Source organism: Vanellus vanellus, assembly GCF_965231255.1.
Source record: "Vanellus vanellus genome assembly, chromosome: 5".
Classification (NCBI taxonomy): Eukaryota; Metazoa; Chordata; class Aves; order Charadriiformes; family Charadriidae; genus Vanellus; species Vanellus vanellus.
This window is the reverse complement of record NC_138910.1, coordinates 75,522,727-75,628,981: the sequence shown is the minus strand read 5'-3', so window position 1 is coordinate 75,628,981 and position 106,255 is coordinate 75,522,727. Positions and strand designations below refer to the sequence as shown.

At 40.7% G+C, this 106,255-nt stretch overlaps 5 protein-coding genes across 5 annotated transcripts; 2 read left to right on the top strand and 3 right to left on the bottom strand.

Moving 5' to 3' along the window:
- Positions 1-9,304: 9,304 nt before the first annotated feature.
- PODN (podocan) lies at positions 9,305-35,231 on the bottom strand (the record flags this gene model as incomplete). The annotated part of the gene is made up of 11 exons (XM_082484120.1): positions 9,305-11,427; positions 12,874-13,081; positions 14,628-14,776; positions 17,468-18,125; positions 20,120-20,235; positions 22,233-22,389; positions 24,642-24,751; positions 28,983-29,047; positions 30,654-30,747; positions 32,468-32,730; positions 35,195-35,231. The coding sequence occupies 10 exons, from the start codon at positions 35,229-35,231 to the stop codon at positions 12,907-12,909; spliced, it is 1,824 nt and encodes a 607-aa protein (XP_082340246.1). The 3' UTR covers positions 9,305-11,427; positions 12,874-12,906.
- A 7,165-nt stretch (positions 35,232-42,396) lies between these two features.
- On the bottom strand, positions 42,397-66,749 carry SCP2 (sterol carrier protein 2). Its single transcript, XM_082483798.1, has 16 exons — positions 66,626-66,749; positions 64,448-64,502; positions 63,758-63,829; positions 59,229-59,360; positions 58,241-58,305; positions 57,082-57,208; positions 56,132-56,195; positions 55,788-55,874; positions 55,023-55,173; positions 53,989-54,136; positions 51,954-52,061; positions 49,776-49,929; positions 46,718-46,811; positions 45,993-46,122; positions 44,498-44,577; positions 42,397-43,291 (listed from the first exon to the last, which is right to left on the bottom strand). Exons 1-16 carry the CDS (start codon positions 66,665-66,667, stop codon positions 43,196-43,198), a joined length of 1,605 nt encoding a protein of 534 aa, XP_082339924.1. The 5' UTR covers positions 66,668-66,749; the 3' UTR covers positions 42,397-43,195.
- A 127-nt stretch (positions 66,750-66,876) lies between these two features.
- Positions 66,877-75,028, top strand: ECHDC2 (enoyl-CoA hydratase domain containing 2). The gene is made up of 10 exons (XM_082483351.1): positions 66,877-67,046; positions 68,708-68,775; positions 69,367-69,454; positions 70,003-70,089; positions 71,349-71,441; positions 72,082-72,138; positions 72,485-72,672; positions 73,146-73,196; positions 73,516-73,563; positions 74,759-75,028. Exons 1-10 carry the CDS (start codon positions 66,917-66,919, stop codon positions 74,834-74,836), a joined length of 888 nt encoding a protein of 295 aa, XP_082339477.1. The 5' UTR covers positions 66,877-66,916; the 3' UTR covers positions 74,837-75,028.
- Positions 75,029-75,148: 120 nt separating this feature from the next.
- On the bottom strand, positions 75,149-99,556 carry LOC309671977 (protein zyg-11 homolog B). The gene is made up of 14 exons (XM_082483349.1): positions 99,454-99,556; positions 92,686-92,851; positions 88,723-89,477; positions 85,897-86,037; positions 84,470-84,646; positions 84,239-84,303; positions 83,525-83,624; positions 83,393-83,443; positions 82,587-82,748; positions 82,432-82,479; positions 81,609-81,806; positions 81,464-81,516; positions 80,731-80,828; positions 75,149-78,276 (listed from the first exon to the last, which is right to left on the bottom strand). Exons 1-14 carry the CDS (start codon positions 99,454-99,456, stop codon positions 78,086-78,088), a joined length of 2,208 nt encoding a protein of 735 aa, XP_082339475.1. The 5' UTR covers positions 99,457-99,556; the 3' UTR covers positions 75,149-78,085.
- A 2,284-nt stretch (positions 99,557-101,840) lies between these two features.
- Positions 101,841-104,073, top strand: COA7 (cytochrome c oxidase assembly factor 7). Its single transcript, XM_082484677.1, has 3 exons — positions 101,841-102,138; positions 102,218-102,358; positions 103,468-104,073. The coding sequence occupies exons 1-3, from the start codon at positions 102,033-102,035 to the stop codon at positions 103,914-103,916; spliced, it is 696 nt and encodes a 231-aa protein (XP_082340803.1). The 5' UTR covers positions 101,841-102,032; the 3' UTR covers positions 103,917-104,073.
- The last annotated feature ends 2,182 nt before the right edge of the window (positions 104,074-106,255 follow it).

Sequence of the window (106,255 nt, the reverse complement as noted above, 5' to 3'; positions counted from 1 at the left end):
GGATTCAATCCAGAGATTACATACTAGTTCATATCGATACACTTCACATACTATATTTAGCTACTTGTGGCATATCATTTTCAGATAACATGTGCTTGGTATTATAATATGCTCCTCTCACGTGTAGAGAAAAAATAACCCAGTCAAAAAGGAGAATTTCTGCACTCAGCAGAAGCAGAAGTGCTTCATGCACATAATTAATGTTTTTCCTGGGATGTGCATGTTCACCTCTTCTTTGAGGGCTCTTGTTCAGACTATTTCTTTTGTCATGGTTGTCTCAGAGGGCTGTGGTATAGGTATTTTAAATATCAAATGGTAAAGCCAGAAAGAGCAAACATATGTTTTATTTGCCTATAATTCCTCAGGAATTGTGTATTAATTTGAAAATACATACAGTTGGTAACTATTTTCCTGGTTTGATCCTAGAGTGAAAACAACAAACACAGAACACAAAGAATAGGGAAGAACCAAAATTATTCAGAACAATTTGCTCCTGAACAAGTCCTATAGTGGACCTGCTCTGCAGAGTGCCATTAAAATGAGTGATTTGGGAGAGCTGAGGCTGGTCTCTGCCTCTCTGAATGGGCAGAAGCAGTAGCTGACAAACACGGCATCTGACACCTTCATCTCAGCAGCACTGGAAGCTCCAGGAGGTCCCCTTCATCCTTCCCCAGCTTTCCATTCCCCCCTGCACTGCCTCCCCTCCTCTCCCATCTGTATGGTCGCAATTATTTGAGGCCAGATGAAGAATCAGATGAGAAGTATTTTTAATTCAGACCAGTTCAAATATGTTTTTAGCACAGTCCTAACAGACAGTTGTGTCAACACAACTCTGTGACGAGGGATGACACAGGGACAAGAACAAGCAGCCAGGGGTGAAACAGCCTAAGTGCATGTGGAGAGGGCAGTACAACCAGTACCTCTGCACGCTAACTTTACCAGCAAAGAGAACATAACATAAAGTTTCAACTTCACACAGTCAATTATGGCTATGTGAAGTGACAGTAAAATTCTGCCAGTCATCTGTCACTTTACAATCACTATGCACTTATAGAAATGATGAAGCAAGAGGCCAAGGAGATCCAAGATTCGGAATGAGTAGTTCCAATCTAAGAGTTTTTGGATGAGTTTGCCCACACAAGGTGCCACGGTCTGTCAAGCAGAAAGTGCTGCTAGCCTTACCACCACCTTCTTCTCCAGCCACCTACAACCTTTGGCTAACTACAAAGTGCAAATCCTTTTGCCTGCTTGTTGAGACAGCTTACTTAGTGTGACACTCTTCGTCTTAGTCATATCTCAAGAGGTCTAAGTCAACTCCAGTGCTAAGAAGCTATGACTTCTACAAGGAGAACTTCAGATGAGATAAAGCATAAAGACCAGAAGAAGCAGCCGGTTGTGCTACACGAGTCCTACACAATGACAAAAACCACAATTTTGTCCTTTACACTCTGTTTGGCAAGTAGGGAACATGGAAGTCTCATGTGGGAAGGCATATTTTTATGGAATCAACAGGCTGTTTTAAAATAAGCCTTCTGCATTCAAACCCTATTCATACATGGTCAATTTTTGCATTGTGAATTTGAATATTTTTTTTTCATTATATTGTTCAGGTCTTTAAAACTTGGGTTATATACCAATATGTGCCTCCTATTCACCCTAAAAATTACAATTTCCATTATCTTCGTGAGTCACTGTCTCCTGTAGTTTGCAGCTCCTGTGTCTTAAGTTTTGCTTTTACAAACTCTTTTCAGGGCAAGTTTATTTTCTGCTGATGTTGTCTAGGCCCTTGCACCAAAGTGGCAGCTGCAATGTGAACTAGCTGGGAGAAAGGCAGTGGTTCAGTCTCTCACCTGACCTTTATAATTTGTGGTATCAAGTAATGCCAACTAGAGGCCTATGGCACTTTAGTTCTTTGTTCTGGTAAATACATGCTGCTTAGTGTGACCTTGACTGGAGCATCTGACTGCTACTACAATCATTCTGTACTAAGAACACAAGACACCACTGTTAACTGTGGAGAGGTAAACACTGAAGTTAAAATCATTTTTATGGTAAGCTTTCCTCCATGTTAGCTATTTTCTGTGTCTCGCGGTGTTTGTTGTCAAGCAGCTTGATACACATTTTCCAGCTATAATCACGCTTCCTTCCAACAAAAATAATGAAGCTGTTGATTATCAAGTTAGAGTGCAAGATTTGTGTTGGTAAATATGTTTCTCCTACTTTCAGAGCATAAAAACAAACATGTGACCTTTAGAGTCTCAAAACTTTGACATTAAAAAAATCAATCAATCAACCAATCAATCAATCAATCACTAATTACAACAGTTTGCATGGAATACTTTCAAGTATATGTGGAAAGAACATATTTCTTAACTGGCAACATTCAACTGTATTTTGAAGTTGCCTCCCCCTGCTAAAAAGAAAGGGAACTTAGCCAATTAAAGTATACTCAAGACATACTAGGGGAGAGCATTGAGGAGGGAGAGAAGATAATGGTGACGCATTGTATACAGCTGTGGAAGAAATAATTTAGGAAGTATTCCAAATTAACACATACTTATCAGAGACCATTGTTATATGCTGGTTATTTTGCAACTGCATTGCTCTAGAGATACTACCCAGAGGAAAGAAGTCACTGCAGATTGTTGTGGCATAAAACAGCATTAAAGACATAACACATTCTTGAGGATTTTGCCAATGCCAAAGAAATTTTGAAGTGTTGAATTGCTGTAATAAATTGTTGTGCAAGAATTAGGACTGGGAGAGACACAACCAGAGCACTTACACATCCCACTAGCTCCCAAGAGCTTTAGGCTGCCAACCCAAATATAGAAATTTATGGAATGAATACAGTTACTCATATTCTCATCTAGTCTTAATTGATACCACTTAAATGACTTAATAAGCTAAGCTTATTTGTGCCACCTGAATATGTATCCCAACATACAAATAAGATCTAAAGAATTAGCTAAAATATTAAATCGTAGACTCCCTCCATGCTATACTAGCAATTCTAAAGTCCTTAGAAAATACAGTTACTCTGTAACATCACCATTTGATGAACTCTCTCTCAATTCTACAACAAACATTAATTTTAGTCCCATTTTAACAACAGCGAACTGGTTTGTAATACTTTCAAAGCAGACAGAAAGCTTCATCTTTAAGCCAGATGGATAGTCTTGGAAATGACCTCAGTCCTTTCTGAGTTTCCATAAAAATGAGGTAACTACTAGCAGAAGGTGGTTGATGTGTGCAAGCAAAATGTGTAACCTGGGAAATGAATTGAATCTGGAAAACTCAGGCTGCCTTTGATCTTGCCCAATGCTAAGTACTCCTGTGTCTGTGACTCTACTGAACGACCAGGTGCATTTTTACATCAAGACAGCTATCTTTTATTACAGCCACAGTGGCAATGAGGAATTGCTGGTTTTCCCCTCCAGGCACTAAGCTGGCTGAGATCACAGCCCTCCAGCTGAGAACTAAATACAGTGAGGAGAGAAAGCAATGTCGTTTTTTCCACAGGGATGCTACTGCTGCCTATCTTGCAGTGGGGGAGCACATCTTTTTGCAATAATAATGGCTGGAAAATATCTGAATTTGTTGCATTTGAAAAAGAGGCCACAGGATAGATAAATTTAATGTGTCCATTCACTAAGGGACGAGCTGCAAATGAAATACATGTATTAAATTTCTCACTTTAGCCTACAATTTCACATACAACTAAAGAGGCAATATATACTCAAAATTACATTCCTCACTACCTACTTTGAAGCATACTGATTGATACTTCTGGAATTTATAAGAAGGTTTGTCCCACAAAACCCAAAATGGATGAGATTAATAGAACAGGAAGGGTTGTCACTGCTGCAGTTTGTTATTCACTGTCTCAGACTTCTCATGTGATCTCATGGTCAAGTCACCACAAGAACACAGGGCTTGCTTCCCATCTATAAACAAAGAAAAAGTAGTTTTCTAATTCAACAGGGTGTTGTTGCATGGTAAGGATAAATCAGCTGAAGACTGAGACAGTAACATATGATTACCTTGGATTAGCCACTTCTGTCTCTCTGGAAGCATGGGATCACTACCCACAATATTTACAGGAATTGCCAGGCTCCTGTTTCAAGTGAAAAAACTCAGATTCCATCACTTATAAAGTAGCAATGGTCGCATCTCCACAGCCTAGAAGATGATATATGGGAATGGATTTGGCACAGCTGAGATTTCTGGCAGATTTGTGTCACAGGATATTTCAGATATTTTACAGGCTGTCAAAGTAAAATCGTAACAGTCTGTTTCTGAGACATTGGTATTTTGAGGAAGGAATAAAGGAGGCTTCAGGAAGACAAGATGGTGAGTATTGCTAGGTGAAGAGGAATAGTGTTTAATCATTTCTCCTGCAACAGAACCAAACCTCCTTTCCTTGCTAATTCCAAGATGAGAGGGTACCAACAGCTAGAGATGTAGGAATGGAGCAAGCCACCACTCTCCTCGCAAAGCTTCTGCTTGCAGACAGCCACTGAAGACAAAGCAGACAGGGCTGCAGGTGTCCACAAGCATCTGTGACTCTTTGGTCACCCCTTCACAGCTAATTCTTGGCGGCCTCTCACTCACTGAAAACTACTGGAACAGACTATGCAGTTGATGTAACAACTCTTTTCCTTCTCCTATTTGTGATACAATGAAAACTTATTTGTACTCCCACAAAGACTTGGTGGTAGGGCATGCTGTCCTTCCTTCCAAACTAGCACAGATCATTCAATCCAGCAAAAGAACGAGCAAATATTGTTGCTGAAGTGTTTTCAATTAAGTCATTACAAACCCCTTTCTTATGCCACTTACAAAACCATTTCTTATGCCACTGGGAATTACAGATGTGCGGAGGGTAGGCCACAGTTCTGCTTTTCAGGTTCCATCATAGGAGTTCTTATTCTGTAAGGTACAGAGTTCTGCATCTGTTGCTTTGAAAGCAGTCATCTTTCCTCACAAAGAGGTATCTGCATTTCATTTAGGAATTAAATGTACGCTTGTATGTGTTTGCACACAAAGCTAGCTAAAATGGGGATTTGACCCACCACATGAAACTTACTGTAGTTAATTGTTGCTTTTGAACTTTCCTAATAAGGATATAATAACTCTAGCTTTTTTTAGTCGTCCCCCCCGCCCCAAGAAGGGCATTTTAATAAGATGGAAAAAGCAGGGGAAGCAAAACAAGAAGTGTTTTATGTTCACAGATATCTCATATTACATCTGCTACAAATACTGTATGGGTTAGATGGCAAAACCAAAAGAAAAACAAGACTGACCTTGAGATGTTTCATTATGATTTCATTGCTTCTAGTGGTTTTATTGGGTTTTACCACTAGGCTATTAAAAACATGTGGAAATTATACAGAACTAAGTCAAACTGAGTATTTTCAACCCTAATCTTCCATCTTCTTTTCCATTTAAATACTTTAAATAGTTCTTTTATATTTCATGAGTTTTCTTGAAAATAAAGTACAGAGATTTGTGTAGTCTAGGTTTTATTGATACTTTAATCAGTAAATGCATGATCTTTGTTTTAGAATAAATCCAATCTTCTGGGGTTTTTAATAGAAGAAAGCATTTCTCTGACATGAAATCCTTCCTAAGCAAATATCTGGGGAGGGAGAAATCAGGATAGACTAGAGGGTATCGGGCAGAAAGTTCAGAAAGAAAGTCCCAAAGCTCTCCAATGGAGAGAATTTCCACTGTGACTACTCATTCTCAGTTGTTATTTTCTCACTGGTGCTGTGCACGGGACTAACGTACAGCTCCATACCATACTTTTTGTGCAAGTATCATCTGCAGGTCTCCAGAGTAAATTTCACAAAAGGTATTAAAGATTATCTGCATCCAAGAAGTTTTCTTCATCCCCTCTCTATAAAGTAGGTGAGAACAACCTGGAAGACTCAATTTGCCTGTTCTTGCTTGATTTGGCATCGGAAGACTGACTTTGGTTCCTCCTACCTGCTTTACAGAGAGAGTAGGAACAACCAAAGTGTGTCTTTGAGTGCCAAATCTTTTAAGCTTTGGATGATGGGTGTGCCTCATGGTGCAGCAACTCTACTGTCTTCAGCACATCAGTAAATTGCTTTGGGTTTTATCCCACTGCTGCATTTGAATTAAACAGACCCGAAACAGAGGTCCACCACAAAGAAGGGGAGAGTTCTAGGTGCTGTATAAGCAATCAAAGTTCATTTTAATCCTATATAAAAGATACATCCTAAGTAAATATTTTTCAAAGCTAATTTCTTTGGTGAGTTTCAACAAACACAATTATATCCTAAGTAATAAAGGCATGAGACTCATTCATTTCTTGTCTGCAACTGGAGCTGAGAATACTGCAAATCAATCTGAATTTTTATCGGAAGCAACATTCTCAACAGCATCATAATCATATGCTAAAAACAGATCCAGGAACTACCATGGGGAAAACTTGAGATAGCCTGTACAACTGTGCATTAGAACAGCCTTTGCCTGATTCAAAACCACTTAAAGAAGGACTTTATTGATGGACTGTTTAATGTCCTTGGATACTACTGAAGAATTTTTATGGAAACACTTTGTATACTGGATTATTAGAACACATGTATCATCCACTGCCTCCACATATATCTCACAGCTGGCTGACTTTACAATAGCAGTATGAATCAGAGCTACAGGGCACACCAATATTTTCCTCACTAAAGGAAATGGAGCTCTTCAGGGAATTTACTCACTGTTCTTATATTAGCAACATAATAAAGAAATTACAATGATCTCCATAAATTAATCCCATTAGAGGAGGAAATATCTTGAAAAGACAAGACTAAATTCATGTTATATAAAACTCTATAAACGTTTAAGTTTTTAGGACAACTATTCCTAAACCCAGGGAGAAAGACTCATCAATATTACAGTATAGAGTGAAACAATTAATAGGATATTTGACTAGATCATAGAAGCTTTCCAAGAGACTGCTTCCCATCAAACATATTATTTGTAAAATATGTCGTTATTCTTATTACTTGTTTGTAAGAAAAATCTATAAAAATGTCAGTGGGCTCAGTCAACATGGTGACAAACAGCATCATCAACTAAAACCACTGACCATCAGGAACCACTGTCAAGAGAGAACAACAGTGAAGTTTCAATCAGATCCCTCCTGCCTCCCTGCTCTGCAGGGACCACCGAGGAGCAGAAGAAATGGCAGTTGGGTCCCAGGGAGGAGGACACTTCCAGTTCTCATCACCTTTGTTAATACAGGTCTGTAGCCTCATTCCTGCACATACCTGACTTATGTGACTCCAGATCCTCAGCCTTTTCAGGAAAAAGTCCTCTCTATCCCTCTTGCAAAGCAGCAGAAGAGGAGGAGGTGGTTTGTACCACAGACGCCTTAGGAGTAGGTCTGCCAGCCCAACTCTTCAGCACCAGCAGAAGTTGGAGGATTTTTTCCCCAACAGCCCTTTTAATGGACAATCCTGTAATATTTATGGCTAGGAACTAATGATAACAATCTCCAGGTCCCCAAAGCTCAGAATATACAGCAGATCTTCACCCCAGAGTGGCTGTCAGAGACCCAGAGCTGGCTGTGAGGAGGGTGGTTGGGAATTGTCGGAGGAAGCAGCCCCACAGAGATGCTACACCACTGCCAGAGGTGTGCAGTCAGTGGTTCGTTAGGAGCTGCTGCTGCTCCAAGGGAGCCCTTTGCAGCCTTCCTCCTGCCCCACCGCATTTGGTGAAATGCCCTGTTCAAATTTAGTCAAAAGTTTTCCTTTGGAGTTTTTTTTTTCTTTCTTAACTCATTTTTCTTCAGAAGAATATCTACTACTGTGTAAAGCACCTCTTTTTCATTAAACATAACACTTTTCAACCCCAAACACCACAGCATGGTGTGGCGAGGCCCTTGAGGCAGAGCAGGAGCCCCCTCACCTCACCAAAGGGGCTTCTCCCCCCAGTCCTCTCAGTTCCCCCAGCCCCTCACACTGCCTCCCTCCCTGGCAGCATGGCCGCTGGCATCCCCCACAACTCACCCCTCCTGCCAGCCGAGGCTGGGGACATCCAGTCACCCATCACTTCCTGCTGTCCCTCACACAGGGGCTTACGGGGCGCCATCTTGGAGGAGGGAAGGCCGTCGCCTCACGCCACCTCCTTCCCCACAGGGGAGCCACCACGGCCAGGGCCTCTCTGCTCCTCTCCTCACAGCAGGCAGGACGGCGCCAGCTCCTTGGTGGGGCATTTTGGGGGCAGGAGGAGCCCTCCACTTCTGTGAACATGGGGAGCAGAGGGAAACAGGCTCGCTGGATCCAGTCTGACCCCCGGCTCCTCAGAATGGGCCCCGTGGCCGATCCCAGCACCCAGGGAGGGAAGAGGGGCCATAACCCCTTTGTGGGGAGATAAAACCTCTGGGGAAGACACAATTATCCTTGGCCTTCTTTTTTCCTGGAAGCCCCCAAAGAACAAGTCCCCGGGGTTACCCAGAGGGGAGCGGTGAGGGGCAGGAGCGAGGAGAGGGTGTGCAGGGGAGGGAGCGGGTGCCGGGTGCCCCAGTCCTCAGGAGGGGACGGCCATGGCAGCGAGGAGCCCGAAGGAACAGGGACGAGGGGAAGAACGGCTGCAGAATGGCCCGTTCACATTGCAGACACAGCTGGGCTACATCCCCACCATCTGAAATAAAAGCTTATTATTCAGGGGCTATTTTTGGCACTCGTTGAGATCTTTATAGCTCATGTGCTGCATTTGTACTCCTGTTGCTGTGAAAAATTGTATCCAATCTCAGAAAAAAAACATTCCCCCCCATTTTGTGCAGTATCCTCTGTAATGAGGAAACACGGCCTTTAAAAGAAAAACAGCAAATAAACTCAGACCTCAGTTTGCATACAGACCACGCATGAATACCAAGCATGTGTGAATGCATACTTAGGAATAAAGTTGCCAACTGAAATATTGTAAATTTCAAGTTTTTACTACTCATACATCTATCTCAGCATTAAACACTTTCTATCTGTCTCCTTCCCAAATCCAAGCACTTCACATAAAGAAAGTTACATGAAAACAACATATCCGTTGTCTCTTTCTGGCCACACTTTGGGCCCTAAGGAGAGGCCAACTTCCCAACTCTCCTCATTTTCACCACAGGGAATAACAAAGACCTTGTTCTTGGGTTGGGTTGGACTTTGGGATTACGGGTACCACCCACTGCCATGAAAAATATGCAGGCTTAGTCCCATGGACTTCTGATTCTTCCTCATCATCTCTCACAGAGCCCCTTATTCCTTTGAAAGAAAGAAACAAACTACCATTCTGGTTTGACAGTTTTATGTCCAATGTCATAGATGCTGATGATACCAGATAAGCAAGGAATCAAGCCTGTGATTCTGCCTCATCAATCTCTTACAAGACAATCAGAAGACATTCCTCTTGGGGGAATGCAGGGGGTTGAGGCTTTTCTTGGGGGGAAGAGGTGTTGTGTTTTGGTTTTTTTTTCAGGGAAACATTGTCCCCTTTAAAGGACAGATTCAGCATGCAAGTATTGTGAAATAAACTTGGAAAAGGGTTTCCTAACTCTCCCGGTCTATGGGATTTTCCTCTTTGACTGTAGGTGGGCCTCCTTTGGCAAAGGTTGACACTTGATTTAAGAACTTTAGCAGTGTACTTATCATCCTGAATATCTGGGCCTGATTCTACAAGGTGCTAAAATGTACTTTCACCCCTGCATTCTCAGACTCATCGGATTAGAAGTGAGTCTGGGGCACCTGACTTCACACAGAATCACAGTGTAAGGGACTGAAGTTTAAAGATAATTCAACAGTTCTCCATAAAACTATATAAATCTGCATATCTTAGCTTGTTTGGGAGTATAATAAATCGGTCTGTTTCACCAAAGACTAACAAAACTTCCATTGGAGTTTGCTGGAGATAGCTAATTGGTTTGGGCTATGTACTGAAAACATTTCACATAGAAATCTATCCCAAAAGTCAGTTGGATGGCTATTTTATTGCTCAGCTGTATAGCTGATCTTCGAATATGCGGGTTTTTGCAATTTTTTAGGGCCAAGATTTTACTTTTTCCAGGAAACAATCTTTCCTTCTATGATTCATGATCATGTTGAATTGTCTAAGGTAGGAAATATCAGCTTGAAATTACTGTCATGTGCTATGGGAACCCAAAGGGAGAGTATTGAATTAGATCTTCCCCAGCAGGAAAAACAGCTGGTGAAAAATTAAGCCAACTGTGTTTCCAAGTAAATCCTGGAATGCAGTATGCAAAACAACACATGTTCAATCAGAAATCCTCAAAAGAAAAGGCCGTTTCCTCAAGCAGTTTAGCTACCTCAGATGAAGGACATTATAACCAAATAAGCAACTTGTCATCCAGGTACCTCTGTAGGTTTTCTTCTTCTTCGTTTCCATATTTTCCATGATTCCAACAGGAGCTGAGAATACTCAACACCATAAAACAGGAGAGGATTTAAGTATGACAGCAGGCACTGTTTCCAGACTTGAACTAAAGAAAAAAACTTCTCTTGATGCCTAACAGTTTTCTCATAAGACACCCCACACCCACTTATCTCTTTTACTTCATTAGTGTCACTTCTGACTCTTAATGTGAACGATATACAATATGTGAAAAATTTTACCACATTCATTAAACTGCATACTGTTACACAATCTTCTGGACATACCCTTGGAGACATTCACAAAACTGACGCATGGGCAAACAACAGCGAGACAGAAACTTTACCAAAGCTCTGGAACACAGACATACAGATTTTTTTATATATATTCACAAGAGCAATTGTTTTATCTTAAAACCTTTCTAAAACAGGCATATACAGGCTTTGGCAGTAGAGATAAAATATTACGGGATCCAGCCTTACTTTGTTTTTCTCATCCAAATATACACATTGTTATAACAGAGGAATAGTTGCATCCAGAATTATTACTGCTGCTTGATGACCAAAATGCCTCATTTACTGCTCCACACATGAAACTACTGCAAATACCCATCTCACCTGATCAACAGCTTCTTTGGGGTGGAGGAAAAGAAAAGAAGCATATATATGGTTCACTTAAAATGCAGTGACAAAACCAGCATTTGAAGGCATGTGTTCAAAACAGTCCCATATTGTTATTACAGATGGAAACAGTGAAGGAAGAGAAACAGAAGAAACAAAAGCCAGCTTTTGTGAGTTCCAGAGCAATCCCTTATGATCCTGGGTCTTGTATAAGATGATTTGGAAGCTTTGGAAAGGCATTCAGGGTCTCTCCCCGAATAAGGCACTGTAGCACACTGTCTTCCATAAGCCTGGCCCAGTGCCATGACAGTTTCTGCGTAATTCATTGCACGTTTTGCTAAGTGTTCTCTGTATATCTATATAGATATATACACATAGACATATATGTAATTTTCCATATGCTTTCCTGCAAAACATCAGAAAAACAAAACCAATTACATAATGGAATACAGAATTCAGAATATGCTGAACTTAGTACCTGCTGAATTTTCCATATGCTTTCCTGCAAAACATCAGAAAAACAAAACCAATTACATAATGGAATACAGAATTCAGAATATGCTGAACTTAGTACCTGCTGACATGTCACACATGCCCCAAACCAAACCAGAGATGTATCGATTCAGAAGTTATATGTACTCTAAGTCTGTAGATATAAATTATTTCTTCTCTCGCAAAGTTTTCATATAGCCCAGCCAGGAGGTCTCATGTTTGACTTTCCATGTAGCTTCTGCCCTTTTCAAGCCCCATCATCTTTTCAGCATATTAGCACTATTCCTAGCACCTCCTTGTGTCATTCTCCATGACAATATGTTGACTAGGGACAAAATTAAACATTTTTTTTCAAGTCTTAGAGTTTAGATCTCCAAAAGTAGACAGTAGTGTCTTGAACCTCATCATCTTTGAACATAAAATGTTTAAGAGATGCATAAAGCAGATCCCTATTCTTATGGAAAAACGCATATTCTTCAAACATTATTCTCCCTTCATCTTTTCTTTTGCAATTGAAAAGAGGTTCAACTAGAGAGATTGAGTGGGTGGCCAGATTGTTTATAGAATACTGAGATCTTAATTTCAAGATTACCAGTCTGAAGTCAAAGTCAGCAGCAATCACAACTTGTAACTGGCCAGAGGCCTTTCAGTGAATCTGTGTGAAGTGAGCAATGAACCCTCTCCAAGACATATCAGTAGCAAAAGCACAGGCTGTTGTGAGAAATGCCTATCCTGGACCAGGCATCAATCCGGTCCTACAATATTGTCTCAAAAAGTGACCTGAACTAGATATTCTTTCTGTAAGAAATATGCCTAGTATTATCTTCCCATTCCGAGCGGTCAGTGATTGAAGGACAGCTTGAGATAGAGGTCATAATCATAATGCCACGTTTAACAGACACTGATGGGCCTACCCTCCTTTAACTTGTCTAATTTTTTTTTAATCCATTTTCAGCTCACATGGTCTTCTGCATCAGTAAGCTTCAGTTTGTTCTTTGTTTTCCTTTTGAACTAGCTGCTTAAAAATATCATGAAATACCTTTCCATTTTTTGCTATCAGAACTAGTAAATAATGACCTTCATATTTACCTATTGCATCTGCTGTGGCTGTAAGCAGAGGTCACTGTGAACAGTTCACTGCCTCTAATAAAACGCAGATATATACTGACTGTTTCATTTTACAAAATAATGTGTTTTCAACCCTTTTTGGTTCTGCAATTCCCAGTCATGTTTTAGTGAAAGTCTTTGAGTCTAGGGCTCAGACAACCACTTGTTATGTTTCAATCATACTTGTACACTGGAATTATTTACACAAGTGTCTGATAACTGGGTCTTTGATTTAACTAAACTAAGTTGTTACCTCCCACATGATGTGCTTGTGTGAGTTCACGTTTTATCTCAGTTCTTCTTCTTCTTCCTCTTCCTCATCTTCCATTTCCTCTTCTGAGTCATCCTTATTCTTTGAACTGTTGCTGAATTCAAGGTTCCCTTCAATATCCAGTACCTGTAAGTGCTTTAGGTTTTGGAAAGTACTTTCCTTCAGTGCTCCAACTGCAATCTTATTAAACCTTTAAACAAAGAAAAAGGCCTTCCTGTTAAAATAAACCCCTTTTTATATCGAACGCCAAAATGAGTAGACTAGGAGGAAAGCATTATGTAGAGTTACTATAATTTACACTGACCCAAGTTACTCTAACTTTACGCTGACCCACAACAGCATTCTAGGAGTACTGAATCCTCTGGATGGAAAATGGAAGAGAAAGCAGGTACTGATTAGCAAGCAAGCAAATGCAGTGACTGAACAAAGTTTGGTCACAGCACTCTGTATCATCACAAAGGACCCTGCAGGAAAATACTGGGAAACATTAAGTATCTCCCACTGATTTCAAGTTCACTGACCAAGCTTTCAAAAAACTCCTACTTTCCTCTGCCCCAGCCCCTCTCCCCCCTTCTATAACTATATTCTGCAAGGAAAAATCATAATATTGGAATTCCTCCCCCACAAATTCTTTCTCTTGCTATTCTGCTTTCTCCTTCCCAGAGAGGAAAGGCATCTGCTCCATAGCCCACATTTCAAAGTGTAACTTGCTTTTTCATGAGATTCTGTCATCCCTTGGTAGTTTAATTCTTCTCCCACAAAACTCAAAATTCTGATACAAAGTATCCCTTTAGAAACAAAGCAACCTGCAATAATTTTCCATCTGTTAATTGGGTTTCCAAGAATGTAAATAAACTAATCTGCAATTTAAGAACGTCTCACACATACTGCTTGCTGTGTTACTCTCGAACATGCTTAAAATTGTATTCTGTCTAATATTCCAGATGTATATTGTTGTTTCACAGCATCACAGTGATTAATAGCCTCCCATTAAGAAATACAACTTAGCTTGGGTGGAGTTGCCTCCTAAATATGTTAGCAAAACAGTTTTGCAAATTCCTTCTTTCTCTTTATGTAGAAATATAGAATGTGGTATGTGGTTTCTGGTTTGCATCCAAGCATTCACTAAAATCTCATAACTGTGAGCAGCTGAATAGACAGACTGCTCTAATTTACACCAGACTTTGCAATTTTATTTGCTTGGTATAGAATCATTCATCCAAAAAGGTATGATTCAGAACTACAGAACATTTTAGTTGCATACAGACAAAATAAGGCCATATTTAGTCTTGTGCAGCAGGGAGCCTAGGCTTTTTGAACACAGCCACGGAATCAGCTTAATCACATATTCTGTAGGGTTTCATAAATTACTTCTAAGAAATATTTTCAGCAATGTTCCATAAGATTTAAACTGAATATATTACTGGGCCAGATTCTGGCTTTGCTTCTTGTGGTAAAAATCTCTGCTTAAATCAATTACATTACTTTGACTTTGCATTATGTGTAAAAAAGGTCAGTATCTGTCACCTATAAAAACAAGGTCCTCATCCAACTGACAGAGTATGAAAAAAAAACAGAAAAGCTTTCTAAACTTAGTTACATAATTGTCACAATTGTAACTTGTCATCTGTTTCTGACAAGACTATCAAGGGAACGTGCACAACTTCAAGATTAGTCATACATGCCTCACTAGAGGGGGATTGAAGTATTGTGTTGAAGTGGAAACTTGACCTTACCTGAGGTAAATCCCCTTTATTTTGGGTGTGGATTCAAAAGCATTCTCTGAAACAGTTGTGATTTTGTTGTTCTGAAGATACAGATACTCTAGAGATTCTGGCAGGCCTGATGGGATAGAAGTCAGCTGGTTGCCAGCCATATCTAGTGACTGCAAGAAAGAGACAACAAGGGGTCAAATAAATAATTGTATTTAAATATCAGCAGCAGTCCAAAAAGAGATTTAAGTTTGACAACAAATAAGCTTCCAAAGAATGGCTGTGTACAACCTCTCCCTCCCTTTGAAAATTTATCCATTGGTTTATATATATATACACACACACATAAGTCTATAAAAATACATATATATGTATGTATGGACATATAAAAAACTTAGTATAGTAACAGTGTAGAATTGAGATGTTTATGCAAAGCTTATCCAGGATTTACTGTGTTTGAAAATCATCTGGAAAAGGGCTCTATTCTTCATATGGTACTTTGGTGAGTCTGCTTCAGAACCTCTCCCTGCTGGTGAGCTCAGGAAAATGACAAACACCGTGTGCAGAGTAGAAACTGTAAATTGTCAGCCATGCAGAAAGGCTCAGTTTGAGTTCACGGTGGAAAACTGAAGTGATATTTAGTGTGGCATAACCTAATTTAATCCACCTCCAATTTGCATCAAGGTAAGTGTGGCCATGACAATTCTGCTTTCTTACACTGCCATTTAGTGCCATGATTTCACATCATGCTGTTTTGTTTAGGAGTCCCAGCATTTACAAGTCCCCAGGCTTTAGCCCATGCCTGCTTAAAGTGAATTAAAAGCAGACTGGGTTTCAGATATGCATGGGAATTCCTTGGAAACTGCTACTGCGAACACTTCACTAGCTAAGGTTACATTATTTAGAGTTACACATAAAAACACATGGAAATACCCTAACGTGGACCAAGGTATGAAGATATCAGGACTAAAGGGCATAATCATTTCTCAGATGAATTTTAAGCAAGGAAATGGATCAAAATAAATGTTTTGTTATGCTGCATTGTAGCATTTTCATAGCACCAAGCTGACATACTAGTTACACGTTATTCAGAGCTACACTTCTGCAAATGATTGTCATGTTTTCAGTGTTTTTATTCTCCACCTGATCCTAGCCTGGCAAACAATTATGTAAATGTCTTGCTTTGCAATTGCAGATAGTCTTCAGTGATTTCCATGGAAACAGTGTGGACTGAAGCATATGCTAAGTACATGCACAATCAGGATCTTATGCGATGGTTATTTGTCAAATCCACTCCAGTGCACCAAGTCATAAACCAATTGCACAGTTAAGCCTTTAATGATAAAAAAAGATTCATATATACTATTGTGGAAATAACTAACAAGTAGTAACACAGTTCCAGAAAAAAAAGCAACAGCCAAAAATGCATTGTTAGTTTAAGAGAATTCTAAGTATGTGCTATTATCTTAATCTTGTTTAATATGAACAGGTTTTACTGTGGGGTAGGTACAACTGAAGTGCCAATGTTTGATTCAGCAGTGCATTACTCTGGCTTGACACTGACTACAAGGGAGTGAGAGTAGAACAAAAGTAACGTGAAGTAGCTATGAATCAGGCCTTTTGAGAAGCAAAGCTTGTCATTCCAACCAACAACTAAAGCTGCCTAACGGATCTCATGACCAATTTTTGTTTGAAAACCAAACAACCGATGTGACTGTGCCTACATTTCATTAACTACAGCAGTGACACAATTCCAGCATCTATAATTCTCAACAGCATCTTCCTTCCAGACTACCTTTCATCTTAGATATATTTGCACACAGGTGCGCACATGCACACACACACATACATATCACTGAGGCATCAAACAAATGCAAAATTTAATAATAATGCTATGGACCAAATCCACAGCTGATGCAAACTAACGGCTTTACAGATACTGTTGCTGCATTGCTGATTTACATTAACTGAAAAACAAGCTATTCTCAGAACAGCAGAAAAAGAAATGTTCACATATATAAGTGTTTGGATTGTCTGAAAACACGCTGGGGGCCAGTATGACATGTGCTCCACGTCCCTTACCCCTGATCTGCTCTGAGATGTACAAACTTTGCCTGTACAGTGACCTAACCATATGCACCATACATGGTTGCCATATGACATAGGTAATACCTTCTACTGCAGGAAACTGGCTGTTGGCTAAAAGGAAATGCAGACAAATCCTTCAGCCAGTGTAACAATTTTGAAAGGTCATTTTGCACAGCACAAATGTGATTGTTCCTGCCTGCCTTATGGTTTGTGTTTAACTTTCTCCAACAATTAAGCAAATGAGAAGACTGCTGATTGAATCCAGACCTCCTAGCTGCTTCCAGGTGCCTTAGCCAGCTGAGCTGCTAAATCCTACAGCTTGGCCTGTCTGACTATAAGCTGATGTGGGGGCTTTGGGAATTAAAAGTGGTTTTGTTTATGCATTCCTTCCTCCTGCTGTCTCTCTTCAGAGCTGATTTTAAATCTTTTGGGAGACAAGCTATTTGAAAAGCATAATTTCAGTTTTAATGACAACATTCACTAATGTTTATCTGAAAATATAGTATGCAGTTAGGGTTCAGAAACAACGATGTCTTCGCATTTCCCAGAATTAACAGTACATGGTGGACCACCAGCCTGGTCACCAGTGGGAGGTACCCACCTCTGGCACCACAGCACATCATTTCTACTCTAGAAACAGAAGATGTAGCACTTACAATGCAAGCCCAAAACATGAGGGCCAAGCACATCTAGCATTGATGCTACACAAATTGGCTTAGGCAGACACACGAGGACACCAGCATTACTAAAACAATTAGAGAAGGTGATGTTTCTACCTGGAGACTGCTGAGTTCCCTCCATGCTCTTGAATAAATGGAATTTACTTTCAATTTATTGTTGCTCAAATACAGTTCCCGCAGCTTTGTCATTCCGGACAAAGTCCCTTTTGGGATGATGCTTATCTCGTTCTCCTTCAGCTTCAGAATCTGCAAGTTCTTTGGAAAGCCAAAGGGCACCGTGTCGAGATTGTTTCCAGAAAGATCCAAAGACTTTAGTTGCCTCAGTTTACGGAAGGCCTCCCGATGGATCTGGGGACTTTTGAGCTTATTGTAACTCAGGTTCAGCTCTTCAAGGAAGTAAGTGGTGGCAAAGTCATTCCTGTTAATCTCGGAGATCTGGTTATGAAGGATCATAAGTGTTTTCACTCGCCGGGGCAGCCCACTGGGAATCCTTTCCAGCATATTGTTGTACAGGTGGACAGTGTGCAGCTTCTTTAAGCCCTGGAAGGCTAACGGGTGAATACCTCGGGCTTTTAGTTTGTTATTGTGGAGCAGAAGGTACTCCAGGTTCTTAATTTGGGTCAAGACATCTCTGCCAATCACCTTAATTGCATTCTTCTCAAGGTGGAGGAGGACGATGTTTCGAGGTAAACCACTTGGGATTTGTGAGAGGTTATTGCTGGACAAATCCAGATATTCAAGACTAGATAATTTCCTTGGGAAAGCAGGAAAGAAAACACTCTCCATTTAGATTCTGCAAGGTGAAACAATAGCCAACTTCCCCTGTGATTTTAGAATCTTTGCTTTAGAGTCTTTCTCCCCAGCACAGCTCCTGTTATTACCCTTTTTTGTCCCATGATATGATAGATATGGACAGCAAAACAAGGGGCTTCCATTCTGCTATTAGGGATTTGGACTAGGTGCTGCCATTGCTCCCCAGCAAGAGAACCTGCTAGAGTCCACAGACGTCCAAACTGCCACCGGGCTGAGACCTGAGATCAGTCTTGTGGCCTCTCATTTGACACCACAGGTAGCAACGCATGAGCAACTTAAGCGAATAAATACCACAAGAAAGATGCCATGGGAGGACCATTCGAACACAGAATTTAGCGCTCGGTTTCACAGAAACATAGCCTGAGCATGAGCAATTTCTGTCTCTCTGAAAGCGTATCTTGAAACTGAAAAGCAGGACTGCTTTTTAGATGATGAAGTATTACTCTTATGAAAAGCAGAAATGCTAATTCAGTGTCCTAGGCTAAGGTAGTGAACTTCTCCTGACCCTCCAGCATTATGGAAGTGAGTCAGGGCTAGAGCTGCTTTGTGTAAGCTACTGAATCTGGATTCCACGGACTCAGTTAAAGCTAAAATAAATCCTCAGACCAGCCACTTATACCAACTGGATGTGGATCAATGGTATTATATGCCAGGACTGAGGAGCCCTCTATTCCTTTGTATTTCAAGTCAGTTTCTCCATTCAAATGAGAATCTGCATGGCACTACATAACCCACTGCAGATGACGAGAAAGTTTTCAGGAAATGCAAGAACTAATGCATTACAGACATTACTTACTGGTTACTATACTGCTATTCACAGCCATTCAAGCATGCTCTGAATGAGCAAATATACTCTCTGGGTAAAGCACTTCATCGCTGCAAGTTGTAATGCTTCCCCAGCTTGGGTACATCCCAATAGCACTATGCTGTGCTCTACAGGCAGTATCACAAGAGCAAGGAGCAATATCCACCCCCTCTGCCAACTGTGACTGGTGCCTTAGCTATAGCCACTGTACTCTGTTCATCAAATTCTTAACAGAAATGATATGTCTAACATGATCTGGAGGCGGACACAGCACAGCGAAGGTAAATTACTAAGGGAGGTTTCTGGGAGTGGGATGCGGAAAGGGAAAGCAGAGTTTGATACATTTTCATGTCTGGAGATCAGAAAATTTTACAGAATTAAGTTATGGGCAGGACAGATTATGTAGTCTGGAACAAGGGCAGCACTCAGTGCAAGCAGAGACACAAATGTTAACTTTTTGAAGTGCTAAGTCCCAGGCTAAATTTAGGACAGTCAAAGGCTATTTCTGTTGCACCAGTTTGTAGCAAAGCTTTTGCAGCCATCTGGCTATTGCGCAGCACCATTGCATCCCCTCCTACTCCAGCAATCCATCTGCACTGGGGTACATCTATGCCTGATGAATTCACAACCGTGTGGCGGTGTCTGTGGCTGTGAAGTCACCTTCACAGAAACACAGAAGTGGCTTTAGTGAAGATGAAGGCCCAGCCTTAACGTCCAGTGAACTGCCCTTGAAACTGGAAAGTCCCAAGTAATGTCACTTTTGACTGGTTTGGAAGAACAGAGACCAGGTTTCAACATCGTTCTAAGTGGCCTTTTCCAAGAAGGCACTTAGTACCTGGTGTGATTTGGTCTGTGGCAATCAGGGAGTGGTGCAGTCTGATGTTCAGTGTCATGTCTTTTGTATAAAAGTACTCTACATGTGAATTCAAACCACTCACCAAGAACTTTGCTTTTGAATGGCAGCATCTGAATCTAAGTCTTTTCATAAAGACTTAGCAGAGAAATGCATAACATCGTGCAGCTTTTAATAAACATACTTTTTAAGATGTACTTTTTTAGTAGATATACTACTGTACTACCAGATATAGACAGACACAAACAGAGGTGCAAGCTGCAGATCCCAGTCTCACCAGAAGGTTTCGTTATCCATTCCTTCATTAGTCAAGTAGTTATTCTGTAAATACAGCTCCCGCAGACCTGTAAGTTCACTGAAGGCTCCTTTAGGAATCTTCTCTAGCTTGTTGTTCTAGAGTGACCAGAAGCACAAAGCACATTATTTGGCATGAAACAACATAGGACATTCAGGTTCTGCTCAACTAACAACAGGCAATTAAACTTCAAAAGGGGTGGACATAAGATATTTCAGGGGGCATTATAACTCTGCTTCAGAAAAATACTAGACTGAAATATTACAAAGTATTTTTATTGATTCCCCATGGAATCTTTGGGCTAAGGAGTTAGCATTTGCCCCCGCGCCGGACAGTTGTATTTTGTGTTCTTAATCCTTCCACTTATGTGCAAATGTATAATGTAATCTAGGCCACTACCTCTGGAGTGCGCTCAAAATTTCTCGATTTTCTAAGACAGATTTCACCATAAAGAAGAATTAGGTTGGAAACTGGGAACCAGCCATCCTTCCAGCATTAATGGCATTCCAAATGGTACAGTTCCTGTAATGCAGATTCCAAAATAATTACTCCTGTTGCCTTAGTATGGCTTTGGAGTAGCCAGCAGGCAGACACAAACAAAATATAAAACTAAATTCCACTTAGAAATTCCATACAGTAACTGTAGAAATTATATTTATATATGAAATATATAAAACATTAGGAATTATAAAAAGATATGTGAAACACTGGCACTGAAGTTGTTAAACTTCCCACAATCCACACATACACAATAACATAATAGACAGGCTGGACTAGATTTACGTGCCAACTAATATAAAGTGGATACCACCACAAAGAGGTTTGTCTGAGTGTCTCAATGAATACTGAAAGATTAAACAAGATCCGTCACATCTAAAGTACACCTTTTGGACACTTTTGGTCCACTACTGGCTGTCTCTCATTTCTCATTGTCCTGTTTGTTTCCCAAAATATCAAGGTAAATGTTATTGCTGACAGGCAGTGCATTTGAAAACAAAATGCTCATTTGTCTTTTCGCCCTTAACACAACTGGCGACAGCAGGGAAGGATACGAGTTCAAAGCGTAGTCCTGGAAGCCTGAGACCCCTTTGGGAGATAATGATTACCCATAAATGGCAATAAAATGCAGGGGAATAGTAACTTCACACTTTGCAGAGAAATTCCGGCAATTTAAAGGATCAGAATGTTTGCCTTTACTTTTCTTCAAGCCGGAGAAGCCTGTTTTCTAGAAGACTTTAATGGGAATCAGCGGCGAAACCTTCAAGGGAAAAGAAAGCTGGGAGGCAACACAGAACTGCCTAAGTCCAGGGGCTGATAACAGACTCCAGTTTACGCACGTCCAAGGAGCTGTCAACACTAGGAACAAGCAGAACCAGGATTCCCCACCGCTGCAGCTCTCCCATTGTTAACAAGGCTGAGATCTTTAGCACAGACATGATGAAGTGTTTTTATCGAAATCAGATGACACAGAATTAAAAATGCTGGAGACTAGTTAATACCACAACTTCTGCTATTGCACTACTGCTGGAGAAGTCGTAGCAGTAAAGAATCACCGATCCAAACTTACTCTGTGTTGTCTGAATTGCCAGTTCAGTAGCAAACAAAAACCACTGATGCTAGGAAACAGTAGTCTTATGTGAAATGAGTTAGTGAGCAAAGCCAGTACATAGTGTGTAAGCAGCTGTCAGGAAAAACAGCATCATCCGTGGCAAACTTCACTGGGAGGCCAGTCACTGGATGGCCATGGAGAATGATCTACCTTCTTGAACTAATATGTATTAATGCCATTATATGCAGGGAAGAGACCAACAACGCTACCACACAGGCATTTGCACTACATTCCCCTGAAAACACAGAAAAGCATTTTTGTCCCCTGTGAACACTTCGGTGTTTTGCAAAAACACGCTGTTACTTATGAACAAAACAGTAAGGACATCGGAGACAGCTACTGTTGAGGATATAGCAGACGAGACATACAAAGGGCCTGGGAATGTTTTCAAGTGCACTGAAATGGCTTGGCCGTGTGGTTTGAATCTCATACAAACACAGTATTTTGACACAGGCGTAAAGGAATATGAAACCTTGTTCTCATTACCTTCAAGTGTAATTTATATAGTGCTGGAGGGAGATTCTTTGGAACATACTTCAAGAAATTGCTGGACATGATGAGTATCTCCACATTATCAGAGCCATTGAACATATTATCAGGTAACCCAGCATCTGAAAGTTTGTTGTTATGAAGATACACAGATCTGTTGGAAGGAGAAAAAAGATGAAGTTAAACAGATAGCGAGATCTGGGTGGTTTTGTTTACCAAGAGAACGCTATTTAAAAACTATGTTTCCATCTTCTTTCCTTGAGATAATCACATTAATTTTAAAATGTGCCCTTTAATTTAGCGAGGGATATAGATGCAAAACCAAACAGTTGGTTCAAATACTCTCTGAAATCTAGGTCTATTCAAAATACAAACAAATACAAATACAAATACAAATTTCACAAGTAGCCTTATCTTCTTAACAAGAAGCTGAATGCAAGTCTGGGATTGTGCAGTGCTTTGAAACAAAGAACATTGGTGTTGTGGCCTCACTCAAGAGGGTTAGAATTCATATCTAATTAATAGATATGCCCCCAATTTTAACTTCTATTTATAATCAAATCTGGGCTTCTTGGGCTTGCAAAATCAAGATGTACATCTCTTAATAAAGGGCCATCTCACCCCTCCATTCTTTCTGCTTCTATGAAGGCTGGAAATACCCCAGAAAACAGTTTATCTCCTACTCCTACAACTAAGAAAGGCATAGAGTAATGACAGAAAGACAGAGCAGATTTACTTAACCTGGAAGAATTTGTTTTTTCATGAACCTTAGGGATTGAGAGAAAGAGGGTTTCTTATTTTCCCTTTGCCCTTCCTAATTTTAACATTTAATATTCACGGAAGAGTTCCTCAAATCAGATTTTTTTTAAATGGATTAATTTTTTCTTATGCAGGTTTTAATTCTGTATAAAAAATTGACCCCTATGAAGTTATCCCTGCTTTTCATTGGCTTAACTGCTAAATTAATTCATTTGACTTCTTTTTAACAAAAGAAATTGTAGGATTTTACTGACTTTGATTACTCCTTCCTTTCCTGTGTGTACCATAAGATGCAGCACGTAGCTAAAATTGTACAGACAGGTTAAAACTGCAAAAGAGCACAGTGTCACAGTATGCTTTTTTAACTTGTTCTTGGATTCTCTAACAGTTGCAGAGAACTTGGCAATATCTTTCTGTAAGGAAGGAAAGGGAAACACAATTGTGTGACCACACAATCCAGGGAGTTCAGAGCCACACTGACAATATTGTTCACACTGCACAGTCAGCTGCACTTTTATCTCACAAATATTTGCCTTTCTGAAAACCTTGCTTTCCAAATAATCAGTCTGAGACCATGAACTCTGCTGGGGACAAATAAACCAACTGAAATAACTGCATTAGGATTTTATATTAGCAATCTCAGAAATCAATGAGTTACTATTCTGATTAAAATTAGTGTTGGTATAGTAGAGTGTGAAAATCACTTCAGAGGAGTGCAAGAATTTTAATATGAAATCAAAACACAGCAGCTTCTGCAACTCAGATTAAGAAAGAACAGATGTATACATCTAGCTTCTTTCATGATGAGATATTGCCAGAAATCAGTGACTGGCTCAGCCTTTTCATCTACCAAGAGCCGAAGAGACTAAAGACCTAGTAAGTACAGAGTAGCTTCAGCGCTCAAGGAATTCCGTGGGAACTGAGAGTTCTTCAGTTCGTCACACAACTGGGCTCTAGGAGTTCAACTGGGTCAGCTATTATTAACTGCTTCAAAAACTGCTACAAAACAGAGTTTGAGATGTCTTTGCAGGATTTAGATGCTGCAGTGTCCGTCTAGATTACTCAAAGTGCCTTTGGAAAAGACCGTATCTCACAGCAGGTGGTCTATATGCATCTGAATTTGAGATGGGCCAATGTGCTGCACTGGATCCAGCTGAGAAAATCACCACCTGAAACGAGCAGAGAGACCTTTGAAACCTGATCTGGGAGTATGTACCACTTCTGAAGGTGCTGAATTGCTTAGCTTTAATATAATTGAGTTATACTCAACTGCACTGAGTACTGTACTCTCAACCTGATTCTATTTTTTTTAATGAATGGACTATAATGAAACTAGGAGTTTCTAAACAGTTAATCTCCATTTTGAGAAACCAAGGCTGTTCCTTTCAACTCATAACTGATACACAAATAAAATGGAGAAAAATTAATTTTTTATATATGCAAAAGCGTCTGGCAGCTAGTAAATGCCCTTGGAATGTGTTTGTCTGAGAGATTATTTGATCTTTCATGCTGAGAACAACAAATAGCTTCTTTCCAAAAAACACAAGTAGGTAATAACATGGTTTAGTCAGATAGTTTCTTATCTCTCACCGACTGCCTCCAAGCAGCGGCAGAACACTGTTATTGTTTTACTTCCCTATCCCTTACCTCAAGTTTGGTTTCTGTCCAAATGTTAGCCCATATATCTTAGTGAGATAATTGGCTGCAAAATCTGCACTGATCAAGGTATTTGGTAGGAACTTTGGAGCCACTGTTAGCTGTAAAAGAAATATACAAGGGAATTACAATTAAATGCAACCAATGTTTTAACCAAGTGTTAGACCAGCAACAAAACACTTGCAAATCTGTTTTCTCTAAACAGGCAAAAATAAACGAAACTGAACATAGATTGCATGAATGAAAACAAATTGTCCTTACTCACTAATCTCTTCAGGAAGGAGACAGACTTTTGCTCCAAGATATGTGAATGTTTGTTTTGGTTGGAAGAGTCCTGCCTCTTTTTGGTGGAAGAAATCAAGAAATTGTTATTCAGAGAGCAAACACATTGATTATTATTGTTTCTAATTCCTCAGTCTGCTGTGCCAAAAAAAATCCAACCCACCTCACAGAAAGTATACAGAAAGTATGGGGGAGGGGGGGGCAGAATGACACTTCATAGGTCTGCTTCGGTATTGCACCCATTTATGATGATCTTTTCAACAGAGGATTCAGGTTACCAAAGGACAGGGATGCTTCTGAGCCAAATGATGCAATATCAAATGGGACTTCAAAGCAAAGACATACTGTACAGTGATACTTTGTTCACTGAAGAAGTGTTGTATCAGAAACAAAATACAGAAAGGTCCTGTCTCCAAAACTTTCTAGTTGACAAGAGGTATAGGATTTTATGTGTTTGCTCTTGGCCTATTGCTATGTCTATCAATTATTTGAAAAAATAACGCTAGGAAAGTCCGCACCTGAACAAAAATTGGTGCAGTGAAAACTAATGATTGAAAAAGCTCAGTTTTACAGAGCATCCAGATAATACAACAGCTGCTAATAGCCAAGCCATTCACCTAGAAATCAAGAATACAGGTTAAGTACAGGCTGGAGGACAGTTTTCTGGAAAGCATAAACCCAGAAGATTTATGCATCAAGCTTAAGCCCTTGGGAAACAAATTCTTAACACAGTGCTGTAGTAGATATGTTGAGCACATATGCAGAAGAGTACTGAATTGCAGTAGGCAGGTGCCACCACCCTGGTTACAGATGTTAACTGCTAACGAGACCACTCTTACAATAGTTTATGTACACTATGAAAGGCTCTGGAGAGAACATCTTTTCTAGGGAGATACTAAAGTCTTTGTCATCTAAAGCTTTGAGATCAGGATGGGAAACTCTGGGCAATGGAAGAGATCTGCCTTCCAGCTTGAAGTTTTTTGACTCTGTAAAGCTTCTTCCTCACAGCACTGTTGTGTGAAAGAGGACCTAGTCCTTACAGCCAGCTAGGCACAGTAAGACTCACATGTTGAGAAAACATATTGTTCGAATTTCTATTACAATAAAACTGCAATTGGTTATTAATAATAATGTAAAACCAAAAACATTTAAAAGATGAACAATGTGTGAGAGAACAGACACTTTACTGGAGATCTGCCTAACCCAAGCCTTAAACTATGTATTTACCTAAAGGGTGCCTAGATCTCTCTCTACTGGTTTGTCAAGTGCGCATTGGTGGACTATATCTATGAATTTGCAATTTAATGGACTCACAATACAGTCCTATTTTTAAAAAGATGAAAGAACGTTATTTACTGTTTTTTGTTTCCACCTGTGCCAAAACCTCCATCCTTAAGCTGTCTTAAAAGTTTAACGGTCACAAACACAGGAAAGATCTTCCTCACAGATCACACTCTTATCAGTATTTCCAGATAGTACGTAAGCAGTGGAAATAGGCATTTTACGTATTAGTACAGTTGCCACAGTACTGCTCTTGGCTTTACTGGTAATCTCTCACCTCCTGACCTGGGAGATACGGTATCAGGGAAGTGGATAAAGGCACTCATCTCTGACTAGGAAGGTCTGACAGTGCCTCGGAAAGAAGTAAGTCTCTACCCTGACATAATATTGAGAATTCAGACACAGGAAACAGACTTAATCACTTTCATACATGGTGGCACATTAAAGCTTTTCTCCTGAAACACAGTCTATTAGGTCATAACTTTTATACAAGACAAAGGGCATGGCTCAGACACATGAAATGAAAGCCATCAGAACCACAAGAAAGAGGAAAGAGAAAGAGAAGTTTCATCCAAAAAGTTTTCACTTGCTCAGGACTTGGCTTTGGCATTTCAGCACTTAGTCATGAGACTAATTGATCTCCATGGGTTGAGGGCTTGAAGGATTCATGCTGGATTGTTCTAACTGCTAGCAAAAATAAAGTTGACTGAGTAGCTCTGTCTAGTATATTGCCTAGTAAGTAGCAATCTGCATTCCTCCAGCTGCAACTCTCTTGCAGCTTTACTGCTGGATCTTCCTTTCCATATGCCAGGTAGTGTTTCTCCACTGTTAACTGATGAGTTAACCAATGAACTCAGGATTATACAAAAGTTATTACCAGGCTCGGAACAACTTTTCTTGCTTATAACAAGCTTTGGTGTAAACAGAAGCACTGAATCCAGGTGAATCCCATATCACTTTGGGGATACTGGGAAATGTTAAGACCTAACACCAAAATCACAAGCTTATAGTAAATAATAATGACAGCTCAGGACCTGATCTACAGTTTGATGGAAGAGATTTCTGTTACTAACAAGGCTTACTGTGGGTACTACGTGATAGGTACAAATTATGAGTGGAATGAAAAATTAAAAAGAAAACTGCAGCATCCATTCTTTACTTGAAGTACTTGCTACTCATAAGCCACAGAAGGCTTTTAGCCTATTATGGTATTTCTTTTTTCCCACCAACTATGCTAGTTTAATGACAGATAATTTAGCTACGTCTGATGGGATCACAATTGAAGATAAAGCAGCATTAAGGTAATCCATACAACAAGAAGCAAACTACCAGCAAATCCCTGCTCTCCTCCAGACACCACAGTTACTTGATCTGCAGTGTTTCCTGCTGGAGAGTGGATGCAGTTTGAAGCCAATCTGGTTTGTCCTGGCCTGTGATTTATAAAGAAATGTGTTATTTCTGTGAGTCCACAACTTCTCACTATAACTAGTTCTGACATTCGCTGATGTTTGCATTTTCTTTTGGGATCTTTTTCTCTCTGCAGTAAAGCCAGAAAAACCAAACACTTTGTTTTGTCACACAGGGAAAATTGGAGTGCAAAGTTCTGGAATATTAGTCACATTCTGGCTTGTTCTTTTTTATGGAGTTATTAACTGCCAAGATTGTTATATGGAAATGGTGCTTGAAAGGGAGAAAAGAACACAGTGTTACTGCACTAAGGAATGGGTTCTATTCTCAATCACTCCATACAGAAATCTATGGAGTGATTCTGAATATGTCTTGGCCTGACTGAAACCTGAATGAGGCCACATGTATATAAACAAAACATCAAAAGGTCACAGATTTTAGGAGGATAATAAAATATATAGAGAGACATGCATATAAATATATATATGTAAAGAAGTGAGAGGGAGGGATGGAAGGGCAGGGGTTTTGTAGACAAAAGAAGCTCTGCCTGATGTTTTAACTTATATTTTTCTGTGGCATGCCAGTGTCTTCTGTAGCAAATATTTGTGGACGATCACTGGGGATAAAGAAAGCCATAATGGGAATCACCCAGACGTATGGGGTATGTGAGAAGTTATTTTGTTTCCTAGCCTTGGCAGCAAAGACATGCTGCTGTCATGACATCCAACTTGGGTCATTAATAGGAAAGCACCTAGGATTTTCTCCATTGAAAAAGAAATTCAGCTCCTATCACAGCAACTAAAAGAATAAATTCATACTTGCACAGTTTCACTGTGTGTAGGTATCCCCCCACATCAAACCTAATAAGAATGGGACTCAGGGGAAACCGGATAGCTTTTTTACAGATTTTAGCGGCTCAAACACAGGTATTAGAATGCATTTGTTCACAAATTTTTCAACCAGCCTCATCTGATGAGATATGCAGCATTTCACATCATTAGCGCACAACATGTTTGCACACAGGCAGCTACCAAATCTCCATGCAGATGATCCAAAGCCTATTGAAGACACTGGTAATTTATAAATGCGGGGGGGGTGTCTCTGTACCTTCCTACACACACAAGGGAAACCTTTCACCGGTTGCACAAATAAATAAGTGTTCAAAATATACCAGCATATGTACCCTCTAATTTTTTAGCATACTAACTGATTGTCTTGACCTTAGATGAACCTGCATTAGAATATCACTTTAGCACAATTTTACTTATGTAGGATATATATTTTAAAAGAATTGAAGACCTGCTTGTTTAACTTTCAGAACCCAATTAGAAAAGAACTCTGAAACCCTTGTGAGCCTCTCACCTTATTGTTTGCCAGGTACAGGTAGTTCAGGTTCTCCAGATGCTCAAATGCTTCCTCTGGCAACCCTTAAAAACAGGAATAACTAATCAGTGACACAGGTACTTTATTGCCTCTCAGAGTGAAAATACCAGAGGGTAGCTTTCTCTCTCAGATAACATCTTTAATGTGAGATTTAAATATTTTTCATTGCCACTGAAACAACCTCAGATCTATTGTTGTCTTTGGGTTGTTGGGGTTTTTTTAAATAAAAAAAAAAACAAACAACAACAAGCCACAGACTGTTAAGAGCAATGGAAAACCATTAAAAATCCTAAGCATGCAAGGCCAGCCTCACTGGCAAGGGTCAGGTACAGAGCTGTGTAGACTCGCTGTACGGCTGATTATCAGCCTTTGCAGCAACCATGCTATCTGAGAAGTTTCTTTTGTTGTTTGCTCATGAATCTGCAAATTGTTTTTCTTGGAAGGACATAATCTCAGGTTGTTTAATGATCAGACCAATTTTATCTATGACCATGATGTTGCCAAAATAACACCAGTATCCGCATCTCATAACTCTTCTCTTGTTCTGCTCTCCCACAATCCAGATAGCCATGCAGTAACCAGCTCAGAGAGCTGATCCAACTCAGAGTTTACCCTCCACCAATAATTAATATTTTTCAGCTGAATCACTCCATATCCAGCTGATCACACAAGCACAATTGCTGTCACAATGGAAAGGCTGCAAATAACATTTTCACCTGGCACTTAGATAAACATAAGTCAAAGGTGAAGCTATTTCCCACGTCAAAACATATTAGAAACTCAGGGCTGCACTGGAGCTTGTGAAACATCAAGCCCCAAAGGTAATAATGCCAAAGTCTGAATCTATTAAGCACAGCCTTCCTTCTGCTACGTAAGAGTGATATGGTTTGGGACCATGCATAATATGCTCATGTTCTCAGTAAAGGTTGCTCTGTATTGTTGGAATAAGGATAGCAACAGCATTCAGAACAACTGGGTGACATACAAGTTAACAATAATTACATCTTTTGTATCGCATATCTTCCTCTCTTATTATTTACTCCAAGTTCTCTGTTTCTTTTGCTTTCCTTACTAACCCCTTGTCAAATTTCTCTAATAAGCATATGACTTAGCAAGCAAAATCTGCCTACAAAAATGAAAACAGTTTTAGAAGAAGGGCAGAAATTGTCTTATTTGTAATATACATTATTTATATTAAATTCAACAAGGACAGAACAGGAATAAACTGCGCTGACTGACTGACTAGACTGAACTAAACAAATGGATTAAGAAACGAGGTCAGTCAGAAGGAAATCATTCAGCATGTAGACATTTCTGGTTCTCAAGTGCATTGCATTGATGTGCCTGTGGGACCAGAGGGAGTTTCCTGGATGAGAAGATCTCACGCCACAGTACGCAGTGCTGCTGCCAGGTCTCCTCCACTGGTTCAGTAAGGCTGCATTCTTATACACTGAGTATTATGTTTCGGATGATAAAGTGCCTTCATGATCTGTGTGATGGCCAAAGGAGTGAGGTTTATAGCTAACCACTCCAACCTAGTCAGTCCATCACTCCTTCTGGCTTTCCTTATCAGCTGTCACTGGTCTAAACTGCACAAGCTGGTGTTGCAGAGGCACAGGCTCTGTCCACTTCACAGCTCTGCTAGCTTACCTTTTGAAGTTAGCCTGTTGTTTTGCAAATTGAGAGTTTCCAGTCTGTAAAGACGAGCAAGCTCTTCTGGAAAGATTTCTTCTATCTGGTTATTCTAAGAAAATGGAGAATATTAATCATCAGCAAAGTAATACAAGAAGGATCCCAATAAACCCAGACCGTGAACTCCAATAAAATTTGGAAATAAACCCACCGTGTCAAATCATTGTCAACAGGCTTCTCTCCGTAATGAGCCAAACTCAGATCTCAAAACCAACACTTCCAAACCCAGCAGCATTTGAAGGCCTGAACCAAGTTCTGTAGCTTGTGCTCATCTCCAAAAATATCCGGCTCATGCACTGGTAGCACACTGAGTGTGATTATGCCTGGCAAGGCCTATAATCCATCTGCCACAGCCAAACCTCGTAGCTGCAGCAACGCATTTGCGACAAGGCTGGCAGTGTGGATTTCCAAGTTTATTACTTCTGTTATTTACGTGTTGTTTTAAAAACAACTCATCATGGGCAGGGAGAGTCAAACTGGGCTCACTTGCTCTGATTTTACTGTCAGGGGTGACTGCCATGAGATTCTTATTAACAGGCTGACTAACATTTAGACCATTAATAAGTGATTCTAGTGTTTTAGCATCTAGGGGACCAGTCAAGGACCCGCTGGGCTGGAAGCCAGGCCAACACACAAAAAGTGACAGCTGCTGCTCCAAAAAGCTTCTTTGCTTTTGGCAGTAGAGGCGGGAGCCATGGCTAGCACACGCCTGGGACAGCTCTGCTGAGGAAGGTGCCAGCTTACATTACAGTTTTTCTAACTGTGCTGCACTTGGATGGAAAGCTCTGAACAAAATCTGCAATTTATCCACTGAACAGAGTTGGCAAATGGGAGCAATAAACAAAAAAGCAGCTGGTTACAGGCCAAAGAAGCATTATGGAGAAGCCTGGAACCACTGCCACTGCTCGGAGGAGGAACAGCCACAGGGCTGCCACGCTCTGTCCTCAGGTGTTGGAGCACGGGCAGGGAAAGGACGCCTGCCCCAGCACGCAGGGATCAGTTAACTAACAGCAGAGCACGGAAACCTGCGGACAGTCTGAGACAGACTGCTGCTTCCACCTGAAGATTGAATCTCACATCATCACATGCCCTTGTCCTGACAAGACATGACTTCTCTGCCATGTAACTGTCCTGCAGGCATGACATTAGTTTCCTGGGTAAAATGACCCTAGAGTCTCCCAGCGGCCCAGCAAGTGCAACACCAGCTGTCTGCATGTCACAGGCAATGGCAGTCAGCGCGAGGGACGGCTTCAGCCATGTTTCCCCTGCTCCTTGCTGAGGGACAGGGCTGGAGGGCGACAGGACTCTGGGGGACACCGGCTGGGTCCGTGTCTGGACTGGTACACCATGTTTACAACTCTTTAGCTAACACGTAGTGCTGCCAGAAAACTTCTCGTTAATGAAGTAATGAAGCCCATGCTCTTCAAAGGCACCTCAGAACGAAAGGCCTTCACCAGAAACAGTCATTATTACTTTGGACAAAAATTCTTCTCTTGGAGGCGGGGAGAGAACAGGGAGAAAAATTTCGTGTCTTTTTTTCCCGCCTGGGTCTGTGGGGAAGAGAATCGAGGCCGATCACCAAGGGCGTCTGGGCGGGAGCGCTCCCGAGGCGAGGCCGAGGAGCCGCCGCAGGAGGCGGGAAGGAGCAGGCTCAGGCGAGGGCAGGGGCCTGCGCGCCCCGGTGGACCCCGCAGGCGGCCGCGGCCTGTGGCAGCCGGGTGGGCCGGGCCGGGCCGGGCCGCTCACCCGCGGCCGGGGCCGCGCTGCCTTACCTGCAGGGAGAGGTGGTTGGTCAGCTCCGGCAGCAGCAGCGGGAACTCCTTCAGGTCGATGCCGCCGCAGTCCACGACGCCCTCCTGGCTGCAGCCGCAGTCGCGGGGACAGGCGGGGGCCGGGCCGGGCGGCCGCCGCCGCCGCTCGGGGCCGCCCTCGGGAAAGTCGTTGTCGGCGGGCGGCGGCGGCGGGCGGGCTGCGGCGCAGGCCAGCGCCAGGAGCCCCAGCGCCAGCAGCGCCCGGCCGCCGGCCGGCATCGCCCCTGGAAGCCGAGAGCACGGCAAGGGGTCAGGGCAGGCCCCGGCGGCAGGGGCATCAGCGCCAGGCCGAGACCCCCGCACCTCCCGCCCCGGGAGCCCCCTGCGTTCCCGCTTTCTCTGGGTGCCTTCACCTCCCTTCAAGGCTCTTTGGGGACCGGTACGCGATCCCCAGCGCTGCCCCTCCGGCCTGACCCGCCAGCGGGCCCCGGCGGCCTGGCAGCATCCCCTGACTCCTCACATTATTTATTGCGCTTTTTTTGTATTGAGAAATGCCAGATGATCCCGGAGATTTATAGAGGAGGTTGTGCAATGTTATTTCTATGTAACTGTTGGTCATACTGTTCCTCATGGTTCTGCATAGGGAAGAAACTCTTCTGGTTAACGTAACCAAGGTAGGCTGGAATGGAGACTGGGGCTGCCAGGAAGCTTCTCGAGGGGCTGCTTCACGTGCATCGAACAATAACAAAATCTCATGGCTACTGAAAACAAAATGGGCTTCCTATTGATTTTGGACAGCGCTGATCTGAACCTTAGAGGCCTGGCTAATGTTCAGCTTTTATCTTTCTGGCAGCAGGTTAAAATAATTGAAACAGAAGTTGAATATCTACCGGACAGGCCAGCAGGCCCAAATCCAGCCCCCTCAGTCTCGTTTGTTGCCCTTCTCAAGATTTCACACATAATGATTTGCAGTAAGGGCTGGTAATGGCTTGTCTTTTATCTGTTCAGCTATTCTTCGCAGAAGTACTTGACAGTGATGAGAAAATCTTATTTAGGCTGGTATTTAAGGTGAAAAAGCACAATGGATTCATGACCTTAATATTAAATAAGTACTCGGTTCGCCTCTGCCAGCCCAGGTTCCTGCTTTACACTGGAAAAAAGGACCTCTCAGAGCCAGACTGGCAGCTGTCAGAACTGGCACATCTCCGTTTACATCCACGGGGCTTTGCTGCTTTGCACCAGCTGAAACTCTCTCTGGGGCTCTCACAGACTTTGGGTGCTTGGGAAGCATTGGAGGGAGCCTGCTCTCAGTCACAGTCATGAAATCTTAAATAATTTCTTTAAACACTGATTTATACTTGAATAAATGGGAGAAGGTGGGATTACAGGACACAGCATCCCAAGACATGGATGGTTTTGCTTTGGTCCTGCTCTTTGCTACCAACACGCTGGGTGGTTTTAAGCATTTAACATTGTTTGCTTGGTCCCTCTTCCCCTGCTCCACTATTCCACAGCTTCCATATCCATAAAAGCTGAATATAATGAAATTAATGTCCTTTATAAAGCATTCCAGGGATCAGATGGTGTTTCTTATATGGCAGCTAGATATTAATAAGTGAGATCAAAATTGGCCATATGAGTATGCCAACAGTGGATTAGTAAAATCCTTAGTATTTGGTGACCTAATCTCAGAAAATATTTCAGAAATCTTAGAGAAAATAATCTCAAAAAATAATCTCAGAAACTATATCAGATCTCTAACAAAGTATTCTTCCTATGTATCAGTTTACTCTTATAGAGACTTAAAAAAGAAATGAAAGAAAAAAAACCTTGTTACATGCTGGTCACAAACAGCCCTGCTGTAACAATACCAACAGTGTTCCCATAGCACACAGTTACATCACAGTTGGTATTGGGCTCTACAGATTTGCAACATGCTGACTTTTCCACATGTATGGCTGAAAAGATGTTAAAAAATTAACATGCACACTCAAATTTCTAAGGCAATCTCACCCCGTTGTAATCAATATGCATGCTTCTGCTACAATGCCTTTGAAGTGAATGCTGCTCTGGTGCCACAGGGAGACACTTTGGATACAGAAACATCTGCTTACATCTGGAGCACAGGCAGTAAAACCAGGCATGATTTTGATTTTCTTTTACTTCAAAGAAAGTCTGAAGTAACTCACTCGATTTAAACTCATTCTCGTGGGCCTGATCCAAAGACTTATTAAGAAATCTTATTAAAGGAGTAGCTCAAAACCCTCAAGAAAGACTCCTCTTCCCATACTGTCAGTGGGCTTGGGATCAGGTCCTTCCACCCAAAGACTGAAGTTACACTGAAACCAGCTCAGGGGTTTCTGTGGTTGCATCTTTCTGAGGACAGACAGAAACGCCACTGATTCCTGCACTTTGCTGCCCCACAGCACCAGAGGCAGAGTGCCACAAAAGGCACAGTCTCGAGAAGTAAGATGAAGTTTCAGGAGTCACTGTATGCTTCTCAGTGATTAGTTACCTCACTAAACAACAGAACCATATTCAAAATATCTCTATGTATTATGCTCCGCACACATTCTCACAGGACACACACACAGATGGAAAAACATCGTCTCCTTCAGTATCAACAGGTTAACTGAGTTTGTTACTTACATTTAATATCCTTTCTAAAAGCTGCAGCTGGAAGGCAGGCTGCTGGATGTTGCCTGACAACCCAGCATTTAAAAAAAAATAAAGTGCTGAAAAACTCACCTTTGCTGTCAGAAATCAGATGAATGGAGAAGAACATTTCTCTTGCCCCCACAGGCTCCCTCGGCTCATGCCATGTCAGTTACATGCGCTGAGCTCAGACTGAGTCTCCCCTTTCCAAGCCAGATCCTTTCCAGATGTGAGCAGCAGAATTAGAGAGAGTAATAGGCAACCCTCTACCAACGAGAGTTTCCTGCACTTCCCAACAAAATCAGAGAGGAATTTTCCAAAGTCACCATATGGGAAAATATGAGTAGGAAAGAGGAAGCAGCTATAGTCTGACTATAAAGACTTGGGCAAGAAACAATCTCCCATTGCTTTTTGTCAACACAGTTTGCAAGATCCATGAAAGATGCCAAAAGAAAGCATGCTGGAATTGACAGAAGAGAAACAGAGACAGTGTGTGCTTTAGCATTTCATTGCAGGATACCGGAGCTGCACTATCTGTTACTAGATCTTTAATTTTAGCTACGTTCAACCAAAAATCTGAATTCCAGGTGGGAATGTCCTCCCATTCCCTGGGGGGCTGGTTCAAATTAGCCCGGAACAGGCAGATCACCGGTTTTTCCTGCATTTCATCTCCCTCCTCTTTAACTCCCCCTGGTTTTCAACCCATCAACTGATCTTCAGTGACCAGGGGTAAATAGGCTGAAACTATAAACATCTTAGAGGCAAAGTCCCTAAATTTGATGTAATACCCCATGTACCCAATCTCTTTTTTATCTTCTAAGCCCCATATTACAGCACTAAAGATCAATATAACCCTCCAACACACACATACACACACACACTCCAGCCCTGGTCACGTTTAGGAGCCCAGAAACCTCCTATTTCTTATTTCTCCCCTCTTGGTAATAAAGAGAGGAACATGCTGTTCATAACACAGTCTGCTCGAAGTGCAGCAATACTTCCAAGAAAGCAACACAGCTTTTTGTCACAGACAGCAGAGTTACTATTTTAAATATAAAGCCACCCGTTTTGTGACTGCCCCGCAGCGCTCTGTACAGTACCTCCACAAAATCTGCAGAGGATCTGTCCTCACCAAGAACACGACCTTCTTGCTGAATTCCAAAAAAGGGACACTGATTCTTCCCTCTCGGCTCCAGCTGAACTAAAGTCTAAAGCAATCAAGTTATTTCCTCCCTCTCCTCTTCCAGGCTCATATCAACTGGAACTGATCCCCCTCTGTGCCACGTGTAAGTTTTAAAAGTTAGTGTGGGAAGTGCATTTTTACTAAAACAAAAATAAAAACAAAACAAAGCTGGCTGCTTTTTCTTAGTGATTCAGAGATCCAGGATGCATTTGGCTGCTACCCTTTCTATATTACAATACCCTGAGTCCATACAACAAAACTGATACAGTGTTTTCAGGGAGGAGAAAAAAACGTATGCTTATGTTGGGGGACACCCCATTTTACCCCAGTCTGCAGACAGAGAGAAGGAGGAGTAGGGTGACTACTTGGCTCACTATTGATGCCAGAGCAGCCCACAAGGGAGAGGAAGAGAGCAGGATTCACCCTTTGCCTAAACTGCATTTTTATCTGTGTTTTTGTTGTGTAAGTGTATAAGTACTTAGCTGTCACGTAGTATCTAGAGGTACCACATTGTAAAAAGAGGGGCATTATACCTCCTTTAGTGGGGAAACGGAGGCACCCAAGCGTCACAGCCAGCCCAGGATTACCCAGCAGGACAGAGCCAGTACTAGAAACCAGATATCCCATGTGCAAAGGTAACACTTACACTATGCTACAAATTACCTACATAGGCTGTTTTTTTCCAAGCTTTCACTTCCTCCATATCTTACGCTTTTACATCAACATATCCCAAATTCGCGATCTCCCTCCTATCTCCAGGCCCAGTGCTGCATTTCCATCATCAGAACTCACAAAAATTCCCAGAAAAAACAGAGATGGAGTCAAACCTATCTAAAGGCATTCTGACCCACCACTAAGCCAAAAGCTACGCCCTAGAATGGTGTATGGACCCAGGCAACCACTGTTTCTGTTCACTACAGATTTCTGCTGCTTTCAGAGGAAAGAACTTCCACTGCAAGACTCGCAACATAGAATTAGTTGCAGGAAACATTTCCAGACAAACTCGTCTTTGTACTCTTGCATGTTCCCTGCGGATGGGTGCGAGTGGTGGTTGCAGCCTAAATGAAGAAACATTTTCAGGTTTAAAAACTGAAGCTGAAGACTCAGTTTAAACTTTGGTACAATCACTTCTTCGGATCATGTAGATGGCGGAGAAACAGGTCCTTGGGCAAACAACTGCTAGGGTATTTCATTGAACAACCGGCAGCTATGACAGACAGCATGTGCCACAGCACGCCATTGAGCTTTTGCAATGGGCCCAGCGCACTGTGCAAGACCCAACCTCCTACACTGGCGCCAGCAGAAAAAAGCCCCAGTGGTGGTCAAGGACAGACTTTGGTAACTTGAGCTCTTATTTTTCAAAGACCTCAGCATAAGGACGTGCCCAGGGCCAAGCTGCAGTATGCAGTACACTATATTCCACTAGTGTAACTGAGAAAGCCGGCCAACTTATCTAAGCTTCACCAAGGCTGCACTTGCCTCATGGAACCACGGAGGATCAAGAGAGCACAGAGGTAGCTCAAACCCATCAGACCTGCTCAGCTATGACTTTGCAACTATTGTGACTGTCCTAAAGAGATTATAGGCTAGATTTAGATGTGATATGATAAACTCAGATAAAAGACACCTCAGTCAAGGAACAGCATGGCAGAGAACAAAAGGTATAAACGGATCTATTGAAGCATGAGCTCCAAGAACAGTGGTTCTACAGGCATTAGCTTACTTGTGATCAGCACAGAGCGAGGCATGAGGCATTCAGGAGATTTAAGTTTTAATTGTATCTTAAAAGGTAATAAAACATTCTTTACTCTCACCTTTATTTATCTAACTTAAATAAGACTCTACAGAAATACTGGCATTCCTGAAGTGGCCACTGCTATGTGCTGATACTGTGCCTTTATTTGAAAGGAGAGAAAAAAGCCCATTAAAATTCTTTTAAGTAACTTGCCATCATTTGCTTCAAAAAATGAATAATCAAAACACAAAGAGTAAAAGGGGTTTTTGTCTCCAAAGCAGGAAGGGAAGTATTTTTCAAACCTAAGTATGCACAACAGAGCCTGGCCACGAGCCTATTGGCATCTGTGTCTTGATCCGAATGAACTTTAAGATGTCTGTTCTCCCAGAGGACGTGTACTGTTTAAAAAAAAAAAAATAAAAAAAACATGACTGCTTTTAATCTACCTGAAATATGAGATACAGACATAGCATATTTTGTACTTGTTTTATACTATCCATGTTCCTTTTAGCCTGCTGCAGCATTATTAGGATATTTCTGTTCCTATATCACAGTATATAACTAACATTTCCCAGAGAACCCACCCAGGGCCATATAAAGCCATCTGCTTTCAAGTTAGCAATGAATTCTTCTTACAGATACAGGGTACAGAACAGCTCACACTGTCACTCCAACAAATTACGCTGCTGTTTATTTAAGTAATAAAGGAATTTGTTCCAAACAGTTGGGTTTTTTCCAGCATTTGTTCACCACATGTGGTTTGCTTCCTTAAGTGTTGATTTTTAATAGCTAAGAGACTTTTTCCTGCCTTTTATCCACCAGGCTAATTGCATTCTTATTCTTTTCTGTTTAACGAGAGCTGACATTCAGCTCAGAGCTCTGTAAAACAGGAAGCGACGTAGTTCCTGTTCCAAGGAGGTAACAGTTTAAACTGACCTCAGACGAAGCGGACATAAGAGAAATGGACAAATCCAGCCTTGTGATTATTTGACTTTTTTTTTTTTTTTCTATTGTGAGAGGGTAGATGCAGTCAAGTCCCTTTGTCCCATCCTCCTGCATCCTAAAATGATCACCCAAAAGAATAGCCCCTTAACCGAGGTACCACAAACCGTGCTCAGCTGTTCTCAACCTCCTCACCTGAACACGCTAATCTTTCTCTGTTGCTTACCAAAGGGAGCCCAGATTACCTTGTACTAGTAGGACTTGCTTTACACAACTAAAGAAGCCACGATGAGCCACCTGCCATTCTCCATTCCCCTTCTAACACTTGCAGTTATGACCACCTGCACTAGGCACTCTCCCCCTCCCCCCAAAGTTATTCAAGCAGTTAAGGTCAGCCCCATACGCAGAGCTGCAGTAACTGCCTTCCCCCTAAACTGCCTCATCTGCACATGGATATGCCTTCTCCAGAGGGAGTTCCCTTGCAAATATCCAAAATTCAGAATTTCGTAACAAACTCCTATTTGTTATCCTGGTCAACATAGGAACTGAGATTTCTTGAAGCTGCATGGCTCTTTTCTTAAGGAATGGAGCCATGTTCTGACCATCAGCTTTTCTTCTAATGACTTTAATTAGTTATAAGAAAAGCAGCACTTTTGAAAATGCATATGGTATAAAGTATATAAGTGTAATGTATTGCATTGTACCTATTTTTGATGAGGCAAAGCAGTAGAACTGAAAAACAAAACTCAAGTAAAAGTTTAAAAACAAAATCTGTGCTCCAAAACCAAAGCATTCCCTCAAATTCCTGCAAGCCAGATCTGCTGAGTCAGGCATCGCTCTGCTCAGTAGTTCCAAGTCTGACAAATCTATTTGCTTCTTTTATAGCAATGAAATGTGTTTTACTTGTTTTCTTTATTATAAAAATTCATATCAGAAAGAATTACATGAATTTTACAGAAGAAAGTAAAGACAAGATATACCTGCCAACCTGACAACATCTCCAGCTGTCAAATGATTAATATGCTTATCACCGCTGGATAAAAGAAAAAAAACAAACAAACAAACAAGAGCTGCAAAGGGTATCACCAGAGTCCATGAAAGAAGAACAACCCTCCTGAGCATTTTAATGTCTAAAGCTGAAATTTCCTCTCATGTGAACTGGGAGTTATGCAAAAAAATAAGTAACAGAACTTAAAGATAATGTCGAAATCTGCTCTGTATCACAGAGCTTTGCCTACTTCCTCATCATGATGAGCAGGGCAAATTAATTCTGTGCACTGTGGATTTTATTTATTCAGTTATCAAATTCTAAAACCGCAGAATGTAAATGGGGGATCTAGGATTTTTAGAGGAGTGCCCCCCACACACTCCCCTCACTCCCAGAAAAAGGAAAATTAGAAAAAGTATTATATTACGTCTAAAACATTCTCAGCCAAGTTATGACACAAAGAAAGTGCTGAAAGTGAAGAAGTAACACAAGACAGATTTCTAAGACGTTAGATGGGGTAACTATACGACTTTGTCCTTCACTCCATCTTCTTCAATACTGCAGGAAAAATACAAAATTGACTAGTTCTCTTACTTCCAAGCAGAGAAAGTAGGCTGTGCTAACCTCTGCATTGCTCCCTCTACCTAAAATTGATAAGTGAACTAAACATCTACAGTTAATCTGGGATTTTTCTGTTGCAGTGACATCTGCACATGTGCAAGTGCCCATACCTGAGAGTCCTGGGCCTGGACAAACCTAGAGATTTCTCTGAAGGCGCCAGGCTCTCAGACTTGGATATTCTTTCTCTTGGTAGTGAACAAACTCCAAAGTTAATTTTGTACTTTTTTTTTTTTTTTTTAAATATTCCTGTGCAATTTCCCCCCCTCCCCAATAAACAATCTCAATCCCCAGGTAAACACATCTTACTTAAACATTCATTGGTAAGGACTACTGTGATCGGTATTAGCTTGTTTACACTTTGAAATTAATTTGCTTCTTTAATTAAACAGTGGCCAAAATATGTTGTATCTGTGCTCAAAATTCTTGGAAAAGGTAGGTTCTTATCTTGCATAACAGACATCTATCCAAAGGTCTTCTGGTAGTATCAGTGATTCAAAAGGAGGAAAAAGCTTGCTAATTAAAGGGTGTATATGCAACTCTGTGTACAGGAACACATTGGTTTCAGTACAGAATTACCGATGCAATCCTGTAATTCCCCTTTATTTTAACTCACAAGCCAAATGGCAAGAATTTTGGGAAAAAGCAATGGATGCATTAGCAAATGTTATTTTCTGGAGAGCTACACTGCTTTCGTTTGAGAGACATGACTCCTTTGGCTAAGTCAATAAATATGTATACAAGAGGAAACCTGATTCATATGTAGCAGATTGTGTTTTAAGAAGTTTTCAGTGGAGCAGGGCAATATCTGTCCTATTCAATACCAAACTAATGCCTTGGAAAACAAGATGAAGAGTGATGTGATAGAAGTTGATTCATTCAGATATTAAAGATGAAAGCTGAGGACAAAAGCTGCAGGCAGATCTGAACGTTGAGAGCCTGGACAGTAAAACAGACACTTGAAATTCAGTATAAATAAAGCAATGCATATGGAATAACTAAAAAAAAAGTTTCAGCTTCACAGTGCAGAAATAAGCACTGAGTTAATATGAAAGAAACGAGGCCCCAGTTTTAAGAGACCCAAGAAAACATCAGCTCAAAACTAGTAGTGGTCAGAAAAGCAACTAGGGAAAGAAAAATAAAAGCAGAAAAAGCTCTTCTATCTTGAAAGCTTTTTAACATAGGACAATCGGAATGCAGCACACTGGAAGGATACACGGATGGCCAAAAGGTTACCAGGGCCTCTCCATGTGACACAAATAGCATGTCCTCTTCTTTAAGCTGGACTGGACAAACTCATGAAAGACTATCCACCAAGAACTTCAGACACAGATATACTACTTCTGGCCCAAATTTGTGAGCTGGAAAAAAGAATTAATCACTGGCAGCTAAGAAAGTGTTCTGGGTAAACAGATGTTTGGGACATCTTAATATTCCTCCAAAGGTATCAACGGTCAGAAAATATAGTGGGCTAGATCGATTTTGGTCAGATTCAGTACAGTTATTCTTACTACTCAGTAATCTGCTAACCATTCACACCAGATTAGCAGAATGAATTAGCTTGAATTAGCTCATTTTTATGATGATTTCAGTTAAAACAGGGAAATGAAAGTTTATGCATAAATCCCTTAGTCATGACCCATATATGTGAGGATGTGAGGTGTATGTACTGGACTGAAACGTAGTTTATGGAGTACCTACTGAAAATGCCTGAGAAGGAAAAAATGAAGGACTGCAGAAGCCCTTCATGACAACCTCTATAAAATAGTTAATTTAGTGCATTAACATGAAATCCATGTTTACAAATCTGAGGAAGTGACACACAGAGGAACAGGAAAAGTATATTTAATTTTCTATTAAACTTCCAACCAGAATACATTCTCCCAAACCAGAAGTTAAAAGTTTTTACATTACTGATAAGAATTTCATAATGATCAAAACCAGATTTTCTCAGGAGAAAATGGGTAAAGTGTTGGTTATACTCCCTCTCTGCTCTCCTGGTGAACCTAATTTTTTTTCAAGGTGAAGTATTATCAAATCCTGCGAATCTCAAAGCAAAGTTCCTACTTACTTCTGGATATTTTATTTTTTAATTCCAAAGTAGTAATAAGAAAAGTATTTTATAGCAAATTCCTAAAGCCTATTCTAAAAAAATGTTAGATATCCCCTTTATAAGACCATTTTAATTTAAGCAGCAGAAAATGTTAGAATGGAAGTCTGAAAGCATTTGTATAACCTGCTATTACAGTTTTTAAGAAATGAAACTAATTTAATTGATGTGTCAAACTATTTATAACCTTCTTCACTCTCTTCCCAGCTAACCTGAACAACAGGAAGCAGCCTCATTCAACTCAAAGTTTTATAAAATTTTTCATATTGATTAGAACAAAAATTGTCACAAATACCCACCATATACCGTTTGTAAGAGTTAGTGCCTCAAGCTTAGCCTAAGAATCTTTGCCATAGACAAACTGATGGAATTTATTAAGAGAATTAAGGTCTCTAACCACGAAATTTAGGTGAGAGAGGTCCAATCAAACCCAGCCTGTGCCATATTATTGATAATGTCTGGTTTCATTCTACTTTTTTGTCAAGAGTATCAAGTACTGATGGTTCACTCTAACGAGCTCAAAGTTTAGCTTTGCCTGGCTGAAGTTGAAGATTCTGAAGTTTCATTGCCATGCCCATGTTCCCAGAAACCTTCAATTTGCCTTGAAAGAATGCCTAAAAAAAAAAAAAAGATTATATGAAATGTACTACAATATAGTACCCCAAATGCACCCCTCCCAAAAGTTATGTGCAGGTCCTGGCCTGCAGTTTTATAATTCCAACACTTCTTGCAGACACCTCACATTCATCAACAAACATATTTTCTGACACTAGAAGGTAGAATAGTAAACTGAGGAAGTTGTATGCTTGTTATATTTGTGATACCTAAAGAGAATAAACTTGGTATTCCTTGTTTCTTGGATTACCATAACAATGGATCTGTACACAAAGCAGGGCATAATACCAAATGGTTTGGCGATAACAGTTCATGGAATAGAAGTTCGCTATTTCAACTGAAGATGATAAAGCAATAGTGTACAGTAGATGCCACAACTGATTTCTTACTCAAATCCTCCCCAGCTATTACTGGTTTTGTTACTGCCGAATGCAATTTTACAAATCTAGTTTGTGAAGCCAAGACGCTAAAGATTTGGGGTTTTCCTCCAGACCTTGTAAAAAGATGAACGGCATGCACCAAAATATCCAAACTGCAGATGCAAAATTGTAATTGCTTCTGAATTTCCCATATGTACAACATTTCTATAATGTGTTTTACCCAAACTTCTAGCTTGTGAAAATTATTATTTACCCTGTGATTAGCAGACCAAAAAATTAAAAGAATGTTACCCAGAGCATTTCAAATTTAGAAGTATGGAGCAGCAACTTAAAATTAACTTAAATGTCTGGTTTACTTGTATATTATGGTTGCTTTTGACACACTGAGGAATAAAAAGACCAAATAATCATAGGCATTCAGTGAATGGTCACCTCAATTTCTGTTTTCCAGCATCAAGATTACTCCTTACACCAGCTATGAGCATAAAGCTCTCCAAACAGAGGGCAGACATTCCTCCTTTCTAAAGTCACGCTACAAACACTAGTTTCCCCCCTCTTCTCTGCAAACTAAGCACTATGATATCCCCTTCTGGATTACCTATAGGATGTCTGAGATAATATGTACCTGCTCAGAAAAATAGATACTGTCTTTCTTGATTAATCTTAATTTGGCCAATTTGTTCAGAGAAAGTAAAGAATTGCCATTTTTCAGATCACCCATGGGAATTTTGGGGGAGGGGATTTATTTAAATCATTTCAACTTAAACACAATCAAAACAAACAAACAAGTCAGTCCTCTTATCATGCCATCTTTGCTATACTTACTGTCTGAGGATTCATTTTGCCAGTCATGAGAGCTAACAGATCAGTGTCAGCCATTGTAATTGTACAATCCGCCTTCTTATCTGTAAGATAAGAGTTGACTATGAAGATTCAAACTGAGAGATGAAACATTAATAGAAGGTGCAACTCCTTGAAGAATCTTTTGACACTACAGGTTAGCAAAATGGTACCTGAAGTGCATACAAATAAGGGCCATTATAAAAATATCAGCAAGAGATCATCCAACAGGCATCTGTGCCACCTTGTAGCACAGACCATCCCAACACTGAGGAAAGATGGAACTTTCTGAAAGGTGCTAAGCAAATTCATTCCTTGAAAAGAAATAAGAATCTACTTGTAATCGGACAGAATGTTAATTGCAAGCATTGACAATCACCTTAAGTTTTATCAAGCTTAAATTTACTAGTATTGAGATCAGCTCAGAATAACGTGTTTTCCCCGTGACACTCTCTGAAGATACTAATCATTGAAATTTCAGGCATTTCTTGCCCTCTCCTTCAATGGGAACAACACGCGCATTCTAAAAGCACTCATTTGAGTTAATTCAAATCCAGACTTTTTTAGGATCCTCTTACCAGAAATAAGCTGAAAAATTACTTTAATAAGCTCTGATAGAAATATTAATGTATATACGAAAGGGCTAAAAACTACACACATCTTTTCCTACACTCATCTTATTATTAAACTTAACTCTTTGATAAAATGTTGTCCATACAACAGAAAATTTTTTTTTGTAATAACTTAGATCATGAATTCCAAATCAAATCCCCTGTCATGCTTTTAATTAAAAGCTTTATGATGCAGGTTCATGGATATTTGAGGTTCTGAGAGCAGACTGTTGTCTTTGGCTTTTTATTTACATTACTAGGATGCATGACTTCAGATATGAGACAAGACATTTTCATGGCAAGGATAAAAATCCCATGTTTCCAACACTTTTGTGAGGTTCCCCACCACCACCCAGTCTGTGTCTTATTTATGTTTGCCTTTTTTAAAATGGAACTTGATGTCAGCTGGTACAGCATTGAAATGAGTCAAGTTTTATTGCTTAACTAGCTGCAGAGGAGAAGTAACTTGACCAGATAGACCATCTTACCACCTACTAGTGTCTCCAACAAAGCAACTGAAGAAACAGTTACAAATTACATTTCTGGCCCAAATTTTAAGAGATGAGAACAATAAAACCCAGAGATTTGAATTTAGGTTTTTTTATTATTCTTTTTTAATTATGATTCCTCTAAGAGTCATATGACAGATGTCTGGAACCTCTCAGAAAACATGCAATTACCTAGACAGAATTCACAGTAGAAGCCATTTCATTCTTGGTCGGAAACATCATGAATAAGAAGAGTTTAAAATTAAGGTAGCTCTACACTGCTTCTGCACAAGGTCACTATAGCTTGAACAGAGTATGAATTTATATTGTTTTCATTGGTTTTATGTGTTTTCTGCAATGCCATAATAAAATAGCACTGACCTGAATTAACTGCCACAGAGCCTTTACCATTTTTCACATCTACTATCCAAGTTGCTTCTTTCCCACCAGGACCATCTTTTATTTTGAAGGCAAAGACTCCACCAATTTTCTTGACAAACTGCTCTCCTTCCTGTAACGATCAGGTAATGTGAAAATTATTAACTTACTTCAAAAGAATTTTAAAATAGTTTCAATTAAACAGGAAGTAATTTAAAAACCTCTACCCTTTCTACTAGCATAGAAATATCTATTTCCCTCTATTAGGCTTCATTTAAACAACCATTAGAAAAAAAAAACAACAAAAACCACAAACTATGACTATTTATATTAAAGTCTATCAACTGAGAAAAATGACCGCTGTCTTAACAGTTTTGTCTTGATGCAAGTCTGACAAAACATGATTTCTTCTAATCACATTTACGAAGCAAGCAAGAAACACCAAACATAAACTTAAAGTTTCTTGTGTTAGCTAGCAAGCTCCTCACACATGTTCTAAACTTGCCTTTACTGAAACACCCTTTTGCAGGTAGGAACTGGCTGAAACAAAATAATTTAAAGTCATGGCACAGCATAGAAAGATTTCTGACACAGCGAAATTCAAAGCTGTAATATCTGTTTCAATAAGAAGTACTGAGGAAATGACTGATGCTCATATATTCCCAGGTTTTACTCATGTTCTGCCATAAATTAAAATCCTGTTGTAGGTAAAAGAAGTAGTCAAATACCTCTTGGAGCTTCTTTTCAATCTCTTTGAAGACCAAATGTGACTTAAATCCATCAACAGCTGCACTGAGAGGCACAGCCGCAATACGTCCGGCGCTGAAATGAAAACCATACATAGCTTTAATCACATTTTCAGCATCTTAAAATGATCATGAATACACCTAACACCAGCGAGAACGGCCACACTAAAACACTTTAGCAATACAGAACAATTATATGATATTAAAGTGAAGCTTACTCTCTGATGGGCTTGACAGCTTGAATTACAATCATTTCAAGTATCTAGATGTTTTTGCATGTATGGACAGGACATTAATTTTGTAATGAAAGTAAATCACTAATCTCATTAAGATAAATCAGCAAACACTATTGCCACACCTTGTGTGAAGAGAGAGCAGCACATGCACCATTTCAGAGAAATACCACTTTTTTCTTTCTTTTTTTTTTTTTTTTTTTTTGGCAAAACAAACCCCCTTTTACCTCCCAATTCATGTGGGTCTCTTAACTGTCACAAGAGGTACTAAGTATTATTCTTGATTCTCTGGTGCAGTCACCCTGCATGGCCTGATAGCAGCACGAAACCTAATTCTTCATTTCTGCACAGGCACCTAGAGCCAAAGTAAGTATAGAGATGTCCAAAGAAATGGCAATTAAAGCAGCAGGAAAAACAAGTTTACAATTATTACCATCTCTTGGCAGTGGAGTGCAAACCTGTGGTCAGGTTTGATATTTTTAAAGTGACAGAATCACTTAAATGTTGCTAGAACTTACTTATGTGGTACTAACACTACCCTGCAGATAACATGCTAGGGTAGCAATAGTAGGGACTGTCTCATCTGAAGATGACACATTGATCTTGCTAATAAACCAAGGCAGAACTAACAGGATGTAAAATTGTAATGTGTCAAAAAAAAAAAAAGTAGAATTGTTTCAAAGACTAATCCAAAATGGAGCAAGCTCTGCTGTCATTTACCTTGATATACATTCTTAGCTGCTATTACTAAAGCCACTACTTACAGACTAGATCTGAATCCAGTGATTAAATCTACGTGCACTGTTGTAGAAAAAATTGAATTAAGTATCTTCATAAACATGAAATGCCACCACCTTTCCCTTAATTACACAATACACATCATCAAACAGTTACATAAGTGGTGTCTGAACAGATTAGCCACACTCTTTCATTCCAAAGTCTGATATACATTGGTGCAACTCCTTCTGTCAGGTATCTCCTGCACACAAAACCTTTGGGAGAACTAAAGGTTCTCTAATGTAAGATGAAACTAGTATTGCTAAGATTTCACTGGTTTGAGTTGTACCTAAGAAAGAATTTTTAAATTTCTCAATACCAACGAAGTTGAAGTGAGCCATAGTAAATTAAACTTAGTTTCTTCTGGAGAAATATTATCTATACGTGCAAAGCTTTTCCTGACAGGAAGGCACTACTTCTAGCAGTATCTCAAGGTTAAAGGAATACAAATAGCAAGAGATTCCCTGTTCTATAAAATGACAATATTTTTAAACACAAAGCTCAAAGCAATGGAAAATAGTACGTTACCTGTAACAGTCTTTTCCCCTGATTTAAAACTGTGTACCAATACCCACTACCAAGTTTTGTGAGCATGTTTGAAGAGAATACATGAAAAGACATGATTTTTTCCTGTATCACACCTATTTTCTCACATGGTTTAACCTCTTACAGATTACAGAAGTGATAGGATTATCACTTCTGACACTGTACTACAAAAAGTTACTGCTGCATCCCTTCAAAGTTCAATTACTTCTCTCATTACCTCCTCCACAGATTACAATGTCACCTCCCAGGAATAGTACAGGTCTAGCTAAAAGAGACATTAGAAATACGAGTTGGGAGGAGAATATTTCTTTCTGGAAGCCCAGCACATGATAAATTTTACTTTTCAGGTTTTTTTAGAGCAAATATGAAGTATTGGCACCGAGCTTTAAAACCAAAACCATAACACCCACAAAGAGTAGCTCAATCTTTCTAAGCAAGGTTGAAAGTAAAAATGCAAGGGGAATTGTGTATTAAAAAAGTCTCTCCTGAAACTCTGATGTATTTATAAATGTTAAGTATTTTCACTCAATTCCTGTCTATCCTAGCATAGATTGCAAGACAGCTTCATAGCAGCGTTGTCCTCTCGCTCTGAAGTATGCTACACTTTTAAGTGCAAATTCTTTAGCCAGGACTGGATGAGTAACATGCCTGAATTCTAATGAGTATTTAGAATACCACATTTAATACATACAGCTGAAAGCAATTCCTCATGGAACCAAACTAGTAACAATTTCAGCAGCGAAAGCAGGGGGTATCTCTATTCCCATGGATGTCCTGCTTTTTTTGGCAAGTCCCTAGTTTCAATTAATTCATTTTAACACGGCCTGTTTTGTTCTTGGAAGGGGGTTTCCTTTTTGTTTTGTTGGCTTTTTTTCCTCTAAACATTAGACTTTTCCTTACAGGAAATCATGTGAGCCATTTTTATGGGCCAGTTTGCTCTTTTCAATAACTTTTAACATACAGTGCATATTGTTTATCAGGAATAAGACACGGGGTAAGCTATAATCTCTGTATACACCTGCACTGCTGTAGTTACACGACAGTTCCAACTGCTGAGCAAGTTTTAGTTTACAGTGCAACTTCTTCCTTGCACAGAGGCAAACAATAATTTTAAGAGGAATTTTGAAACACAAAGATATGGGAGCACAGTCAACACAAAGTGAGCTTAGCTTACACCGCTACTGAACCCACAGTGCAATTTTCCAACCGCATTATAGCCAAGAACTGCACGCGAATGCTGAACACGCGTTTTCATTCGGCAGTGCGCTTTCTTGCTCTACAGAGAGACAGTCTGCAAGGTGACCATTTTCTAAGGTCTTTCAGTACACACAGCGCTGTCTTTCTCTTCGAGAAGCCACCCGCACGCCGAGGGCAGACCCTCAGCTGCCCTCACCACTTCTTCTCCCCGGGCATTACGCGGCGGAATCGGCCCGTCTCGCTTCGATGGGGCGCGGCGGGCAGCCCCAGCCCCGCGGGGCTCTCACCTGGCCGCTCCGGGGAAGCCCATGCCGTAGAGGGTCACCACCACGGCCCCGCCGAGGCCCAGGTTGTGCTGCAGCGCGACCTTTGCCCCGGGGACCTGCCTCCTCCCGGCCAGGCCGCGCAGCTGCCAGCAGAGTTCGGCGCACTGCGCCAGGCCTGAGAAATCGAGCACAGAGCTTAGGCGGTGGAACGAAGCGAGACACGTACCGCGGGTATAGTCCATAAACCTCTTTCCCTAATAACATATTAAGTGAATCCATGCAGTAGCATTTGAGAAAGTTAATTCTTGACTGCTGAGATATCCAGAAATGTATTTTCTCGGGAGGCCCAAAATGAATCACAGAGTCGTTATGGCTGGAAGAGACCTTGAAGATCGAGTCCAACCCTTAACCCAGCACTGCCAAGTTACCACTAAACCATGTCCCTCAGCACCACACCTACACATCTTTTAAATAGCTCCAGGCATGGCAACTCCACCACTTCCCTGGGCAGCCTGTTCCAATGTTTGATACCTCTTTCGGTGAAGAAATTTTTCCCACTGTCCAACCTAAACCTCGCCTGGCGCAACTTGAGGCTGTTTCCTCTTGTCCTATCACTTGTTACTCGGGAGAAGAGAGCAACCCCCACTCCACTACAACCTCCTTTCAGGTAGTTGTAGAGAGCGACAAGGTCTCCCCTCAGCATCCTTTTCTCCAGGCTAAACAACCCCCCCGGTTCCCTCAGCTGCTCCTCATAAGACACGTGCTCCAGACCCTTCACCAGCTCCACTGCCCTTCCCTGGACACGCTCCAGCACCTCAATGTCTTTCTTGCAGTGAAGGGCCCAAAACTGAACACAGTATTCAAGGTGGGGTCTTGCAATTTTTACCCAGTCCCACCGCACATGCATTTCTTCCTCCCTCCACCATCCACAGACCTCCACCCCTTCCTCTTCCTTCCCCTAGACAACTGTGTAGGTCTTTGGGCAAGGCGAAGGAGGAATCTGCATTTTATGCTCTGCATTTCGCCCACTGCCAACTGAAACATCACGAAGAGGATGAGTAAGAAGCTTTACAATCCCAGTCATAAATGAGAATTAAAAGGTTTCTTTTACGGTCTCTCAGCCTCAAGGACAGAATGTGTACTGTGGGACAACCTGCCCTGGAATGGTTTGGAAATGTAAGACGACTTACACGACCTCCGATTAGCACACAGCTAGCCTCAAGACTGTTCTACAGTGAAATTAAGCTGATAGTCTATAGACATGTCATGTTCTGCATTTTAACAACTCCTCCCAAAATCCCGTGGCAATAGAGAGAGGCACAGATACCAGTAATTGCCTCTACATTTATCACTGTGTAACCAACAAAAATTTAACACAAACCTAGCCTTGTAATACTCTCAGTATACATAAAATATATATTATATAATATTATGTATTATAATACACCCATAGTCTCATTCACCTGGAATGTTTTTCTTTCAAAGTTTCCTAATACTTCCCCCCCTACACTAACTGCAGATTATCTAGCTGTTACAGCTGTTTAGATTAAGGTTTGTTGTTTTACAAGGTTTCCTCCTCTCCAGTTTTCTCACAACAACTCATTTCCAAACCAGGAAGGTGAATTATCTTCACAAATCCAAACACATTTTATCAAAGAGCCACCTCATTTTGGAAGCAAGCATAGCAGTTTAAAAAAAAAAAAAAAACAAAACAAAACAAAAAAAAAGGGAAAACCTATGTTGCTGGGAAACGGTGACTAACAGCTTCTGTTGTAAACATCAGATAAATATTTTGACATCCAAAGCTTAACAGAAATAGCTTCTATGACAGCTAACAAGGGAACAGGCTATTCAGAAGCAGTAAAAATCTCCAAAACCTGAATTTTAAAGGATGAAAACATATGAAAATAGTTATTCAAACTACATTCAGCAGAAGTTGTGCTACTGAGCAATTATTTTAAAAACAACAGCAAAAAAAGCATCAAAATTCATATTCCATGTCTTGGTTTGAGCAATCCCACATGGTCAACCTGCCCTAATACTTGCATTACTTGGAAATGAAAATCAACTCCAGAGCTTCCTTCTAGTCTTATGAAGCCCTCATGTTTCGTACAGACAAATACAAGTGGAAGCATCTGCCTGCTCAAGAGATGTATCTTGTATGTAACCCACGCAACTAAATGCATTGTTTTTGCGTACCTGTAGCACCAAGTGGATGTCCCTTTGAAATCAAGCCACCACTAGGATTAATAACCCATTTTCCTCCGTAAGTATTGTCTCCTCTGTCAATCAGGTCACATGCTCTTCCTATAAAACAGTATTTATAAAAGAAAAATGTTCTTTTGAGTTTTCAATTCTACTGTTGCTTACCAAAGATGCTGCATGCCAGTCAAAACCTAGGAAGTTCTACACCACAGATTTTACAAAGAGCAGATTGAAATTAGACAAACTACATTAATGAGACTTGCTTGCACCACTGGAGAAAGAGTAACATGAAAAAGAAGTAAAAGGGCTAGTGTTTGATACAAACGCTTTTTTAAATTTGCTGCTTAACTGTTTTGTTGATATACAGTATCATGATATAATCAATATAATGAAGCTGTTAATTATTGTATTAACGTAGCTGGAGTGATAATTATGCTTTTTGTAAGAGAGGGGTTAGTCATCATTCTTGACCTCAAGGACACGGGGGTCCTGGTGAACACCAAGGTGAACACAAGCCCTTGCCACAAAGGTGGCTAACGGTACCCTGGGCTGCATTAAGACTGTAAATAAAACCATTCATAAGACTAATGCTTAGAATAGCTTAGCTTTCCAGACTATTAGTTCCCATGCCTTCACCAGACAGTTTCCCCTTTTAGCCAGTCCCTTACTCCTTTATTCTTGTACCAGCTTCTTCAGCCTATGCTATTAGCACTGAAGTCTAAAAAAGATCCACCACCTTTGACTGTATTTATAACTTACTTCTGCTATTAAATGAGAATAACCACCTTAGTCTTGCCCATCTAAATCCACAACGTGGTTTATGCCACTTCACTAATCTCTATGTCTAATTAGTCTACCATTCCAAGATAAATTTCACATACTATTAAGGTCAGACTGACTGTGAGAATTGCAATATTAAATTACCACACACAAGACTTCTTAGTCAAATAGACAAGTACCGTCAGGATTCTTCTTTATCTTTGATTAAAGAAATGAAGCTAAAAAGCTTAATGTACCTATTTAAATAATGTCAAATGCTTACCATTTCTACTCCTGATACCATAAAAACACAGCAAAGACAGTAAAAAGCAAGCATTCAAATGCAAGTATTTGAAGACCTACAAACACATAAAGTCTTCCTGAAGATCTATGAACTTCTGTTTCAGTGAGAAAGCTTAGACTTAATACAATACACCATCTAGTGATAGAGTATGGTATTTTCTCAAAATCAGTTAAAAACAAATTAGAGAAAGACTACAAATGATGATTACTTATGGAAAGCAAGAATACATGTAGAGTTTAAATATATCAGATACTGATGTAGCAGTTCAATGCGTTATTTATATGAAATAAACCAAAAACCTCTTCAGTAGAAAATGTTAATGGTTTGACTTATGTACATAAAACTAAAGTTCACTGACATTTAACCTGTTGTAAATCCACTCACTTCAATGAAATTAAATTAATCTGGACAGATTGTGCATTGCGATACAGTTGACTTTAGAGGCATGTTCACAACTTGCCAACAACTCTGTATTTTCAAAGATGTTTAAAGATCTTTAAAAAAGTCATACCAAAGATAAGTAACTTGGTAAAGCCCTCTACAAGCAACTCTTGTCTGTTTTTTATCTTCTTAAAAGGAAATACCAAGACGGAGGGAAATCTTGGGGTAGTTAAGAATATAGACCCGAAAAAGGGGCATAATACCAAGAAAGATCGGAAGAGTCCTTAATTTCCTTGCTCTGCTTGCTTAGAAGAGCCATCCCTGCACAAGCTAGCCATATGATTTCACACAGTTGTCCAAGACTTCAATTTGCCTTGTATATTTCTTCAGACATCGCGGTAACATGAGAATTTGTTAAACTAATTCTGGAGTTTGCAGGTCTTCCTTACGTTACTACAGTGGTAACTTGCTCTTCCCTCTTATAAGGTTAGCTAGTAAGATTTTCAAATATAGAAGATCTGTCCAGTAGAGAACTCAGAGTTCTAATTACATGAAAAGATAAAAAGATGTTTTTGATGCTATTACCTTCTGGACAGAGTCCAAGAGCTTCGTAGGTAATGAACTCATTAACTGAGAAACAGTCATGAAGTTCAATCACATCAACATCTGTAGGTTTTAGGCCTGCCTTTTCAAAACATTTTTCTGCAGCTTTTTTAGTCATATCATAGCCAACCTGCAACAAGAGCAAAATGTATGTTATGTAATAATAAAGAAACATAGCTAGCAATTTCATTTCAACACTTAAGTTTAAACGCGCTTCTATATATCCTGTAAGTGAAAGTAACCTGTAGGAGGTGGCATTCTAATTTATTTTAATGCGTCACATATCACAGAGTTTAATATTCAGACAATAGGAATTGTATAGAAAGAAATAATACATTCTAAGTCTCATTGTTGGCATGTGGAATTTTTTCTGGGAAATATCCTCTATTTTCTCAACCTCGCTCACAAGCCGAATTGGTCCTTTGCATGACTCAGACAAACAGCCTTGAAACAAATTCTCAAACTGTCTTGCTACCTTTTTTGATCAACTGTCCAACTCAAATTGAATTTGAAACACAAACAGAACAGTAGAAACTATTGGGTATTCTAATGGTTTGACTTACATCCAATTATTTTAGTCAACTTGTAGCAGAATCCAAATTTTGCAGTTCAGGTCTTTCCCTTCATTCTACTTAAGCAAGTAATCACAACTATACCAAAAAGGTTATTTCATCTTCAGTATTACACAGACATAAGTAAATTTTAAGTTTCATTACTCGTAAAAACAGAAAAATCAAATAAATGGTTTTCTTGCTGTTCAAATTGTTTAAAGAGCAGCCTTTAAATAATTTGTTAAAAACTAGGTCTTTGATAGCCTGTTTATAAATTGCAACTGTTATTGCACAACCATGCTCTGCTTACTCCACCTGCCCAAATGAAATTACGTTTACATTCACCACAAAGTATAATATGTTTGCTTACTGTCACGGAAATGTCTACAGTACCATTAGGACTCGCAGGTATTAAAAAAAAAACAAACCTGAAGAGTATCAGGAAATACAGAATTGTAAACCTACCATCTTCATACAACTCTTTTCTTCAAATGTGCTTGGATAATCAGTAGCCATCACCTGGGCTAGAATTTCCACAGCTTTTGGCTGCAACTTATGTCTTTTCACAAACTCCTCATTAGCCAAAATTGCAGCTGCGGCACCATTTGATGTTGGACTGATTGAAAAGAAAAATAATGATGTCATCATTCTAAATTAGTAATGTCAACCTTCCATAGAATTATCTTTTAATACAAAACAAAAACAAAAAAAAGGACACAAAAAAAACCACTTTCTTTGGCTGATACCACTGAAACTATAAATTCTATCAGTGTTTGCTGGACGCTTTCAGTAATATTTATAACAGACATCTGAAAAGCATGACATCAAAATAGAAACGTATCACTGAAGTTTTTCAATTTAGAAAAAATCAAAGCTTCTACTTGGCTATAAACATTGTTAACAACAAGCCTTTCAGGAGTGTATAGGAAAGACTGGAGAGAAGAATTAACACTTAACAGCAATGGATGCACATTAGTAAAAGATATAGAATGATGCAAAAACCCCAAAGTACAAAACGTATTTCAGCTTACTGTATTATACTGTGAACACATATCTAGATAGTGTTTGGTCAAGACAGAGATTCCACATCTGTTTTATTTATAAAAAGTTTTACTTAAAATAATCTGTAAATTTTAATTTACACGCAAACAGACTTTTATTTAAATAGATGTCCTACCATATTTGTCTTAACATCAAGATTTATTTCACAATGCTACGTCCTCTCCTTACCAACACTGTAAGACAGTCAAGAAATCAAAAATCTTGCGAGAATGCAGAACTTCATCTAATGTGTACTCCTTTTGGAACTGGGAATACCTACAAAAAACATACAGATGCCATCTTAGTTTTAGCACAGCCCTTAGCAGTAGACTTACTAATATCACACTATTAAGCAGCTATAGAGCTGTTTTTACAAAGTATAAGGCACTAGACATAGAATTTATGCTGGGTATAATTCTCATTCTGTAATAAAGAATATACTCTGCAAAGTATTTCTGAAAGTAATACTCAGTTTTACATGAATTTTGTAAAAGCAACATACGATTAATATAGAGGTAGAGTACATTACTCACGGATTGTTAGTCGAATGGCTATGATTCTTCCATGCAATTTTTGCAAAGTATTCTGGATTTGTGCCTGGAAGAGGAAAAAAAGCTGTGTTGAAATACTTTGTTTACCCAAACAGTGCTAACATAGCATTTTAAATATTGTGTCATAAGAATTTGACCTTTACAAGCATCTTTACAAGAGACTTACTGTTATCAAGGCTTTCTTTAGAACTCAACTTAGGTCTAAAAATTAGATAAAGGCTACTAAACATGGTTGAATTTTAGCTAATAGAACATCCTACTTGGACATTTAACACTTACTTACATAAAAATACAGAAAATAAGTGCATTTTACTTGAGGTATTATTATATTACTGAAACTTGAACGCTCACGTTCCTATCATTGCAGAACAGCTGTAGTGAAATATCGGGTCCAAGTCTAAAATTTTTCCATATACTAGTCTAAAAATAAGTGTAAATAAAAGATGGTGAACAGGCCAGTCTGTTAGCTTGGAGCCAATTCCCTTGTCTGGTGAGGGAGTACGAAATGGCAGCGGCAGCAGCCTAGTACTACATATTGAATCAAATACCTGAAAGCTTTTGTCAAACAATTCAGTCCCAAGCCTATCTACCCATCCTAAGACACAAGGAAAAATGCAGGAAGTTATGCAACCTCATCGCCCAGACCTTACACAAGCACAAACCATACTATCAGCGTGATTACCAGACACTCTGTATCACAGCCTTAATTACGTCTCCTGATGGTTTTGTTTGCCTACACATCGCCAACTTTTCTGTAGATAATTCTTTATCCAAATATACTACCATATGTTTTAGATGTAGATGTTGCAGTTGTAGTACTTAAGTAAAGCAAGGACACTGAATGCTATAATTTTTAAAAACAAAATCGTAATATATACTTTTTAAAATCACTTAATTAAAAGAGGACAATGAAAAAATGTATTTTAACATACCATATTTCTCCATATGTTCTTTGCCAGCATTTGCAAACATCTGAGGTGCTACTGGAGCACTTGCCAAGCCGTATTTATTTATCATAATTTCCAAATGTTTGTCCATGGGATTAGTTCTGTCTGCAAACTAAAAAAAGATTACATAGTTATAAAGCAAGTTATATTTCCTTTTCTTTACAACATTGCCACAAAAGTGCCTTGGATGTCAAGCAAAACAGAGGTGTTTCTGATATTTTAACAATTCCACTGGACAGTACATTGCACTTCAGTAACGTGTTTTGAACCATTCATAATTTCCCAATTATAAGAAAGTGTAAATAAGCAGAAAATGCTTAACATTATACTCCCTCCACTGATTCATGGCAAGGACCACTCCTATGTGATTCTATCACAGTCAATATTTTCAGCAGAGGACTTCAGGTATTTTTCACCTCAGCTTAAAATCCTATCCTAATATCGTTCGAAATTATAAAATTAATACTGTAGTAGTATTTTCAATGAAGCTTAGATGCAATATCGTAAAGCATGTTAAAGATAACTGTTACTCATTTCAATCGGTTGCTAAATTTAACATTTCTCACCCAAACCTCTGCATATATTATCAAATTTGGCAGTTCTGTAGTTAAACCACATATGGGCTCTAACATTGCCCGTTATAAGGCAAAATACAAACAAAAACCCCTACACTCCTCCAGTAAAAACAAAGACGAGACATGAAATAAAGGTTTACAAAAGTCTTTAATTTTGGGGAAAGTGTGTTAACTGGTCAACTGAGTAAGCATCAAGCCAAAAGCCAGAAGACCCAGATTCTTTCTTCTATTTGCTCTGTCAATTTGAGAAAGGCACTTCAATTGCTCAATGCTTTCGTATTCTATCTGGTATTTTCATTATTCCCTATTAACCCTGCCTTTAACATATTCTTGGCAAAATACTAAAGGCATGACATACTACATAAAATTAATTCTAAAACATTCCCTACAAAATTTGTATATCATAGCTGCAATCAGAATCATGGAACTAATGAAAAGTTCAAAATAATGGTTTATTTTGTAATCATCTACAGCAACATCTTAAAGCAACTGGTATTTACAGGAATATGTCTCAGAGAACAAGGAGGTGTATTTCATCTACAAATGTATAAAGTGTTTCAGACACTTACACCTGAAGCAAGGGATCCTTTTGCCATCCTCTCAAAGCCAAGTGCGAGAACACAATCTGCCAAACCTTAAAAGAAAATTTGTGGCTATTTAAAACACAATGTAATTATAAATAACATTATGTACTAACAACTATTCACTTACAAGAAATATACATAAACACCTACCAGCTGCTCTTCCTCCTTTCCTAATTTTTGAGAAGAGAGTCAAACTGGGGTGGGAATGGTATTGATACAAACATAGTGATACTGAAGAATGAGAGATCACTACAGGGTTTATGTTTATTTTTAAACTGTTTGACAGCAATTACCTTAAATGATTAAGCACTTATACCTCTGCTACAAATATTAGAATAATCATACAGACTGTTACTATCGTTTTCATTATAAAAACACAGCACTTAAGTGCAAGGAAGTATCAAAGTCCACAAAGGAACTGCAGAAAGAGACGGAAATACTTATCTGTCATTTCAAAGCATAATCTTTTCCAAAAATGTGTTAGTCAAACACTTGTGCTAACCTCAAGTTTAAAAGAAAAGCTTTTTAGCAGATTCTTCTCTCCTTTTCATCCTGCAGAGTCTAGTGTCTTGCAGTACTATAATGCAACTTGTTCTGCAGTACTCCAAACAATTCTTCCAGAAAAAAACTTAACTGGCTTATTATTTACTAGGTTCATACAGCTTATGACACAGGAAAGGACATTTATATCCATACGTACCATCCTACTGCATCGCAGTCAGTCTCTTAGGTGCACACATAATGCTCTAGTTCATAGTGATAGCTTTACTCTTTTAAGTGAATGGTCTTATATTTGTATATACAACTGACCAACGTTTTCAGCTGAGTGAGGCAGAGAACGCAATTTTGCCTATGAGGATAGGACATTTACAACTCAGAGTACTCACACATTCCTTAGTTCCATTCTTCTTTCAAGTTATATTTATAGAAATAGAGAACATGTATTACGCAGCCCCAGAGCAAAACAACTCACCTCCTTCTACTAGTTGTCTGGCCATGAACAAAGCAGTTGATCCAGTGGCACAGTTGTTGTTAACATTAATGATAGGAATGCCAGTTAAACCCAAACCATGATAGATGGCCCGTTGTCCACAGGTTGAGTCACCTTTATACAGAGACACAACATTAAAATAAAGTACATACTCAGACTTCACCAGCAAAAAGAAATCCCACCATGTATGTGCAATGCTACTACTTAAACTGCAAACTGGAACTTTAGAACTGTCATCTGAAGTATGTCTCTCAAGTATCCACAGTACAAGAACCTTAGAATTAAGATGAAAATCATCAGTTTTTAAAACTAGAATTTTATTCTGCTCCTGCGATAAAAGGCTGTGAATCAACGGGAGGTAACTGGACTGGACAGAAACATCTTAGAGGTGTGGCCTGGAAGCTGCTATAGGTATCACAGCTGACTGACCCTACTTCACTTGCCATAACACAGTCATTAATAGAGAAACATGAAGAAAGTAAATGGAAACTCTCTTTGGAATGGAAACAGATTTCCCCATAATAGAAATCTGATTTTGACTGCTTTGGGAAATACATCAGGCATCTTTGAATTGGAATGACAGGAAAAGGCTCAAACCAGTCATTTAACACCATCTCCTCTCGCTACAATAAACAGCGACTGCAAGTCACTGCTGAGGGTGTCTACTAGAAATCTGTTTGAGGGTTGTGCTGGTTGTAGCTGGGATAGACAATTTTCTTCATAGTACCTCGTATGGGGCGATGTTTCAGATTTGTGCTGAAAACAGGGTTGATGATACAGGGATGTTTTAGTTATTGCTGAGCAGTGCTCACACACAGTCATGGCCTCTTCTGCTTCTCACACCACCCCACCAGTGAGTAGGCTGGGGCTGCATGAGAAGCTGGGAGGAGATACAGCCAGGACAGCTGACCCCAACTGACCAAAGGGATATTCCATACCATATGACATCATACTCAGCATATAAAGCTGGGGGAAGAAGGAAGGGGAGGACATTTGGAGTTATGCCACTTGCCTTCCCAAGTAACTACTCCACATGATGGAGTTCTGCTTCCCTGGAGATGGCTGAACACCTGCCTGCCAATGCGTAGTAGTGAATGAATTCCTTGTTTTGCTTTGCTTGTGTGAGTGGCTTTTGCTCTACCTATTCAACTGTCCTTATCTCAATCCAAGAGTTTTCTTACTTTTACTCTTCCAATTCTCTCCCCATCCCAACTGGGCAGAGTGAGAGAGCGGCTATGTGGTTCTTAGTTGCTGGCTGGGGTTAAGCCACAAGGGTCCTGCTGGCAATGGAGACAGGGCAGCACTGTGTCTGGTGCCAAACATGGGGTTCAAAGGGTTCAAGATAACGACAGATTTGATTGGATTGTGCTAGATCAAATGTATAGCTTGTTATAGCTGTTTAGCTCTTAATCAGTAGGTTCCTGTGCTTGCTTGCCTGACTATATATTAGACTCCAGTGCTCATTAGTGGCTGCTTTTCACTTTTGCTGCACTGCTATACTGTTTAGCATCTTATTCTGCTGTGCCTGGGAACTTTTTGTTAACATTTTGGTAACAGCAATGGAGATGCGCCTGGGCTGGCAGAAGCCAGGGCACCACTGCTGTTTCTGTGCTGCTGTACTGGACAGGCTGGAATTCCAGTATGGACTCGAGTCGAAGGGACTGTGATCCATGGATGAGTCCATGGATGAGTCCACGTGGGAGGAGGACACCCCAAAGCATCTGTGGCCGCGATTACATCTGTGCCGCAGCAGGCACTGAAGGCATTGTGGCCCATGGATAAGGCCACGCTGGCAGAGGTGCACCTCAAAGCATCTGTGGCTGTGGATAAGTCTATGCCGCAGCAGCTATACCCCTGAAAAGACTGTGGTGCATAAATAAGGCTCTGCTTGGAACAGATACACCCCAAAGGGACTGCAGTCTGTGGCTAAGTAAAAGCCAGAGCAAGTGCAAGGGGACAAGTTCATTGCAATGTTAAACCCTATAACCTGGCGCAAAGGGACCAGGGGTGGAGATTATAATGGAAATACCTTTAAATCGTTGCAACCCAGCATTTGAGTTGCATAGTATGGGAATTACTATAGCAGGAGCCCCTTGTTGCTAGCCAGACTAGGAGCAAGAGGAGTTCGTTGCAACATTAAACCCTATAACCTGGTGCAAAGGGACCAGGGGTGGAGACTGTACTGGAAATACCTTTGAATTGTTGCAACCTGGGATTTGAGTTGCACATTACATCTACAGACATCTACAGACTGGGGGCGGAGTGGCTCGAAAGCTGCCTGGCAGAAAAGGACCTGGGGGTGTTGGACAGCCAGCTGAGCATGAGCCAGCAGTGTGCCCAGGCAGCCAAGAAGGCCAACACCATCCTGGCCTGCATCAGGAACAGTGTGGTGAGCCGGACTAGGGAAGTAATCATCCCCCTGTACTCGGCACTGGTGAGGCCTCACCTCGAGTACTGTGTTCAGTTTTGGGCCCCTCACTACAAGAAGGACATTGAGGTGTTGGAGCGTGTCCAGAGAAGGGCTACAAAGCTGGTGAAGGGTCTGGAGGACAAACCTTATGAGGAACGACTGAGGGATCTCGGGTTGTTTAGCCTGGAGAAGAGGAGGCTGAGGGGAGACCTTATCACCCTCTACAACTACCTGAAAGGAGGTTTTAGAGAGATGGGAGCTGACCTCTTCTCCCTGGCGACAAGTGACAGGACAAGAGGAAATGGGTTCAAGTTATGTCAGGGCAGGTTTAGATTGGATATTAGGAAGCATTTTTTCACTGAAAGGGTTATTAAACATTGGAATAAGCTGCCCAGAGAGGTGGTGGATTCACCATCCATGGAGGTGTTTAAGAAAAGGGTAGATGAGGTGCTTAGGGACATGGTTTAGGAGTGGTGGTGTTTTTATCAGGGTAGGTTAATGGTTGGACTTGATGATCTTAAAGGTCCCTTCCAACCTCACTGATTCTATGATTATGGGAATTACTATAGCGCGATCCCCTTGTTGCTAGTCTGGCCAGGTGCAAGGGGATGAGTTCATTGCAATGTTAAACCCTACAACTTGGCCCAAAGGGACCAGGGGTGGAGACTGTACTGGAAATACCTTTAAATTGTTTTAACTCATGATTTGAGTTGCCTTTTATGGGAATTACTATAGCAGGAACACCTGAACCAATGGAGGACAGGTGTTACAAGCAGCAGTGCAAGTGCCAGCACTGACCTGACCTGAGCTGGCTTTGGTGCCCACTAACTCCACACAACACACCACCTCTTCTGTGCTGAGGGACCACCACAACAGGTGGAGCCCAAAGTCATGGACTAAATTAACTCAATGGACATTTTGTGGACATTTATGGACACTTTACAAGGGCCGTCCAAGGGAATGACATGTGTGTATTATATGAAAGGACGGGAAGCGGGATGGGGGTTAATGAGGATGTATTGGATGCTCAGTATATAAGCTGGAGGAAGAAGGAGGGGGGGGGGGATGTTTGGAGTGATGGTGTTTGTCTTCCCAAGTAACCATTCCGCATGATGGAATCCTGCTTCCCTGGAGATGGCTGAACACCTGCCTGCCAACGCGTAGCAGTGAATGAATTCCTTGGTTTGCTTTGCTTGTGTGAGTGGCTTTTGCTCTACCTATTCAACTGTCCTTATCTCAACCCAAGAGTTTTCTTACTTTTACTCTTCCAATTCTCTCCCCATCCTAACTGGGGGGAGTGAGAGAACGGCTGTGTGGTGCTTGGTTGCTGGCTGGGGTTAAACCACAAGGGTCCTGCTGGCAATGAATGCATGGCAGCACTGTATTGTTATCCGAACAACTCAGTTTTGTCTACATCAGCTGTGAAGCAGTAATCTAGAGCCATACTAATGCATGTACTCTCAATAATTTTATATACAGTACATTAAACCATGGTTATGTTTTCATATATGTCCATAGGATTCAAATAGTTATAAATCTCTCACAGAGTAGACTTCATCTATCACTTGGGGTTGAGTCCAAGCAGATATCTCTTCTGTGCTCTTGGGATGAAAGTGCAAGGACACAGTACATGTTTGATCCCCAAAATATCCCTAGCAAGAGTCTTCAACTCAAGAGCACTGGATAAACAAGCATATCCATTCTAGCCTACACACAGCATCACACAAAGGATAAAAGAATTTTCAAGTCTATTGCTGTAAACATAATGACTCTAAGTTTTACACACTTGAAAAAATACACCACCTGATGTTGCTGAAAGAGCTACTTGTATAAAATACATTCGCAAGACACAATTTTAAAGCCTTTCCATACCTGTGACTAACACTGTAAACTCCACAAATAAACATAGATCTGCGATCACTAAAAATAATAATTTTGTAAAAGTTTGAACAGTTCTACAAACTGACGCATGATTAAATATTATAATTTCAAACCGATGGGATCCCCCATACTTTATTCACACAGATGCAGATAAACTTTATTCACATAGACGTCTGCAAATGTCACGGATAACACATACCAATCAAATGACATTACTTACCATAAACATAACCCACACATGCCTGCTCCACTGCTGAATAAGGAATCCCAGCATCAGCTAAAGCCTTCTGGCCTAAAAAGAAAGTTTAAAAGTTGAAGAAAAAAAAAAAAAAAAAAAAAGCAGCTCTCATAACCGTAACAAGCAAACCTAGAGCAGCATGTATGATTCATGCATTCACAAACAAGAAAAAGACAGAGCCATAAAAATTCCTAAATTCCTTATTACATGATGCGAATGGTTAACACAGTCCCGCATCTTAATTCTCGTAAGGACAATTTTGCAGTATTTTGAGTTCTGAACAAGGTCCTTCATCAGAAAGTTTCATGCAGTCAGTTCTGTGTTCATGCACAAAGGTTGTTTGTCCCGATGAAAGTATGTTTGAATAATACAGGCAGGTGTGAAATTATTTAAGTGTCCAATTCAATTTTTAGCTATCGTTTTGACTTCAGTACTGGAATTCAGTGAGTTGAACTCACAGTCAACAGATCAGTTATGGATTTTGTGAAAGTATTCTTATTTTACCAGTTTTTTTATTCACTTTTTATATCTATTTACTGAACAGCAGCTGTTCCTTCATATGTATAATAAAAAGATTAACTGTAAGACTTAAAATAAGCGTCAGCAATCAAACTAAATGCTTCATTATTATATATAATATATAAATAATACATTTCTTTATTATTAAATTACCTGCCTCCTTAGCCATGTCAGGATAATCAAGGCTCTTCTCACTAGGCTTTGCAAACTGACAAGAGAAAAAGAAACAGAAAAAAAAACAAAACAAAACCAAGAATAAGTCATAGTGAGATTTAATACCTCTTTTGCTCGAACTGGAATATTTAAAAGCTTGTATTTCACTTAGAAACAGCTTTGTGAACAATCAATGTTAAATAATGCAAACAATTTAATTTAATCGACCCAAAAGTGCATGCATAAAATCTGCACAATTCCCAAGTGCTACTGCCAGACCCCATGATGGCTAAAACCATAAAAGAGTGCAATTTCATGGAAGCTGAGGATCAGTTTCACTCAGTCTTAAAGAAGATCCATGACTTGTATGGAGACAGACAATAATCCTGTCCAAAGCCTGTGGGTGGGACAGAGAATAACTATCACCTTCACTGATTCATTATAATACGTGACATAACCTTCACTAAGGCTTTGATAAATACTTCCCTCCCACTTTATTTGATTTACTCCTATTGGTAACAAGAAAATGCTTATTCTTTGTACAGAACTTAACTCTACAGAAGCCTCCCTTTCCCAAGCCTTATTCCCCTTTGCTACAAATCCTATCGTGCCTTACCCCACACCACTGGAGTAGAGGTGGTATTTCTATTTGCATTGTAGTACAACTCATTAGAGCACACCAAATACACGTGTTTTGCACTTTTACATCATTAACAAAAAGTGTCACTGTTAAAAAATAAATCCTCATACCAGCTACTTATATTTCTACAAATTATCTGACGTTCACTGTTAGTATATAAAAGTTAATTTGATACCTCCTTATGCTGACCTCCCCAACTCCAGTCTTTCGCAACACTTAGCTGTACTTTCTGTAGTGCTTCCTTAATTTAGACACAGAACCTTCATACTGAAGGTATTAAGAAAAATCAGTCAGTGATTTGATCATTGTAAAGGTCTGTCAGAGTGATTGACGTTACTTGGGCTAACAAAGAGGGGAAGAGTACTGATAATTTCTCAATCACACTGAGCTGCTGATAATGAAAGGCATGGTCTGTGGAACTGACACACACGTAGGAAACAGACTGTTGTTTTGAGAAGATACACCATTTTTTAACGGACATTACACCATTATGATTAAAAGAAGAGAAAGGATATAATCCTAAAAAACTTCATAATAAAATGATTAAGACACAATCTGGTGTCTGACAAGTTTTCATTGTCTCTTCCATGCTACTGTTCCTTTCTTGAGCACATAACAAGTGTAAAGAGCGGTCCGGTAACTTCCAAAACTGCATTCTATGATCCAGTCCAATAAACACAATTAACGGAATGAAGTCTTCTACCTTTTATTTCTTCCCCTATCACATCACATGCAACCGAATGAAGTCTCGTATCTCTTATTTCCTCCCCTATCACATCACATCACATCCTGGAGAAATACTCATGCAGCAACAAAAAAGTTATTTAAAAGGTGGCATTTTTGTTCTGACTACTCTGGCAAATATCAAAGTCATCTTAAGCTTCATCCACCGGGATAGAAGAAGGTTCCCCTAGCTTTTGCTCCTCCTTGGAGGTCTGCCATGCTGTGTGAACTCTGCGTTGGCGGCGGAATGACGAGGCACAGACCCGCGCCAGGACAGTACCCGTAGGGCACCTGCTGTGCTGCCGCCACCTCCCCGTGGGCCCATCGCCTCCCCGGCCCTTCACAGCGAGGGGACGATCCCTTGACCAGAGGCTGCAGCGACACGGGGACACGCTCTGGCCGTGACAAGTCTGTTATATCGACCCGCTCAACGGCGCTCCAAAAGGTTTAACTTGGCCGGTGGCTCCATCCCCCCCGACGCACCGACCAAAGGTGAACTTTGCGCCGCGCCGCTGTCGCCCAGGCCCGACCCGCCGGCCCGGGCACCTCTCTCTCCTCAGACGCCGACCCCGCTTCGCGAGGGGCCTTATCCCCACCTGGGGAGGACGCGCACGGCGCCCACAACGCCGCCGCCCCCCCGTGTCCCCCCTCAGCACCGCCCACCGGGGCCGCCTCAGGAGCGCCGCCCAGACAAGCCCCGCTCGGGCCGACCCCCCCCCCGCCCCAACGGGAGCCGAGTTTCGCTCTCTCCTCCCGCACGGCCTCAGCGCGCCGGCGGTGCCGGGAAGGGCGCAGGCCGGCGGACAGCCCCGTACCTTGGTCATACCGACGCCCACCACGAACACCCGGCGCTGCATGATGGCGGCGGGCGGGAGGGCGCGCGCGCCCCCTCCTCCTCTCGTTGCCGCTGCTGCTCTCCGCCGGCCGAGGCGACGCCGAAACCCCTCGCGCGCTGCACCGGGGCGAAGGGGCGGGACCAGCGCGCGGGAGGCGGGGCGGCACCACCCCTCCTTCTTAAAGGCGCAGCGCCCCTCCGGGCTGTCCCGGAGGTCCGGTTCCTTCGCTTGCTCCTTCCCGGCAGCGGCGGAGCCCGGGGGAGCGGCGCCATGATGCGGCTGGGGCGGGCGGGCCGCCAGCTGCTGCGCTGGGGGGGTGCTGGTGGCGGCGGGTCTCCCGCGGCCGTCCCGCGGCGGGGAGCGGAGGTGCTGGTGGGCACGGCCGGCGGGGAGAGCGGCGGTGAGTGCGGCGGGACCCGCCTCAGCCCGGGGCGGGGGGGCGAGGGGGAGGCCGGAGGTTTCCGTGGAGCTGCCCGGGTGTCAGAGCCGGTTCGCTGGTGCCGCGAGGAGGGGGCGCGTTGAGCCTACTCGGTTCTACCGATTCCTGGTGAAAACACACCGGCTCCGGACCTGACCTCTGCGGGGCCCGAGCGAGGTTCCCGGCCTCTCCCCGGACCAGGGCCCCGCCAGGCCCCGCCGTCCCTCGGGCGGGCCCGGCGACACTCGAGCTGTCCCCACAGCGCTGCCCGGACGCCTCCTGCCGCGCGCGGGACGGGGGACCCCCACCCGCCCCCCCCCGCTGCCCCCCACGCTCTGCCTGGCCGAGCCCGGGGCGGGCAGGTTGCTTGTAGCCCCTTTGTTTTAAGTTTTGCCTTGATAGTTGGTTTGGGTTGTTTTTTTTTGTTCCAAGAATACAGCTGCCAAGGAAACAGCTAGGTGTCTTTTTTTTAAAAAAAAAAAAAAGTTATATACGGAGGAGATCTCAATACGAGGAGTTGTGGTTTGCGTACCTTCGATTTTTCTGGTCTCCGTAATGCCCAGGGCTAAAGGCGGGACAGGGCTGGGCACATCTGTGCGTACTTACACACGAGAGTCGCTGAGCCATTTGGGTTCAGGTTCAGATGGCCAATGGAAAGGTAACTACTGCATGAGCTTATAAACAGGTCCTGGTAGTTTTGCCAGTTACACATACGTGAGTGTCGTTACCAGAATTGTGAATGTCCTTACCAGAATTGTGAATTTCCATTTTTTGCCGATTCTGGCTGTTACCTGTGTCTTTATTCCTTTGTGACACAGCTCTTCTTTACTACCCGGCCACTGGCATAGGCAGAGGAATAGAGAGAGACCTTCCAGCAGGGCAGGGGGCCGCACGTGATGGGTGCAGGGTGCATCTGTGCACCTACAGCAGCAGCGTCTTGCAACGTTAAGGCGTGGGGAAGTGAGCAGAAGCCCAGCCAGGAAACTGGAGAGATGTGTTTTCTCTCCAAAGCCTACAGAAACCATTGGATAATAATTTACAAAACACGAGTGCAAGGGAGTAGTAGGTAGATGTTGTCTTATTGTTCTGCTTGAACTTCAGAACTGTGAGTGAAGTCCTTTCCACTGATGGGCTAATTAACTGTAAATTGAATGGAGCTGCAATTTCAAAACGGTTCTGGAACATGAACCGAGAGTGACCAGTCTGTGCTATTCTCATGCAAACAGCAATCCCAAGAAGATGGGTTTCTTCATTAAGGAATGTAATTGAACACAGTAAGACTGTACAATAAAAACTGAGTTAAGTAACATTTAAAGCAGAAATTAAGATGGATCGTTTGGGGTTTTTTTTTCCATTCCTGCAGTGATTCTAAAACATATTCTTGGATGTCATGTTCATTTTTTTAAAAGTCTGCTTATTTATATTATTCTCAATGCTACCGAATTCTACGGTTGTCCTGCATAACTGGGTTCCATAGACACGGTCTACTACCTCCCCTTTTAAAATAACTGATTGTTTTAGAATATACTTTATATGCATTTTCAGGAAAGAGAAGATGCAGCATATGCAGATATTGTTCCCAGTTGAATTACTGTGTCAAAGAATCAAATGAAGTATAACTGAAATTGTCTCCTATTACTAAGGTATTGCTGAAATCCTAATGAACCGACCCCACGCGAGAAATTCATTGGGAAAAGTATTTGTAAATGAAGTGAGTATGGGCCTGGCCTGTAAACGTGTTTGGAATCATGATCAATAACTAAATGTAATAAGAATAGTTGTGGGAAATTGAAGGTCAGTGGGAGACTGCATTGGGGTAAGGTAGGTTAGCCTGAAGAAAAAGAGATCGCGATATGTCTATACTGCAGTAACTTCAGATGCGGACTGGACAGAGATGTTGGAGTTATTTAAGTTAGCTAGCTCAGAAGCAAGTTAATGTCCTTACTTGCATCACTTCAACAAAAACATACTTATTGTCAGACCTTAACAGATCATCTGTTCAAGGCTGATACATTCTAGAGAAAGTCTGGCTCACGCCTGGACAGGAAGGGGCGTTTAAGGTACAGCGAAGGTTCGTCTCTGAATGGAAGAAAAAAAGAGAAGGGGAAACATGTCATACTGAGGCTGTCACGGAAGGATCCTGCTGGCTCCACATATACAATTTTGGGGAAATTCCTGGCACCCGCAGGGGAAAAAAAAAAAAAGAAACTTTTATTATAGATCAGGGGCTTGCTGTAATTTCAGTATATGCATCCATATGCTTAAAGTTTTTCTTCTCTTGTTTGCACTCCCTCCCTCATAGCTGTTCAGCATTCTGGAACAACTCCGCTTTGATGAGAATGTTCGTGTGGTGGTGTTCAAGAGTGAGGTGAAAGGTGTATTTTGTGCTGGTAGGTAACAATAGCTCTGCGAACTATTGTTTAAAAAAAATTTGATGGCTCTTATGGCTGTGTGCTGATCCAAGCGTGCAGGAAAGTAGTTGCCTGCTACAAGCAAAAACGGGCTGGCTTTTGTGTAGCAAATAACAAAAACATTGTTCTCTCTTTTACCTCTCTGCTTCTCGGCTTCAGCAATGAAGACGTGTGTGATGGAGAGCCGCACAGGCTGCATGGTGCTACGGTTTGTTTCCCATTTATAACCATCTTCAAGCACAGATGCCTCTGCTGTTGAAGTCCTTGGTTTCCAGTTTTATGGATCGTCGTCCTTACATACAATGATTTCTGCTCCTCTGTGAAATCTGTTCGAAGGGCACAGAGGAGCGCCGTAGCCACTGCTCCAGCCCAAATGGCCATACTCCAACTGCCACTGACTGAACTTAACCAGAACACTGTATTTTAACACTCCTGAAATGGTCTGTCCCCTGAGAGGGACAGGAGAGAACACAGTTCAGAGGTCTTTTCCCTGTTCCTGGATTCTAACCTTTTTCTCCTCTGTTTAGGTGCAGACTTAAAGGAACGTGCAAAGATGGATGATGCAGAAGTTGGACACTTTGTTAAAAGGCTGAGAAATCTCATGGATGAAATAGGTAAATGATTATCTCAGTTGGGAAATTTGTCCTAGACTGCCTGAGACATTTAGAAATGCTGCAGGAGGGGAAGGATGCTCGCCCCAGCAGGTTATCCATTTTGGAGTAGCTTCCCAAATGGCTCCACCTTATGCCTGAAACATAGACCTGATTAGAATGAAATACCAGCTACTCCGCTGCTGCTGCTCCAAGGACGAGAGGCATTTCAGTACTGCCTTTTCCATGATGAAGAGCAGCGCGTGCGTGCATGCACACACACACACACACACATAACAAGTACCTGCTATAACAAAGCATGCTATATACAGTTATGTGTAATCCTTGGGAGACAGTGCTAATGAGCTGTGTTGGTTGTCCCACTTTCACTACATGCTCCGAAGCACTCATGGTATGGTAATGACCTGAAAACATGGATTTGCATCTCTGAATGGATTTGCTAAGTGGATTTGTTAAATGTCAAGGGTTTTGTGCCTACAACTCCCCTGCCCCTTTTTTTTTTTTTTTTTTTTTTTTTTCGTGAAAGGAATATGGGCTGCTGCAGTTGATTTTCTTCCCCTATTTATGAATTATTCTGCTCTCACTAGAGAGGAATACCAAAGTGGAATCTGACTAAAATACCAATCAGAATTGCAGTAATTAAAACCCAAACAACAACGTGGAGAGAATGACCCTGTCTCACAAACTACAGAAGCAGTCGGGGTTGGGGGTGGGTGGGTGTAGTTAGAGCACAGAACTAGCACCCTCTGAGGTCTGCTTCCAGCTCCCTGAGTATTTAAAAAGGTACCTTACCAAGCAGCTTATCTCCAGGTACCTCAGGTTCCTCAGCTGTGAGGCGACAACAGTGTTTACCAAGTGTTTACCAAGCCTTGGCTAACAAAAGCACCAGAAAAGCCGATCCTTGTAACAGGGACTAAAGATGGTGTCTTTGTTTTGACTGTTTAACTGCGACAGCTGGATATTCGCATCGTAAATTTGCAAGGAGACAATTCATCCTGTTTTGTGTTGCGGTACTTTGTATTTGCATGCTGCTTTGCATGCAAGAAGAACGTTTTGCATTCTTACAAAGAAGGAAAAAGTCCAAAAGACCGTTTCTACTGTTTAGAGACAGTCAGAAAGTTTGTGGCAGAAGAAAATGAATTCCTGAGCAATTTTGAATTTGAAAACTACTAAAAGCTTTAGAATTTAAGCATTTAAATTCCAGAAGTGAGTGGAACAGAACTTCTGGAACAAAACTATATAATCTGTATTGTCTCCTCTAGCTGCCCTGCCTGTACCCACAATTGCCGCAATAGACGGCTACGCATTGGGTGGTGGACTGGAACTGGCGTTAGCTTGTGACCTTCGAGTAGCAGGTTTGTGTGTTGCCTAATGTAGGATTCTTCTTGTAATTGGTGACTATATTTTAAAGAGAATTTACACGCATGATAAGTGACTGTTAATGTAATCCAGTAGGCTAAGAGAGGAACTTGGACAGTTCAGGAAATGAGCAGGCGTTTGTCCTGAAATTGTGACATTTAGTTACTATTGGGAAAGCAGTTTCTGTGCTTAAAAAAGTAAAGCCTATTTTTAGACAAGATTAGGATTTCTTCAGAAAACTATTTATTGGTAGTGTTACGTACTTATTATGATGTAATGTTGGATCAGCACTCTGGCTAGATTTAGCCTTCCCTACTTAAATCAGTTTGGACTTGAAGACTTCCTTCTTCACTTTCCATTCTTCCATCCATTCCATTTCATCTAGTATGGACCCAAGGTTCATTTTTCTGGATAAAATTGCTACGTTAGGGGTAAGCAGCCATACTACACACCCCTCATCTGACTTGAGATGGACATTGATTAAGCACTGTAGTATTCAGACTTTCTAGCTACATGGAAAAATGGAGTTCCAGTTCAGCATTGACAGTTTGTAGTTTTATTAATCAGTTCAGTATGGAAAATTTGTAGTTATACAAATCAAAAAGTAACTCAACCCTATATTTATTTTTTTAATAGCTTCATCAGCTAAAATGGGCCTTATTGAGACCACAAGAGGGCTTCTTCCTGGAGCAGGTAACCTTCATTAAATCGTCCATCTTTTACTTTCTCAGCTGTATAGTAAGTATTTTGCCATTACAGCACTTTAAGTGTTTTGAATGTAAATTAGAAGTAGCATCTTACAGTGACCCAAGAGATATATGAGTCAAGACTTCTGCTCCAATACCTTTTCCTGTTTATCAAAATAATCAAAAGGATGATGAAGCCTTTCACGTGCCTCACAAAGTGTTGACATATTCAGCTGGTAGTCATGAAAGAAACACACGATCCCTTTATTTTTCAAGCTATATAAGGAAACAAATTATTACTGGGTTTTAGGCATTTCTCAAATGGAAAATGGTGGCTTTGCTGTTTTTATAAGGTGGGACCCAGCGCCTGCCCAGATGTGTTGGAATAGGTCTTGCAAAGGAACTAATTTTCACTGGGAGACAGGTTGACGGACAACAAGCCTTCTCAATGGGATTAGTAAATCACACAGTGCCACAGAACAGTGACGGAGATGCAGCGTACCAGAGAGCATTAACTTTGGCTAAAGAAATCCTTCCTCAGGTAAGTGTAGTATTCATGTGGTCAGTGTAAAAAAAGGCATTTCTGCTTCCCATAAGAGAGCGCAAACAAATAATTGAAATTTCTTCGTATGAAATATTAAAGTCTTCACTCCTGATGTTTAGGTCTCTTAACTCCATCCTTTTTTGCAAACACAGTTTCTGTAGGAACGAGTGTTAATCCAGCTGCTTAACCCAGAGGACAGTTTTACTTCCCAGCTGTGGCTATGTAGACCTGCAGGACACATTGAAACCTTGCACCAATAACATCTATTAATTGTAGATACCAAATTGTTTTTTAAAAATACTTATTAACTTAACTGCAAATTTCTGTAGACTAAAAAGTCATTTGGAGCTAGGATAATGATATAACTACACAATTATGAACCAATGTGGCTTTAATTATTTTTAAATGTTTATTGTAGTTTGGTTTTGTTGTTTGTGTTGTGTCTTTTTTTTTTTTTTTTTTTAATAAAGGCTCCATTTGCTGTGAAAATGGGAAAACTGGCAATAAACAGAGGAATGGAGGTAATTATTTTATTTTCACTGAAATGAAGCAAACAGGCAGCTCTTATAAATTACTAAAGTAAAAATGTTTAGAACAGATGAGTTATAATCCTGGTTTAGACAAGGCATTTAAAACCATTTCAGGGGTTTTAAAATTTTCTCTAAAAATAAAATTAACAGGGCAGGATTTTTTTTCCACAGATGTAGTTCTAATACACTGTAGTTCTAATACAGAGTGAAGGTCACTCACTACGGGTGAATGTTTATTGATTTGAGGGCTCTGAAGTAGTTTTGAGGGCTATACTTCAGACAAATCTCACGCTTTCCCTCTCCTCCCCAGGTTGACATTGCGTCAGGGATGGCTATTGAGGGGATGTGTTATGCCCAGGTAGGTTACCTTCAAAATACATTCCTGAAAGGAACAACTGTACATTTTCTAAAGCCAGATATTCATAGAATCATAGAATGGTTTAGGTTGGAAGGGACCTTGAAGATCATCGAGTTCCAACCCCCCTGCCATAGGCAGGGACACCTCCCACCAGCCCAGGTTGCTCAAAGCCCCGTCCAGTCTGGCCTTGAACACCTCCAGGGATGGGGCATCCACAACTTCTTTGGGCAACCTGTTCCAGTATCTCACCACCCTCACAGTGAAAAATTTCTTCTTAATATCTATTCTAAGTCTACCCTCTTCCAGTTTGAAGCCATTCCCCCATGTCCTGTCACTACATGCCCTAGTAAAAAGTCCTTCCCCAGCTCTCCTGTAGGCCCCCTTTAGGTACTGGGAGGCCACAATAAGGTCTCTGCAGAGCCTTCTCCAGGCTGAACAACCCTAACTCTCTCAGGCTGTCTTCACAGGAGAGGTGCCCCACCCCTCTGATCATCTTCATGGCCTCCTCTGGACCCGCTCCAACAGGTCCATGACTTTCCTATGTTGGGGGCTCCAGAGAAAGCCCAAAGTTTCAGTGTCCTCTTATATTCTCCTCGTTAAAAGGTAACGCTAGCAGCTAAATCCAAAGCTTTGAGAACATGGTTGAGTGCAGTTCCAGGTATTTGTTTCTGAATATTAACTGTTGTCAGGCATAGCTGCCTCTTTCAGCCTGACTGGGACCAAAGTCCTTTAAATACCCTTCTGTCTGAAGTAATTGTATATTCTTAGTTTCAACAACGTGTTAACTATAGAATGAGTTTTACAAATGGTTTTAGTTTTAACAAATTAAAAACCAGATTCCTCCTGTAGTCATTCTTTCCAACATGTTTTGAGAGCATGCCCCTTTCTCAGCCAATGGAACAATGTAACTGCCGTGTGTCTCACTGTATTTTAAGATGGTAAAGTATTCAATTTATGGAAAATTGTTTTCCTACACAGTTCTGTCACCTATAGTCCTTGTCTTAGATGCTTTGCTTGTGATTTACACTACAACCCAGTTTCTTTATTTTTCTAATTGCAAAACGTAGAAGGTGGGGCTTCATCATTAAAAGAAAAACAATCTTAGTGTTAGACTGCCAAATTAGTCAGTACTTAAAAATGCATCAGACTTGTCAATGAAAGATACAACAATTTTCTTTTTTTTTTTTTAATGTAGAATATTCCCACAAGAGACCGTCAGGAAGGGATGGCTGCCTTCAGGGAGAAACGATCACCTCAGTTTATTGGCAAATAACGCTTCCTGGCTTCCCCTTGATTTTTTTTGAAGGTAAAGGAGGACTGAAGAGGGCCCACTGATTTCTTGGGGTTATTTTTAGGACTGCATTTTGTATACTTCACTCCTTGCCTTGGACTACACTTCAGAATACTCCACTGGATCGTTTTGCTGGAAGAATTCCCAAATAAAGATTTAACTTTGTGCAGTGAATCTTTTTAAAGTGCTTACATCTTAAGTCAGTGGTTATGGCTCTCAAACAGATGTCAAGTAACAAGTGTGGAGAAGCTTTGGTTCACCCTAAGCAAATTAACAAACAAACAAACAAACTGCATCTAAACATTGATTGGAAAAAGAACAACAACAAAAAAAAAATCACTCTGAACAGAAAGTTAACTTACAAAGAAGAAAATCTTCCTAAGCCTGCATCCTATTATCAGTGCTGAACAAGCACTAATAACACAGAGCAATGGTGTTTCACGCCAGATCTGTTGTGAATAGTGCAAAATGTGGAGCTGTCTCTCCAGCCAACTGAACTTAACCTTTCTTTGGTATCAGTGCTTGAGAAAAGACAAGGCCTATATGCACACGTATATGGGGCCACCGCATCAGTCTATACCAGACATCTTGGGCACGTCACCTCTCTCCCATCACCTGTTTTCCTCTGTTGCCTGACTGGAAGTTGAAGTTTTGTTCTCCCTCTGCTTAGAAGTTCGCCAGCACTGAGAAGTGCCACACAATTTAACATCACAGCTTCTTACTTCCCTAGACTGGGACTTTCAAGCAAAAGTGAATTAGCGTAGTTAGAGAAATGTATTTTTAGTAAATATAGGTTACCAAAATACACTTGCAGAATCTGGCTTACCACATTGGAATTGGGTGTCATTTCATGCTATGATAGTCTCTAAGCAAACCACAATTTCACTTGTCCCAGAAGCTAACCTTTCCAGATTATACATGTAAAGTTTCCTACGAAAAGATCTGCAAAGGTAAAGCAGAGTCATGATCTTCAGTCTTCATAAAAGATGGCAAATCCCACAGGTGAAATACAAGAGTCGAAAAGTTGCTTCCAGAATTATTCTACCCTGGCAGGAATGCCTGGAGCTGCACAGGAATGTGAACAGTCATTTCTAGCTGGCACATGCAAGTAAATTTAGTGGATTTATACCTTGTAGGAATTCGTACTTTTCACCTTAAAAGAATTCTACTCACTGTTTGTTTGCCTGCATGTGGGAACAAAACAAGAAGGGTATGGAAAATCATGTACAATCTCTGTGCTTGCTGGTTGCAGAACTTCATGAAGTCATGTCTTCACCATCAGGACCAATGCCAGTATCACATTAATTTTGTGCCGCATGTAGTAGATTTTTTTCACCACAGTTTTAGTTAAGATGCTTCAGCAAGCGCTCCTGTTATTAGGAAAAACCAGTACTGTAAGGAGAGTTGTCATCTTTATTTTAAAATCTTGTAGCAATTGATTTATATTCATTCTATTAATACCAATTGTGACAAGGTTTATGTTCCATCTCATGTAACAGAAATTTCATAGCAGAAGTCCCATAGCAGACACCTCAGACGGGTGGTGGCCTTGCAGGCCATTTTTTAAACCACCTTCATAATTCAAAGCTACAACCAATTTAATTTCTTTCCAAATCAAGAAAACAGTGTATAACCAGATACGCACATGAAAATGATGGTAGCCAAATGATACCTTCGTACAAAAAGCAATTACACAACATTGATTAAATTACTGGATCAGTACCTTTTGAAGTTGCTGAAATGCACAATAACTAGATTACTGAAGATTAGAGGTGATGTTTTTATTTGAAGGATGGGAGTTGGGAGAGGGAAGGAGTTAAAAATAGTAAAATATGGTAATTGTGAAGAAGCCATCCCTGCTAGTAAGCTACCAAACATAAGTTTTCTTTATAAACTCAATTACCAATATATTTACAGAAGAGTCTCTGAATATCAATCAGTTGCCATGGAAATGTGGAGACTAACCAGATAAACAAAAACAATACCTGAAATTAAATAGAATGAGTGAACATGCAGTTTGCTTCCATCACTTGTTTTTTATCAGGCATTTGTAAGCTGTGCAATATGTTTCATTCAATACATCATTTGAAACCCACAGGTAACCAAGAAAGAAAGAAATTGTTGTTACAGTTAGCATCTTTATGTAAAATTTCACACTCCACAAAACAATGCAATCGCCACAGGGCTTACATACAACATTGGGTGTTATTTTGCACTGTGATGATTTGGAAATATAATTCACTGCACAATACTGACAGAATATTTACAGAAAACAACAGAGCAGTCATTAGTCTCTTATAAATAAGGTGACCAAATATCCTGGGCCTCCTATTGAGACATGCAATCCCCTTCATGATGAAGACAAGTCATTATTTTGCTCTAATGAGCCTTCTCCTTTCTCTATCAGTATTCTAAAAACAAGAGGAAGATATCACACACAACCAAAAGTAGTCACACAACAACAAAAACCCCTTCTTGTTATCAAGCTTAAAATCTCAAGCTTAGTTCATCCTTTTAGTATTGTGTCTCCTTTTAATCCTGTTTCTATTGCTTTACTTTAGCAGGTTTCCCCTTTCCCTGACACAATGCTGATTCCCACCTTACTGAGCGCAGGGAGGACTCGGGACAGCTGAACTGCGAAGAGGCATTGTTCTAGCAGTAAGAAAAACAAAAGAACACAGCTTGCAGGCAAAAGGAAAAGGAAGCTGAAGACCCTATTTGTGTTTAGAAGGGTTATGAGACAATGGACATTTTGGTCACCTTAGTTACAAGTCTCATTGTAACCTGCATGCATGTAACTTTTGTTTTAATCTGTAAAAGTGCTGAATCTCACAACCACACACAGTTCTATTCAAACACCAAACTGGTAAACAGTGTAATGAACAGCAATCATAGGTATGAAATAACTTTCTGTCCCAGAAGTCACAAAACAAGATATTCCTAGAAGGCTTTTTTTCAGATGTGCATATTGATCTGTACAAGTCCCATCTCTCTGTAGCCAGCAGTAATCCTACAGGTATGACCAGCTCAAGCAGTGACCCTTTACAAGTTGCATATGCGGTTGCCATTAAAGTTGACATTCACCAAAGGTTACCATACATGGTTCTGGGTACCACAATTATCGGCAAATCACTTTAATGGTGACCACTATATTACAAGTTACTCCAACTACACACACATCAGAAAGGATTATTACAGAGACAGTACTTTACATTCCTATACCTAAAGCTTTCAGTTTGGTTTATTTTGTTGCTGTTTTCTACATGGAGGTGGTCTCCCATGACGCATAATATGTTTTTCCAAACTATCTAGGATGGCAATAGCAATCCTTTGGACGTGTGGATCAGTCTGGACGTTTTCCTTAATGTTGTACAAGTGCTGTAAACCACCTTCTTCAATTAACATGCTGCAGTACCTGGCAGCTGTAATAAGATTCAAAAAAGGGAATTAAACAAACAAACAAAATGTATCTAGGGTAAATGTAGCAGATACTGTAAACACTGATTCAAACCCACTTTCATCTCCTACACCAGGCAGCATTTAGGGCACTCCCTGAAGTACAAAAGCACTTCTGTAGACACTTCAACAAGTGACAACAGAACAACAGAGTTGTTTGGACAGGACTCCAATTGTAATCAGGTCTGTTTCCACATCTGCCTTAGCTGACTGGAAAGTGCCTTGTAATATGCATGGTATTCCCTCTCTCCCCCCCGCCTCCTCTACAGGCATTTTAAGTGCACATATATAATTTTTAAGAAATGGGGAGTCAAAAGTACTATAGTATCTGTAAGTACCCAGGTAAAAATACCACCTTTACCATGAACCTCAGTACACAACAGTTACCAAAAAAAAGGTATCAGATACATCACATCATTTGTACAGGCTTGTAGAGTGAATAGGAACTAGTTTCTTCGAAAACAGTTTGCCAAATACAATTGATGGTGGCCTTTAACTAGTTGTAAGTTGTTGTGAATGCCTTTTTAGGGATAAAACTATACTTTTCTTTCCACTTTCATTATCAATTTTAAAGAGTTGAAAGCACACCTACATCGGCTCCGGTGTTATTACATGCAGGGACCATCTATAAAAGGAGCCATATGTTCAATGTGACATGCAAGCTTCAGAAGCTGTTACAAAAAGGTCAGGATGGCTGTAATGCAATCCTGAGAGCATTACTTCAGATGTGCCCAATTTCACCATTTGTTGCGGTGAAGCAACACCAGAGTTGTTTAAATGGTGACATTAAACATTTCTCTGGGGATCACATTTACTGCGCTGCTACTAATATTTTAGTTAAGCTAGTCCGTCGAGGTAGATACGATATGGAGAAACAACAAAAGGAGGAAAAACAAACAAACACAAGAAAAATCAATTCCATTAATCCCAGACTACTTTTCATCATCATCTAAAAGAGGAGGTCAAAATTAAATGCATCTCCTCCAAGACAAAAAGCCTGCTTGGTGCCAAGCACCAAAAGCTTAAGATTTTCCCTCCAAAATAAAACTCCATATTTCAGAATTTAACACATTTTCCCTCAGAGTAGGTTATTACACTTGCTACCAAACATTTAGTTCCACTGCAACTTTGTCCAGAAGCTTCTGGTATCAACTATCATCAGAACTAAACTTCAGGAATACTGTCTTGATCTCAAATCAAGAATATGCCACCCAGCTATTTCCAGCCTCTCCATTCTACAGAGCAGTTACTCACTGCCAATACAAACCTCTGTGGCATGTTGAAAGCCCAGAGGTTAGGGCAGCACAAAATAAACACTAAAAATAAATAGAACAAATAGGACCATACTAAGTTAAAAGGGCTGAGGCACAAAGAGGGGGAGAGAGCTTGCTTTAATTTCATTAACACAGAACTACAGGCTCTTAATCAAAAACTGTTGTTAGCCAGACTCTGACCAGTAAAACAACAGTGAGGACTTTCCTATGTTGACGTAGGACAGTTCTGACAGTGTACCCTGGGAACAGCGTCTCATTACAGTTACAAGCTCTACAGAGAGCAGGAAAACAGTACTTTATTCACAATTATTTATTATGCCATATTATTGTTTGGTCCTGAATAGATGTCTGCTCACTGTAGAAATAGTGATTTATGGGACAGGGACAAACAAGCATGTACTGCTCTCAAGAAGATTAAAAAACTGGCACAGAAAATACTTCTAATACTTTAGAGCAAAGCTGCTTTATATCTGGTGGAAGTTAATGACAATACACAGATTCACATCATACAAATTTATGTCCAAAACAAACAAAAAAAAACCAACAAAGAAAAGCATTAAAATCCGTGAAGGTTTGTCCAGTCTTACATTTAGGTATGCTCAGGGGATTTATTTCCTTTCCCAACACTTGTGCATTTCATCACACGCTCTCAAATCATTTTACAAACAAGACATTGGCGTTCTCATTTTGCAGACAGGAAAGACAGATTGAGAAACTGACCTCCATGTCACAGCAAGTTATTGCAAAAAGGCAATTAGAGATGAGGATTGCCTAAAACTTCTGTTCTGATAGTAAGAGATAGTTACCTGCTACAATCATTGTTCTTAGTTTAAAAGAAATTTGTTGCCCATCATTAATATTTACATTTCTAAATAAAAACACCCATGCAAGCCAAAAATGTAGCTAATCTTAACACATATCAACATTTTGGAATACTGTGCATTTAACAGTAAGATTCCAGTACATAAAAAGGATATAAAGAACTTTTATTACTCTTTGCCTGCCCCACTTAGTCAAAGCCTCAATGTAGTTTCTCCTGAGAATTAGGAGTGAATATCCTAGGAGTTCCTACTTTACCCGCTTCATGCTAGTGAGCAATATGCTAAGAAGTAAAAATTTTAGAGGTAATTTTATCTTAATACATACGATTTTTGCTGCAAACATGTTGCATGGCCCACACTGCCCATAACTGGACGCCAGGTGTCATGAAACAGCCAAGTAGAGGAAAAAATGGATTGAAAGACCTATAAAAAAAAAAAAAAGATGATCAGCAACTTGCTTTGCTACTAGATATTATTACTTCAGAGGTCACGTGTTGTCTACTCATTCAGCTACAGGTAGCTAGGAGAGACATTTGATAAACTAGAGTTTTAGATGCAGCAGGCAAGCTTTTTAATGTTTAAAACAATTACTAGCAAAAATCATATATATTGGGGGTTATAGGGTATGCTTTTACCATAGTACTTGGATGCCTCCTACTCCTTAAAAACTGGAGTAAACAGTGGAAATTATAAGGATTAAATGGACAGTAATTATCTAATTGCACTTTTTGGCCTCAAGCTGCTTTATCTAGGACGGACAGTACTAATCTAGTGCTAGCCAATATAACCTCACGGGTTAATCTTTGTGTGTAAGTCTTTTAGGCAAGCAGCTGAATGCTTTTAATAGAAAAACAGGCAGAACATTACATTTTTCTATTACAGGAGTCTCTAACCTTCTTTGGTCACAAAAGGAAAATTAACACGCTGTATATTTTAAGCCAATAGATGTTCTTCCACTGGACAAAACTGTGTCTGGCTAGCAGCTCACTCTGCTTTGGGAAAAAGTTTCCAATCTAGTTCAGATTATTTTCCAAACTCTAAATCAAGACAATAGATACCTGTAAGCCACCATCTCACATTCTGGGGTTGGCCAATTCAAAATGGCAGAATGCTGCAAAATACAGAACCAAGAACACTCATTGTTAAATACAAACATCGAAAAAATATAGAAGAGTATGATAAAATTCACCATCATTTCTGTACCAGCTGTTCAAGGAGAGAAGTCCTCTGGCTGCGACTTAATGTCCAGGCCTGCTCTCCTCGAGATATCAAATGAGCAATAATCCCTGCTGCAAAGTAGCTAACTTCCACCTCCACGCTGTGCAATAATTTACTGATGTGGTCTATAAAGTCCTTCCACATTAATTCAGAATGGAGTTCTTTAACTTCAGCTATGTTATTCTGGAGGAGAGGGAAAAGGAAAAGAGAAAATATCAACAGAAAGAATACGACATGAGGGAGATTAACATATAAACTTGAACTACATTTTGTAAATAAACACATATAAACACCAGGATGAGATCTTCATACATCCAGGTGACCACCAGATGCCAAAATACTACTTCTGCTTTTGAAATCTTTTCCAGTCTAATGCAGGAATTTGCCTCAAAACAAAAAGGTTTCTCATAGTGATTTTAAGCCATTAGCATGCAGATTACACTAAATTAAAGGCTAGTTTTAACACTCTCAAACACACTCAATTTCAGTAAACTTCATCAGTGCACAATTCTGAGTTCCATTGATTTTCAACCAAATTTTGCATTTGGACTCATCTGAAGCCTCACTCACTGCCCTTTCTTAAAAGCTCTTTTTGTTTACTTTAACTATCAATTTCAATATAACTAGTGTTTTTGGAGAACTGGTAAAACAGTGCAAAACAATGTCATTGTGAATAATGCATACTATAAAAATTAAAGAAGAATGTAAAAATATTAGGCACGTTTTTAGATTAACATGGGGTAAAAGAAAAAATAATCAGTTTTTAAAAGTATATATTTCAAGCTTTTGTTTTTGTTGTTCATCTCACCAGAAGTCCAAGAACTTTCTGTTGGATGGACGATTCAGATGGAAAAGACTGTGGAAAAAAGAAACAAACCACAGGTAACCGCTTGTGCTTATTATTGAAACAATGTTAATTATAAACCTATGTTGATAATCCACCACCAAAACTGTACTCCTCACCTCTAAGACTCTCATGAAAAGTTCTAGCCCTTGATTTTCAATGAAGTGCCGACATGTTGTTGGAGATTCATCAGTGAGGTTCCAAAGTGCACTCAATGTGAACTTGAGGGTAGTATCTACAAGATTCTGATTTGTTTTCTGTTTAACAATTTGTAGAAGTTGCTGGGAAAAAAAAAATCCAAAAATTCCAGTTATGATTGCATATCAAAAAACATGTTAGCTCCTCTGCTTCTTTCTACACCAACTGGGGTAATGCATAGCTATCATTTATACGCAAAGATCTACATGTTGAGCATCAAACCATACATAATAAAACAGCTATTAAACTTCTTGCCTCCCCTTTGAACATGGTTGCCTGCTAGAGGAATTCCTTTGTTTTCACCATAATTACACGTGTGGTATTATTACAGATGGCACAATGCCATCCACAGAAATCTGGACCCCACATGAACACTGACAGCACTAAGCATTTCCTTCAAACAGTCTCTTTTTGAGCATCTTTCATCTTATACAATGGATTTCAAATCAAGAGATGTCTTGCTATTTTACTTTGTATTATTTGTGTCAAGTGTTTTGACTTTGGCTTCTTTTCATCTATGATAGTATATCTTATTGCCACTGTCTCTGATATTACCTCTAACAAATTCTCTAGGCTTTTCTCTTCTCAAGGACCTCCAAATGAATACAGGTTAATGTGTTCTTAGAATTCTATCTACCTAAGTTTATTTTATACCTTTAGGAATACTGTTAGCATGAATAGCTGGAGAGGATAGTATTTTTGACTGTCAGGAAAGCATCTGACTTACCCTAACAATGAAGAGCTCTGCACCAAGTTGAGCTGTTTGCTCTGTTGAAAGCTGGAAACAAACAAAACCATATCAACAATTTTTTAGACTTTAGAAATATTATCCTATCATCTCCAAGCTTAAACTTTGTACCTTTGCAGCAAGAATGGAAATTATGGCTACAGCCATCCTTTGCATGTTTTGATCTTCATGATTACACAGCCACTGCATAACAAGTTTGGCTGCCTCAAACCTGGAAGTTAAAAATAAATTTAATTTTCAGAAGTCTCATAAGTCTTAGTAAAATAAAGATGTACACAGACAACACATCAGACAGAAATGCACGCCAGACAAAAGAAACTGGAAGAAGTATGCCCAAAAAAGTAGAAATACACAGCGAAATGACAGGTATTACATGAGCCTCAGTCAGCTTTGAGTTGTTTGCTTAGAGTCTCTTAATTCTAATTATACATCAAAGTGCACAGGGATTGCTCCCAAAGAAGGAAGAAAAATTTGGCACAATCTTCTGAAACATCAGACCAACACACTTCAAAGCATTTGGGCAAAACATTTAAATAGAAAAATCTCTGCAAAAAGCAATCCCATAGTTCCCCAGAAGAAATCCTGACTTACACGCAATTACTGATAGACCTATCCAGGCAAAGTAAAAAATACCTGGATACCAAAGGATTTTTTCCAGACCTATATTCAGTTGTTAATTACAGGCCCAAAATAATATAGGCCAGAAAAATTCAGCACACTGGAATGATTTAAATTGAGCAAAACTGAGAGCAGAAACAAACCTCCTAAAGGAATAGACAAAGAAAAATATTCTGCAACTTCTTTTAACTAATATCCAAAACTTGCCTGTTAAATGGAACATCCTGAAGGATTCTGTCACTGCATAGTGAAAGAAGGCAATTCTTTTGCAGCTATGAGAAATGAAAAAGAATTACTTCATCAGACATAAGTATTACAGAAGACTTTCTTGCTATGAATCATTAAACAAATTTCCATGAGGTCATGCGATGTGGAAAAACTTTTTATAAGATCCACAAGACAAGGAATCCTACAAAAAATAAAGGAATTGTCTTTTACCTGTTGATGATTTGGGAAGTGTTCCATGGCCTTCAGGAGCAAGTGAGTGACATCGGCCAGAAGCCGCACCGGCATGCCTGCTGCTAAATCTTGCTTGGTTAGGTTAAAGACACACGCACTTGCTGCTAACTGCACAGGCAAGTTCAGGGGATGATTTCTCATTCCAATAACCACAAGCTGAAATGCAAGAGTTTTGCCCACATTAGTTAGTTACATGTTTGCACACACGATCCCAAGAGCAATGCACTGTTGCTTGAGGCCACAACAATGACTCACAACACCCAATTTCTGCCTCCCTTTTACTTAAGTGAAAAATCTATCTGGTGTGATTTTAATTCTCAGGAAGAACACTTCCTTCTGCTCAGTGATTCAAAGCCGATAACTTCTATTTCTCCAAGTCCTTTTGCACTGGTTGCGGCAGCCTCCCAAAGGAGATGCTGCATGGAATGCAAGAGATTCCTAGAAAGATCCAAGGTTTGCGCTACACCCTGGGATAAAAATGACCAAACCCCTTCAGAGAAGAATGAGGTAGGACAGAGTTTCTGCAGTGCGATGGTAATGATGTAGCGGCTTGATGTTTGGTGACTAGCCATTTCAGATCACATCCTAAACTGCTAGGTCAGAATATATTTTTCACACCTTCTTCCTGAATTATGTTTTTGGCTATGTATGTTGATTGTGATCTCACCTAAGAAAATATTTTTCTTGTTGATTATTGATTGCCAAAGTCTTTTTGATACTGAAGCCAACAAAATCAAGGTCCCTTGTTCAACTTCAAAGAGGACAGGAAAAACAAAAATCATCTGTCCTACTGATGCCTCTTTTTACGATCACAGTAAAAATTAAACCATCCTGGTGTTCTAGACATGGAAAGCCAATGCCTAGAATGGATTTCTAAGGAAATTTCTAGGATTTTCCAAGTTAGGTCCCAATATAGAAGACTAGCAATATTTATTCACTTGCTATCAGATTGGAAGGTGACAGGGGAGAGAAATATCACCAAATGCCTTATTATTACTATTTTGTAAGCATCAGCAGAAGGCACCGTTGTACCTGGGGAATAAGACTAGACAGACACTTGATTTGACCCAGTACTAATATGTTCTAATGACAATATTCAGCATCTAAGGAAAATTTCATATCATATTCAAAATTACATGAAAAATTTAATTTAGCTGCTACAAAATTTAGCTACTATATGTTAGTCCAGATCAATTTTACCTAACATCAGATGCTACAGGGCACCTTCTACATCACTATTTTTAAGTAGTTGTTAAACAACATTAGTTCTCCAACATTAGATTTTAAATCTTAAAAATCACAACCAAAAAATGTAAAAGCTTACAAAATAATTTATACCAGGGTTTTGGGGATGGGCTCAGTTTAAGGAACAATGCATGACAATCATCAAAACTGTATTATTTCACCTTTAAGATTTCAGGCTTTGTTTTTTCCATTACATGCGTCAGACTAAATAAATGAAAGAGTGCTTCTCTCACAAAGAAGGCTCGTTCACTGTAACGCTTCAGTGCTTCAGAAATTTGAGTTTCATTTGCTTCTCCTGACACCTACGAACAAAGAAATAATCTTTAGTTCAAGATTCATCATTTTACTTCAAAAATTGTTCTTAAAAAGTGCAAAGCTGCAGTTTCAAAGGTGGTGATATTTTTAGCCAAATCCTTCAGTAACCAAATGATTACTTTATCTGACCATATCAATCCAGAATTATACAATCTTCAAAGATTCTTCATAAAGAAGAATCCACATTATAAGCCAAAATTAGGCTTGTCATGTCTTTAAGCAGAACTGTATGAAACCACAAAGTAAAAGTAGCACTTCATAACGAGAAAAAGCTGCTTATGATGCACCAAATGCCTAAAAGCACTATTTGTAACTGAACGCTCTGTCAAATACAGCTTGTATAAGCTGATAAACTGATGAAGATGGCATTTTGGCTGATATTTTTTGGCCCTGGGTTCTAGCTCTGGCAATAAAAAAAGATTTCCATTCTTTGTCTACATCATGTTTCCTATAAGCTAGATCTGTAGCAATAGCTTTCCAGCACCATATTAAAGAACTAACTCATGCTCTCTGCAAAAGAAGTAAATCTTAAAACCAGATTTAAATACATGCGAAAACTAAACAATGAGCTAGGTGAAGACTGCCTTAGAAGCTATGCACTGTTGACTAACACGAGCTTAAGTTCAGAATATTAAATCAGCAGCTAGCTGCAATTTTTTCTATTTCCCAGTCTACGTTTTCCATTTAAATATATTTTATCTACTTTAAAACTGTAAATTGTATAACTGTAGATGGTTTGTTCCTCAGTCCTGCTATTTAATGAATCACCACTGCAATCACTGTTTTTTAAAATTCTTAGGAAAGCATGCAGAACTTGTTCTACTTAGTGTCACATAAGGGAAAGCAAATGTTCATAGATTGAAGTGTCACATTCTGTGCGTCCTGTATCGTATAGAGCCAATTTTTTCAAGACTTTCTAGGTCAGGAATATATTACAGCCTTGAGAGAACTGACACCATCTTGGATTTTGTTTTATATTCTCTACTGATTAGAACAGGGCAATCATATTTACTGATGTGTTTTGCAGCCAATTATACACTATATGAAGAATTTCCACTTGGCTTCATGTTCTCAACTACAATGCCTGCCTAGTGTTTAACCTTTCAAGAATTTCTATAATCAAATTTCACAGAACTGATGTAAAGACAGTAATATGTTACTTCTACTGTCTCCATGAGTGCTGTGTCCTGTTTATTCTTTAGCAGTACCTAGTCTATGTAGATGAATATTTCAGTATAGCCACTAATGAATTTCAGGTCACCAAAAAAAAAGGAAAAGGGGGGGGTGGTGGTGCAAAAAACTCCCAGTTGCTCTCTGCAGTCTCTTCTTGACAGCTATGTCTAAAAAGAAATAAAAGAAAGAACACAATGCAAACTGCTTTTTGCAAACTACACTGCTGTTAAGTCCATCATGATTTTCACGTTACTAGAACCTTCTTCCTTCCTGCCTTTTCATAGGACAGGTGTTTGTGTAAAGCATGTATTGTAAGTAGCAAGGATTATATTGAATTACTTTGTACCAAATATGAGGTATAATTTCCTGATGCCGTACATCAATCACACCAAACGGGAACTTGGTTTCTCCAACAATGCATTTCAACATTCATACACATCGCTATTAATTGTGACAACTAAGTACTCAAAAGACTCAGCCATTAACAACTGTCAAAGTTCCAGGAAAAACAAAACAAAACAAGCAAACAAAAAAAAAAAAAAAAAAAAAAAACCACAAACAAACCAAGAGCAAGAGCAATTCTGAATTTTAAAACCAAAATGCAAAACTCAATTTGTGCAGGAGACAGACTAAACTACGGACACATTATGCAAACTCCTCCTTATTCCCTCCACGGTTTCCATCATCCTCACGGCACAGTAGAAAACAAAACTCAAAGAGTCAAAGATTGCATACTACTAAAATTGACATGTCTAAAACATCTCTTTTTCTTCTTTAATTCATATTCCCTCTTCATAGCAGGGACAGGATAGGCTCATTATCCAGTCAGTGCACACATATTCTACAGAACATGGCACAATGTCTTATTGCCTGGCACTAAAAGATAAATAAATGCACTGCACCAAACATCATCTCAACCTAAGGGGCTAAGTAATTTCGGATTTGTTCAAGAAGAGGAATTTTTTCATCCTAAGTAACTGCTTCTTACATGTTCATCACCAAAAGACCTTGCAAGGTGGGTAGGAATACTGTAATATGAAATAGAAGTGGTGATGGAGTACAACAGCAGCTCAGTTATTAAGTTTTATTGTACCTGCTGTGTTAATCATTAATTGCTCAAAACTTATGCAAATTGTACCTCCACCTCTTACATATTGCTGCCTTATGCTAGATACTGTGCTGGAAACCAGAGAACATTATTCCAGTAAATGACTTCAGACTAGACAAAGTTCAGCTCTCTTAGATCTGATATTTTAAATCAGGATCTAAGGCTCACTGAAAAGGCACAGAAAATAGATGCTTCTTACAATAGCATTATGTAAATTTAGCAGTTTCTGTGCCAGAATTAAGTAGGAATTTGACACAAAGTCAGTAATTACAATTAACAATTTTGAAAGTGAACCTCCGTCTGAAACACCCGCATACATTTGTTACAAATGATTAGTTCTATTTTTCCTGCACATTGTAGTTTTTCAGTAAAATTAATTTCCCCACTTAACCTTTAGGTTTCCTTCTCCTGTTAGGAATTCCGAGTAGCCGGCATCAGTAGCTAGCAGTCCTACAAACTGCATTGTGGGCCGTTGCTGAATAAATGCTTCTACAGCTTTATCTGTTACATGTTTTCTTCCAGAAATGTCCAAAGACACAAGGTTAGGCAAGATATCTTTCTGTTCCAGTAAACGAAGTGCAATGTCTGATGTGAACTGTTTGTCATCTGAAATATCAAGGTGATTCAGATATTTTAGTTCTCTTATAACATCCAGAATCTGGGTTGTGGTCATTTTCAAGCATTTCAGGTGGTGCATGGTCAAAGACTTGAGCCGGTCTTTGCAGGTGAGGAGTGCTGTTATGTCAGTGACAGAGGTGTTCGATATATCCAGACTTTCTAATCTAGGAAGTGAAGCAACATCTGCCAAGTCCTCGTTGTAGAACAGAACATTGGTAATACTCAACGCACGAAGCCCAGACAACTGACTGAAGCACCTCTCGTATGGGTCTTCCAAAGAAAGAGTTAGTGAGTTCAGCACAAGGCATTGCAGATTTTGTTGGATCCACTTATTGCTGCCAAGTCCACTTATAATGTCTGTGATTGTTATATCTGCATTGACCCCAGTAGCATCAAGTTCTACCAGCTTGTGATGGCAGAATGCTTTCCGGAAAGCCACAGCAGAGATTTTCGCTTTCCGGATACAGGCTCGTTTCAAACGCATCTGGTTGCCTCGGAAGATGCCCACGGTTCCATCATTCAGAAGCCCTGTTGGAAAACAGCATTAGCGTTTGCCTCCAGTGTTACAGAACATCATTTGTATTTTAAGAACACAAAAGGTACAAAGTAGTTTGTCTTGGATCATTACACCACTGATCCCAAAATTTCGTATTTGAGACTCCACATTTAAGATTACGATCTCACTTTCAGAAAATTCCAGGTTTAAGAATAGGACAGATAAAGTAAGATGTAGTATATACACATTACCTGTTTGGTTCAGAACATGGAACATGCAATAAATAAAATGTGGATATGATTCAAAAAAGCTCAGACTGCTGCCTGCATTTTCTGGATTTTCTCACTGAACTTGTTAGAAACATGCTAAAAACAGAATTTCAAAATTTCTGGAAGCTATTCCTCCCTGGTCACAGTTCCGTAACCTCAAGATAGTACCCGCAATCAATGACCATTCTCATGTTGCTTTAACTCAATTGAATAATTTAGCATTTGATTGAATTCATAACTAGATCAATACACTAAACTAAGCTAATTAAGTTCTTCTATATATCCCTCATGAAGAAAGTAGGAGTGTTGCTCAGAAACAAGCTGAATGTGAGAAAGAAACCGAAGAAGTGATTCAAAGAGGAGAAAGAGGAGGACAAGGAAAGGGTAGGAAGGAGAGAGAGAGAGAGAGACAGCAATGAAAAAAGGAAATGCAACAATCTTATTTGAGATTATCATATTTTTGCTCTGCAGCAAGAAGACTGCATAAGTAGTCTTTTCTTGCAGCAACTGCAAGAAAAGCATACTGGCAACACCCTGTCCTGGTTTGAGGTAAAACAGGACCAATTTTGTTCAGTAACTTTGCTTCTTAGCTGGGCCTCTTCTAACTACTGACATTAACAGCATACTTTGCAGACACTGTTCATTCTCAGAGTGATCAGACCTATGTTTATAGTTGATGCCAAGGCATGGTATGCGGAGAGGCTCTTGCTTACAAGTATTGCTCTAACACCCAAGGCCAGCTAACTTTGTTACTTGTCCCATTGGAGGGTCAGAAGCAGAAAAGCGTAGGGGGGTCCCACCTGTGGGGAGGAGTGGACAGGACAGGTGACCCAAAACTGACCAACAGGGTATTCCATCCCATCTGCTTTATGCTCAGTAAAAAAGCTGAGGGATCAAAGGGTCACCTCTCTTTCTTCAATGACCAGCGTCTGAGGAGGACTCTGTTCATCTGCCTTTGATCCTGATCCTGAATCCAGATCCATAATCCAGTTCCCATCCATCACTGAGTCCAATGTGGGACTTCCCCAGTGCCAGCCAGTGACATGACTGTCATCTTGGGAACTTCATACCGTTTTGTATATATTTCATTATTTTCTTTTTATTTTATTATTAATATTTCATTAAAGTAGTTTAGTTCCTTCTAAACTTGTAGGTCTCTTTTTCCCTCCTCTGCCTCTCTCTTTCAAGAGAGGTAGGGGGGAGCATCTGTCGGTCCCATCTGGAGTGCCCCACCTCCCCAGTGGTCAATTCGGCCTAAACCACAACACACCCTAACTGAAATAATACATTTAGTTCCATGCACAGGATTATCCAAAATGCATTGAAAACACCGAGATTTCTTATTTGTATCTTATCAACAAAAGGATTGCTGCATTACAGAAAGCCATACGAGAACGGTACAGTTGCACAAGCATGCACACAACAGGAGTAGGAAGAACATGTCCTTCTAGTTTCACTCCAGAGGGTTAAAAATGTCAACACTCCTGGTTGTTATCTCCTATCTTCAAGCATACTGAACACAGAAAAGAAAGTGAAAATGTAATATATTTGAATAAAAACCATCATTGCCACTACAGTTTGAATTTAAGTCATGAGCTCGTAATTGCCTCTGTGACAGTCAAATCAATATTAAGATTTGCAACCCTTTCTAAAAAGCAAGCGGTTTAGGCATTTCTGACCAAGCAGTCGGGGCATTCCTCTTTTGCATAGAAAGCAAAAGTATGGGGCGAAACAATTGGTACCCAGCAGGAAAATTAAATGCCATAAATAATTATAATTTGGTTAAAGTACTGCTAAATTAGTTCTTAATTTTTGCTCATCTTTTCAGTTAAGGATCGAGTTAGGCTCTCTCACTGGCCTACCTTAGCCACACCCTGTTTATCTGGCATGCACTTTTTTTTTTTCATCCTGTACTCTGACACAGTGTGATGTTGCGGTACCTGGAACCGCCTTCATCACTACTAGCACTGGTAACAAGTTTCTGTTAATTCCGTTTCCTTGAATCTGATTTCTTGGGACTACTCTAAATAATCAATTATCAGAAAGTAATGTATGTTGAAATGTAAGGGGTTTTTTGAGTTTGCCTTTTTTTAGGACCATTCCTTCTGTTATATCTGACTAGAACAACTTGAGAAAACTAGGACACCAACCTTTGTGCAATAAGGCCCAATCATATCTGCACATATAGGATAGGGCACTTGTTCTGTTTACAGTCATTTTTCTAGTGTCATGTCTCATCTCTTAATACAAGTCTCCAGGATCTTCAGGAATAGGTCTCCTGCCTCTTCTCTAAAGTAACCTATATATTCACTCTTTTCATGCTAAGAACCTTTTATTGACACAACATTTTCCTTTGTCATGCTTAAAGCAAGCAAAGTAGAGGGCAGCCCTCTCCTCAAACATGTGCTGACAGAGAACATGATAGGCTGGTACGCAAAACATAAGAACACCACAATGTGGTTTTCACAGGTGTTTATACTGCTCTTGAAACTGACTGCTTTCGAGCAAGTAATTCCACTTCAACAAAAGTGCTAAAAGAGATGAGAAACTATTTTAATTAAAATCACAAGATTATTTCCTAGTTAAATCACAAGGACACACAGTAAAGAAAATTCAATTAACTGCTCTGCAAGAGATACTGGAATATTTGAGTGCTGCTAGAAGTAGTAGAATCTAGTAATTTTTTTTTTATTTAAGTGATTGAAAGAAGATCTAGTAAAGAATGTTCACTTAAAGGAACATTAAATTAAAATCATAAACCCAAGACTTTCTACTTAGAACTATCTATATGGCAATGCAACATTCAGCTGAAGCTGTGGAAAAGCAAAAATAACAGAAATTCTCTATTAAGAGATTAAGGAACACAGTTTTAACAGCTGCAAGAGCAGATTCTACTAGAAAATACACCAGAACTGCAGCGCACATTCCAGTAAAATATTTGCACTGATGATCCACAAATAATTGTTTTTACCATGAAATGCCATCGTCTGCAGCAATCGATCGGCCACTTCTTGAGGAAACATTCCTGGCTCCTGCAAGCATAGTGTTCCATCTTGCCTTTCTGTGCAAAACTTCTCTAGGTTGGCAGTCAGGAAATTCAAACAGATATCAAGTAAAGAATAAGGAGAAGCTTCCTCCTGTCATACGCAAAACACAATGAAACAAAGGAGATTCAGTCAAATCATTCTCTATGAATCTTCCGTTACTCCATAATGCTGAGTTTAGGCAAATCATTCTTTTTTGTTAGTCTGATCTCATTGGAACAGGCAAATATTATGAAAGGAGATGTCTCCCTTAGAGCCAGGAAAGTTAGGTCACACAATCAATGACTGGCCAAACTGATGGGCAGCCTCCTCCCCCTAAACCACATCCAGTCCGGTCTGCCGTGCTTGAGCCCTGCGTGCATTCACAGAGGAAGAAAAGTAATTGCCGATAAGATCATTTGAATTTATGAAGTCTACTAGGAATTAATCAATCAAGACAGACTGAAAGAAGATTTTTAAATAAAATTTTACTTCTGGATTTAAACTATTTCTTTTAATACCATTTAAGTCAACCAACATCAGAAGTCTACTACCAACCTACAATAGAAATGCAGATAAATTTCATATCTTGTTAGGAGCAATTTTTGACACTGAAGAGGGCAGCTAGAACTTCAGATCAAAAAAGGAAACTCAAAAAGAACTATTTTAATTCCACATTTTGTGCAGCAATAAAGTAACAACTATTACAGTATTTCTTCTCATTATAGTTACCAATTTCCTCTTTTTTACGCTAAGCACCTGGAAATCATCTACAGTAGAACCCTGGGTTCAAAGGACAAGACAGAATATAAACTTGAAGTTTTCCTTCAGAGTTTGAGATTTTACATTGATATACAAAAATCTCAGAGTTTTTTTTTATTCCACATCTAATAATAGCCTACTGTTTTCAATCACACAGATTAATCAACATAAAGAATGACTTACAGCGCTGTGAATCATCCCCAGCACTACACAAAAGGCGGCTGAGTGACTGGTACATACTCCCCCAGACAATTTTGAAAATAACAGCATCAACTGTTGCCAGATTTCATCTGTAGGAAAAATTGTAGCTTGCCATTTATATTGAAAGTTCTGGATAATTTCACCTTTCTTACCTAGCTCATTTAACTTGTCTTCTGTTGCTTTACTTGCCTAATATGCTCATCACAGAAGTACAAAAATACATAAAAGGTTATATAGAAGAAATATAAAGAAAATGACAGGAAAAAATCTTCTAAAATAAGGTGCATATATTTGAAGATTTGGACGTACCACGTTAGGGCAAAGATGGAATGGAGCTTATCTTTAATGAATCATGTATTGACAACAAGAGAGACTGCAGTTTAGTAGCTCTTGAAGACTTAAGTACAGGTTTGGGAAGCAGAAGCTCCAAATTATTGAAATACAAGCTCTTTCTGCAGCTTTTGACATGCAACTCTCAACTCCCTTGACTCAATTTCACTAGGTGCTTCATTTATATTTTTTTTTAAAGCTTGATTACTTCATTTTATCATTGAAGAAGCAGGAGTTATTTTGTGATGTGGCTTGCTCACATTACCAGAAAACAGCAATTTTGGCTGCCTCCAATTTTAAACTGATATGAAAAGGAAGGACAGAATTTGGAACTGTTAACATCTTTTGTTTCTTTATAATGTGCAACAATGCCTGAAATATTTCTAAAGTGAAAAAACAACTAATTATTTTTAAATAGCACATTTTTTGAAAGAAAGGGGAAAATTTTCTTTTTAACCTGAAATTAATACACATGCGCAGGACTTAATATGACAGCTGCCGATTCAAATATCAGAATCCTTACTCAAAGGCATATGAAAATTATTCCCACTGAAGCAAAGACATTCTCAACTCCCTTTAGATCTTGTGCTTATAATTTGATGCTTAAATATGATGGAAACAGAATACTGGCTCTCTGGCACTGTTCCATAATTTCTGCCAGAAAAGCTAAAACACTTTTATAAATCAGTGAGCAAACTCCAATGAGAATTTTTAGCTTTGCAGATTGGCTGCTAGCATATGATTCAGAGAACTATTTTTTCAGCCAGTACCTCTAACTGGCCAGCCTACAATTTGGAGATACGGTTTTAATTTTTGTGTAAAATTATCACTTCAGAAGTCTATACAGGGCATTTCCACACAGTAACAGAACAAAATCCACAAGCAGGGACCAATTACACTTGCAAACAACACCGTATCATTTTTATTAACTCCACTTATATTAGTTATAGGAGACGTTTGTAATGTTTCTTCCACTTGCTGCAAAAAGGCTGAAGAACCACACCTAACGAAGGCTGCCGAGGTAACCTGGGCAGATAGGCGAACCATTATTATCTACATCTAATAAAGTCCCTTGACAAACATCATAAAAACAATTTCCTAGGCTGTCTGCTACTGAAATAGAACAGCTTGAATGCAGCCTGTAAACCTTTTATGTGAGGCAGCAGCATTCCTTTTCTCAACTTCTCTTTACTTAAGGAGAATATTGCCCAGTTAAAGACCTCATAGTAAAAGTCTTCAGTTGTATTTAAGCTCTTACAAGGTTACGAGTTAAGTGGTTCCTTTCTCTAGCTATGCTTTTTGAATGTCAACTTGAAAACATTTGTTTTCAGCTCATTTCACTTTCTGGTTCTAATACTCTAATGAGACACTGTAAATGTGTGTCAACCACAGTGTAGGATCTTTTTTTTTATTTAATAAAAATCATTCAGCAAGATTTGAACAGAACTTGCATTATGTATATTTGACTTTCACAGCCATCTTAACTATCTGATACTTCCATGTAGCCTCACAGTTTCTTTCATTCTATCAAATTCATTCAGTGGCCATAAAATAAATATAAAAACAAATTCCCCAAAACACAGAAATTATGCATTACATAATGCAAGTCTGGGTGTCTTCACTAGCTAAAACATATATTAAGAAGAGTAATGTGACACATCTAAAATCAACTGGCTTATGGAACAGTAAAAAAAGTAGAATAATTTCATTTAGATGGGCTTTTCAAGGCTTATTTCAACTAATTCTTTTTAAAAAAAGGATAACTTTCTAAGTGCTTAATATAACCAAGGCAAACTAACAAAAAAAGTATCTGTGAGGGTGAGGGGGGAGTAAACTGCATGGCTACTGGCATCTAGCAGTAATCCAATACACTAGTGGACTGAAATGCAATACCTGGTTCAACATGACGTTACCCAGTTCAGCTTACAGCTCACACGCTAGTGCAGTTGGGAAGGCTCTCTCAAAGAACACTATCCTCCACATTTTCTTTTAAAAATTCCTTGAACCAACTTTAAATATTGCTAAAATATATTTAACCTATATTTCAAAATGCAGTTAAAAAGAAAAAAGAGCTTAAGGAGTGTGCTGGGTTGACCTTGGCTGGACACCAAGCTGCTCTATCAACTCTCCTCCTAACTGGGGGGGGGGGGGGGGGGGGGGGGGGGGAAGGGGGGCACAGACAGAAAATAAGATGGAAAGATAAAGATGGGTCAAGATAAAGGCAGTTCAATAAAGCAAAAGCAAAAAGCAAAGGCCACACACAGAAGCAAAGGAAAACAAAAGATTTGTTCTCTAATTCCCATCAACAGGAAATGTCCAGCCACTTCCCAAGAAGTAGGGCTACAGTATGCATAGCAGTCGCTCCAAGAGACATCAAAATGATGATGTAATAATGCCTCCTCTTCCTCCTGTCTCTTAGTTTTTACTGCTGAGCAGACATCATATGCTATGGAACATCCCTTTGGTCAGTTTGTTTCAGCTGTCCTGGCTATGTCCCCTCAAGATCTTGCCCACCTCCCAGCCTGCTGGTGAGAGGGGAATGCTGGAGTGACAGCCTTGATGGGGTGCCAGCACTGCTCCACAGTAGCCACAACACTGGTGTGTTACCAACACCTTTCTAGCTCCCAATACAAAGCACAGCACTATGAGGACTGCTATGGGGAAAATTAACTCCATCTCAGCCAGATCCAATACAAGGGGACATATTAAAGTACCTGGAATCAGTTAGAGAATCTTAAGACCAACATTATGCCTAGATTAACTGGCCGAGTGTGAGTACCAAAACAAAATCCTGTTCCTTTGGGGAAGGATCACCATGCAACCACCTGCTTATACAACAATAACCAAAAATGAGACAGCTTTAACTGATGTTTTCCATCCGTAACTGCAATCTAACTTTGCACAAAGTGTAAATTCCACTGCTGTGTGGGCCTTTTTCTCTATAGGTATTGTGATCCTACAAACTCCAGCCTGAGAGATTCAGTACCTTCTAGTTTGTGTCTCAGAATCCTTAAAACTCAAACCTTTTTTTCCCTCTGTAGTTTTTGGGTAGTTCCAAAAAGGTAGCTTTCCCTTGGTAGTTTATTAGTTAGATAAACCAGTACAAAACATTGGAAGACAAATACTGATTTCAGCTCTAACAGAACCACTTTTGTGATGTACTCCCCCATTTTTATACCCTATTGTAGGCTCAGTATGACAAAACGCAAATGCGTAAGGTCTCTGTATGCCAGGCCCATCTGGGTTTTTTTCCTCTCTAAAGTCTCAAAGAAGGAGATGGGGTACAGGATAAGGGACTTTTCAAATTGTGGTGGTTATTTCTCTCAAAAAGTTAGCATGAAAATAAGAGGTAATTTAAAGCCTTAGTCTTTGGTGTTGGACATACCATGTTTCTAATTGTTTCCCACCTCTCCACAGCCCCAAAACTTTACTTACTTTCTTAAAATGAACATTCTTAAAACAACCAAGAACTAGCAACTCAAGTAATGGTCATCAAAATTCTTCTGACTGCTAATAAAGGGAAGGCAGTGAAAAAGAAACAGTTCCGTGATTCATGTTATGAAGAAACTTTATGATTATCCTTCATTAAATGGAATGAAACAGATGTAGACAATTTATTAACCAGAATCAAGGCAGGCTTGTGCTCAAACCTCAAATTTAACACTAACTATTCTGGCACAAGTAGTGGAAACATACTGATTAAAGTGATACAAAGTTGGCAGAGATCACGGGAGGTCTAAAATTAAATAGTGCCACATTAAAATGACATAGTAAGGCCATGCATTTCAAGATTAATATCAAGAAATTCAGATAGGAGTTCATCAATTAGAAATGACTGGAGAGAAGAACATGAATGGTTTGCTTAACCACAAAAAAACAATGTAAGGCAGCCAAAGAAGGTATCAGGAGAAGCATCAAGCAAAAAATAAGGAAGTATTTTGTCATTTTCAAGACAGTCGGCAATCTCATGGGGCTATTTATGTTAAGAGATACCTGCACCATTTCAGTTTGAACGTAGCAGCTACTAGTATGCTCTGGGGAAAAAAGCATGTTTGGAGCAGGAAACAAAACCAGCTTTTCTTAGCCTAGCAGATCAAAAGGTGAGAGATATGAATGCCGCCTACAAATACAGCACAGTGAATAAAAACTATAGAAGGAAAAAAGCTATTAGGGTGAAGCAGAGTGCCACCACAGCAACAAAGGTGCACAGAAATGTCATGAATTAGAATTTTTGCCATAAATTTAGATGCCGATACATAGCTCCAAAACATCAACCAACCACATTCTACCCTGGTCCACTGAACAGAACAGCAGGCACAAAAAAGTTCCTACTTTTAAAACAAAGATGAAAAACTTTATTAAGGGATTAAATGAAATTAGGCTTTTAATAAGGAGGGCTGAGACTAGATAACCCAGGAAGCTCCTGCCAGCGCTTCAAAAGCAAACACGCACACTCATCTCAGAGGAGCCATCAAAGCAGCACCCACACGCTCTGCTCTGAGGCCTCTCTTCAGCACAGAGGAAGGCCGTTCCTCCGCCGCCGGCTGCGGCCAGCTCCGCGCCCCCGGAGCACGCCACCGCCACGCATGACAGGGGTCAGCAAGGCCCACGTACCGCGCGTACCGCGCAACCCGTGCTTTGGGTGGCACGGCTTTTTCCAGACAGCCCCTGGACAAAACAAGCCCCAGTGGGAAAAGTGCTGTTTGAAGGCTGGACTGCACCCAGGCGGGGGGGGGGAGGGGGAACACGACACATATGAGCTGGAGGAGGCAGAGGCGGCTGTCCTCTCCTGTCCTGTCCTTCACGCCGGCTGAGGAGCTCTGCCCGCCGGGCTGCCCCCTGCTCCTCCGTGGCAGGAAGATGGTCCTCGGCCCCACAAGCTGCCGTGAGAGGAGCCGGTCAGCGGCAGCGAGGGCGGGTCGGCCATCACCCTCGCGGCGCTGTGGACACGCCGGGGCGCACCGGGCAGAGCTGCCGCTGCCCCCCTTCGCATCGCGCCGGGCTTGAACCTCCCCTCTGCCGGCTCTCCATCGCCCTTTTATACCGTGGGTAGCGGTTACTCAACACCGAGGGGAGCGAGGGCGGCCGGCCCGGCTCGGGGGTACTGGAGGGGAGGCGGGGGGGAGGCAGCCGCCACGGCTGCCCCGCCGGGTCGCTCCCGGCTCTGCCCCTCAGCGGCAGCCTGAGGAAGGAAGGGGGGGGTGGGGGGGTGGGAGAGGCGCACGCCTCGGGCTCGCCTCGCGCCCAACGGCATCACCTGCCCGGGTGCGCCGCAGCCGCCATAACGGCCCCTTACCCCGGGGCAGTTCACCTCAGCTCCCCCCCGCCGCGCTCCCTCACCCTGCGGCGGGGAGCAGCCCGCCCGCCCCTACCCATCCCCTCACCGCCCCCTCGGCCCGACGCTGCCCGCGGCGCTCACTCACCATCGCGGCGCTGGCTGCCGGAGGTGAGCGCCCAGCCAGCCGGGTCCCGCAGCTTGGCTCCTTCTTTTTTTTTTTTTTTTTTTTTTCTTCCCCCCCCCCCCTTCCCTCAGTTTTTTAACCCCCGACCTGGAAGTGAATCTGCCTCAGCCGGCCGGGAAGCAACGCCGGGCCCGCCTCCCTAAAAGGCGCCGCGCCAGGCACTGGCTGCCGGTTCTCCGGGTGAGTGGGAACCTTAAAATCCAGGTTTAAGGGTGCAAAGCGTCGGGAAGAGGGTCCGTTACTCGACAAAGCGCATTGGCCTCGCGTGTTACGGTGTGTGTGAGCCCTTCCCTGGCGCCCCGTTTGCTTTCAATTGCGGAGCGAGCGGCGGTGAGTCTGTCCAAGCAGAGGCTGCTGAGGAGTGGAGCAGTTGTGTGGCAATAACCTCTCAGACCCGGGAATGGAATTCAACGTCAGCTTTTATGCTTGTTGCTTACAGATCAACCTCTGTACTTTAAATGTTTCCTGCCCAAACTAGTTTGTTCTGGTAATATGAATAATAATCTCCAGTACAATAGGTTTTGCCACCTGCTTCGAGGTTGGAGAGGAGCTTTGCCATAAGCTTTTATACAAAATAATACAGCAGTAACGATGAAAACCTGTCTCCAACAACTACGTGCTATAATGTATTGTTGGTAAAGAGAATACGGTTATTTTTTGTTTCAGGATACAAAGTAAAGAGTGATACAATTACCCTGTCCAAGTAAAATGAAACGATAAAGAGTTTACTGTTAAACCTTTTAAAGAATTGCCAGTTTGACATACAGTAACTTTGAATAATAGTTGTTTGCAAACCAGCAAAACACGTAAATAAACATTAAGGAACAATTGCTAAAATCGTTTATGTTTCCGTCATTACAAGATGACAAAATATTCTACAAATATTATCAAACACAATTTTGCCTGTTTAGGGACTATATAACAAAAGTCAGTTATAGTCCCGATTCTTTAGATTAGGATGTTGACGTAGAGAAAATAAATTACTCAGGATCTGACAAGAACAGAATCAAAAGTCCTCGTGTTCTGAATTTAATCACTTAAAAATCTAATCTGTTGAGAAGAAATAATTTATATAATTATGGACACACAAATTATCTTAGATTAGGGAGGGGCTAGTACTGTTATTCTTTGCCCATTACGTGTCTCTTCTACCTCCTAATGTCTTTGGGAGCTTCCAGGCTGTTCTTTCCATACCTATTAACAAATTCACTCATTCACTCCAACCTGTGTCTCACCAGATGTCTTGTCTTTGCCTTCTTTTTCTCATTCCATCGGATTTATGATAGGATCAATGTTACTTTCCCAGATAGCCATCAACATGGGCCAAACTGTATATCTTACGGCCTTGTCACAGACACGTCAGTGCTTTTGGTTGGTACATTTTGAAAACAAGATTTTAGCTTCACGTTGTCAATGTGTGTTAACTCCAACCCAAATACTGAAAAGTCTGAAAAGTTTTAAGGAAATACTTTAACAGAAGTTGTAACTGGCATTTCAGCAGCACGTCCAGCATGTGCTGCCATCAGTCTGACAGGCGATGGATCTCGCAATTAGCTCCAGCTGTTAATAGACAACCTGGTTTCATCCTATGGGAGCCGATGCACATGATTTAACTGCGTTTTGTTTATCCCAAAAGCTTGACAAGCCAGCGTGATGTTACTGAAATAATTTGGGACAAAGCATTCTCAAATATTCTTTGAAATTAATTCTAACTCAAATGTTCTTTGAAATTAATTTTAACTCTAAACAATTTGCCACGTAAATTACCTAATGTGCAGCTATAGTCTCAGAAAATTCAAGTTTGTGCTCAAAACTGCTGGAATTGGACAGTGCGCTGTATTTTGTGTAAGTATCCTAATATCGTGTCTGGCTTAAATTCATCCATATCTAGAGAATTAGGGTTTGTTGCATGGTGTTAATTGCTTACCAGTTTTCAACAACCCTGGCACCACCTACGGGGACACACTGGGACACAGGGTGCCATCTCGCTCTCCAAAAAGCCTCTCCAAGATATTTTGGTGCACCACAAAAAGGGATGGTTGCTTGCAACGGTTGCGAGCAGCAACTCCCCCATCCTAAAAGTGAGTTGAAAATTATTTAGCTGTTAATCCAAAACAAAAGCAGACAGGCAGCAAGTTGTGGACTTGGTACAGCAGCCCTGGCTTCCAGGCCACGCATAGTGCGTTAATGTGCGCGGTAATGTCTCAGCTGATGGATTTGATTGTCCCGAACCTCAGAAATATGTATCCAGTGGCGCAAAACTCGGAAAGTAAAATACTAAAAATGAACGATTGCTTAAAACTTCGGAACTGTCAGTCCCTGGCGATCCCGAGAGGGAGAGATGAGGCAGCGTAGGCGAAGGCGGGGCCCAGCGCCCGCCGGGCGGGGCCAGAGCCGCGCCGGGCGGAGCCGGGGGAGGGGCGGCGGAGCCGGGGAAATGGCGGCCCCGCATCGATCGATCGATCGATCGGCGTTCGCGGAAGGCGCCGCATCGATCGATCGATTGATCGTCCCTGCGCGGCGGCCCCGTCAGCTCCGGCATGGCCGGGCTCATCAACTTCGAGGACGAGGAGGAGGTGAGGGGTTACTTGGAGAATCTGCACGTCGAGTACAGCTACGAGTGCTTCAAGGAGAAGGACCCGGACGGTAAGCGGCCCCACCGTCACCCCCCTGCCCGCCGCGGGGCCGGCGGGAGCTTCAACCCCCCCTCACCGGTGCCTTGCAGGCTGCCAGCGCCTCGCCGACTACCTGGACGCCGTGAGGAAGGACTTCGTGGCGGCGGCGCGGGTGCTGCAGGACAACTGCGAGAGGCACGGGCACAGCGAGAGCTGCTACAAGCTGGGCGCCTACCAGGCCATCGGCAAAGGTGGGGTGGGGTGGGGTGGGGTGGGCAGTCCTGCCGCTCGGGTCGTTCCCTCTACGGCCCCCACACCCTCCGTTGCCTCTCGCCCTCCCGGCCGCCGCCCGCGGCCTGGCACGGTGGTGGGGGTGTGGCGGGCTCTTTCCCCGCAGCACAGAGGGCGCCGGCCTGTGGCGGCCCCGCCGGCAGCCTGAGCCCCTCTGTGTAGGGGCAGCGGGGGGGGGGGGGGGGGGGGGGGGCTGGTGCCTGGCGGGGAACACGGCTCCCGCTTCTGCAAAGGTGCAAAGGTGCTGAGCACCGGCGCCTCCTCCCGACCTTGCGGGAGCAGCTACCTGTCCTGCCGCTTTTATGGTCACATAATAAAAGCTGCGGAAGGGTGGGAAACCTTAAATTGCTTCCTTCTGAAGAAGCAACTTCAGGTTAACCACGTGTATTATCTTTTGATAGTTATGGCTGTATAAGTGGTAAGTATATCCAGTGCTGAATGGTGCTGTGCGTCCTGTGCTTAAAATTGGGATTTCTTGCTGTCTGGCTGTTCTGTTTCTAGAGAAAGTAAGGAAGAAATAAACTTACATACTGGTAACACTGCTTACAGACACTTAAGTAGGCCCCAAGTCTGCCCAACATGTATCTGCTGGTACGGTAATGGGACACGGTTAAACTAGTCAGTCCTCTTCCAAATGACAATACTAGGAAGGAACATATTTTTACTGTTGTTCAAAACTAGTAACAATCTTAGCATACCTGTAGGTATACTGGCAACACTTTGCCAGGTGTACTGGTGCGCTTTGCCTAGTGTAATCTACTAAGAAATACATAGATGTAGTAGTAGAAAGAATGTTTTGTGGGTTTGGTTTGGGTTGGTTGTTGGTTTTTTTTTGTGTAAGTTGTGATTACTGTAGAGTGGAGGAGGGTTTCCTAACTTGGAGACATTAGCAAAACCTTTGTAACTGAGACGATAATAGTGTCTCTGAAGTCCTAAATTTTCACTGTAGCATCTAAAGTGAGGGATGCTGTATTTCCCAAAGAGCACTGGGAAGCGTGCTGCAAAGCAGAGAGCGCCCATCTGTTTCAGTATGTCCTTACAGTAATCTTCTTGGTTTCTTGGCCGGCAGGTGGACTCGACCCAGATTTGAAAGCTGCCTACAACTCTTTTATGAAGTCATGTGAGAAAGGTGGGAAGAAGTCAGTAAATGCATGTCATAATGTTGGGCTGTTGGCCCATGATGGAAGAGTAAACGATGATAAACCTGACCCTGTTGTTGCTAGAGACTATTACACGAAAGCCTGTGATGGCAATTTTGCTCCTAGCTGCTTCAACCTCAGTGTAATATACCTCCAAGGAGCACCTGGGGTCCCTAAGGACATGAACCATGCTTTGAGGTACTCGCTGAAAGGGTGTGAGCTGGGTCACATATGGGCTTGTGCCAATGCCAGTCGAATGTACAAACTGGGAGATGGCATTGAGAAGAATGATGCTAAGGCAGAGGATTTGAAAAACAGGGCAAAACAGTTGCATAAAGAACAGAAAGAAGCCTCAAGTTCTGTAACGTTTGGGGAGTAAAACTGCCAGTTGCAGTTAAGACTGCAGTTTTAAATGGCAAGTGAACTTGTTATTTAAATCGTAAGCGTACGGTTTTCAGTCGTAATAAATAAATATCCTGTAAGTATTTGCATATGCAAATAAACATATTTTTGTGGATGCGACACATATGACCAAATCTGCTGTGTCTTTCTGTGTTTTTAAATATGCAAGTTCTTAAGAGTATTGCTTAGATCCCTCTTCTTCTTTAAGGATGACACAAACATCTGGCCTTTTGGAATTTTGTTCCCCTGGTTTCAAGTATGAAATTGGTCCATAGCATACTTCTTTTTCTTTTTTTTCTCCACTGCACATGCTTATAACAAGGAACTGTAATTCTGTACTGGGCTGAGGCTGAATAGCTTGCTGTCATGTAAAGGTTTCTGCTTTTCGGAGACTGTCGTGAATCCCGTGTATTTCCTGAGCTAACTTCCTGCTGGAACAAGCATGGATTTTGATCTGCTTTCACAAGATGTTTCAGTCTCACCACTTCCACTTTAAAGCCATGCTTATTTTGCTGTCTTTGGCCACAGAAATATTGTCCTTTGCCTGTACTGTCAGCCTTGTTAACTGTGAGAAGTTTGTTCTGGCTGCATGTTGATCCTGGCCAGTGCTTCTCACTATCTGTGACCTTTCCAGATCCAGGGGGACATGCTGCTTTAGGCCCTGAAAGCATGAAGCTTTTCCCTGGTCAGCTTAGATCTAGAAACATTTAAGTTGCGTTCAGATGATGCCAAGCCCAGAACAGTAATGAGCCTGTATGGCAGTATGTACCTAGAGGCATCTCTGCCTATAGATCTTGCAAATGAAATAGGTGGAGAGAGACAGAGGCAGGAGAGAAAGGAACTTAATTAGCTTTGTGGGGCAGATGAGATGCAGATAGTAGAGGAAATAAGTAAGAGAGCTAGGAATTGGCCTGGATCCACTGAATTACAGGTAAGTATCCAAGACAGGAGATTCCCTTTCAGCCAAGGCATGCACGCAGGTTTTAAATACCTTTAGCCCGAATGTTGTTTGTAGCGCCTTGCCAACTGGTTTGTCCCTGTGTATCTGAGCGCCCTGCGTGCCTGACTGCTTTAGGGTTGGTCTCCGACGCACGGTGATCATCCTGTATTCAATTACACAGAAATTGTTTTATTTTCCTGCCAGATTCTGAAACATTATGTTCTATTTCTTATAATACAGATGTAGTGCTAACTGATCAGATTTTAGACTCAAATCCGTAGCTTATATATACACACAAACAGTAACTAAACATATGTATTCTGAAACAGCAGCCTAAATAAGTAGGGCAGTGTATGTAAATGTATTCGTGCACTCACGCGATCTTTTATAATTTTGATGTGTATAAATATATGTAAAGCTTGTGATGTGTGTGCATATGTTTTGCTGTAAACTTGCTGCTGATTTAGAACATGAATACTCTGGCTACGGTCTAAATAAAGATACAAACTTACTATTGAAGTAAATTAAGTGGGAGAAGAAACAACACTGATTTGGCTATTGCCACAACTGAAAGCAGAATTTGTAGAAACTCATTGCCTGAAAACCCCAGCAAAGTAGTGTAGTGATGAAATGAGTACACTGTAACGACAGATGGCAGTACATGAAAACCATTCTCGCATACCGCGGGAGTAAGGCCTATGGTTCTTTTTTTCAGCAGCCTGGGGAAAAAAAAAAAATAGCAGCGGTGACAAAAGCGAGATTAATTTTTCTGTTAACACGGTTAATATTTTATGGCAGTTTAAGAAAGTAAAGCTCTTTTAGAGGAACACGCTTGGCTTGATTCTTTGTTGGGTATTATTCTGGGCATTTATTTCACTTGGGAAAGGTAAGTAGGAAAGGTTGGGAAAGGCTCTGTGGAGCGTAACAGTCCAGCAATAAAACAGCTTGGAAGCCATGTATACAAAGTAAGCAATTACAGGTTGTAAAAACACGGTGTTGGAGCATTGGGTGACATTTTAAGCCCTGATCCTTTTTTTTTTGAGCTTGTAAGGCTCACTGCCTCCAAGTGGCTTGTTCGGATCCTCAGTCCAAGCGAACCTGTGCAGTAAAGCAGTCTTTCTTCCACTGGGACTAATGGTTGTCAGTGATCCCTCGGGGGGGAACTTCAGTCAATGCAGCAAATGGGCACCTGGGAACATCCTCAATAAGAGACACGTATTGCAGATAATTAAAGCCACATATAAAGTGCATGTAGTGGGGAGGTTTTTTTCATAGCACTTGAGAACTCGGAGACTCGCAGAATTTAAATATTATAAAATGAACTATATTCATAAAAGCCATCAAGTGTGTTAGTACAGGTAAGTTTATGAAGTGTC

Bases quoted from the DNA above. Each gene is read 5' to 3' on its own strand.
- LOC309671977 (XM_082483349.1), bottom strand. The intron at 82,480-82,586 runs GTGAGGAGTACA...TTTTTTCCACAG, and splicing joins TTTTCATGAGAGTCTTAGAG to TCTTTTCCATCTGAATCGTC. The intron at 78,277-80,730 runs GTATGTATTAAG...ATCTTATTACAG, and splicing joins ACATGTTTGCAGCAAAAATC to CTGCCAGGTACTGCAGCATG.
- COA7 (XM_082484677.1), top strand. From the start codon at position 102,033: ATGGCCGGGCTCATCAACTTCGAGGACGAGGAGGAGGTGAGGGGTTAC. The intron at 102,139-102,217 runs GTAAGCGGCCCC...GGTGCCTTGCAG, and splicing joins CAAGGAGAAGGACCCGGACG to GCTGCCAGCGCCTCGCCGAC. The intron at 102,359-103,467 runs GTGGGGTGGGGT...CTTGGCCGGCAG, and splicing joins CTACCAGGCCATCGGCAAAG to GTGGACTCGACCCAGATTTG.
- ECHDC2 (XM_082483351.1), top strand. From the start codon at position 66,917: ATGATGCGGCTGGGGCGGGCGGGCCGCCAGCTGCTGCGCTGGGGGGGT. The intron at 68,776-69,366 runs GTGAGTATGGGC...CCTCCCTCATAG, and splicing joins GAAAAGTATTTGTAAATGAA to CTGTTCAGCATTCTGGAACA. The intron at 70,090-71,348 runs GTAAATGATTAT...TGTCTCCTCTAG, and splicing joins AAATCTCATGGATGAAATAG to CTGCCCTGCCTGTACCCACA.
- SCP2 (XM_082483798.1), bottom strand. From the start codon at position 66,667: ATGCAGCGCCGGGTGTTCGTGGTGGGCGTCGGTATGACCAAG. The intron at 64,503-66,625 runs GTACGGGGCTGT...TTCTCTTGTCAG, and splicing joins TGGGCGTCGGTATGACCAAG to TTTGCAAAGCCTAGTGAGAA. The intron at 43,292-44,497 runs GTAAGTATAGCA...TTTTTTTTTTAG, and splicing joins GCAAAATGAATCCTCAGACA to GCATTCTTTCAAGGCAAATT.